General features: G+C 40.3%; 1 protein-coding gene across 5 annotated transcripts; it reads left to right on the forward strand.

The window, feature by feature from the left end:
- Positions 1 to 15,345: 15,345 nt before the first annotated feature.
- Positions 15,346 to 91,673, forward strand: LOC308531971 (myosin-8; the record flags this gene model as incomplete). 5 transcript variants are annotated; one of them, XM_081109115.1, is made up of 38 exons in its annotated part: positions 15,346 to 15,549; positions 63,127 to 63,270; positions 63,368 to 63,524; positions 67,032 to 67,059; positions 67,160 to 67,274; positions 67,365 to 67,457; positions 67,586 to 67,649; positions 68,314 to 68,412; positions 68,504 to 68,607; positions 68,834 to 68,972; positions 70,384 to 70,502; positions 70,619 to 70,768; positions 71,822 to 71,992; positions 74,343 to 74,652; positions 74,762 to 74,829; positions 76,578 to 76,665; positions 76,751 to 76,868; positions 77,231 to 77,354; positions 77,457 to 77,593; positions 79,064 to 79,319; positions 81,449 to 81,691; positions 82,002 to 82,178; positions 82,256 to 82,401; positions 82,485 to 82,575; positions 82,674 to 83,063; positions 83,473 to 83,599; positions 83,915 to 84,033; positions 84,160 to 84,356; positions 85,511 to 85,694; positions 85,782 to 85,947; positions 86,043 to 86,167; positions 86,418 to 86,726; positions 87,301 to 87,504; positions 89,071 to 89,196; positions 89,284 to 89,454; positions 89,641 to 89,745; positions 90,419 to 90,514; positions 91,406 to 91,673. In XM_081109115.1, 38 exons carry the CDS (start codon positions 15,346 to 15,348, stop codon positions 91,556 to 91,558), a joined length of 5,817 nt encoding a protein of 1,938 aa, XP_080965241.1. In that variant the 3' UTR covers positions 91,559 to 91,673. The 5 variants fall into 5 exon arrangements, with proteins under 5 accessions (XP_080965241.1, XP_080965237.1, XP_080965238.1 ...); XM_081109111.1 differs by lacking the exons at positions 63,127 to 63,270; positions 63,368 to 63,524; positions 67,032 to 67,059; ... (32 more) ...; positions 90,419 to 90,514; positions 91,406 to 91,673 and adding exons at positions 15,636 to 15,779; positions 16,154 to 16,310; positions 17,046 to 17,073; ... (32 more) ...; positions 37,536 to 37,631; positions 38,424 to 38,690; XM_081109112.1 differs by lacking the exons at positions 63,127 to 63,270; positions 63,368 to 63,524; positions 67,032 to 67,059; ... (32 more) ...; positions 90,419 to 90,514; positions 91,406 to 91,673 and adding exons at positions 15,636 to 15,779; positions 16,154 to 16,310; positions 17,046 to 17,073; ... (32 more) ...; positions 37,536 to 37,631; positions 38,424 to 38,690 and having other exon boundaries at positions 15,364 to 15,549.
- Between the last annotated feature and the right edge of the window lie 21,974 nt (positions 91,674 to 113,647).

Genomic DNA, 113,647 nt, shown 5'->3' on the forward strand with positions numbered 1-113,647 from the left:
TATATACTTTCTGATTGGTGTTTCTGTTTTCTTGGAATATATTCCTAGAAGTGGGATTATTGGGTCAAATGAAAGTTCCATTTTTAATTTTTTGAGGAAATGCCATACTGTTTTCCACAGTGGATGCACCAGTCTGCATTCCCACCAGCAGTGAAAGAGGGTTCCTTTTTCTCCGCATCCTCTCCAGCACTTGTTTGTTGATGATAGCCATTCTGATAGATGTGAGATGGTAACTCATGGTCATTTTGATTTGCATCTCTCAGATGATTAGTGACTTTGAGCATGTTTTCATATGTCTCATGGCGTTCTGTATGTCCTCTTTCAAAGAGTGTCTATTTAGGTCCTTTGCCCATTTTTTTTGATTGGATTATCTTCTTTTTATTAAGTTGTATGAGTTTTCTATAAATTTTGGAGATTAAACCCTTATCAGAGATAATATTGGCAAATATATGTTCTCCCATGCAGTGGCTCTCTCATTGTTTTGTTAATGGCTTCTTTTGCTGTGCAGAAGATTTTTATTTTGATGTAGTCCCATTTGTTTATTTTCTCCTTAGTTTCTATTGCCCTAGGAGCTCTGTCAGTAAAGATATTGCTACGACAAATGTCTGCTATTTTGCGGCCTATGGCTTCTTCTAGAACTTTTATCGTTTCCTATCTTACGTTTAAGTCCTTTATCTATTTTGAGTTAATTTTTGTGTATGGTGTAAGTTGGTGGTCTAGTTTAATTTTTCGCATGTATCTGTCCAATTTTCCCAGCACCATTTATTGAAGAGACTATCTTGACTTCATAGTATGCTCTTGCCTCCTTTGTCAAATATTAAGTGAGCATAATGTCTTGGGTTGATAACTGGGTTCTCTGTTCTGTTCCATTGGTCTATATGTCTGTTCTTGTGCCAATACTAGGCAGTTTTGAGAGCAGTAGCTTTGTAATATAGCTTAATATCTGGTATTGTAATCCCTCCAACTTTGTTTTTCTTTCTCAAGATTGCTGCAGCTATTCGGGGTCTTTTTTTATTCCAGATGAATTTTTGGAGAGTTTGTCCTAGGTCTTTGAAGTATGCCATTGGTATTTTAATGGGGATTGCATTGAATCTATAGATTGCTTTGGGTAGTATGGACATTTTAATGATGATGATTCTTCCAATCCATGAACACAGTATATTCTTCCATTTGTTTATGTCTTCCTCTATCTCTTTTTTCAGCGTCCTGTAATTTTTTGAGTACAGATCATTTACCTCCTTGGTTAAATTTATTCCTGTATATCTTAATTTTCTTGTTACAATGGTAAATGGATTTTTTTTTTAGTTTCTCTTTCTGTGAGTTCATTATCTTAATAATAGAGAAACATGGTAATTAACCAGAACTTCGCTACCCTTCCCATTGGCCAATCAGCGAGATATGCAAATTAACTGCCAACCAAGATGGCAGCTGACAGCCAGGCAACTGAAGCGAACATGAGGCTAGCTTGCTCCACTGATGGAGGAAGCCAAGGTTCCCCGCCTGCCGCAGCTCAGCTCTGAGCTCTGGATGCAACAATGTTGCAATTATAGAAGCTAAACAAACCCAGAAACCTGCTTTCAGCCATCCGCGGACTCAGAGCTTAGAGCGCCAGATGGCAACAGAGTTTCAATTACAGAAACTAAACAAACCCAGATACCTGCTTTCAGCCAGCCACAGCCTCAGAGCTGGAGCCGGCTCTCAGCTCCAGTGACAGCTATAGAAGCTAAATAAATCCCAGAATAAAAAAACAAAAAGAAAAAAAAAAAGAGGCTGGGAGCTTCAGCCACCCGCCAGCCTGAAAACGGCCCTCAGCCCCTCACCCAGGCTGGCCAGGCACCCCAGTGGGGACCCCCACCCTGAAGGGGGTGTGACCAGCAGCAAACAGCCATCAGCCCATCATTCAGGCTGGCCAGGCACCCAAACGGGACCCCCACCCTGATCCAGATCACCCTTCAGGGCAAACCAGCCGGTCCCCACTCCTGCACCAGGCCTCTATCCTATATAGTAAAAGGGTAATATGCAAACTGACCCTAACAGCAGAAAGACTGGGAATGACTGGTCACTATGACACACACTGACCACCAGGGGGCAGACGCTCAATGCAGGAGCTGCCCTCTGGTGGTCAGTGCGCTCTCACGGGGGGAGCTCTGCTCAGCCACAAGCCAGGATGATGGCTGCCAGTACAGCGGTGGTGGTGGGAGCCTCTCATGCCTCATCAGCAGCGCTAAGGATGTCTGACTGCAGCTTAGGTCTGATCCCCGCTGGCAAGTGGACATCCCCCGAGGGCTGCCGGGCTGCCAGAGGGATGTCTGATTGCCATCTTAAGCCCAATCCCCTGGGGAGCAGGCCTAAGCCAGCAAGTGGTCACCCCCGAGGGGTCCCAGACTGCGAGAGGGCACAAGCCGGGCTGAGGCATCCCCCTCCCCCCCGAGTGCACAAAAATTTGTGCACTGGGCCTCTAGTCTATAATAAAAAAAGCGTAATATGCAAACTGACCAAACGACTGAACAGCAGAACGACTATCTGGATGACCTTCTGGACGATCATGCTATGACATGCACTGGCGCCAGGCCAGCCAAGGAGGGTGTGATGTGACTTTGGGGGGGTGCACCATTGTCTCACAATCACCCTGCAGAGGGAGGACCAGGACATCGGCCAGCACGGTGATCAATCGGGGGGCTCCACGAATGCCCTAAAGAGGGAGGCTCAGGCCATCCTCTGCGGGGTGATCGATGGAGGTGGGAGGCTTCGTGATCAATCACCCTGCAGAGGGAGGCCCAGGCCACCGGCCGGGGGGGCGGTCGGTGGGAGGAGGGGGAGCTCTGTGATCACCCCAAAGAGGGAGGCCCAGGCCACCCTCTGTGGGGCAAACAATTGGGGGGCTCCATGGAACCAGGGGTGTGTGATGGTGGACACAAGCAGCACCAGGCCAAGGAGGGTACAGGCAGGGGGTGGGGCCATGAGGCAGCTGGGGTTGCAAGGCAGCCAGGGCTATGAGGGCCCCAGCAGCTGGGGCTGCGAAGACCTACCCTTGCTCAAATTTTGTGCATTGGGCCTCTAGTTGGTGTGTAAAAGAACCATAGATTTCTGGGTGTTAATTTTGTATCCTGCTACATTGCCAAATTCAGTTATTAGTTATAGTATTTTTTTGATGGAGTCTTTAGGGTTTTTTATGTACAATATCATGTCATCTGCAAATAATGACAATTTTACTTCTTCTGTTCCATTTTGGATGCCTTTTATTTCTTCTTCTTGTCTGATTGCTTTGGCTAGCACTTCCAGTACTATGCCGAACAGGAGTGGTGAAAGTGGGCATCCCTGTCTTATTCCTGTTCTTAGGGGAAATGGTTTTAGTTTTTGCCCATTGAGTATGTTGGCTGTAGGTTTGTCAGATAGGCTTTTATTATGTTTATGTACGATCCCTCTATTCCGACTTTGCTGAGAGTTTTTATCAAGAAAGGGTGTTGGATTTTGTTAAATACCTTTCCTGCATCAATTGATATGATTATGGATTTTTGTCTCTCAATTTGTTTATGTGATGTATCACTTTTATTGATTTGCAGATATTATACCAGCCTTGTATCCCTGGAATAAATCCCACTTGGTCATGGTGTATAATCTTTCTAATGTAATGCTAGATCCAATTTGCTAGAATTTTGTTGAGGAGTTTACCATCTATGTTCATCAGGGATATTGGCCTGTAATTCTCTTTCTTTGTGGTGTCTTTATCTGGTTTGGGTATTAGGGTAATGCTGGATTCCTAGAAAGAGGTTGGAAGTGTGCCTTCCTCTTGAACTTTTTTGGAATAGTCTGAGAAGAATAGGTTTTAGTTCTTTTTTGAATGTTTGGTAAACTCTTCTGTGAATCCATCTGGCCCTGGGCTTTTATTTGCTGGAAGCTTTTTGATGACTGCTTCAATTTCCTCCTTAGTTATCAGCCTGTTGAGATTTTTTTATTCTTCTTGACTGAGTTTTGGAAAGTTGTATTTCTCATGGAATATGTCCATTTCCTCTATGTTGTCTAGTTTGTTGGAATAGAGTTGTTCATAGTATTATTTTACAATCCTTTGTATTTCTGTGGGATCATTTGTTATTTCACCTCTTTCATTTCTGATTTTGTTTATTTTGGTCCTCTCTCTTTGCTTTTTGGTGAGCCTGGCTAGAGGTTCATCAATATTGTTTATCCTTTCAAAAAACCAGCTCATGGTTTCATTGATCTTTTGTATTTTTTTTTGTCTGTGTCATTTATTTCTGCTCTGATCTTTATTATCTCCTTCCTTCTGCTCATGCTGGGCTTTTCTTGTTGCTCTCTTTCTAATTCTTTAAGTTGTAGAGTTAGATAATTACCAGTTTTTCTGTTTTTATTTTTTGAGGTAGGCCTGTGATGCTATGAACTTCCCTCTCAGAACTGCTTTCACTGTGTCCCATAGGTTTTAGATTGTTGTGTTTTCATTATCATTCATTTCCAGGATGTTTTTAATTTCTTCTTTAATCTCTTGGTAACCCAATCATTGTTTAATAGCATTCTATTTAGCCTCCAAGTGTTTGAACTTTTTTTATTGTTTTTATTGTAGTTGATTCCTAATATTATGCCACTGTGGTCTGTGAAGATGCTTGATATGATTTCAATCTCCTTGAATTTGGAGAGACTTTGCCTGTGACCCAATATGTGGTCTACCTTTGAAAATGTCCCATGTGCATTTGAGAAGAATGTATATTCTGTAGCTTTGGGGTAAAATGTTTTGAAGATGTCAATTAAGACGATCTGATCTAGTGAGTCGTTTAGAATTGCTGTTTATTTGCTGATTTTTTGTCTAGAGCAGTGGTTCTCAACCTTCTGGCCCTTTAAATACAGTTCCTCATGTTGTGACCCAACCACAAAATTATTTTCATTGCTACTTCATAACTGTAATGTTGCTACTGTTATGAATTGTAATGTAAATATCTGATATGCAGGATGGTCTTAGGCGACCCCTGTGAAAGGGTCGTTTGACCGCCAAAGGGGTCACGACCCACAGCTTGAGAACCACTGGTCTATAGGATTTATTCAGTGATGTCAGTGGGGTATTAAAGTCCCCTACTATAATCATATTGCAGATGAACTCTCCCTTGATATCTTTCAGAAGTTTTCTGTATGGATTTTGGTGCTCCTGCATTGGGTGTATATATGTTTACCAGAGTTATATCCTCATATTGTATCGATCCCTTTACTATTATGAAGTGGCCTTCCTTATCTTTTGTTATGGCCTTCACTCTGAGGTCTATTTTATCAGATATAAGTATTGCTACTCCAGCTTTTTTTCTTCATTTCCATTTGCCTAAAAAATATTTTTCTATCCCTTCACTTCCAGTCTGTGTAAATCTCTTGTTCTGAGGTGGGTCTCTTATAGACAGCACATATATGGGTCATGTTTTGTTATCCATTCAGCCACTCGATGTCTTTTGATTGGAGAATTTAGGACATTTACACTTAAAGTTATTATTGATAAGTACTTGTTTGTAGCCATTTTTATTTTTTGTGCCTGTGTTCCTTCTCCCCCCACCCCCCTTTTTTCTTTTTACAACAGTCCCTTTAACATTTCTTGCATTGCTGGCTTGGTAGTGATAAACTCCCTTAGCCTTTTTTATCTGTGAAGCTCCTGATTTCCCCTTCAATTTTGAATGATAGCCTTGCTGGATAGAGTATTCTTGGATTCAGTCCCTTGCTTTGCATCACTTTGTATATTTCATTCCATTCCCTTCTGGCCTGGTGTGTTACTATTGAGAAATCATTTGATAATCTAATGGGAGCTCCCTTGAAGGTAACTTTCTGTATCTCTCTTGCAGCCTTTAAGATACTCTCTTCATCGTTAACATTTTCCATTGTAATTATGATGTGTCTTGGTATTGGTCTTTTGGGGTTCATCTTGTTTGGGACTCTGTGCTTGTGTGACTTTTTCTTCCCCAAATTGGGGAAGTTTTCTGACATTATTTCTTCAAATAGGTTTTTAAACACTTGCTCCTCTTCTTGTTATTCTGGCACCCTTATTATACATATGTTGCTTCATTTCATGTTGTACCAAAGCTCCCTCAGGCTCTCTTCCTGTCTTCTGATTTTTTTCTCCAATTGCAGTTCAGGTTGTGTGTGTTTTGCTTCCGTCTTCTAATTTGTTAATTCAGTCCTCCGCTTCTTCTAGTCTACTGTTGGAAGCGTCCATATTGTTTTTTATTGTAGCTATATCACTATTTCCTTCTGATTCCTACAGGTTGTTGATTTTCTCATCTATCTGGTTTATGAACTGTATCACCCTTATTCTGAGTTCTTTTTCTAACATATTGCATGCTTCCATTTCACTTAGTTCCTTCCTGGCGATTTCACCTTTTCTTTCCTTTGGGGATTTTTCTTCTGTCTCCCCATTTTCGCTCTCACAAAAAGATCTATGTGCCGCAGATGAATGGATTAGAAAACTGTGGTACATCTACACGATGGAATACTATGCTGATGTAAAAAGGAAGGAACTCTTACCATTTGCAACGGCATGGATGGAACTGGAGAGCATTATGCTAAGTGAAATAAGCCAGTCAATGAAGGAAAAATACCACATGATCTCACTCATTCATGGATAATAGAGACCATTATAAACTTTTGAACAATAATAGATACAGAGGCAGAGCTGCCTCAAACAGATTGTCAAACTGCAGGGGGAAGGCTGGCGAGGGTTGGGGGGCAGGAGGGAGGGGGGTAAGAGATCAACCAAAGGACTTGTATGCATGCATATAAGCATAACCAATGGACATAAGACACTGGGGGATAGGGGAGGCTAGGGGACTGTCAAGGGCGGGGGGCGGGGAGAAGGACACATATGTAATACCCTTTGTAATACTTTAAGCAATAAAAAAAAAGATCTATGTGCCATGTTGCACATGGCCTGAGGCTGCAACAGTGGACATGGTGGCGGGTTGTGCAGCTGCTCCTCAAGTGGTTGCAGGCAGTGGCTGCTCATGGGGCAGCAGTTCCTCCTCCCGGATAAAATATTGATCAGCTAATATTTTATTCCCACTCCCCAGAGGAGCTAGGGGGCAGGGAGATATTGACTGCAAGGGAAACAAAGGGCTTCTTGGGTGCTGAAAGAGTTCAACTTCTTGATCTGAATGGATGTTTGGTTACTGCCTCGATCCCCAGCCCTGGTTAGGGTGCATGGGGGAGGCAAAAAATGGATGTGTCTCACATCGATGTTTCTCACCCTGGTTCTACCCCCTTCCCTCCCCCCCTACCCCCCACTTCCAAACTCTCTAAAAAAATTAATGAAAAAATATTCTTGGGTGAAGATTAACAAAACAAACAAACAAACAAACAAAAAAGGCACTGTTAGAGCGCCTGCCACAGTGCCCACCCGGCACCTCTCGCAGCGGCTTCTGGGCCTCTCTATTGCATCCTTTCTTATCTCTCCTCTCCAATTACTGCATCTGTCTTATCTCTTCTGTTCAGTTATTCCATCTTATATTATGTCTCCTACTCAGTTAATGCAAGTCACCTTATCTCTCCTCTTCAATTAATACATGTCTTACCTCTCCTGTTACTCAAAGCAAGTTCAAATTTTAGAGTGATAAGTCATATAGTCATCACTGACTTTATCATTATCAATAGCTGTACCTTCACAAAAATCCCAATTTCAAGCATCCCATTCAGCCTCTGCACAAATTACCAAAGCATATAAGGAGGAATAGATAATCTGAATAGGCATATATCTATTAAAGAAATTAATCAGTAATTAATAAGTGTTCCCAAGAAAATACCAGGCCCAAATGCTTTTATTAGTGAATTCTACCAATCATTTAAGAGAAATGATACCAATCTGCCACAATGTCTTTAAGAAAATAAAAACAGATTTTCTAACTCATTTGTGAGTCCAATAACAAAACAAGATAAAGACATTACAAGACAGAAAAACTACAAACCAATATATATCATGAACATAGGTGCGAAAATCCCCAACAAAATATTAGAAAACTGTATCCAACAGTATATAAAAAGCATTACACACCACAACCAAGAGGGATTTATTTCATTCGATCTATATCCAATATCTCCTCTTTTCAGCTCACCTACTCCAGATAGTCCATCCCTGCAATTCTTTGACATCATCACAACTGCCTATCCATTGACCCATACCACTTTTTCATTGTTCTATGTCCCCTTATATTCTCATTTTCTTCCTTTTCCAAGCTTAACTTTCATGGTCTAGTACTATAATCACTCACTTAACTCTTTTGCCCCTCTCATCCTATATTTCACTCTTCATCTTTTCTATGGTCACCTCCAAGCAACTAAAGTTGCTGGAGAAAAACATACAAATCTCCTGAACTGATCTCATTTAACTCCATCATAACAGTATTTCTGGGCAAGCCTTAAAAATAAACTTCACATCTGTATACCCACTATATCTCTTTCACTGCCCTTCTCTCAGCCAAAGATCTTACCTCATATTTCACCTATACCCATGGTCAGAAAACTGCGGCTCACTAGCCACATGTGGTTCCTTTGGCCCCTTGAGTGTGGCTCTTCCACAAAATACCACGTGCGGGCGCACACGTACAGTGCGATTGAAACTTCGTGGCCCATGTGCAGAAGTGGGTATTTCAGTCGGCCATCCCTCATGGCATTCCAGATTGGAGAGGATGCTGGCCAGGCTGAGGGACACCATCCCCCACCCCCTGCACAAATTTCATGCACCGGGCCTCTAGTTAAGAAAATAAAAGCAAGCAAATAGAAACTCCTTCATCTTTCCACCATCAAATCTACCAACTAACCTGCATCCTGCCCTCACTCTCTGTCTTCTTGCCTAATACATTAGGTGCCCCTGCTTCCACCAGAGTCCAACCTTTTTACCTGGCCTCTGGACTCCAGCCTCTTTTGCCTGTGTCCCACAATTGTCCCTTCCCTCTCTTGCATCATTTTGACTAACTCTATAGGATTCTTGTCCTCAGCACAAATATGCTTGGTCTCTCCCATCTTTTAACAAAGCTTCCCCTGGCCCCATGTCTACTTCAAAATACCACTTCATATTTAGCCACCTTTCTTAACAATCCTTTCTCTAACCTTTATTATGAGACATAATATTTGCCCCTACCTGTTGAATCTCCCCCAGACTTGGGATTCTCAGAGTCTCCACATATTTTAGAACAGAGACTGCAGCGTCTCTTCCACATTCCAACTTCCTTACCCATAGAACTCATGAGCATAATAAAAAGATTGTTTTAAGCCTTATGTGTGGGGTAATTTTTTATGTAGCTACTGGAACTGGAACATGTTCCAAACCACCATTATATTCCATCTACATTATGGCAATTGCTTACTCCCTCCTCCCCCTTGCTGTCTAAAATCTACATCCAGCACAGGAATCTGAGTGGTTCTTATAAACCTTCAGTCAGACTACATTGCTCCACTTCCTAAATTTCTTCCCTGGTTTATCTCAGTCAGATTATAAAAGCCAAAGTCTCCGAAAGATCTTACATTACCTGACTCTCCCTACCTCATTTCCGGCTCTCTCCCTTGCCCATTTTGCTCCCATTTTCCTTGCTGTTCCTTAAACAGGTGTACTCCCACCTCAGGGACTTGCACTTTCTGATCCCTTTGCCTGAAATACTCTTTTTCTAGATATCCATACTGCTTGTTTTTTCACTTCCCTCAAACTTCTACCTAAATGTCACCATATCGTAGAAGCTGGCTTGGTACAATACTCCCTTTCCCCTTTACTCTGCTTTATTTTTCTCTTTAGTACTTACTGCTAAATTGTTTATTGACTTATTTGTTTGTGTATGTCTGCCTCCATTCACTGAAATTGCCTTGAGGACACGGGCTTTGCCAATTTTTATAGCAACATCCTATGCTAGGGCAGGGCTGACATGTAGTGGACATTGAACAAATATATATTGAATAAGCAAATGAGTGAATGACTGCACCCACATGTTAGAATGAGAATTATAAAGTATAGCAAACACTTGACTTAAAAATAAAAATACAGCTGCTTTTCAGTAGTGATGACTCATTGGAGTCCCAGAGAAATTTAAAAGAAGACAAACAAGGTGTCCAGCACGACAATATCACCTCAGTAAAACTACTGAAGTCATATTGTCATGCTGGACACCACAGAAATTAGGACATAAGCATTTCTCCAACCTAGTTCCCAACTGTATTTTTTAAAACACAACTTATATAAGAAAAATATCACAACAACAAAAATAATCTTGTTCACTGACATTTCCCAAACACCATCTATCCTTAGCCCTTTACTACCACTTTGACTCCCTGGGCATATTTGGGAGAATTATCAGCATGCCATTGTGACCTTTACCTCTAATAAGAAATGTCTGCTTCAGCAGCCCATGGTGAACACTATGCTAAGACTTTTTAACATGTGCTTGTGTGTGTGTATAAATTAAATGAGATTACATATAAATTGGGTATAGTTTCCATTTACAATATAGTAAAAGAATCTATAATACATATATTACTTATATAAGTATTATATACTATAAATTACTTATGTAATCTAATTTAATTCATACAACTCTATAAGGTGAATATTAGGTTTTCACCAGATTTATGTATTTAATTGATAAAGATCACAGAAGACTATAATATTTCCACATCTTGAGGATAATGAGGGAGAAATGCTAGAGAGAAGCTTTTATCCAGACTGCTTAAATATGGCATCCAAACTCACTCTCCTTCCTACCCATACCTACTCATAAAGAACCACACACATACAAGAAGACTTAGTGTAGTTTCCTGTATTTCCAATGTAGGCAGTCATCAGAAAAGCAAGTGTGAGAGAAAGTCTTCTCCCTCATCCAAGCTCTGCAGGGTTCCCTGAGCGACTCCTGGTGGTCCATGCCAATCTCTACTATAGTATCACTGTCTTGTTTTAGAGAGTTCAAGATCTGAATGATCAGTCTATCTGTGAGTGGGCAGAGTCCCCATTAGCCAGAGCTGAATAATTCAGCCTAAGTGTCTTGATCTCATCCACAGTTTATTTTATCTTTCAGTTCCAAAAGTAGTTCATGTTTGATAACATTTATGTCTATAATTTAGATATTAACTTGCAAAAGAAGTAAAAGTAAGTGAGTCATCAAAATCTTAAGTTAAATAAAAACCAGAAGATGTTTATTCTTTCTGGATTAGACCCTAACATTTTGGGTAAGTCACTAGACTACTGTGAATAATTTCCGTGGAGATTAAAAAAAAGAGTCTGACCAACTATTCCACAGTACATGTCAAAAGAAATAAAAGGTAGAAAAGGTTCAAGCTGTTACGTGTTAAAGAAAAATTTTAGTTAATAGGATGTATAAAAACTGTGATCACATTAATCAGTAATTTAAGCTAGCCAAAGACAGCTGTATCACACCAGATCTTAGGGACACACAGAGTAGATAGATTTCCTGTCATATTCAGCAACAGCTGTATATGTGGCAAAACCACCAAAATCCAATTCACAAGTATCTTGCTCATATGTGATAAACCACCCACCTCATTGCACAGAGTATTGTGGATAACAGGTCTTTCCTCCCACCTTAAATAAAAATGTGTAGTACCCACCTCATTAAAGCTACCGCTAGCCATGAGGATTTTCCCGTGAACTAGGAACGCACATTTGTGTCTCCTTCCATTACGCAGTGGAAACATGCATGGAACGTCACACGGCACTCTATCCCCCCAGTGCAAACATATGAGTTGGAGATATCCATGGCAAGAACTCCAGAAAAGGAACAGAAGTGTTTATATCTATTCTAAATCCTTCACTGCTCCCCCACTGTTCCATTACCACCCTAATCTAAGAATTCACTTTCTCTTTCATGTTTAGACTTCAGACTTTAAAAAAAAATCTATCGCCTGTGTTTCCAAAATCCGGACCTAGGCGAGGAATTGTGCCTTAATATCTATCACTCATTGCTTCCAATTAAAGTGTTGGATCTAAAATTCATCGCAGCTTCTCAATGGCTCTAAGTGCTAACAAATCAATTAGTCCTAAACTCCTCACGTCAGGCACATTCTGCCCTGCCAGGCCAATTTTATACACAAGAGAGTAAGTGGGAACCTGGCTTCGAATTCTGCGATGAATGATGCAAAAGCAAAGCTGGAGAAACAGCCTCAGAAGCCCTGAATCCCCGTCCCCTATCAAATGCCTATTAAAAAAAATCCAGATCATCCTCTGTCAAATTATTTATGGGTGACAACAAATATTTCTAATTATATCCATTCACAGCCACAGTCAGTGAATATTGTGCAAAGAGATTGCCAAAAAAAACATTTTGCCAAGTAGGTTCCTAGCTAGGACAGCTGAGGCGGTTGCTGTGTTTGCAGAATGGCTCTATAAAAGTGGAACCAAGGTGCCTCTGTCCTGTCCCTCCTCAAAATTCCTTAAGGTATGTATACGTGGAAGAGAACTTGCCAGTTTTACATTCCTGGTAATTATTCACTTAAGGGAGATTGTTGTTTCCAAAATTTTCCAAATTTTAACTTTTCTTTGCAACATTCCTTAAGATGACTTTGTGCAAATAATTACTAGTGTTTTGTGATTAAATGAAAACAAAAATAAAAGAATTCCCATTCTCTTGTGTTTCTTTCAACAGCACTTGTCTGCTTTGAGCCTGCCACCTTCTTCACCTGGTAACAGGAGAGGTAAGCGTAATCTATGACTACACTCTGAAGAACAAAGGGATATCTGTATTGCTGGTCTTAAAGAGCTAACATTTTATATCTTAGTTTAGTAATGGGAAAAGGATACAAGGAGCAGCTTCTCTTTAAAAATGGCATCTCATAAAATTTTAACTGTTCAGACCATTTAACCACATAAAATGTAATGACTCTTGTCTTTTACATGTGTTAGAACTTCAGAAAGAATACAACGATCACATGTAACATTTCATGTGTGCTACTACTGCAACTTAAACAGTAAGACCATATCAGAGAGATGGAATGGTCATATCAACCAACAATGGGTTGATCTGAAAGTCAAAATTTCTAGGTGCCAGTCCAGGTTTTTCACTGACTCCAGTTGCCCGGTCAAGCCAGTTGGCATTTATGTATCGTGAAATAGGGTGTTGCAGTGGAATTAGCACTAAGAAGTCCTAATATGAACTTAGGAGAACAGGACTCATGTCTGGGCACTACCACTTATACCTCTGTGTCACTGAATGACCCTTCCCCTTTCTGAGCCTTAGTTTCCTTACCAGTAAAATGAGGAGGCTGGGGGACTGTTAAGGTCCTTCTGGCTCTTGCCATCAATGATCTGTCAGTGGTTTTCCGGGGTCTCCTCCCATAGAACCAAACACATTCATTTAATGGACCTCCCCCAACTCTATGCATTGGGACCTGTACTTTTTGTATTATGTTAGGAATATGCATAATGATGCAAACCTACCACGCATTTAATAATTATTTTTTTAAGTTTATATTTAAATACACAGCTATGTTCATTTATAAAAGAATAGAAAACACTGCTTTGTGTAGGAGTGTTGTTTGTTGAACTTGAGGCAATTACTACTGTGCAGGTGAATTCAAGGACTTGTTGCAACAAGCCTGAGGATCTTGGGGGCTTGTAAGCCACAAACTTGGAAATGACTGATTTTGACACGAGATGGGAATGGGAATGTCCTTTCTGTGTTTTGTGGATACGCTGTATATGGTCATCTCTACATGGTAGTTAATTCAAAACTGCCTGATGCAAAAACAAATCTATAAACAAAAAAATAATGTAACAGAATAACATTTCTCCTCTGAAGGAAAAAAACAACAACCCTAACACTGTTCCAATATCTGTCCCCTGAAAATGTCTAAATTTCACTGTGTCTTCAAGAGACTTTTATAAGTACGAATTACACTGATTTCAGAGATACAGTATGGAGCAAAGTTGACATTTAACAGTGCAAGTTGAGAAGAAGTTTTGATCAAGACTCCTTCTGGAAAGCTTATAAAAGGTTGACATTGTTGTCATTGACAATCAAGGCACTGCTTTCCACAAACCACCCTCTTCTACTCCATAAAGGCCACCTTCTTTAGCTCATCCTGTCCTTGCCATCAGGGCAAAAGGACTTATTTTCTCACAATTAGTCTGTCAGTGGGAAAAAATTAAGTTTATTTTGGCTTGAAACTTTATATGAATATTTCAGAAGAGATGTTTGGGGGATTGGTATTTTTAAAATAAGAGGAGGGGGAAGAGAAAGATTGAAAGCGACCTAAAACAATAAGAATCAGATAAAAAGGAACTGTATGCTAAAGTTCAGCTAAAAACAAAGAGAAGTATAGACTAAAAGTATACGATCACTACAAAAATTTTATTAAAACTTCAGATGCTTTTCTCTAATAACTTTTTAAAGTCATCTTTTGTTTAGACACTATTTCTGACTTCTGCACAATTTAAGAACTAATAAAAGATAATTTTGACTTAGGGTAAAATCATTGGTTGGATTTTCAGTTTTATTTTACTTACTTTCCCCTTTAATTATCTAATACTTGTCAGTTAACTAGGACCTTTGTTGATTAGATGCTTTCAACCTAGAAAATGTCCTCAAAGAACAGATGTACATTTAACTTTAATATCTTTTTACACGCAGTTTATACATCCAACTTTAATCATTAGAGGCAGGAAGAAAATTTGTTTAAATAATTGAGTGTTTTTAAGTAAGTTCATTTAGATTGTAAAGCCATTGTTCACAGTTATTTTCCATTACTTTGTATCATCACAATGTCAAAAATGGGGGTGTGTGGAAAAAAGGGAAGAAAAGAAAAGCATAAAGAGAAAAAGTTCTGAATACACTTGGGGCATTACAAATGTTGCTGATTGAAACATCCATTCCCCTCCACATTTCTCAATTGGTACAAAAGATAAAATGGAGGCTAAAAAGCTACCAGTATGAGACTTTCAAATCAATGACCTAATCTTTCAGAACCTTTACAGAGGACACAAGAGTGATCCTTTAAAGCAGGGTGAGGCCCTAGCTGTTCTGACTCAGTGGGTAGAGTATCAGCATGTGGACTGAAGGGTCCCTGGTTTGACTCCTGTCAAGGACACATGCCCGGGTTGTGGGCTCAATCCCCAGTAGGAGGCATGCAGGAGACAGCTGATCAATGATTCTCATCATTGATGTTTCTATCTCTCTCTCCCTTTCCCTTCCTCTCTGAAATTTAAAAAAACAACAACAACAAAAACAGGGGTGAGGAAACAGGCATGGCCATGAAGCCCATTAACCACAGGTGAGAGCAACAGGGCAATGCCCACCCACACCCTGGGTCCTTGTACAACTGGGTTTCTTCCCTCCAGGTACACCTGGTCCTGTGCTGTGTTGCCCTCAATAACCCGCAGCCATGAGTTCCGACTCTGAGATGGCAGTTTTCGGGGCGGCTGCTCCTTACCTCCGAAAACCTGAAAAGGAGCGAATTGAAGCCCAGAACAAGCCCTTTGATGCCAAGAATTCTGTCTTTGTGGTGGACCCTAAGGAGTCCTATGTGAAAGCAACAGTGCAGAGCAGGGAAGCAGGGAAGGTGACGGTCAAGACTGAAGGAGGAACTGTGAGTTAAAAAAAAGGAGGGAGCGGCATAAATGATCTTTTTCTCCTACTTAGTTGATACACATTGGCTCCTTCTTTTCTTAACAGACTGTCACAGTGAAGGACGATCAAGTCTTCTCTATGAACCCTCCCAAATACGACAAAATCGAGGACATGGCCATGATGACTCACCTGCACGAGCCCGCTGTGCTGTACAACCTCAAAGAGCGCTATGCAGCCTGGATGATCTACGTGAGCGCCCCTTGACATTACTTTTCAATAACTCTATGAACTGTGTTAGCTAAGACAAATTAAAGACTTTAGTTTCAGACTTAGCTACAGCAATTTTATCTTAAGACTAATCATTTGGTTAGTGTTGTAAATTCTGATGTATTTGAAAGTGAACGTGTGGAAAGCCTTCTACTTAAAACTGAATTAGTTGGAAAACTGAAGCATTTTGTGAAGCAGTGGACCTTAGAGGGAGGCAGCAAATGGATGAAACCATTAAGCATTATGAGAACTTAAGGCTCAGGTCCCTTAAATGCACTACTTAGGTCCCTCTCTCCATGTTTCCAAGGCAGTTAATGAGGTGACTACTGACTGAGCTACCTTATCATTTCCCACAGACCTACTCGGGCCTCTTCTGTGTCACTGTCAACCCCTACAAGTGGCTGCCGGTGTATAACCCCGAGGTGGTGTCCGCCTACCGAGGCAAAAAGCGCCAGGAGGCCCCGCCCCACATCTTCTCCATCTCTGACAACGCCTATCAGAACATGCTGACTGGTGAGCCAGCCCATAATTACAATTTCCATAACCACTTATAAATTATTTGTATACTGATAACAGAGAAGACGAAGGACCAGTACTTTGAAAATAACATGTTCAGCACACACATGATAATAGCACTAATAAAATAAGGGTAATATATTTAGATAAAATGTACCATTTCCAAAAATATAAGGAATTTTGCTTAGATTTCTATGCTAAAATCCAAATTAATCAATGCAAATTCCAGCTCAAAATTAACTAAATTTAGGCATCAACTATGCATTTTAATTATTTCATCTCTTCTAAAGAGTAAACCTTGAAATTTCATACTGAGAAGTTATCACAGTTACTAATTAATATCATGACAGGATTCTGAACTATGAACCAGGTGACTGATGGGATTGAAAATGTCTAAATCTAAGGCTGTAGAAGTAACTACTACAAGGATCAGAAGCTATTATTCACTCACCTGATACTGATTATTCACATAGCTATTATGGTGAAGTAATGCATTACCTATTTTATCACATTAAATGAAATGGAAGTTTAACACACTAATTAGCACATCTTTGGATACTTATTTTTAAAAAGTATTTGTGAAAACCGCAAAGCACCAATTGATATAGTTATTACTTTTGTGGAAATGGGGAGTTTTAGAAGACAAGTTTGAGTTTACAAGTACTGTATTAATCTATGTGCCAAGTTTTGTGGTTTTTAAAAAGATCTTGGGTTTCGGTTTCTCTTTTGCAGATCGTGAGAACCAGTCCATCCTGATCACGTATGCATATTTCATGCCTTTATTTTCTGTTGAGTTCTGATCCTTGTAGTAGTTACTTCGACAGCCTTAGATTCTGACTTTTTCCTCTGTCTGGAATTGACAGCGGAGAATCTGGTGCGGGGAAGACTGTGAACACCAAGCGTGTCATCCAGTACTTCGCAACAATTGCAGTTACTGGGGAGAAGAAAAAAGAAGAGCCTGCTTCTGGTGGCAAACTGCAGGTGGGTATGACGTTCAACTGAGGATGGAAGAACCAAAAGACTTTTACAATGTGACCACGGTACTTCAGAATCATGGCAGCCAATTGCATGCAATGCCAGATTGGGAAAATAACTCTTGGAAGGACTTGTGAGAATGAAATATGTTGGCAGGTTCAATATGCAAAAGTTCTCACAACCATTTAATTAGGGGGAAAGGTGGGCCTGAGGATATGGAAATCAATACCATGACACTGGAGTGTCGCCCTCCCCACAATTTGTCCTCCTTCTCACTTATTTTAGAAAATCTTACCCCAAAGTTACAGGCTACTATAAAAGGGGAAAGGTGAATGGGGAAGATCAATGAGAAGTTACTTTAGCAGACTAAAACTCATCTTTTGTAGAGTTTCTCTATCTATCTTATTCAATTATCTTAAGGGGACCCTTGAAGATCAAATCATCAGTGCCAACCCCCTACTGGAAGCCTTTGGCAACGCCAAGACTGTGAGGAATGACAACTCCTCTCGTTTTGTAAGTTTCCTGGTCTTCCTTTTCATGTGAGAATTAGTACTGCCTCTCTTATACATCTGATAGCAATATCTTTTGCATCTATTTGTCCGCAGCTATAAAGAACTAGTGTCTGCCTTTTAATACGTACAATAAGTTCTCCTTTGCCTCTTTAAGGGTAAATTCATCAGGATCCATTTTGGTGCCACAGGCAAACTGGCTTCTGCAGATATTGAAACATGTAAGTTAATAAATATTAGTGATGGAGTATCTTTTTCTTTAGAGTACATATTAAAAATCTTTCATCTTTTTTCCACTGTGACCTTTTCTGTTAAATGTGCCTAATCTCACTTTCTAGATTTGCTTGAGAAGTCCCGAGTTACTTTCCAACTAAAGGCTGAAAGAAGCTACCACATATTTTATCAAATTATGTCCAACAAGAAACCAGAGCTTATTGGTAAGAAATATCTTTGATTTCTACCAAGAAATAGTGACAGCCCTTCTAAGAAGTCCCTCTGAAATATTTTTATAACCAAAGTAACTCTGTCTATATTTCTTTCCCATGTGTTCAGAAATGCTTTTGATCACCACCAATCCATACGACTTTGCCTTTGTCAGTCAAGGTGAAATCACAGTGCCTAGCATTGATGATCAGGAAGAGCTGATGGCCACAGATGTAAGTAACAGATACAAAGCAAGAAAAGCCAAACTCATTTTCCAGCGCACAACACTCTCCTCTGTTAGCGTAGACAGCATTAGCAGGAAGAATATAAATAGGCAATACTGCCTGGCAGGCTTTCCTTTCCCTGGAATAAAATTACAAGGTATTTCAATGCCCCTGCCCACCAACATGTATTAGAAACTTCAAATGTCTATAATAAATCTTAGGTCTTTGTCATTCCTTGGCTAATTGACTCATTTTTTTTTTCTTATCAGTTATTTTTGGTTAATTTTTGTGCTCCAATAGTGATGTTTCTCTTCTATTTTATGGCAGACCCTGGACCCAAGAATCTGAGAAAGATGTCAGAAAGAAATGGGAAAATATTTTAAATTTTTTGTAATTAAATATGAAATCCCCACATTTCCTTTATAATCAGATGAAAACACAAAATCTTTTCTAAGTATACCTCTAAGGGCTAATAATATATGCCTCACCTCCCTATGCAGTATAAGAAGAAATGGATTATCTACCTCAATAATATTCTTTTTGAGAATCCATGAAGCCTTTATATTTATTTTTGGAACTACAGATTTTCTCTTCCTCCTCTTTTTTAAAGGATTATTACTCTGGCTTATTTTCTTTATACATATTTTATGTTTTCCTTTGAATTTCTGAATTATCAATCTTCTTTGATTATTAACTTTAATACCAATGGGAATATCCCAATATTCCAAAGATAGTACATTAAAGTTCCTTGAAATTATAATTTTATTTTAAAATATTATTTTCAAGGAGTCTGTGAACTATGTGTGTGCCTTTATCAGCTCTTTCTCTATAACATATTGTATACGTATGTCCAAACGTGATAAAGTTGAGAAAGATCTGCTAGTGTAGGAAGTTAAAAAAATGTGGCAGTCTCGCTCCAGGACTTCTGTAGTGATGTCTAAATTCTGTAGATAGGTAGTCAGTAAGCTGGGGCCAGAAGGCAATAGTCTGAGGAAAGAGGAAACAGAGTGGTAAATAACCATACTTTCCTCCCTGTGCCTGCCCCACTGAATAAGACTTTTCAAAGCTTGGCAGGGGCAATTAAGAAGGGAATCAAAATCTGATAAAGAAAAAAAGACACAGATATATTTCAATAAAAGAAGTAGTTTCTTTCCACAAATGTCTGTTCCCTACACGAACAACGATCAGCTAAAGTTCACTGCCAGGTATCTCATGGTCAGCTGTGGCCTGATATCAGACAGGCATGTGGAGAAAAACTCAGGCCATTGCTGCTGTCCTCATATCCTCCTCCCAACTGCATCCTTCCTGCGCCTTAGGGTGGAAAGGCAGACTCTGAATATGTATCAGGTTAGGACAATGTAGAAGAAGGAGCAAACACAGACTTGTGAGGCTGGAGAAAAGAGCAAGAAAAGCCCCGAGACAGTAAGAAGGATGCACAGCAAGGCCAGGCTAATAATGTGGAGAAATGGGAAATGCACTGCCTCTGAGTCCTGACTGAGTGGGTGTGGACAAGTCATATAACACCTTTACTGTCCACATGACTCAATCGGAAGGCATACATACCTCTGGGTGTTGCTATATAGAACAAAATGGTGATGAATATGAGTGCCTTTTGAAAATGAAAAAGTGTTAGTCAAATATAAGACAGTGTGATGAGAAAAAAGTGGAAGGAGTATCCTAAGTCTGCCATAGTGATAATTGTGAGGTGAATTAAATTCAACTCTTTTCTCAGAGTGCTGTGGACATCCTGGGTTTCAGCGCTGATGAAAAGGTGGCCATTTACAAGCTAACAGGAGCTGTGATGCATTATGGGAACATGAAATTCAAGCAAAAGCAAAGGGAAGAGCAAGCTGAGCCAGATGGCACTGAAGGTAGCACTCCCTATTGATACCTTTCGATTGACAGAACTGACATCATCAGGTCCTCAGAGACGTAGACCATATTTTCATTTTCTTTGACTTACCTGGTGATGGGAAAAAGTATTAGGGGGGAGAAATGACATACTACCTGGTGTTTTACATGCTAAGCAGGTTTGTGGAGATGTGATTTCTGCCCATTCCATTCTTCATTGACTTATTGCCAGCTAGTATTTGCTATTTGATTAAAATATTTATTTCAGTGAAAAAATAACAGATCTAAAGTTTGCTGTCACTACACCCCTAAGTTAGAGTTTCTCAAACTGCTTTTATCATGGCCCACTTTAGGTATGTTTTAAATATCACAGAGAGCATCAATTATCCAAGTTCCAAATTATCATCCCCCCAAAAATGACTAAAATTAGCATGAAAGGTGGCAATTTTGAAGCTATATCAGCAAATGAATATTTTGCTACATTACTCTTCAAGCAAAAATATTTTTCCTGTGTCACTGTCATTCACAACTTCAGTTGTATAAAGCCTTGATTGGTTTCACCATCCTCACCTTGTTCATGCAGTTGCTGACAAGGCAGCCTATCTCCAGAGTCTGAACTCTGCTGACCTGCTCAAAGCCCTCTGCTACCCCAGGGTCAAGGTCGGCAACGAGTATGTCACCAAAGGCCAGACTGTACAGCAGGTAAACATGACTTAAACCTCCAGATTCATTTGAGCCACAGGAGACTTAAGGGTCCATCATTATTTTCAACTGAAGAACTAAATTATCTTTGTTCTTAAAGGTGTACAACTCAGTGGGTGCTCTGGCCAAATCCGTCTATGAGAAGATGTTCCTGTGGATGGTCACCCGTATTAACCAGCAGCTGGACACCAAGCAGCCCAGGCAGTACTTCATTGGGGTACTGGACATCGCTGGCTTTGAGATCTTTGATGTGAGTAATGAATTTATAGAAAATTAACAAATGCAAATCCCCGGTCATTTTTAGCATAGAGCATTAACAAACAAGTTGGGGAGACTGGTGGACTGGGTGAAGAAGGTGAAGGGATTAAGAAAAAAGAACACTCATAGACACAGACAACAGCATGGTGATTAAATGAGGGGAATGACTTGAGGGGAGAGACAGAAGAGGGTATAGGGGCTATATGATACTGGAAGGAGACTTGTCTAGGGGTGATGAGCATACAATATAACATATAAATGATTTATTATAGAACTGTACACCTGAAACCTATATAATTTTAGTAACCAGTGTCACCCCAATAAATTCAATAATTATTTTAAAAAGGGATGCGTGATGAGGGTTTTCAGGAGTTAAGACGTAAAAATTATGGGTTGGGTGGCTAGATTATGAAATACTTTCTTATATTAAAGATTTAAAAATTCATATGATAAAAAAGAAAAAAAATGTGTGCTCTGCTACACATTGTTGAGTAAACATCAGTCAGGTGGTCAAGCGAAGTTGATTCTGTCATTCAAGTCTATTATATCTTGCCTTTCTACCTACTTTTTCTATAAATTATTGAAAGGGATATTAAAATCTTCACCTATCAAAAAAAAGTACAAAGTGGAATTTGTACTAAAGAAGGGTCTTTGGAGAGATGTGATAACTAGTAAATAGGTATAAATAGAAAAGAAAGTTTCAGTCGTTTAAGTCTAGAAGTCTCAAAATTGGCCCATGAATGGTGAAAGTACTCAACATCAATCCCAGATCCATGTAGATGAGCATGAAAACACTTTCTTAAAGGAAATGAGGATATTTAAAAGATGTCTGCATTTAGCGACATTTTGCCTGATATGCATGATTTCAAGCAGCTACTTGAGAAGCAAAGTACTGAGGAGTCAATTCTCTTTTGTTTAGAATTATGTTACATGTTAAGAAAACAATCCAAACCTTTGTAATTTAATAAATCATAGGCCTTAAATTCAGAAGGAAATATTAGTAGCTGCTTTATAGATTACAAATACTTAAGTTATGAGTAATTTCCTATATCTATTGTTTCCTATAGTACAACAGCCTGGAGCAGCTGTGCATCAACTTCACCAACGAGAAACTGCAACAGTTTTTCAACCACCACATGTTCGTGCTGGAGCAGGAGGAGTACAAGAAGGAAGGCATCGAGTGGGAGTTCATTGACTTTGGAATGGACCTGGCTGCCTGCATTGAGCTCATTGAGAAGGTTTGTATGACTTTTCAAGCCTTTAGAACATGATGAAAAAATAGTCCACATTCCTATGTTTGAAATCACAATCCCAGTTTTCAAAGAACAAGCAGTAACATTTTATGGTATATTTGTGCACTCTCATAAGTTGTGAGGTGTGTCACAAGTGATGTTATTAATGAACAAAGTAATTTGTAGAAAATGATTACAACATACATGTACACAGTCACATTTATCCCACTTAATCACTCCATTTTCCCTGTCATTCCTATATGATCTTTTTTTAAAATTTCTTCATTGATTAAGTTATTACACATGTGTCCTTATCCCCACATTACCCCCCATCCCCCCCCCCCTCATGCTCTCACCCCCCTGGTGTCTGTGTCCATTGGTTAGGCCTATATGCTTGCATGTAAGTCCTTTGATCTCTCCCCTTTACCCCCACCCTCCCCTACCTTCCCTCTGAGATTTGACGGTCTGATCGATGCTTCTCTGTCTCTGGATCTGTTTTTGTTTATCAGTTTATGTTGTTCATTATATTCCATAAAAGAATAAGATCATGTGATATTTATCTTTCTCTGACTGGCTTATTTCACTTAGCATAATGCTCTCCAGTTCCATCAATGCTGGTGAAAATGGTAAGAACTCCTTTTTTACTGCAGCATAGTATTCCATTGTGTAGATATACCACAGTTTTTAATCCACTAATCTACAAATGATCTTATGCATATGGAAGAAAAGAATGAACTTACAGCTAGTCTTCTGAGTATTGTAATTCCCTCTAGTGAACCCAGGATGGTGTATTGTGCATGTGTAATTCTTCATGTGCAGGATAGGTCAAGATGTCTTAAAGGTTGGAAAGTTAACTCTTCAATTGTTGCAGTCATTAAGACTATGATGACTACTGAGTAAGTTGATGATGACTAATAAATAAGCCTTTCTATAGCCTTACCTGGAAATGAGCCCTAAATTCCCCATTATCAAGGGGTAGAGCAATAGTTATATCAGTTATGAAGATGTTAAAACTCATCAAGCAATCACAAAACACTTTCAAAACTGGAGTGGGAACTCATCATGTACCTACTGATAACAATAAGGCATATTGTTATGTATGAACCCTATTCTAATCAGTGGGAAGAGTAAATGCTATTGCCATGTAGGAAAACTTCAAATACTAATGTCAAAATTCATAAATATATGAGAGATGAGAGCATAAAAGCAGACTAAGTCTGCCCAATTTGGGGAAAAGTATTTTACTTTGGTGACACAATATCTCTACTATTCATCAAAACTATATAGTTCTCAGAAAAGGCATTTGTTTTTCTGTAGTATTTCAGTTTCTGGAATACCCAAAATAGTTTCTGGGAGACAATTTGTGACTAAAGCAAAATCATCAATATTGAATGTTAAATCAGGCTTTCATATCAAATCTGCCACTGAAAAGAGTCAATCTGCTTACACAGCAAAACCATATTAGTATCACTTAACTCCACAGTTGTGGGGAACATAGCTTACAGTACAAATAGTTTTAATGATACACAGGAGATGCACTTTTCTCCTGGGAATGGATCATTTCTAGTCATTATCCGTAATTTCTCTTCTCTTCATACTTTCATCATATCTATATATGAGGTGAAGGAAGTTCACTGTCAGTAGAGAAGAAAGTATTTAGATATGTACATTTATGGAAGAAAGAAATCAGTTTTGAAATGGCAGTTTCAGAATTTAATTTTATACTCTGAACATGAAACTTATAAAGCGGCATCTGTGGGCTTTAAAAAAAATGGAATCTTTCTAGCAAACATATTTCCCATTATTTCCTTGCTACATGATTATTTCAGATTTCAGTAGTAGAGAAGGCAATAAATTAGTATCATGCCTATTTAATTTCTTATCATTCCAAGTCTACTTTTGGAACATTATATTTTCAGGTTTTCATCAAGCACATAAATTATTGGAGCATATTTTTTTCTGAGGGACTCATCACTATTATACCTTTTTTCTACTCTTAGCCTATGGGTATCTTCTCCATCTTGGAAGAGGAGTGCATGTTCCCCAAGGCCACAGATGCCTCCTTCAAGAACAAGCTGTATGAACAGCATCTTGGAAAGTCCAACAACTTCCAGAAGCCCAAGGTCGTCAAAGGCAAGGTTGAGGCCCACTTCTCGCTGGTGCACTACGCGGGCACCGTGGACTACAACATTGCCGGCTGGCTTGACAAGAACAAGGACCCCTTGAACGAGACTGTGCTTGGCCTGTACCAGAAGTCTGGATTGAAGACTCTGTCTCTCCTCTTCTCTGGGGCTCCAACTGCTGAAGCAGGTCATTTTTTTTAATTGAATTTATTAAGGTGACATTGGTTAATAAAATTATATAGGTTTCAGGTGCACAATTCTCTAATACATCACCTGTATATTGTATTGTGTCTCTTTCCATCACCATTTATCCTCCCTTTACTCTCTCTACTATCTCTTCCAACCCCCTTCCCTCTGGTAGTCACCAAACTGTTGTCTGTCTATGAGTTTGGGGGTTTTCTGCTTGATCCCTTCACCTTTTTTATCCAGCCCCCCTCCCTCCCCCCCGACATTTGTCAGTCTCTTCTCCGAATCTATGTTTCTTTCTATTTTGTTAGTTTATTGTTTTCATTAGATTCCACATATAAGTGGGATCATATGGTGCTTGTCTTTCTCTGATTGGATTATTTCACTTAGCATAATACTCTCCAAGTCCACCCATACTATCACAGAAGGTGAGATTTCCTTTTTTTTTTTTAAATACAGCTTAGTATTCCATTGTGTAAACACACCACAACTTTTTTATCCACTTATCTACTGATGGGCATTTTAATATTATAAATATGCTTCTAGAGGCACAAATAAGAAATACACTATTTATCAGAGATATAATTATAGCAAAAGCTAACATGAAAATACTGGCCAATATGACCTAATGAAATTAAGGATATTTAATAATTTTGGTAGGGTCTTACAGTCATAGACCAGAACTAAAATTAACACTACGGATCATTTAGTCCATGGCTTTCTTTCAACAAGAAAATAGAGACTCAGAGAAGTTAAGTGACAGCTCAGAATCATACATCTCATTTCTATCATTTTAATAGTACTGATTCCTTCAAGGATCCATTTAAGCTGAAGAGGAAATTCTTGTCAGGGCACTAGTGCTTAAGAAATTAAAGTTCTGCTCTTTTCAGTCACTTAAGACCAGAAATACAAGTACGCATAGGAAAGCACAGGCTAACAGAAAATAGGACTTCCCTGCACGTTAGCAGAGGCTCACCTACTTAGGACCAAGCATGCAACCTGCCTGTTTTCTGGGGGATGTGTGCCCTAAGGAGGCCTTACCACTCTGTCTCCCTGGCCACTCCTCCAGGAGATAGACTTTGCTTCTTTGCGTTAAAGAAATCCCATCCCTTCCCCAAATCTACCCTTTCTAGATAGTTCTTTTCATGCTGTCATTTTCCTGAATACTCATAATGCAAGCCAATGCTTATATTTTCCAAATCTAGAGTTGAAGGAGGAGAGATAGGAAAAGAATAGGAATAATACAAATGCATGAGTGCAAATTTAAATTACAAAGGGAATTTTGACTGTTCTAATGTCTATGGAGAGTACTCACAAGGCTGTTGCAAATCACTGTAATTTCTCTATTTTATTTTTCAGACAGTGGTGGTGGAAAGAAAGGTGCAAAGAAGAAGGGTTCTTCTTTCCAGACAGTGTCAGCTCTTTTTAGGGTACAGTATATTTCTGAATTCCAAATGACGACTTTTGTAAAGAAATTAAATGGTTATCACTTAAAATTTTTTAAAGAAATCTATGGTGAAACAAAAAAGTAGTGATGTCCTAAAAATAATAAAAATGTCTCAGTTAAAATTTAACAAGAGGACCCAGACTGTGTCTGTTCACATCAAACCTTATAATAAATTACTACATGCTCTTTAAGTCCCAAATCTAAAGGATCTGGCATTAAGCAAATTTCACATGAAATCGAACCCTTTCTTAAAAACAACCACTGTATTCAGTTACATCTATTTCATATGAACAAAGTCTTAATATAAATTTTCTCTGATTGGCAGTGCTTGAGAAAAATAAAATGAAATCGACTGGTTTTGTGTAATCCATAATTTTCTATCTATACACCATGTATATTATTACTCTTTGTTATCATAATTTGTTCTTCATTGAGACAGCTCATTAAAACGTGAAATAAGAACTCATTAATTACATATCATTGATAGGGACTCTTATGTAAATGCCACTAGAAATTACCCTAAAACTTTTCACATGGTTTTATAGGAGAATTTAAATAAGCTGATGACCAACTTGAAGAGCACTCATCCCCACTTTGTACGCTGTCTCATTCCCAATGAAACTAAAACTCCTGGTAAGATATTTATGATATCCAAATAAGACTCTGGTGTGACTTTTCATTAGACTTTTAGACACAAAACATATCTTTCTTTTAGGGGCCATGGAGCATGAACTTGTCCTGCACCAGCTGAGGTGTAATGGTGTGCTGGAAGGCATCCGCATCTGTAGGAAGGGATTCCCAAGCAGAATCATTTATGCAGACTTCAAACAAAGGTTTGTGTCATTATTTATCACTTTCAATGTGCTAGTCTGTATCAAAATTGCCACGTATTTCAAACATTTTTTCACTTTTCCTTGAATACTAAAATGCGATTATTTGAAAGGTGACCATAAAGAACGAAGTCTTGGTTTATATGATCATAAGTTTTTCATCATTTTGCAAGTTTCAAATAAAGCACTGTTTATCTGAATGCAATCTTTTCCTCCAAATATCAATAATTTTGTCAATGACAGCTACCAAGAGTTCTACCTTTTTTATTTCAGTGAAGATAAGCCATATTTTAATATTCTTTTTATTCTGACAGATACAAGATTCTAAATGCAAGTGCTATCCCAGAGGGTCAGTTCATTGACAGCAAGAAGGCTTCTGAGAAACTTCTAGGTTCTATTGACATTGACCACACCCAGTACAAATTCGGTCATACCAAGGTACCACCAACGCAAATGTCTATCTATCATAACGTCATTTCCTTTGGATTTTCTCATGAATGAAAATAACATATTCCATTTGCTCTTGGGCAAGGTTTTCTTTAAAGCTGGCCTGTTGGGAACTCTAGAGGAGATGCGAGATGATAAGCTAGCTCAACTCATCACACGCACTCAAGCCATGTGCAGAGGGTTCCTGATGAGAGTGGAGTTCAAGAAGATGATGGAGAGGAGGTGAGGGATCAAGCGCAAGTACCCCTTCTCCACATTTTAATAGTTGAATCTAATGAAGTCGTTACTTTTGTTGAGGAATGGACACATTCCACATTCTTTTTGATTTGCATTTTTTTTTCTTTCCTACAGAGAGGCCATCTTCTGCATCCAGTACAATGTCCGCGCCTTCATGAATGTGAAGCACTGGCCCTGGATGAAGCTGTACTTCAAGATCAAGCCCCTCCTCAAGAGTGCCGAGACAGAGAAGGAGATGGCCACCATGAAGGAAGAATTTGAGAAAACCAAAGATGATCTGGTTAAATCAGAGGCAAAAAGGAAAGAACTTGAAGAGAAAATGGTTGCTCTGATGCAAGAGAAAAACGAACTACAACTCCAGGTTCAATCTGTGAGTATTGTACATTGCACAGTTCAGCCACATCTTATCCAATCACTAGCTGACTTGATAGGAGAACTTTTTTTAATTTAAAGTTTATAAATAAATGGTTTCCACTGAAACATTTAGTGTAATTGTTTGCCTTTTGAAAATACCAAGACTAAGACCTAAAGAAGCAATAGATGCAAAGTCACAAATTATGCTGCATATGTTCATATGTGATCATCAGTGAGAAAACTCATAAAAATATCCTAGGCAATTTCCTTTCTTTATAGAACCTTCTCTTAGATTAGAATGTTTTTTCATTACTGACCTTTCATGGATAACTATTTGGAGGAAATCTGTTATCATATTTAATCATAATAATTTGAAATTACTAACATTCTGTCCTCCTGATTTTTTAGAATTGTCAAGTTAGTTGGCATATATGTGTTGACCGAAATGGTTGAGTCACTGAAGTTTCCACCTTTTAATAAATTAGTATGTGTTTGCAGATATAGCTTAGACAAATAAAAATAATTCATTTCCCCCTTCAGGAAGCTGAAGGCTTGGCTGATGCAGAGGAAAGATGTGACCAGCTGATCAAAACCAAAATCCAGCTTGAAGCCAAAATCAAAGAGGTGACTGAGAGAGCTGAGGATGAGGAAGAAATGAATGCTGAGCTGACGGCCAAGAAGAGGAAACTGGAGGACGAATGTTCTGAACTGAAGAAAGACATCGATGACCTTGAGCTGACACTGGCCAAGGTTGAAAAGGAGAAACATGCCACAGAGAACAAGGTACAAATCATGATCCATTTTAGAGTATTTGCAGGGGTTAGCTTGTTACCAAAATATTTTAATTGAAATTTTATCTTTAAATTATTGAATTTTATAAGGAAATACAGTCATAATTATGCCAACTACTTAGTCTTTATCTTTATCTCCCATTATTTTTCAGCTACATAGGCCTGGGTTAGTTTGTAGTTTCCCTCTTCCATCAGGCTGACATGTCCTAAGAGAGTACCATGTTTTTCATCAAGACTGCAGGATGTCATTAACATTCCTGTAAATTTTTCAAATTTAAAGGTGAAAAACCTCACAGAAGAGATGGCAGGCCTGGACGAAACCATAGCTAAGCTGACCAAGGAGAAGAAGGCCCTCCAAGAGGCCCACCAGCAGACCCTGGATGACCTGCAGGCAGAAGAGGACAAAGTCAACACCCTGACCAAAGCTAAAACCAAGCTAGAGCAGCAAGTGGATGATGTAAGTATGGAAAACCCAGTGTTTTCCCTTAAGATGAAATAAAGAATGTAACACATAACTATAAATGATGCTCATAAACTTTTAAGTACTAATTTGGGAATAATAACTGAAGTTCAGGCTATTTGGTGTATCTTTCAAAATTCTCCTGTGTATCTTTGAAGGCTAGTAGCATAGGGTTCAGTACTTAAAAACTAAAATAAATAAAACCCACTAAAAATTTAGCTTGAAGGGTCTCTGGAACAAGAAAAGAAACTTCGCATGGACTTAGAAAGAGCCAAGAGAAAACTAGAGGGTGACCTAAAATTGGCCCAAGAATCCACAATGGATGTAGAAAATGACAAACAACAACTTGATGAGAAAATAAAAAAGTGAGTATGAAATAATCCAATTGTAACCTTCTAATTGTCAGTTCAGATGAAATACATGCTTTAACGATCTCTAAAATAGTACTTCATGGCATATGGAAAAAAAGACATATTTCATTTTTTATTTAATGAAAATAGTAGATGCTTGACATGTAAAACATGTACTACTCACTTCCTCAACACCAACATTATACAGACATTCAATTATACACACACAAGAAGACTGGTAGGAGAATTGACTGTGAGCTAATGTGATACTCTTATAACAGGAAAGAGTTTGAAATGAGCAATCTGCAAAGCAAGATTGAAGATGAACAGGCCCTTGGGATGCAGCTGCAGAAGAAGATCAAGGAGTTACAGGTAAGTCATAAATTCCACCTTTTCTAGGCATTACAGGAATCAAAGCTGCCATGAATTCACATTAATATTGTTATTCTCAGGCCCGCACTGAGGAGCTGGAGGAGGAAATCGAGGCAGAGCGGGCCTCTCGGGCCAAAGCAGAGAAGCAGCGCTCTGACCTCTCCCGGGAACTGGAGGAGATCAGCGAGCGGCTGGAGGAAGCTGGTGGGGCAACTACAGCCCAGGTTGAGATGAACAAGAAGCGGGAGGCTGAGTTCCAGAAAATGCGCAGGGACCTGGAGGAGGCCACCCTGCAGCATGAAGCCACGGCGGCTGCTCTGAGGAAGAAGCACGCGGACAGTGTGGCTGAACTTGGGGAGCAGATAGACAACCTGCAGAGGGTCAAGCAGAAGCTGGAGAAGGAGAAGAGCGAGATGAAGATGGAGATCGATGACCTTGCTAGTAACATGGAGACTATCTCCAAAGCTAAGGTTTTTATTAATTTGTTTAACTCATCTTTATTTGCAACAATTCAAAATGATCAAGTTTATATATGACAATCTAATCTAACTATACACACTTCATTACCTCAAGTATTAAAATTATTCTTATTAGGTATCACTACATTGAACTGAATCATTTCATTTATACGTACAAATCACTTTAAACTTAATGAAAGAATGCAATTTAAAAAAACTTATCTGAAAACCATATTCTATGTTATACAGAATCTAAGTGATGCTGTGTTTTCTAATCATTTCCAATATCATTTTCATAATCATTTACTTATTCATTCAGGCAAAATTATGTGCCTCTCCATGCAAGGCCCCATGCAGGGCACCATGCAGAAAGTAAATAAAACTCAGCCCCCTTCCACAAGTACTTACAGATCTCCAAATACCAGGCTTACAAATAGAAATATATCATCTTACTGCTTTGTACTTCCAACCACAGATAAACTTTGAGAAAATGTGCCGCACACTAGAGGACCAGCTTAGTGAAGTGAAAACAAAGGAAGAGGAGCAACAACGCTTAATAAATGAATTGTCAGCCCAGAGGGCACGTCTACATACAGAATCGGGTCAGTAAATAAATATGACCATCCTGTGGAGTGGTGAAGAATGAAAGGCCAGCTTCAACCACTGTATACCTATCAAGTACAAATCATGTCCACCCACTTACCATTGACTTGTTATTCTTTCATCTTTTTATTGTGAGGTGGTAAACCATTGTTTATTAGTTATAACTACAAGAAAATTAAGCTCTTTGGGCTGGGAAAACTTTTGTTGCCTCTGAATTACTCAAAAACCCCTAAATCCTAAGATATAAAAGAAAGCTCACACATTTTTGAAAGAGCAAGAAATAAGCTTCTCAACAGCAACAAACCTTGAGTTATTCTTTCCATCAGCTCTATCTCTATATATAAAAGGCTAATATGCAAAGTGTCCCCTCAGGAGTTCAACCATGAGACTGGGAGTTCGATCGCTCACTATGACATGTGCTGGCCATCAGGGGGCAGCATAGAACATGGCTGGTGACCAGTGGCAGCGGCTGCTGCGGGGCACTGAGGGAGCGAGGGAAGGAGGAGGCAGGGAGGCCAGGAGGCGGGGAACCTGATTGGCCCTGATCGCCAACCAGGTCTAGGGACCCTATTCATGCACAAATTTCATGCACCGGGCCTCCAGTACGAAATAAGAGAGTTCTAATGTTATTTCATTCTTTAAATTATTTTTCACTTAGACAAAAGAACTAAATCACTCATGTTTTGTGATTTCACAGGTGAGTTTGCACGACAGCTAGATGAGAAAGATGCTCTGGTTTCTCAGCTATCCCGAGGCAAACAAGCATTTACACAACAGATTGAGGAATTAAAGAGACAGCTAGAAGAGGAGTCTAAGGTGAGAATTCTCCAAATGATTCTTTCAATCCCTTGAACTTTGCACTATGGAACTTTACATAGAGAATATCAATGATCAGAACATAAACTTATAAACTTTTTGGTGGTTCAGGCCAAGAATGCTCTGGCCCACGCCCTGCAGTCCTCCCGTCATGACTGTGACCTGCTGAGGGAACAATATGAGGAGGAGCAGGAAGCCAAGGCTGAGCTGCAGAGGGCAATGTCCAAGGCCAACAGTGAGGTTGCCCAGTGGAGGAACAAATACGAGACGGACGCCATCCAGCGCACAGAGGAGCTGGAGGAGGCCAAGTATGGGCTCGTAGGGTGGAGGGGTGGGGGGGAGGCAGTGGAAAAAAAACAAAATTTAAAAAACAGCAAAGGAAAATATAAAAGAAAGAGAATATTCAGGGCATAGAGATAGGTAAAAGATTTCAATCTATTTTATTGCAGAATGAGGGGTTCTACCATATTCTCCTCCTTACAGCCCCATGTATATCCATTGGAAAATGGGCCAAGACCAGAGCCCTCTCCCCATTCTGGCCTATTACAAAAGCCTCTTAATTTCTTTCCACCAAAATGAATAATTATCAGTATACCTTTCTCAATTAAGTAGATTTAATTTTTTGTTAATATAAGAAAAAACAGAGACATTGAGACTACCTGTTGCAGTTACTTTGTTATGAATATTATAATTAACACTAATCAATTTATCTCTCCCTGGAGCATTAAAATTTCAGAATAAGACTATCATACTCTTTCATCACTTAACTAACAACCAGTATCGATGAGTTTATTTAGTAATAACACACATTAGTTGTGGAATAAAACTCATGGGAGTTACACATGGGAAGAAAATAACCATTATATTTCTAGTGAAGGCAGCTTCCCTAAATATGATTTATATCAGTATTTGTTAGAACTAGATAGAATGAGAGGGCTTGGCAAGCATTTGCAGGGGAGTATTCTAGATTAAGAGTGTGGGTTGGGAGAGCAGTAAGATTGGAGGATATTTGTGGAGTGTAATAATGGAATAATATTCATTTTCTGGGCTACAAAAAGCCAGAAAGTTACTAATTGTGTGACATTAAACAAGTCACTTTGAGCTAGGTTCTTCATTTGTGAAGAGGAGCACAGATGAAAATGTAAAAGGATCTTATTCAATACTAACATTCTTTGATGATATGACTTCTGTTCATGGTTGTCACTTGTTTCCAACCTCTGCCTCACATCCTCCCATTGCTCAACCAGCTAAAGTGCTTAATCTCAATCTCTCTCTCTCTCCACCTCCTCCACCACACACACACACACACACACACACACACACACACACACACAAATGGCCTCATAAATATGTCTGAAACTCCGAGATGAAGATAAGAATTCACTGGGGAAAACAGAATTCAAGAAGAGATAAAATGGGTACTGAGGAGATATTTTAGAAAACCTTAATGATTTGTAGACATAGGAACAAAAATCATGGGAAAAATGTTTCTTAGTGAGCAGCTTTATCAAGTTGACTGCGGTAGCTTTGACGCTGCTGTGTCACTCACACTGACCTATTTCTCAGGAAAAAGCTGGCCCAGCGTCTGCAGGACGCCGAGGAACACGTAGAAGCCGTAAATGCCAAGTGTGCCTCCCTTGAGAAGACGAAGCAGCGGCTCCAGAATGAGGTGGAGGACCTCATGCTTGATGTGGAGAGATCTAATGCTGCCTGCGCAGCCCTGGACAAGAAGCAGAGGAACTTCGACAAGGTGGCCCAGCCTGCTTAACCTTTATCAATGCTTACTTGGTCTTCCTTTCTCCTGACATTGGCTGATGATTTATTTACTGCTTTTCAGATCTTATCAGAATGGAAACAGAAGCAGGAGGAAACTCAGGCTGAACTTGAGGCCTCCCAGAAGGAGTCCCGTTCTCTCAGCACTGAGCTGTTCAAGATCAAGAATGCCTACGAGGAATCCATGGACCATCTTGAAACACTAAAGAGAGAGAATAAGAATTTACAACGTGAGTCTTTATAATCATTCTATTTCAAAAATGGTAGGGAGTTATTTCTTCCCAATTTTTCATTTTTCTCAACTGAATTTGGTATTTTATTATTAAACTGTAGAGGAGATTTCTGACCTGACTGAGCAAATTGCAGAGGGAGGAAAGCATATCCATGAATTGGAGAAAATTAAAAAACAAATAGATCAAGAGAAGAGTGAACTACAGGCTGCTCTAGAGGAAGCAGAGGTACATGTTTCATTTGCTCACCGATACATTATAAATAAGTTGGAAAATTAACAGCAACGGAGATCAATCATGTTTCAAACTTTTAGGGGATAACTCATATAATTCAGTAAGAAATACTGTACTGTACCTTGGGAATGCAGAACTAGTAGGCTAAATTAAGATGTATGAAAACTTGAGTTTTTAAAATGCCTTCTTGAAGAAATAATGAACACAAAAAAGCTCTTTGAACTTTACAGTTAGGTAATCTAAATGTTGCTTTTTCAAAAGGCATCTCTTGAACATGAAGAAGGCAAAATCCTTCGCATCCAACTTGAGTTAAATCAGGTGAAATCTGAGATTGACCGGAAAATTGCTGAAAAAGATGAAGAAATTGATCAACTAAAGAGGAACCATCTCAGAGTTGTGGAGTCCATGCAGAGCACCCTAGATGCTGAGATTAGGAGCAGAAATGATGCCCTGAGGATCAAGAAGAAAATGGAGGGAGACCTTAATGAAATGGAAATCCAGCTGAACCACGCCAACCGCCAGGCTGCTGAGGCCCTGAGGAACTACAGGAACACACAAGGAATACTGAAGGTACATCAGGATAAACACACACGGTGTCATTCAGTCTGGGTGTCATTGTGTAACTCAAATTTTGATATTGTATGAGGAGTATATACCATAAACCATCCAAATAATATGATGATCAGTTGAAATTTTTATGCACACAGCTAAAAAATAGCTTAATTCTGGAAAGCCCAGGACAGAGTTCATTTTATCATCTGAAGAGAAGACAAAATGGTGACAGGTGAAGAGACAGAGGAAGTGATGAGAGAGTATTAGTTACACACTACACATAAATCACTTCATTTATCTGGACCTCATTTGTTCAATATACATAAAATGATATCATTAGATTATCTGGTATCTAAGAATACTTTGCTAATCCAAAATTTTGTAGCTTATACCACAGTACTTTTCTATGAATTGGGATAAAAAAAAATCATATTCTTTTGAATAGAACTGCTATTGTAGGCTACAAAAAAATTGTCATTAAAGGCACTTGCAGAATTTTCCTATCTAATCATACTCTAAGTTACTAAAATCAACGTGTGTACATGACCCTAAATTGGTATTTGCTTTAATTGAAGCATGAGCAAGAGTCATTTTCTCTTTCTGTGTAGGACACTCAGCTACATTTGGATGATGCCATCAGAAGCCAAGATGACCTTAAAGAACAACTAGCCATGGTTGAGCGCAGAGCTAACCTGATGCAGGCTGAGATTGAAGAGCTCAGGGCATCCCTGGAACAGACTGAGAGGAGCAGAAGGGTGGCAGAGCAAGAGCTTGTGGATGCTAATGAGCGTGTGCAACTCTTGCACACCCAGGTGAGATTTAAGACTATGGATGAATAAATGCACTCCCTGAAGCTGAAGACAATTTGAGAGAATAAGCTTGTTCACAAAGTCAGGAGTAATCTTGGCAAGGTTTTGGAATTCTGAGAATGTAGATCAGTAAAAACATTCTGGGGCCTATCTGGTTCCCAAGTATACTTATGGGCTGGCATAATCATATCAATGGGAAATATTTTGAGTTCTACAAACATTAGAAAAAGAACACAGAAGACTCTTATAAATAACCATATATACAACATTGGTGGCCATATTGTCTCTTGCAACTCTAAATGGCAAAAAGATAAGCAAATAAAAAAGAGAAAAAATAAGCCCACATAATATTTATGTATCATGTACGCACACAAAGCTAACTTTATGTGATATTTAAAAAAGCTCTTAAGTTCAAACTCATGCAAGTAATCATTACTGCTATTCAGCATTTATATGGATTTGTTACACAATAGTGGTTTCTCCTCACAATAGCAAATAAGCAGCCATTGTAGTATGCATATATTGCCATTAAAAGTGTTCACAATATAGTAAGTAAAACAAGCAACTTAAAAGTAATATATAAACATGTATTAAAAACATCCACAAGGATAAACAAAAGTGTGACAAATGGAGAGTATAATTATTCTTTGTCTCTTTTTTGCTAATTTGTATGTTCTATTATTTTTACATACATTATTATGCTGTGGCTCAGTGGTTGAGCACTGACCTATGAACCAAGAGGTCACAGTTCAATTTCTAGTCAGGGCACAAGCCCAGGATGCAGGCTCAGTACCCAGAGGGGGGCCTGCAGGAGGTAGCTGATCAATGATTCTCTCTCATCATTGATGTTTCTATCTCTCTCTCCCTCTCTCTTCCTCTCTGAAATAAAAATATATTTTTTAAAATTAAATTTTAATAGCCCTGGGTGGGCAGCTCAGTTGGTTAGAGTGTTGTCCTGATACGCCAAGGTTGGGGGTTTGATCCCTAGTCAGGGCACATATAACAATCAACCAATGAATGCATGAATAAGTGGAACAACAAATTGATGTCTCTCCTTTCTCTCTCTCTAAAGTCAATAAATTTTTTAAAAATTAAACTTTACCTGGAAGAATTCAAGAGAATTTTTAATAACAGAATAATGAGTAGAAAGAACAGAAGGCATAAACTTACAATCAACTTTTGATTTGGTTTTTATTCTGAACACTTCGTTGGCCAATAATGTATGCCTATGTGCACTAATAAAACTGGTCATATAAATATTTACAATTAAATATGCTTTTCTCCGTTCTTCTTAATTTAAAACAGAACACCAGCCTGATCAGCACCAAGAAGAAGTTGGAGACAGACATTTCCCAAATCCAGGGAGAGATGGAGGACATTGTCCAGGAAGCTCGCAACGCAGAAGAGAAGGCCAAGAAGGCCATCACTGATGTGAGCGAGATGAACTTTTGTTTTGCTGATACACACGTGCTACTTGCCATTACCACATTTCCTTATTTTCTTGATTTTACTAACCAGGCGGCCATGATGGCCGAGGAGCTGAAGAAGGAGCAGGACACCAGCACCCACCTGGAGCGGATGAAGAAGAACCTGGAGCAGACGGTGAAGGACCTGCAGCACCGTCTGGACGAGGCTGAGCAGATGGCCCTGAAGGGCGGGAAGAAGCAGATCCAGAAGCTGGAGGCCAGAGTGGGTTTCCACCACTTCATTTCCAGCCTGTTCACGCAGCTCATTACAGCCAGTTGTTGAACACCTTTGTTCTTTTCCAGGTGAGGGAGCTTGAAAACGAGGTTGATAATGAACAGAAGCGCAATGTGGAGACAGTCAAAGGTCTTCGCAAACATGAGCGAAGGGTGAAGGAGCTCACTTACCAGGTGACCAACCTCTCCATCTTTTCCAAATTTCATTTTCAAGAAAATAAAAATGAGTTATTTTCAAATAATGACACTATCTATTCGCTGTCTTTTTCATTTCAGACTGAGGAGGACCGCAAGAATGTTCTCAGGCTGCAGGACTTGGTGGACAAATTACAAGCCAAAGTCAAAGCTTATAAGAGACAAGCTGAAGAGGCTGTGAGTATCTTCAGTGAGAGAGAAAGGTTCAGGAGCAAGTCCAGGTTTTGTGGAGCCTGACGTTTACAGAATTTAAGCGGTGTTCTTTAAGGCAAAGAACATAAAATTGGGAATACAAAATTAGGTTTGAAAATGAGAATTTATTTAGAATGAGAAATTTTTATCACAAATTACTGGAGCCTTCGAGATTCGGGTTCGTTTCTTCTAAGACCTTTTTAACAATTTTCCAGACATGTTCACACAGAACTGCTTCTTGGTTACAACCCAATTCCTTCCCTGTCTATAACACTCCACAACTCCCATCTGGAAGTCCTATATTCCCAGCACTCACAGGGACCATCCAAATGAGAGCTCTGAAGTTTAAGTGTTATTTAACTTCATGATAAATCCTTCTCAGGACATTTCTTTTTCATTTGGATGCAGTTATCTTTCTTACCCTGTTAATTCAGAAACCTTCCTTAAGGCTTTCTGCACCCAATACTACCACTGTAGCTATTGTAAAAGTTTGTTTCACAGAAACAAGATTGATTCAGATTTCCTCTATGTTGATCTCCCTGTGGTCACCACAGCATCTTAAGTTTGCCAGGAAGAGTTAAGTACGAAAGATGGAACAGGGAGGTTGTAAGCAAGCCCATGTGTTCATTGAAGCGAGTATGTGGGATCCTGTGGCCCTAATAGCAGAACCTTTTGCTTTCTCATTCATGAAGCAAATTCTGTAGCTGCTTCTAGCAATAAATAAGAATCAGAAATGTCAAATGTTCTTATACTCTCTAATGCATTTTTCCCCCTCAGGAGGAACAATCCAACGCTAATCTTGCTAAATTCCGCAAACTCCAGCATGAGCTGGAGGAGGCTGAAGAGCGGGCAGACATCGCTGAGTCCCAGGTCAACAAGCTGCGGGTGAAGAGCCGCGAGGTTCACACAAAAGTTATAAGTGAAGAATAATTCATTTTAATGCTGAAAGGTGACCAAAGAAATGCACAAAATGTGAAGTTCTTTGTCACTGTCACTCACTGCTGTAATATCAGAGAAATAAAAGCTGCAGAGAATTTGCAATCTAAAAATACCTTTGTTTCTTAATTACAATTTTAGAGTGCTACTAGAACTAATTCATTTATTCAACATTTGTTAAGCTCCTACTGGGTGCAATCAGAGATGGTGACAAAAATGAAGTGGCCAATGAATTAACTTTAATAGAAGGCAAATGAATACTCTGAGAGGATGTAAGGTGTTTAATGCACCCTCAATTCCATTCAACCAATTTTAATGTGTACCAAGTATGTGTGTGTACAGAAATGAGCCGCCAGGATATGACATCATCCCTTCCTTTGAGGAGCTCAAGCCAGGGGGAGAGACAGCAATTCAAACAGATTGCAATACAATGTATTTACTCTGATTGAAGTATAAAAACAGTGTGGCAATAAAATAGAGAGAACTGCTAACCTGGGAAATCCAGAAAAACTGTGAGCTAGCTCCTAAAAGGTGAGCAGATAAGTTATTAGGTGAAAGAGAAATGGATGTAGTCATTCGAAACAGAAAATGAGCGTGAGATTTCAGAGTAGTTTAAATAGGCTCCATGAGCAAAGGGCATCAGATGAGGCCAGAGATGGAAGCTAAAACCTGGCTGTGAAGTTCATACCTGATTGCCTCATAGGAAGTGCTGGGGAGTTAGGATGGAGGAGGACAGGAAAGACCGGAGCCTGAAACGACTTCAGGAGGGCTGTAAAATGGACAAATTAGAGATGAAAGTGATAGAAATGAACAAGAATGCAGAGTGAAAGCAGGGTTCTAGTTCTAATCCTATATAATACAGAGGTAATATGCAAATTAACCCTCATGCCCTCACAGGATGGCTGCCTACGACCAGGCAGGCTGGGGGGTTAGTGAGGGACAACCAAATGACTGAACAAGCAGGCTATGTGGGACAACCAGGCTGGCAAGGGCATAGTAAGGGGTGACCAGGCCGGGGGGGGGGGGAGGGGGCAGTTAGGTGTGACCAGGCCAGCAGGGGGCAACAGTTGGGGGCGACCAGGCCGGGGGGGGGGCAGTTAGGGGCGATTAGGCTGGCAGGGGGCAGTGAGGGGCAAATAAGCCAGCAGGGGGGATGCAATTGGGAGCAACCAAGCTGGCAGGGGGGGGGGGGCAGTTGGGTGTGATTAGGATGGCAGGAGGGCAGCGAGGGACAAATAGGCCAGTAGGGGTGGGAAGTTGGGGATGACCAGGCCAGCAGAGGGGGGCAGCTAGGGGTGACCAGGCCAGAACGGGGGGCAGTTAGGAGCGACCAGGCAGACAGGCGGGTGAGCGATTAGGAGCCAGCGGTACAGGATTGTGAGAGGGATGTCCAACTGCCAGTTTAGGCCCGATCCCTAAACCGCAGTTGTACATCCCCCAAGGGGTCTCAGATTGGAGAGAGTGCAGGTTGGGCTGAGGCCACCCCCCTTCCCGTGCACGAATTTCGTGCATTGGGCCTCTAGTACTAGTATAAAGAAAGGAAGGGAAAGCACAGAAGAAGCTACACAGTGTCACAGCATTCAAACCTCCCAGTTACTTTGTGGTTATAGATTTTACTTCCTTTGGGGGAAAATAGTTTTCCTCTGAACCTCCTCCCCCTCCAAAAAAATTAAAGAACTTTTTAGATAATTATTCCTATTACCTTCTAATTTCTACATATAATTTTGCTTACCAAGGAACCTGATTTTTCTCAATAACACTCATATTTTAAGGTAGAACCAGAAACAGAAATTATTTCTTAATAGCAAAAAGAATGTGACTGTATTTTATCATAGCCATTGTCAAAGTGGTGTTTTTCTTTGATACCTTTTTAAAGTTTATAATTTGGCTTCATTGTGTGGATATGTAAAAAATAAGTTAGTAGAATACCAATTTATTCATTTACAGTGATGGCCATACTTTTCTAATGAGGGGGCTGCTTGAGGGAATCTCCTTCCCCAGTGTAGGAATCCTAATTAGTAATAAAAAGCCTGCTTCATGAGAAGAGTATTTAAAGGGGATAAAAAATAATTATAAGGAATATTCCACCTAGGCCATAATGAAGACTAATGAAATATCTTGCCTAGAATAGGCGTGTATTACCAGATTTTAATTAAACTCTGTAGAGCTAACCTATTGACCTCAAAAGCACTGGGCAATTGCTTTCTTATTCTGTCTCCTAACTATTTAAATAATTGCTTATGCAGACAGATAAGATTTAATTATATACAGGTCAATTATTCTGGAATCCTGATTAAAGCAGAAAGGACTCAGAGTCACAGCTATTTTGATTAATATTCTTCCTCACAGATTAAGTGATTTATAGACTTAATTCCTTATCTCTTATAATAAAACCATTCATGATAATATAGAAATACTTATAATACTCTTTGCCTTTGTTTTCCCTTTTGGATTAATCCTCACCCAAGGATATTTTTTCCATTGATTTTTTAGAGAGAGCTGAAGGGAGGGATGGGGAGGGAAAAGAAAAACATGGATGTGAGAGACACATTGATTGGTTGCTTCCTGCACACATCCTGACTGGGAATGGGAACCAATTTGCAACCCAGATACGTGCCCTGGACTGGGACTCTAACTCGGGAGCCTTAGGTGCACTGGCCAACACTCTAACCATTGAGCACACTGGCCAGGCCTTTTGCTTTTTCTTTAATTGATATGAGGGATCACTGAGATTTGGGAACTGTTTCTGACCTATTAATTTTAGGTATGAGAACCCAAACAGGATACATGCAAGGAAAAGGCAGGAGGCTGTTTCCAAGAACAACACTGATTAGGAATAAGGGAGATAGTTTAAGTCTTACTCCTCCCTGATAAGTAGCACTGGAAGAAGATTGTGAAATGTTACAAAGGCAAGAAACTTTTTCTCTAACTTACAGATAAATCTATTTAAAATGTATACACAGAAAAAATTGATACTTAGGAATAAATTTAACCAAAGAGGTAAAAGACTTGTACTAGGAAAATTACAACACATTGAAAAAAGTGATAGAGGAAGATATAAACAAGTGGAAGAATATACCATGTTCATGGCTTGGTAGCATTAATTTCATTAAAATGTCTATACTATCCAAAGCAACCTATAGACTCAATGCGACCCCTATTAAATTACCAATGGCATATTTCACAGATCTAGAAAAAAGACTCCAAAAATTTATATGAAACCAAAAAAGACTCCAAATAGCCACAGCAATTTTGAGAAAGAAGAACAAAGTTGGAGGGATCACAATACCAGATATCAACTTATACTACAAAGCCACTGTAATCAAAGCCTGGTACTGGCACAAAAACAGGCATATAGATCAATGGAACAGAACAGAGGACCCAGAAATTGACCTAAGACATTACACTTAATATTTGACAAAGGAGGCAAGAACATACAATGGAGTCAAGACAGTCGCTTCAATAAATGGTGCTGGGAAAAGCGGACAGATACATAAAAAAAAAAAAAATGAAACTAGACCACCAACTTACATTGTACATAAAAATAAACTCAAAATGGATAGAAGACTTAAATGTAAGTTGGGAAACCATAAAAATCCTAGAAGAAATCATAGGCAACAAAATCTCAGACATCTCTCAAAGCAATATGTTTATGGATACATCTCCTAGGGCAAAAGAAACTAAGGAGAAAATAAACAAGTAGGACTACATCAAAAGAAAAAGCTTCTGCACAGCAAACTATCAACAAAACAAAAAGGGAGCCCAGTATATGGGAGAACATATTTGGCAACGATACATCACATAAAGGATTAATATCCAAAATACACAAGAAACTCATACAACTTAACAAAAGGAAGATAAACAATCCAATTAAAAAATGGGCAAAGGACCTAAATAGACCCCTCTCTCAAGCTGACATACAGATGGCCAAGAGACATATGAAAAAATGCTCAAATTAACTGATCATCAGAGAGATGCAAATTAAAATGATAATGAGGTATCACCTCACACCTGTCAACAAATCAACAAATGACAAGTGCTGGTGAGGATGTGGAGAAAAGGGAACCCTAGTACACTGCTGGTGGGAATGCAGACTGGTGCAGCCACAATGGAAAACGGTATGGGGTTTCCTCAAAAAATTAAATATGGAACTGCCATTTGACCCAGTGATCCCACTTCTAGGAATATATCATAAGAAACCAGAATCACCATTCAGAAAGAATACATGTATCCCCATGCTCATAGCAGCACAATTTACAATAGCTAAGATCTGGAAGCAGCCCAAGTGCCCATCAGTAGATGAGTGGATAAAAAAGCTATAGTACATTTATACCATGGAATACTATCTTACCTAAAAATAGACAAACGTGTAAATTGACCGTACCTTTGCTATGCTAACCAGCCAATCAGGAGAGTATGCATATTACCCTAACAAAGATGGCGGTTAATTTGCATACATAAGCTCCAAGCGGTGGAGCGAAGCCTGACAACCTGGGGGCGGAGCAGCGCTGCCAACCCTGGGGCCATGAGGCTTCACTGCGCCGCCGGCTCCAGGGCCAGCTCCGGCTGGAGCCCGGCCAGAGTGAAGGCCTGGGTTCCAGGTGCCAGAGGAAAACCGGTGCCAGCAGCCAGGGGAAAGGAAGGCCTATTGCATGAATCTCTTCGTGCAACAGGCCTCCAGTGTAGCAATAAAAAAAAAAGATCTCCTACCCTTTGAGACAGTATAGAGGGATCTGTACAGCTTTACGCTAAGCAAAATAAGCCAATCAGAGAAAGATAAGTATCACAAGACCTCACTCATATGTGGACTCTAATGAACAAAATAAACTGTTGAACAAAATAGATCCAGAGACATAGAAGCATAAAGCAGATTGTGAAATGTCAGAAGAAATGTGGGGGTGGGTAGGTGGGTGGGTGGAAGAGATCAACCAAAGAACTTGTATGCATATTTGCATAACCCATGGACACAGATTAAAGGATGGTGGAGGCCTGGGGCGAACGGTGGGGGTGGGGTATAAAAGGTCAATGAGGGAAAAAGGGAACATATATAATACTTTCAACAATAAATATTAAAACAAAATATCATGCTTAATAATGAAATTGTGAAGACTTTCTTTTTAAGGTTGGGACTAAGGAGAGGATATCCATTTTCAACACTTCTATCTAACTACACTGGAGGTTCCAGCTTATGCAATAAGGCAAGAAAAAATAAAAGGCACAAAATCTGAGAAAAAAAAGAAGTAAAAGTGTCTTTATTTGCAGATGACAAAGTTATATAAATATAGTATTTAAATAAGTCTACAAAAACTATTTAATCCAAGAAGTAAATTGAGCATGTATCAAATTATAAGGTCAATATGTAAAAATAAACTGTATTTTTGCCTGGCCTGGTGGTTCATTTGTTTGGGCATCATCCCATATACCAAGAAAGGTTGCCAGTTTGATTCCCAGTCGGGGCACATACCTAGGTTGGGGTTCAATCTGTGGTCAGAGCACAAATGGGAGGCAACCAATCAATGTTTCTGTCTCTCACATCAATGTTTCTCTGATTCTCTCTCTCCCTCTCCCTCTCTCTCTCTTTCAAAACAAAACCCATATCCTAGGGTAAAGATTAAAAAATAATAATAAACAAATAACTTGTATTTTTATATTAACAGAAAACAATTAGAAAAATAAAAATTTAAAAATCAATACCATTTACAATAGTATCAAAAATACCACCATATATTCTAGGACTAAACATAAGAAATGTAAAACTACCTCTACAGTGAAAACTACAAATCATTACTGAGAGAGAGTAAAGAAGATCTAAGTCAATTATATACACACATACATTTATATGTAAATACTAGAGGCCCAGTGCACTAAATTCATGCATGGGGGCGGGCAGGGGGGAGGTCACTCAGCCCGACCTGTACCCTCTCATATCTGGGAGCCCTCAGGGGATGTCCTACTGATGGCTTAGGCCCACTTCCTGTGGTTCTCTGCTGTCTGTGGGCCCGCTTGGCCGCTCCCAGGTCGCCACCAGCGACGGCCAAGCAGGCCCTGCTCTCAGCAGCCGCCCCCCCCCAGGACTGGAGGACTCCAGCAGGGCTGAGAGGACTGGGCACCACCATCTTGTGGCTATGGGTGCTGCCATCTTTGTGTTGGAGTGATGGTTATTTTGCATATTACTCTTTTATTAGATAGGATTCAAACAGACATATATATCCATACATATAACATAAGGGGGAAGAGAGATACCATTTTGTTGGATTGAAAGACTCAATATTGTAAATCTTTCAATTCTCCACAAATTGATCTAAATATTTAATGTAACCCAAATCAAAATACCATTAGGCATTTTTTTGAGAAACTTTCAAGCTGATATTAAAATACATACGATATATAAAGAACCTAAAATAGTCAAAGCACTCTTGAAAAAGAAGTACAGGTAAAGGACTTAGTCAACAGATTTATTTATTTTTTTAATCCGTATCCAAGGCTATTTTTTCCACTGATTTTTAGAAAGAGTGGAAGGGAGAGGGAGAGACAGAGAGAAACACCAATGTGAGATAGACACTTCAATTGGTTGCTTCCAGCATGCCCCCAACCAGGGCCGGAAGCCTGTAATCAAGGTACAAGCCCTTGACCGGAATCAAACCCAGGACCCTTCAGACTGCAGGCCGATGCTCTATCCACTGAGTCAAACAAGATAGGGCCTTACTCAACAGATTTTTAAACTTATTATAAAGCTACAGTAATTAAGAAAGTGTGGTATTAGCATAAGGGTAGAAAAAATATAGACTGAAGGAACGCAATCTATATATTCTATCTAATAAAAGAGAAACATGGTAATTGGCATACGACCGCTACCCTTCCCACTGGCTAATCAGGGAGATATGCAAATTAACTGCCAGCCAAGATGGCGGCTGGCAGCCAGGCAGCTTGAAACTAACATGAGGCTTGCTTGCTTCAGTGACGGAGGACTCCAACGTTCCCCGCCTGCCTTGCCGGCCTCTGAGCTTGCAGTTTAAGAAACACTGTAACAAACACAGAAGCTAAACAAAACCCCAGAAACCAGATTTCAGCCGGCTGGGATCTCAGAGCTGGAGTTGATACAGAGTTTCAATTATAGAACCTAAACAAACCAGATACCTGTTTTCAGCAGCAGAGGCCTCAGAGCTGGAGCCAGAGCTAAACCTGGCCCAGAATGAAAAAAGAAAAAGAAAAAAAGGAGCAGTTGGGAGCTTCAGTAGGCCTGAAAACAGCCCTCAGCCCCTCACCCAGACTGGCCAGGCACCCCAGTGGGGACCCCCACCCTGAAGGGTGTGTGACCAGCTGCAAACAGCCATCATCCCCTCATCAGGCTGGCCAGGCACCCCTGTGGGGACCCCCACCCTGATCCAGGACACCCTTCAGGGCAAACCAGCCAGCCCCACCCATGCACCAGGCCTCTATCCTATATAGTAAAAGAGTAATATGCCTCCCAGCACCGGGATCAGCAGAGCTGTGAGGCCTCCAAGCACCGGGATCAGCATGACAGGGGGCAGTGGCCAAACCCCCTGATAGCCCTGCGGCTCTGTGTGACAGGGGGCAGGGCCACAACCTCCCTATCCTCCCTGCTCTGTATGGGACAGGTGAAGGCGCCCCAACCCCCTGATCAGCCCTGCTCTGTGCCTGATGGGGGGAGCTCCCAACCCCCTGATCGCCCTGCGGCTCTGTGTGTGACAGGGTACGGCGCCCCGACTCCCTGATCGGCCCTGCTCTATGTGTGACAGGGTGCGGAGCCCCAACCCCACCCCCGCCACCCCCCCACGGGCCCTGCTCTGTGTGTGACGGGGTAGAGCCATAACCTCCCCATTGGCCCTGCCCTGAGTGTGACAGTGGCGGCGCCCCAACCCCCTGATCGGTCCTGCTCTGTGGGTGATAGAGGGGAGCGCCCCAACCCCTCCCCCAAGGGCCCTGCTCTGTGTGTGATGGGGTAGAGCCATAACCTCCCCATCGGCCCTGCCCTGAGTGTGAGAGTGGCGGTGCCCCAACCCCCTGATTGGCCCTGCTCTGTGGGTGATAGAGGGTAGAGCCCCAACCCCCTGATCCGCCCTGCCCTGAGTGTGACAGGGGGCGGTGCCCCAACTCCCCTATCGGCCTTACTCTGTGAGTGACAGGGGGGAGCTCCTCAACCCCCTGATCGGCCCTGCTATGTGCCTGATAGGGGGGAGCTCCCCAACCCCTTAATTGACCCTGCTCTGTGCGTGACAGGGTACGGAGCCCCAACCCCCCTGATGGGCCCTGCTCTGCGCGTGACAGGGGGCAGTGCCCCAACCCCCTGATGGGCCCTGCTCTGTGCATGACAGGGTACGGAGCCCCAACCCCCCTGATGGGCCCTGCTCTGTGCGTGACAGGGGGTGGCACCGCAATGGTCTCATCGACCCTGCCTTGAGTGTGACAGGGGGCGGTGCCCCAACCCCCCAATCGGCCCTACCCTGAGCGTGACTGCGGGTGGCATCACAACCTCCCAACCTCCCCTGCTCTGTGCATGACAGGGGAAGGTGCCCCAACTCCCCAATCGGCCCTGCTCTGAGCCTGACCAGGGGCTGCACCTAGGGATTGGGCCTGCCCTCTGCCACCCGGGAGCAGGCCTAAGCCAGCAGGTCATTATCTCCCAAGGGGTCCCAGACTGCGAGAGGGCACAGGCCGGGCTGAGGGACCCCCCCTCCCCGCCGAGTGCACAAATTTTTGTGCACCGGGCCTCTAGTCTATATATATAAAAGTCTAAGCGACTGGCCAACCGGCCAACTGGTTGACTGTCTGGTAGCTATGATGTACAATAACCACCCGGGGGCAGATGCTCAATGCACAGGCATGGAAACATGGAACAGACTGATGAATCTCAGAGGGAAGGTGGGAGGGGGGAGGGCAGGAAGAGATTAATCAAAGATCTTATATGCATACTAGAGACCCATTCACTGATTCATGCACCGGTGGGGTCCCTAGGCCTGGCCTGTGCCCTCTCGCAATCCAGGACCCCTCAGGGGATGTCAGAGAGCCGGTTTCGGCCTGATCCCCGCAGGCCAGGCCGAGGGACCCCACCGGTGCATGAATCCATGCACTGAGCCTGTAGTAATAGAGAATTTGGAAATAAATTCACTATATATACAGACAAATAACTTTTTACTAAGTTGCCAATGCAATTCCAACGTGGAAAGAAAAGTCTTTGCAATAAATGATGCTTGACTGATTAGACATTCGTATGGGAAAAATAACTCATATCATATACAATAATTAACTCAATAGTGATAACAAACGTAAATGTAAATCCTAAAATTATAAATCTTCTGAAAGAAAACAGAAGCATATCTTTGTGATCCTGGGCAAAAATTCTTAAGCAGAACACAATAAGCACAAATACAAAAGAAAATAATGAACTTGTACTCTTCAAAACTAAAACTACTACTAACCAAACCACTGTTAAGAACATAAAAAGGGCCCAAGCTGGTTTGGCTCAGTAGGTAGTGTCAGCCTGCAGCCTGAAGGGTCCTGGGTTCAATTTAGGTCAAGGGCATGTACCTTGATTGGTTGCAGGCTCAATCCACGGCCCTGATGAGAGGCCAATCCCCCTCCCTTCAACACCCTCTAAAAATCCATGAAAAAATATCCTCAGGTGAGGATTAAAAAAATAAAAAGAACATAAAAAGGCAAACCACAGGCTGGGAGAAAATATATGCAATGCATATATGCAACAAATGTCTTTACTGTATATGAAAAACATGTATAAAACATTAAGAAAAAGAAAATAATCCAGTATAAAGGAACAAAAGACTTTGACAGACACTTTCACAAAGAAGATATGTGAAGGTCCAATAATCATATTAAAAGATGCTCAATATCACTGGTATAGAGGATACAGATTAAACCAGGAAATTCCAGTACAATCTATAAAAATGGCCAAAATCATAAAGGCTGACAATTACAAATGTTGGCAAGGATGCTGGGCAATGACATCTCTCATATATTGCAACTCTTATTTTTAAATTGTTTGACCATTCCTTATAAATTAAATACACAACTATGTACCTTGTGATATAGCAATTCTATTCCTTTGGTATTTAACCGAAAGAAATGAAAGGTATGTCCACAAAATGAAGAATATCCATCAGCAAAAGAATAGATGAACACAATATGGTATATCCTCACAATGGAATACTACTCACCAATAAGAAGAAGAAATGAACTATGTGCAATAACCTAGATGAATCTAAATAACATTCCTCTTTGGCATCTTATGAAAGGCAAGTTGTTCCCTTTGTCTGAGGATGAGATAATTAGAGTTTCATATTAGAAAAAGTAGGGATGCCCTAAGTGGCTGTTATTCCTCTGCTTTTCCTCACGGGAGAGATAAAATAGAGAAACTGTAGGGCAGAGGGAATCTTAAGAATTGTAAGCTAATTTTTGGCGAGGGTTCACAGAGCAAAAGGATCATTAGAAACAGTAACCTTATGCCGTCCCTGGCTTAATTGTAAGCAGACACCAGTAAGAAGAGCATGGACAAGGGGTATAAGCCAGACCTTGGAGAAGCTTTACTCTGAGATAAAAGAAATGAGTTGTCACTCAAGAATTGTGTAAAAGATATCTGCACACTGGAAAAGGGTTGGAATATACCAATATGCGTTAGCAAAATATACCTCAACGTTTAGTTTTCTTATATATATTGTCCACTAAAACTCTGTACTTCATTGTTTATTGTTATTTTAAGTAAGTTTTTTCATTTACAAGGTTCTACCTTAAAGAAAACAAGTGGAAAATGCATTATGTTGATCCAAGCCTCAGATTAAAGTAAGTGTCAGGTTTCAACCACTGACCCTATAATCAGATCACCACCACTTAACAGGTGGCCACTTAATACAGATAAAGTAACTGAATGGGCATTTAAGTTGTTTCCAAAGTTTTGCTATTAGGAGACGTGCTAAATGCACAGCCTTGGCATACCTTCTTGTTCTTCTGTGCTTCTGTAGGAAAGACAGCAAGAAGGGAAATTACTGAAATTTTAAATTTCAAAAGATGCAATACATTGACCTGGAATTTACACCCTTATCTATAGCATATGAGAGCATCCACTCTCCCACACCACCGTTTGCTACTATCAATTTTTTTTTTCGTCAACCTGATGTGTTAAATATACTAGTTGTTATTTGATCTTGACCTCCTGAAATTATGTTTTCAAATTTATTGCCCATTTATATTGTCACTTCTACCAATTGCCTTTTGGCTATTTCTTCTATTTACATGTATCTCCCTTCCTTCTTGATTTAAGAATTTGCTTTGTCTTAATGCTTAAGACTTTAATTCATCTAGAACTTATTTTTGCAAATGGTGTCAGGCAAGAACCTAATTTAATATTTTTGAAATTATAAGTCTCAACCTTCCTTTGCCCCCTAGTAATTTGAAACCTTTATAATACACTAAACTGCCATCCCTGCAAGAACCCATTTTGATTTACTTGTCTTCGTCAACTCTAATTTTACACTGTTTTAATTACCATATTTCTAAAATATGCTTAATGTCAAATAGGGTTGCTTGTTATTTCAACGTCTGATAAAAGCTTATTATTCCCTTAAACTTGTGTTCTTCTACTACAAATTCTAATGTCGCAATTCCCAATCAAGTTGTGTTTCTAAGCTGTCTTTTGTGTTTCTAAGCTGACTTTTAAGTCTGTTCCCTTCCCATGAAAAATTACCCCCAACCTCAAAAGATTCAGTTTATTTTTTGCTTTCTTGGGGTAAATAAATTTAAATGATTCTTGAACTTCTAAAATTATTTCTATTTCACCAGCAGCAAGCACAGTCAAGCCTACAACATAAATACCTCTTGATTTCATGCCTCTCTTTTCTTTTCCAAGAGCTGTTGGCATAGTTCAGGTCCTCAACTCTTTCCTAAAATAGTACAACAACTGCTTAAGTAGGTTCTTTATCTCTGTCTCACTCCTCCAATTCATCTTCCACGCTGCTACCACAGTTGTGTCTAAAACGCAGATCTTATGATATCAGTTCCTTGTTTAAAAGACTCCAGTGATATCCTATGACTCACAGTGACAAAGGTCTACTTCTTACATGATTTTAAATAGACTGGTAATAGCCAATATTTAAAAATACATTCTACATTGCCAGATAACTGTGCTAAATGCTTTACATACATTTCTCATTAAATACATTTATTCTGTGAGGTGGCAAAAAATTATTATTTTCCTTTAACAAAAGAACTGAGGCTTACAGAAGTTAGGTGACTTGCCTAAAATCATACAAAATAACATCTGGCTAGTCACATTGATATTTAAAACATGGTGCACACCATAAAAACAATTCCAGCTAGTTTGCTGCTTCTCAAGCATACCTACCAAAAGAGGATCTCATAATGGAGATATATATATATATATACATATGTGTATATATATATATACATATGTGTATATATATATATATATATATATATATATATGTATATATATGTGTGTGTGTGTGTGTCACACACACACACACATATACACACTAGAGGCCCGGTGTACAAAAATTTGTGCACTCGGCGGGGGGGAGGGGGTGTCCCTCAGCCCGGCCTGTGCCCTCTCACAGTCTGGGACCCCTGAGGAGATAAAGACCTGCTGGCTTAGGCCTGCTCCCGGGTGGCAGAGGGCAGGCCCAATCCCTAGGTGCAGCCCCTGGTCGGGCTCAGAGCAAGGCTGATTGGGGAGTTGGGGCGCCTTCCCCTGTCATGCACAGAGCAGGACAGATCAGGAGGTTGCGATGCCACCCTCAGTCACGCTCAGGGTAGGGCCGATTGGGGGGTTGGGGCACCGCCCCCTGTCACTCACAGAGCAGGGCCCATCAGGGGGGCTGGGGCTCCGTACCCTGTCACGCACAGAGCAGGCTTGATCAGGGGGTTGGGGAGCTCCCCCATCACGCACAGAGCAGGGCCCATCAGGGGGTTGGGGAGCTCCCCCCTGTCACGCACAGAGCAGGCCCGATCAGGGGGTTGAGGAGCTCCCTCCTGTCACTCAGAGAGTAGGGCTGATAGGGGAGTTGGGGCACCACCCCCTGTCACACACAGAGCAGGGTGGATCAGGGGGTTGGGGCACCCCACCCTGTCACACTCAGGGCAGGGCCGATGGGGAGGTTATGGCTCTACCCTGTCACACACAGAGCAGGGCCCATGGGGAGGGGGTGGGGGTTGGGGTGCCGCACCATCACACACAGAGCCGCAGGGCGATCAGGAGGTTGGTGCACCGCAGCCTGTCACACAGAGCCGCAGGGCGATCAGGGGGTTGGGGTGCTGCACCGTCACACGCAGAGCCGCAGGGTGATCAGGGGGTTGGGGAGCTGCCCCCTATCAGGCACAGAGCAGGGCTGATCAGGGGTTGGGGCGCCTTCCCCTGTCACGAACAGAGCAGGGCCGATAGGGAGGTTGTGGCCCCACCCCCTGTCACACACAGAGCCGCAGGGCGATCAGGGGGTTTGGGCGCTGCCCCCTGTCACACTGATCCCAGTGCTGGGAGGCATATTACCCTTTTACTATATAGGATAGAGGCCTGGTGCATGGGTGGCGGCCGGCTGGTTTGCCCTGAAGGGTGTCCCGGATCAGGGTGGGGGTCCCCACTGGGGTGCCTGGCCAGCCTGGGTGAGGGGCTGATGGCTGTTTGCAGCTGGTCATACACCCTTCAGGGTGGGGGTCCCCACTGGGTTGCCTGGCCAGTCTGGGTGAGGGGCTGAGGGCTGTTTTCAGGCTGGCGGGTGACTGAAGCTCCCAACCGCTCCTTTTTTTTTTTTTTTTTTTAATTCTGGGCCAGCTTTAGCTCTGAGGCTTGACTCCAGCTCTTAGGCCTCTGCTGCTGAAAGCAGGTTTCTGGCCTTTGTTTACCTTCTGTATTTGAAACAATGTTGCGATCCTGCTGGCTGAAGCCCGGCGACTAAAGCAGGTTTCTGAGGTTTTGTTTAGCTTCTATATTTGTAACATAGTTGCTTAGAGTTGCAGCTCAGAGGCCGGCAGCGGCAGGCGGGGAACGTTGGAGTCCTCCGTCACTGAAGCAAGCAAGCCTCATGTTCACTTCAAGCTGCCTGGCTGCCGGCCGCCATATTGGCTGGCAGTTAATTTGCACACCGCCCTGATTAGCCAATGGGAAGGGTAGCGGACATATGGATAATTACCATGTTTCTCTTTTATTAGATAGGAGATATATATATATGTATATATATATATTACACACATATACATATACATATATATATATTTGATTTATCTATATGGATATATATTTGATTTATATATATGGATATATATATATATATATTTGATTTATGATTTCATAGAGAGATGAAGAGGGGGAGAGAGGAACATCTATGATGAGAGAGAATTTTTGATCAGCTGCCACCTGCACACCCCACACTGGGGATTGAGCCCACAACCCCGGGCATGTGCCCTGACCGGGAATCAAACCATGACCTCCTGGTTCATAGGATGACGCTCAACCACTGAGAAACACTGGCTGGGCTCATGATGGATTTTTAAAGTAGCTACTTGCATTTTAAAAGTTTGATGTAAGATAAAATTACTTAAAAAGGGTGAAAATAAAGGTATGGGAAAAGATAAACCACATATATGCTACCAAAAAATAAAAGCAAATATAGCAAAAATAATATTTTTGGGTCAAATAATACAAAAAGTGGCAGAGATAATTCATATTTTATTTTTTTAAAGATATAATCTACCAGAGAGATATAATGATCACAAATTTCCATGGAGTTAGCAACCATCTTTGAATTCTATAAACAAAATCTGAAAGATCTAAGAACCATCATGATAGAGGATTTTAACCAATATCTACTAGAAAAATAAGAGATCAGGTAGGAAAAGCTAAAAACATAGATGGAGAACATAAATAACAAGCTCGATCATAAATATGAAATTTTATAATCAACAATGTGAAATATAAATAATTTTCAAACATCTAACATATGCATTTTCAGTGAAAGTGATATCACTCTTTGGTAAGTGAAAATTAGGTCTGAGGGGTGCAAAAAAAATCTTAGATATTGTCATAGTTTTTTATTCCCTTCCAAACTCAACTCCACCTTTAAAAATACCTTGTTCTTGTTAGGGAGAAATTAAATTAAATTAAAATTTATTTAATTAAAACCTTATTTCTTAGTATTTCATTTCTTAGGGAGAAATTAAACTTAACTAATGAATTTAAGTAATTTTTTTCTCCTCGGTGGGCAGTAATGAAAAAAATAAAACATAGTAAAAAAACAATGATCTAAAACAATCACAAAAATTTGAGCCATGTTGGGAAATGAACATTTAGAATACCTCTTAAAGGTAACTGTTATTGACTATAGAAAAACTAAATAGTTGGGGGAAAGAAATGTGAGAAAGGTTTCACTGTATGCTCTGCGCTTCTAGAAATTTGAAGCATGTAAATGTATATACTACATAAAAAGAAGATTCTATATTGTTTTCATTTTTATTGAATTTATTGGGGTGACACTGTTTAATAAAACTATATAGGTTTCAAGTACAACTCAATAAAACATCATCTGCATATGAAAAAACTAAATAAATGAGAGAAAGGAATGAATAAAATTAAAAGCAGAATACAATAAAATTAAAAAATATAAATAATAAAGAGGAAGAGATAACTACACAGGAGTTTTTAATTATAAAAGGTACGCATAAAAATTTCAAAAATCTAAAATCTTACATGAAATAGGTAGTTTTCTAGGAAAATACAAAATTTACAAATGGGACACACACACACACACACACACACACACACAGAACAGACTAATCAATGGTCATGAAAAAAGTAAATAATAGTAAAATGTTTATCCTCCAAAGATGCCAGAGCCCAACAAGTTCATGGAGGAACTCTAGCAGACTGTCATGGAACAGATTATTCACATCCTAAAAGCACTGCTGCAGAAAATAGAAACAAATGGGAAGTGACTTGTTTTACAAGATGAGTATGATCCTAGTATCAAAACCAGAAAAGGATAGCAGAAGGAAAGAAAACTATGGCCTAGTCACATTTGAATTCAGACGCAGAAGTTCCACATAAAAATTGTAAACTTAAAGCAATAGGGAATTAAACAATATTATATCAATAGGTTTTATTTCATGAACTCCAGAACAGTAAAATTGAGAAAACCTACCACAAAATTCACATTATATAATTCATATACCATAGAATTCATTATTTAAATGTACAATTCAGTGGTTTTAGTAGATTAGAAGTTGTGGAATCATGTCCACTATCTGATTCCAGAACATTACATCACCTCAAAAAGAAACTCATTAGCAGTCACTATCCATTCTCCCCTTGTCCATCCTCTGACTACCACTAGTCTAATTTGTCTCGATAAATTTTCCCATTCTTAACATTTTATATAAATGAAATAATCAAATATGGCCACATTAATCTGGCTTCTTTCACTTAGCATAGTGTTTTATTTTTTATTTTATTTTTAAAATGTTTTTACATTGATAAGGAAGGGAGAGGGATAAAGAGAGAGAAACATTGATGAAGGAGAAACATCAATCAGCTGCCTCTTGCACACCCCCTACTGGGGACTGAGCCCACAACCCAGGCATGTGCCCTGACTGGGAATCAAACCAGTTACCTCTTGGTTCATGGGTCAACACTCAACTACTGAGCCATACCAGCTGAGCTAGCACAGTGTTTTAAAGGCTAATCCATGCTGCAGCATGCATTAGTACTTCATTCCTTTTTATGCCTGAATAATATTTCATTGTATGAATATATCAGATTTTCTTTATCCATTTGTCAGTTGATAGACATTTGGGTTGTTTCTACTTTTTGGTTATTATGCAAAATGCTTCTATAAACATCTGTGTACAAATTTTTGTATAAGCATGTTTTCAATTTTATTGGGCATATTCTAGGAATGGAACAGTTTAATTTCTTTTTATGATCAAAATTATTAGCAAACTAGTCCAGCCAAGGCAGCTCAGTAGGTTGGAGCATCATACTATACACCAAAAACATTGTGTTGTGGGTTTTATTTCCAGTCAGGGCATATACCTAGGTTGGGGTTCTATCCTCGGTCAGGGTGCATATGGGAGGCAACCCATCGAATGTTGCTTTCTCACATCAATAAACATATCCTCAGGTAAGGATTTTTAAAATTTTGGGAAACTAGGTATAAAGTATATAGCAAATATCATACTTGATAAAATATTAGATGCAGTCCAATTAATGTCAGGAACAAGATAAGAATCACTTATCTTGTATAGAATACATATAGAAGTATCCCGGTGTCAATAATATATTAATACTATTCAACATTGTCCTAAATGTCTTAGACAATGCAATAAGAGAATGAAAAGTAATGTCTAAATTATAGAAAAAGAAGATATAGATTTGTGATTATCTGTGCATAATACATCAAAACCCCAAGAGAATCAAATAAATTATTAGAAGTGATAAGAAAATTCATCAAGGGGGCCAGATGAAAGATAATAGAAAAATCAATAAACTTCAGAAACACCACTAATCTGTTAGGGACTGTGTTTGTATGTAACCAAAAATCTGAGTAAACAGTGCCTTATAAATATTAGTGGTTTATTTCTCTTCACCAAACAAAATTCTTCTCATGAATATCAAAGCTAAGGTCTGATATTCTCTTGATCTTTATTTCAAGGCTATAGCTCCAACCATGACATCTATTTTCTACACAGGAAAAAAGGATGAAAGAAAAGGGAAAGGCAGTACCAGAGGAGTCTGCTCTCTTTTATAAAAGAGCTTCTCTGCAAGCCCTACCTGCTTGCATTTCATTAGCCAAAAAAGTGTCTCATGGGTATTCGATGCAAAGAAGTCTGGGAAATGAAGTTTAGTTGGCATACTGCTGCCACAAATAAAAGGGAGGTTCTGAGTACATGAACTCATCTGCCACATGCCAGTAACAACAAGTAGGAAGTATATAGGAAAATAATCCCGTTAACCATAGCCACACAAAAAAACCCCCCTACAAATTCTTAGTAATAAACCTAATTAGAAATATAGAAGACATTCATGAAAAAAACCACACTAGGATCTTAAGAAATGCTAAGTGAAATAAGTCAGACCAAAAAGGACAAGAGCAATATGATTTCACTTATATGTGGGATCAAAACAGCAAACAAACCAAAAACCTCATAGATGCAGACACCAGAATAGTGGTTAGCAGAAAAGGAAGGTGCAGGGAGGATGAAGAGGGTGAACTATGTGAAACACCATACGAGGTGACGGAAGGAGACTTGACTTCAAGTGGTGCGCACACAATAGAATATACAGATGTCTTGTTATCAGTTGTACTCCTGAATTTACAAAATGTTACTAACCAATGTTACACCCATAAATTTAATAAATTTTAAAAACTAAAAAACTGTTGTAAGAATATCTTTTAAAAAGACTTGGAATAAATAGAAAAAATATATCATACTTGTGGATTGAAAGACTCACTATTGTAAAAGTATCAACTCCATTTAATTAATTCAATTTAATCAAAATCAAAATCCCAACAGGATTTTCCACATAATCTGATGCCAAATTTCATACAGTAGAGTGTAAGAATTGTCAAGACAACTTTGAAATAAATGAATAATTGGGGGAAATCTGCCCTGCATGATCAGATCTCAAAATATGTGCTATTGTCCCCCAAAAATGATACAAAATATGGAATCCAAAAACAGATTACATTCTCTCTCTCTCTAACATACACACACTGATCTAGATTACAAATATCAGTATTTTCTTTAAAAACATTAGTTTGAAATTATAGAACAGATTGTCTGGTGCAGCTCAGTGGTTGAGCATCAACCCATGAACCAGGAATCGCTGGGCCATAAGGTGGTTTCAATTTTTTATTTTTTTTAGGAAATGCCATACTGTTTTCCACAGTGGCTGCACCAATCTGCATCCCCACCAACAGTGCACAAGGGTTTCCTTTTCTCCACATCCTCGCCAACACTTATCATTTGTAGATTCATTATTATTATTGTTGTTATTATTTTAAAGTATTTTTATTGATTTCAAAGAGAAAGGGAGAGAGAGATAAAGACATCAATGATGAAAGAGAATCATTGATTGGCTGCCTCCTGCACACCCCACACTGGAGATCAAGTCCACAACCCAGGCATGTGCCCTTGAACGGAACTGAATCCAGTGCCCTTCAGTCCACAGTCTGACTCTCTATCCACTGAGCCAAACCAGCTAGGGCTATTATTATTATTTTTTAATCCTCACTCAAGGATATGTTTTTTATTGATTTTAGAGAGAGAGGACGGGGGGAGGGGGGGAATAGGAGGGGAGGGGAGAGAGAAATCAATGTGAGAGAGAAACATCTATTGGTTGCCTCCAGCATGTGCCCCAATCAGGAATCGAACCTGCAACCTGGGTATATGCCTTGACGGGGAATCAAACCCGCAACCTTTAGGTGTATGGAATGATGCTCCAATCAACTGACCCGAACCAGCCAGGGCACATGCCCCGGTTGTGGGCTCAATACCCAGTAGGGGGCATGCAGGGAGGCAGCTGATCTGATCTATGTTTCTATCTCTCTATCCTTCTTCCTTCCTCTCTCTTTAAATATCAATAAAGACATATGTGTTTGTTTGTTTTTGATTTCAAAGAGAAAGGGAGGCTATTGCTATATTTATTATAGCAATTATTTTTTCTGATGTATCTCCTTGGGCAAGGAAAACAAAAGAAAAAGTGAACAAATGGGACTATATCAGATTAACAACTTTTTGCACAGCAAAGGAAACCATCAACAAAATGAAAAGACAAACCACTGAATGGGAGAACATATTTACTAAAGATGCATCTGATCAGGGGTTAATATCCAAACTTTATAAAAGCTCAAACAACTCAAAACAAACAAACAAAAAAAACCCCAAAAAATCCAATTAAAAAATGGGCAAAGAACTCGAATATACACTTCTCCAAAGAGGACATACAGATGGCCAATAGACATACGAAAAGATGCTCAATGTTACTAATTATCAGAGAAGTGCAGATTAAAACCACAATGAGAGATCACCTCACACCTGTTAGAAAGGTTATCATCAAGAAATCCACAAATGGCCCTGGCTGGTGTGAGTCAGTGGTTTGGAGCATCATCCCATACTCCTAAAGGTTGCAGTTTTGATTCCTGCTCAGTGCACACAACCAGGTTGCGGGTTTGATCCCTGACAATGTTTTACTCTCACATCGATTTCTCTCTCTCTCCCTACCACCTTTCCTCTCTCTCTAAAATCAATAAAAAACATATTCTTGGATGAGGATTAAAAATAATAATAATGAATCCACAAATGATAAGTGTTGGCGAGGATGTAGAGGAAAGAAACCCCTTGTGTACTGTTGGTTGGGATGCAGGTTGGTGCAGCCACTGTGGAAAACAGTATGGCATTTCCTAAAAAAATTAAAAATTGAACCACGTTATGCCTCAGCGATTCCACTTCTGGGACTATATCCAAAGAAACCCCAAACACTAACTTGAAAGAATATATGTACCCCTATGTGCATTGCAGTGTTATTTACAAGAGCCAAAATTTGGAAGCAGCCCAAGTGTCCATCAGTAGATGAGCTGTGGTACATTTACACATTGGAATACTACCCAGCTGTAAAAAACAAAACAAAAAACAAAAACAAAAACAAAGCAACCAGCAAAAACGAAGGAAATCTTACCTTTCGCCACAGCCTGGATGTATCTAAAGGGTATTATGCCAAGTGAAATAAGCCAGTCAGAGAAAAAAATAGTACCATATGATTTCACTTATATGTGGAATCTAATGAACACAATATACAAACTAAATAGAAACAGACTCATAAGATACAGAGAATAGTCTGACAGTTGTGGGGCTGCATGGCTGGATGAAATAGGTGAAGGGAGTAAGCAAAAACACACACACACACAAAACACAACAACCCATGGACAAAAACAACAGTATGGAGATTACCAGAGGGAAGGGGGTTGCGGGCAGGTCAAAGAGCGTAAATGATGGATAAATGGTGACAGAAGGAGACTAGATTTTGGATTGTGAGTACACAATGCAATATGCAAATTATGTATTGCAGAATCGAACACTGGAAACCTATATAATTTTATTGACCAATGTAACACCAATAAAGTCAATAAAAAAGATTTTAATTTTAAAAAATTATGTTATAATTTGTTTAAAGAATAGGGTATAAATTACATTAGTGTTATATTAATTTTAAAAGCAGATAAGACCTATATATTCTATATATATGTGTACTGTATGACCCTATTTATATGTCTATGTATTATTTTATTATTGCATACTGGCATTATAGACATTTTTCTCCTTGCTTATTTTTTCCACACTGAATAAATATTATTTTCTAATGAAATAATAATTTTTTTCCATGTTGAGCAGGTAGGCACTGACCCAATGGTGAAAACTCAGTGTAGAATTTCCTCTCACACGGGCTCTGCTGCCCAAGTTGAGACTCCAAGGATGAGCCTGGGCAGTGACCCAAGGGAATGAGTCGGGGGGGTTCCTGTGGTAGCAAATAAGGAAAAGTGGTTGGGGCCCGGACAGCAATTGTCGCTGAGTCTCTGATCATTGAGTTACTGCAGGCATGCATGGAAGAATTTGCCAAAACGAATATAGCTCTTAGGAACTTACTTTGAGGCCCCACCAGGCACTGTCGAAGATTACCTTCCCAGCATACTAGAAAGTCTTCTTTGCCGGCAGAGAGGCCCCTGTAAAATTATTTATAGGAGATTGGTTCGCATACTCAAAACGATATGAATACTTCTAATTATATCCAAACATGCCAAATGTCAGTACAAATTATGCTGAGGGTTCATGCTGCCAAATGTCTTGCCCTAACAAAGAGAAGATAGCTGCAGCATCAGCACATTAGTTCCTATATAAGCACAACAGATCCCGCTGCTTTATCTCCAAGACCCAGAGGTAAGTGATGGGGGTCTTGGGGCTTGAAGGATCCCGGGGGGTACAAGGAGCCTGCCACATGATCCATCTCTGAGCATGAAACTCTTCCTCCCAACTTTGACTTTTATTTTCATAGAGCTAAGCTTTAGACCAGGGAAATTTTAATTCTGGAACTACTTTACTAGCATTTCAGAGCTTAGAAAATTTTTTTAAAAAATTGTTGTTTTACAGTGTTAGACACTTCTGAACCTGCATTTTCATCTGGAACTCCAGAGGTAAGACTCAGCTTTATTCATTTATCGATGACATAGGGAAGTTATTCTAATGAAGATGAGAATGGCTCTTAATTAAACACCATTTCTACGTTTTTGCAATTATGTTAGATGGTGCTTCCAAGTGAGTGGCTGCATATAAATGCTAGCAAGTCATATTTTCAGAACATCTTATTCTCAGAGACTACCTTCATTTGAGTTCCAGGATTAAAGGACATTTAGGCCAGAATGAATTGTGACAGTGAATTCTCAGCTGCACTTATATCTGTCTAGGGGCAATGGTCTGTTCCATGCCAATCTCCTTGTACTGCAAAGTATTGAACAATTAAACATTTTACCAAGATTTTTTAGGCACCCAGAAAAATTTTACCTAACAATTTAACAAACATCTTGTAAAAACCATAATATTTCAGCTACTTTCTAATAATTCACTGCTATTGGTTTTTAGAAAGATTTATTAATGGTCATTAAAAAGTCACAACTATTACACCAACAGAGTGCTAAATACAGTACCTAAATTGGAAGAGCTCCAGGCCCTTCCTCAGGTAATGTACACCTGAAAGTAAAGGAAGATTCGATCAATCTAACATACCAATGTTGCCAGGCCTGTCTCTCAATCACAGGACAATGGGTTACATGCACGGGGTGAACTCTTAATTTTTGTCTCTTTTCTTTTTCTGGATGGAAAAAAAAAGAAGCTGTGGAATTTATATGGAAAGAAGGGGCCTTCTTCATGCTGAAGCTCTCATTTCTAACAATTGAAATCTCTCATGCCAAAAGAATGTCAAAGAGACTTTGGAGTTAAGGCAATGCTAAGTCTCTTGGTAACAAACCAAATGACAACAAACCCAGAATACTGAGAATTTATTATGAGGTTCTTTTAACAACCCACTGAGAGATATAACCCCAAATATTAACCTAAAGTAGGTGTTAAAAATAATTATTTGCCTTATGAGTTTTTTAAAAACGGCCAACTATAAAGGGAAGGATGTTTTTGACAGTTTTGAGCACATTAATCTTCATTTCACAAGACAAACTTTCCTTCCGAATTCTATGATTTCCCTAGCATATGGCAGATGAAAGCATGCAGGGAAAAAAGAAAGGATTAAAAAGTGACAGTTGTTTTAAAACAATCCACCAACAGTTTTAGCTATAGATATTGTTCCAGTTTAGAGATTAAAATGATGCAAGGTTTCCGTTCTCACTCAATTGTAGGTACCCAATCCCCAAGGATCAAGTTACATACACTCTGGGAAGGCAATTTTCAAAGTCTTAAAAATGAAGACTCATTCCACACCAGTCCTGTGTTAGAGTTTCTGTGTTAGAAAACTGATAACCACAGTTTGAAAGAATAGTTACAGCCTAGGCAATAGAGGCTCAGCATTTCTTTCATTTCAAATCCTAACTCACATTTTATGCCTTCTGGTTCCTACTTTCCTGCTGTCCCATTTCTTCCCAGGGCAGAATCCCCTGCTAAATAAATCGCAGCCATGAGTTCGGACGCTGAGATGGCTGTTTTTGGTGAAGCCGCTCCCTACCTTCGAAAATCAGAAAAGGAGCGGATTGCGGCCCAAAACAAGCCCTTTGATGCTAAAACATCAGTCTTTGTCGTGGAGCCCAAGGAAGCCTACGTGAAGAGCGTCATACAAAGCAAGGATGGAGGAAAAGTAACTGTAAAGACAGAAAGTGGAGCAGTAAGTAAAAACCTGGAGAAAAACTTCTGTTTTATTTCTCTCTCTTCCATTCGAGTTGAAGCCTTACTGGGTAGGAATCTCTACGCCTATGGCCAATACAAGCATCCTTGTAGTTCATTTGAGAACATCATATTTGAAAGCAAAATAAATTCTCAGCAGTAACCTCATTTCCTGCCTTCCCAACTCCCCACACAACTTGAACCCACTAGTATGGACCTCTAGCATTTCCCTTCAATTCCCCAACCCCCACATTTGGAAGAATAAAAACTAACTTCTCCTATCAAACGAAGTATTGTTTACTAAGTTAAATAATGTATTAATATTTCCATTACTGCCCCCCCCCCCCATAGAAATTACTTGTAATGAATGGCAAGGAAAAAAAAAATGCAGCCTATTAGAATAAGAGTGAAAGGACATAACCTGGTAACCTGGGAGGGGGAATGTGGAAGGAAAAAATCTTTTTTAAAAGTTCATCATAGGGAACAAATTTTCTTAGCATCAAACTCTGAAACGAGTATCTTTTCATTTCAGACTTGCAGTGTCTGCAAGTGTAGGTTATAACCAAAACAGATAAACGCAAACCCTGCCTCCAATCATTAACACAAACTGGTCTCTTACTTTACTTGCCAGACTCTGACTGTCAGGGAAGACCAAGTCTTCCCCATGAACCCTCCGAAATATGACAAGATCGAGGACATGGCCATGATGACCCACCTGCATGAGCCTGGAGTGCTGTACAACCTCAAAGAGCGCTACGCAGCCTGGATGATCTATGTGAGCGCCCTTCCTCATCTGTTTATTGTTTATCTCTGCGAGAAAAAACATGGCCCACATGCTGCATAGAATTTTTTAAAAATTCTGCTTTTCTCAGACCTACTCAGGCCTCTTCTGTGTCACTGTCAACCCCTACAAGTGGCTGCCGGTGTATAACCCCGAGGTGGTGGCCGCCTACCGAGGCAAAAAGCGCCAGGAGGCCCCGCCCCACATCTTCTCCATCTCTGACAACGCCTATCAGTTCATGCTGACTGGTGAGTGGGTGATTAATCTGTTTACAGAAATGTGGCAACAGAATTTTAAACAAACAAACGAACGGGTTTTTCTGGGCCTTGATTATAATAGTACACTGCAGCCACAAGGGGCATCACTGATTTCAAAGAACGTTCAGAGCCATAATGACATAATGTTCAGCAGCCAGCCATCTCCACTTTACAGGTGAATGAAGGGAAGGAAGCTCACTGGGTTCACTGATCTGCCCAAGCTCAGCCAGCCAGACACTGGAAGCCTAGTTGAAACAATTCACAGAACTCTGTAAACATGTTTGCTTTCCCGTATTTTTTTATTTTCTGATTTGGATAGAAAAAATGTTCCAATAGATTCTTTTTAAATATCCACATCCAGAGCGATCAAGGAAAATAGCAGCCATAGCTGGAACGCTTTGTGAATTCTTATCTTTATCTTTAAACTGCACAGCTAATATTGCCAGCCTTGCGGGTAAAAAAAGGTGAAAAATAGAGCTATCACTATCTTCCCAAAAATCTTGATGCATTTTCCTATTAGAATAAAACAATTAAAACCGCTCTTTCTTTGAAAATATTTTTAAAAATGATTTCAAAATTGGTTATTCCTGTCTTATCGAAGTATAAACAAAAACCTTTGATATGCATTACAGGCCCAAATACAGCATTAAAATCTTTTATCTTCACACAGCAAATTTATTGCCTTTGGAAATGTTCTAAATTCCTGCATTTCCTGTTGGTCCATGGGATTTGAGTAACTGCGAGGGTTTTGTTCTATTCTGTTGTGTTTGTTTGGTTGCACTTGTTTTTAAATTGTCCTTTTAAGGAGAAGAGAGAAGAGAAAGGAATTAAATGGGAATCTTCCCTTACTAACTGGCCAGCAGTTCTATAAGGATTTCATGCCAGTAAACTGTTCTGTGGTTGTTCACAGAAGCGAACTGCCTTTCAGAATTCATGCACATGCTGGCTTATTTCAGACTTCTAATACTCAGCAGCTTCACTACCACTGCCACCCCTGCTACCAAGGTCCCCTCAAGCTTTGGAACTGCTCCAAATTCAAGATTACTTGTGGTTTCCAAACACGATTTACGTATAAAATCATGCAAAACTGTGGCGTTGGACCTGGTGATGTTATTTTAGCATTGCCAAGAGACTAGAACATTGTTTTCTGATCTAGGCTCCCACTGGGTGTAATAATGATCTTTCATTATTTTTCTTCTACTGAAAAGAAAAATCAATCTGAAAATGTTCCAAGATCTGTATATACTTCCCTGGACTGAACTTTAAAGTTCTCTAAAATCTGTATCTACAGCTAAACAATATCCATATTTGTATCCATTTCTCTGAATAGATTTTTAGATTTGAGAATTCTCTAAAATCTATGATCTATTGGTATAAAATTAGAGTTTTAACATATCATAAGATTGGTATAAATCAACTTATCAATCATATAACTAGTGACAATTTTTGTTTTTAATATTTAAAAATGAATATGAAATAAAAAGAATAAAAGTAAATGATAATGGTTTTTATAAAGCATTTTGGAATCCTTCAGCAGAGGAATTCTCTTAAATCCTGAGGATTTTTATAGTAGCAGCATCTGCCATAAACTTGATATGCCCATATGTCCCAGATACTATCATTAGTCTATATCAGGGGTGGGCAACCTTTTTGTGAGTGCATGCCAAAACCAGCAAAATCTCTGACTCAAAATTCGTCTGTGTGCCAACCCTAATTTTTTGAGAACATGTTACGCCTACTTGATAACTCTTAAGGTGTACATATGTGAAGAACCTTGAAGAAATAATAAAATTCATTCAAGCGACAAAAACACAGTATATGATGATGAAAAATACATTTATTTTTTAATGTATACATGTACCCTGATAGTCCAACAGAAAACTTTATGACTCCATTTGATATTATCAGTGGGACTTTTGCTGCTGCATCACTGATGACTGAGATTTTACATAAGGTTTATATTTCGTGACCTTCAGAGATATGCACGAGCTACTGTTTTCATCCGTCAGGCTACTCCTATTATGAGACTTAACAAAATTCATCACTGAGAACAAAGATTCACAAGCATATGTGGATGAAATCAAAACACTGGTCGGATCTAGGAAGGCAGGGAGAGTTAAGGCAGAGGCACAGAAATTACTCTTCCCCTCTTTCGTCAATCCATGTCTATGGTCTTTAAGATAACTTGTTATGTAAAATTATTTATTTATCTAAGATGCACCTACACTGAATTTAACTGAAAAATAAAAAAGTCGATATTAAGAAAAAAATTGTAAATGGAAGATTATAATAGAGGGTTTCACGTGCCAGCAAAAGTTACTGGCATGCCATGTTTGGCACGCGTGCCAGGGGTTGCCTACCCCTGGTCTATATCCTTCTCTCCAGGAAACTGAATGAATCCATTGGATAAGTGGTGGATAACTAGCCAACAAAATTTGTGAATTCATAAACTCATATGAAAGCATACACAGGATATCTTTTCCTAGATTGGGGGGAGAGGGGGATTTTCCCCCCTTTTATGTGAGATAACTAGTTATTAGTGACCTGAGAATAATTTTGGAGTAATTTATACTAATATCAGCTCTTAAACTAGCTGTACTGATCTGAGATTGTGCTTATTTGTAATAAAAGTGAAGTGAATCTCTAAAACAATGCCTTCCAAAAAAGGTAAATGAACACAAACACAATTCCAGATCCCTTCCTTATTTAATACCAGCAGTCAAAGTAATGATATCAAGAACTGAGAGGGGGACAGGTAGCAAAAAAATATATAAACTAGAAGTTAGGCCTGAATATCTTTATCCTTAACAAGCTATATATTTATTTAAAAAGTGACTTATTCCATTCTGGGTCTCAGCTTCTTTATCTGTTAAACTTCAAAATTCTATGATTCTTACTGAAGTATTTACATATGAAATTATATGATCCCTGGGGTTTTCTCTAAAACAATCTAGTGAGATATGGCTGGGGGGGAGGGGAAGGTGTATGGATTATATAAAATTGATCAAATGTCTGGCCAGTGTGGCTAAGTGGTTGAGCATCAACCCATGAACCAGAAGGTCAGTTCTATCCCCAGTAGGGGTCATGCAGGAGGCAGCTCATCAATGATTCTTTCTCATCATTGATATTTCTATCGCTTCCTCTCCCCTTCCTGTCTTTGAAATCAATAAAAACATTTTAAATAAAATGACCAAATGATAATAATTGTTGAAGCTATATAATGGGTATATGGGGGTGCTTTATTGTCTCTACTTTTGTATATGTTTGAAACTTCCCATAATATGTTATAAAAATTCATAAAATACAAAAAGAAATAGATGATCATTTGCCTCTCTTTTTCAATTTTTTCTCCAAGTGGAAAGTACTATATTGGAGGCTAAAAAACACACACAAAAATTATAGGCAACATCTTCAAAATGTGAAAAATGATAAGCTGTATTTGATCTGAACTGATTAAAAAAATATTCATATTGACTGGGCTTGATTTCTCTTTCACAGACCGCGAGAACCAGTCCATCCTGATCACGTATGTGGTATTTTTAATCCTCTCTGGTTTGTGGTGATTATCTTAGATGTTAACAATGTGAGCTGTAGTTCTGATCTCTTCTCTGGTTTCTATTTGACAGCGGAGAGTCTGGTGCAGGGAAGACTGTGAACACCAAGCGTGTCATCCAGTACTTCGCAACAATTGCAGTTACTGGGGAGAAGAAGAAGGAGGAAGCTACTTCTGGCAAAATGAAGGTGAGTCCAATACCACAGTCAGAATCAAGACTGTCGGGGCGCTCAGGAAGTGGGGAGCCTCAGATGTGAGCACTGCAATTGCCTTTGCAGGGGACACTGGAAGATCAAATCATCAGTGCCAACCCCCTGCTGGAGGCCTTTGGCAATGCCAAGACCGTGAGGAATGACAACTCTTCTCGCTTTGTAAGTGTCTTGGTCACAGAGGGGTCTTCTCTGCCTTTAAGTGCCAAAGTAGCCATCTGAATTATCATTTCAACTGCATCACTGTGTGCTTCAGCTTTTTAATACTAAATCATCTTTCTCTTTTCAAGGGTAAATTCATTAGAATCCACTTCGGTACTACAGGAAAGCTGGCTTCTGCTGATATTGAAACATGTGAGTAACAGGACCATTGAAAATCAAAAGAGAGAGACGAGTGATTTCATTAACAGGGATATTTTGCAACAGTTGGTACGCACTGAGACTGCTGCCAGTGTTGCCCTTGAGCCAATGCCAGGCTTATCCATGGTCCACTGTGTGCTCCATTTACCTCAATCTCAGACTGATGGTTCTATAGCACATTCTGGAATTGCTGCCTCAGAAGCAACTATGAAATTTTTTTTCCAGGACAAACATTAGAGCTATTTATAGGTTCTTAAAAGTGACCTATAGATTTAGAATATATCTCTGTGATTTGCTCTTGATTTGAGCTTTGGTAAGTGTTTCCACGGAAGCCCCTAACCACAGAGTCTGAGGCGATCTAAGAAAGGGATGCTAAGGATCAATTATAATACAGAGGCTAAAGATCCCCAGAGGGAAAGTTTATTTTTGCTAGAGCAGCTATGCTTCAGTCTCTGCTCTTAAATGGTAAGAACCTTGGGTAGCTCCCGTATCTATTTGAAATTCATATATGTATCACCAAAAGGATCGATCACCAAACAGAAATCTCAAGAGAGCCTGTATAATGTCCCCAATTGTACAAAGACACTGAGATTAATTTACTTTCTCAGCAGCATTTATATTTTCTTCTAATTCAATGTCTAATGTCATTTCTTTCCAGATCTTCTAGAAAAGTCCAGAGTTACTTTCCAGCTAAAGGCAGAAAGAAGTTACCATATTTTTTATCAGATTACTTCCAATAAGAAGCCAGATCTGATTGGTAAGAAAGATAATAAATTCATAGATGAAATTTAATATTTTTATTAACAACTTCTAATGTACAATGTATCTCCTGAATTCTATGTGCCCAGAAATGCTCCTGATCACCACGAACCCATATGACTATGCCTTTGTCAGTCAAGGGGAGATCACAGTCCCCAGCATTGATGACCAAGAAGAGCTGATGGCCACGGATGTAAGTCAGTCTCTCTCTCTCTCTCTCTCTCTCTCTCTCTCTCTCTCTCTCTCTCTCTCTCTCACACACACACACACACACACACACACTTTTAAAAAAACCTATTATGAATGGGGATGACAATAGCAAACTCACTGTAGCTATGGTTACTTTAGGTTACAGTATAAACTCTCCTAAATGTTAATCTCTTCTGCCCTCATCTTTATCCTCTCATTTCTCCTGGTAGAGTGCCATTGACATCCTGGGCTTTACTCCTGAAGAGAAAGTGTCCATCTATAAGCTCACAGGGGCAGTAATGCACTATGGGAACATGAAATTCAAGCAAAAGCAGCGTGAGGAGCAAGCTGAGCCAGACGGCACTGAAGGTACAAAATGAAGCTCCATCTGGGTTCAAATTAGAGAAAATGGCAAGAAAAAAAAGCTTATTCTAAATTCAAATCTTTTTAGTCAGACTTCTGAAGGGCACACACACATTTATACATTGCATGCTTTCCTCACCCCCGTTCCTTCCTCACATCTCCGTATCGCCATCATTTCTATCCAGCCCAAATAAGTTAAAATGAACCTAATAAACCACTTATATGTAAGAAAATAACAACCAGGGGCGGGGGGTGGGGAGCGGGGAGAGAAGGAACGATCATTAGAAAGAGAATGAGATGGAATAGTGCTCCTGGCTTGCCTTGGCAATGGCGGGCAGGTATAGAAGATAACTTGACCTAGTGGTCTCTTTCAGCACTAGCTAGATAAGCCTGGTAGCTGGTAATACAGGATCTAACCAGCCACAGCTGAGGGTGAAGGATGTTCCTAGACATCTGCATGCGTGTATGTTGACTATATATTAACCTGTAGACAGTCTAGGCAGAAAACAAGATAAAAAGAAACTGAGAAAGGAAAACAGTGTACTCCATGCACAGAAAGAACATGGAACATATAGGACCTACCACCGAGGCTGGTTATCTGCCCCTTGAAGCCCTTCCTGACCTCCTGGCTTGGCATTCTCTCTCCACCTCCTAAGCTTTTCAGCAATTACTTCTGTACCTGACATGTGGCATTTACAGTATAGTCATTGACAGAATTTTAGAGACTCTGTAGTGTTATTTATTTCCCACATTTTCAGATAAAGAAACTGATCCAATGAGATGAAATTGGGAAGAGCAAAACTAAGATAAGGATCCAAATATTCTTTTGCCCATCCCTAACAGGGGATATTAAGATGTATTTATCTTATCCCTCCAACTACACCTAATGTCTCTTAAGAGAAGAGACTGTGGCTTGTACCTTACATAAAATACTTCCATTAACACTGAACATATGTTTATTGTGGGTGAGTTTCTCAAAAGCTGCTTGCAATAAATTACAAAAGACCAGTGTAACTGATTGATCACTTATTAGCAAACACATTCTCTAATGTACAGAGAGCCTCATCTGACCTTCTATAGCAGCGGTTCTCAACCTGTGGGATGCGACCCCTTTGGCGGTCGAACGACCCTTTCACAGGGGTCGCCTAAGACCATCCTGCATATCAGATATTTACATTACGATTCATAACAGTAGCAACATTACAGTTATGAAGTAGCAACAAAAATAATTTTATGGTTGGGTCGCAACATGAGGAACTATATTTAAATGGCCAGAAGGTTGAGAACCACTGTTCTATTGAATTATTTAAAGGTTTTACTTAAATAATAAAAAAAAATGGATTGGAGAAAAATAGAAAGATTGGATTAAAGAGAGTATCTGCCATTACACAACATTTCTCTAATTGTATCTCTGAAGTTGCTGACAAGGCAGCCTATCTCCAGAATCTGAACTCTGCTGACCTGCTCAAAGCCCTCTGCTACCCCAGGGTCAAGGTCGGCAACGAGTATGTCACCAAAGGCCAGACTGTACAGCAGGTAAGTGCACGGCCCTAAAGAATCATACACATTCCAGGTCTTTGAATAATGCCAGCAAACATTACTCCTTTAATAATGCCTTTAACATCATCAAAAACATTACTCTGTCCATGAAGGTGTACAACTCAGTGGGTGCTCTGGCCAAAGCCGTCTACGAGAAGATGTTCCTGTGGATGGTCACCCGCATCAACCAGCAGCTGGACACCAAGCAGCCCAGGCAGTACTTCATCGGGGTCTTGGACATCGCTGGCTTTGAGATCTTCGATGTGAGTTATCTTCATTTTAATAAAAGTGGGAAGAAGGTAACTTAGACTTTGATATATGTACTACGTATTATCATTACTCATTTGCATTTGTAGCTTCTCTACTGCTTTCTCTAACATTGCTCCTAGAGTTACCTCCAAAATATCTAAGAGGTAACAGAATGTAGTAATAATGATAACTAACATTCATTGAGAAAGTGTATTTCTGGCACTTATACTAAGACTACCTCACTTAACCTTCAAAACAACTCACCAAGGAGTAATTAATATTACTGCAAATAACATGTGGAGAAATGGAGATCAGGAAAATCAAAACACATGCTAAAGATCCTCCAGCCACATAAGGCAAAACCAGGACAGGAACCCAGCTCTGAAGCATTTGGTCCATCAAGGCATCGCCCATCAATGAGAAAGGGCCTACAGGTAGTGGCAAGTTCATGTGACACATACCATTTCCCCCCTGGGGCATCAGCTTCACTGTCTATAAAATGAAGATGTAAATTGTAACAAAGATTCAGATCTCCAATTACTACTATACCATATCAGGTCCCTACTTTACAGACCTGACAAGGAGGATTTGCTAAATTTTTTATATGAATAGAACAGAAATTAGATAAGCTTTCCTTAATAATGTGACACTCAAAAGTGAAAATGTGAGCTTTATCTTGAATTGGAGAATGAGGGTGGTAAAAGAAGTGAAGTTTTTCTAATACATTACTTTCATCCTTAAATCTGAACCATAACTCATAGAATCATGGTTGTACTTTTAATGAATAATATTGCCCATGAAATCTTAGAGGTAGAAGGCGGTAGATTCTATCAGAATTCTTGCTGTATGACTGATATGTATGTTTTTAACTAATGTTCAGAATTCGTGGGAAGGGTTCATGTCAAAAATAATCATTTTTCCCTGGGATTTTTGAAGAACCAACAATTCGTTTAATTTTTATTTCATTAGTATCTTCTACATGTTTTTCAATAAAATATAATATTTTTTCAATAATGAACTTTACTGCAATAAAATCCATTTAATGCTGAAAATTTTGTTTTGTGCAGTATAACAGCCTGGAACAGCTGTGCATCAACTTCACCAACGAGAAACTGCAACAGTTTTTCAACCACCACATGTTCGTGCTGGAGCAGGAGGAGTACAAGAAGGAAGGCATCGAGTGGACGTTCATTGACTTTGGGATGGACCTGGCTGCCTGCATTGAGCTCATCGAGAAGGTTTGTTTGACTTCTAAAGACTGAACTGTAAGGATAGCTTTTCCAAGTATCTTAAGCAACTCTAAAAGGTATTACATTAATCTTAAATTGTAATACAAATTAGAAAATTACTATTTAGAAATAACTTTTTCTTTTCAACTTTTACGTACGAGGGACCACAGTGACAGTGCTTAGTTTCATTTTGTTCCAACCAGTTTTTCTTCTAACACTGATTCAAATCTAATTTTAAGGCAGCACTGAAGACTTTATTGATATGGTCTGCTTCACTAGAGGAACTGCCTCATTAGTTCTAAATCCATCTCCATCATGATCCAATAAAAATAAGTCTTTTTCCTAAATTAAAATTAATGCACAAGCAACACAGTTAGAGCTTATATGAAAGTTAATCTGTTTGGAAGTCAAGAAATGAAAATGCTTATGCTTTTTCATAATCTATCTTTAAGGAGATTAAATACACAAAATGTCTTACATAAGTTTGGTTTATTTATAGTATTTAATTATTGCATATAAAGTAACCATCATTCTAAGTACTTTTCATAGCAAAACGAAACTTTGTCAATAGGTTGATTCATTCAATAGGAAACAAGTATAATCAGTATAGAACCTTTTAACAGTTCACCCCCCATGCTGTGCTGACATTTGGAGTTTGGATCCAGCTCTTCTTTTAGTAAAAATCATGCTGTGCAAAAAGGAAAAGAATTCAAAAAATGAGGGTAGTATAAGGAATCTCTGGGACAACCTCAAGTGTATCAACATTTGCATCATGAGGATGCCACAAGGAGGAGAGAGAGAGAGAGTAAAAAATTGAAAACCTTTGTGAAGAACTAATGATGGTAAACTTTCCTAACCTGTTGAATGAAATACACAGACAAGTCCAGAAAGCATAGAGAGTCCCAAACAAGTTGAATCTAAAGAGGCCCATACCAAGATACACCACAATTAAAATGCAAAAGGTTAAAGACAAGGAAAGAATCTTAAAAGCAGAAAGAGAAAAGTAGTTAGTTACCTACAAGAGAACTCTTATAAGACTGTCAGCAGAAACTTTGCAGGCCAGAAGAGAATAGCAAGAAATATTCAAACTGGCCCTGGCCAGGGTTTCTCAGTTAGTTGAAGCATCATATAGTACACTAAAAGGTTGTTGGTTCCATTCCCAGTCAGGGCACATACCTAGGTTTTGGGTTTGTGGGGTATTTTTGTTTTGTTTTGTTTTGTTTTCCATATATTTTTATTGATTTCAGAGAAAGGAAGGGGGAGTGAGAGAGGGATAGAAGCATCAATAATGAGAATCCTTCATCAGCTGCCTCCTGCATGCCCCCTAATGGGGACCGAGCCCACAATCTGGGCATGTGCCCTGACAGGGAATCAAACCATGATTTTGGGGTTCATAGGTCAACACTCAACCACTGAGCCACACCAGTTGGGCTAGGTTTTAGGTTTGATTTCCAGTCAGGGCTTGTTCGGGAGGCAACTGGTCAATGATTCTCACATCAATGCTTCTCTCTCTCATGTTCTGTCTCCCTTCCTGTCTCTAAGATCAATAAAAACATATCCTTGGGTGAGGATTTTTTAAATTATGTATTAATCAAAAAATACATAAATAAATAGTCAAACTGAGAAAAGCAAGGACCTACAACCAAGATCACTCTATCCAACAAAGCTATCATTTAGAATTGAAGAACATATAAAGAGCTTCCCAGACAAGAAAAAGCTAAGGAGTTCATCTCCACCAAACCAGTATAACATGAAATGTTAAAGGCTCTTCTTTAAGAAGAAGAAAAGAGATAAAAATATGAATAATAAATGGCAGAAAATACATATCTATCATTAATTAAATCTAAAAAAACAAAATAAATGAACAGGCAGCACAGAAACAGGCTCAAGAGACAGAGAACATTTTGATAGTTGCCAGATGGAAAGTGGGATTGGGGGATGGGTGAAAAGATTAAGGGATTAAGAAGTACAAATTGATTGTTACAGAATAGTCATGAGATATAAAGTACAGCATAGAGAATATAGTCAATAATATTGTAACAACTATGTATGGTGTCAGATGCGTACTAGATTTATTGGGATGATCACTTAGTAAACTACATAATGTCTAATCACTGGGTTGTACACCTGAAACTAATATAACATTTTATGTCAACTGTAAAAAAATTTAAAGTGAAAAAAATGATACTGTGGACTGAATGTAAAAAAAAAGGGTGGAAAGGTCATTCTAGCAATAACAAAAGGACTTCAGCTATGACTCTGTTTTACTTTATAAATATAATTAATTGAGAAATGATCATAAGACACTATCTTTTGAAAGAAGACAGGTTGACACCAATGTCTACTCTTCTGAATTCAGCCACTAGGCATCTTCTCCATCCTGGAAGAGGAGTGCATGTTCCCCAAGGCCACAGACGCCTCCTTCAAGAACAAGCTGTATGACCAGCACCTGGGAAAGTCTGCCAACTTCCAGAAGCCCAAGGTTGTCAAAGGCAAGGCTGAGGCCCACTTTTCTCTGATTCACTATGCGGGCACCGTGGACTACAACATTGCCGGCTGGCTTGACAAGAACAAGGACCCCCTGAATGAGACCGTGGTCGGGCTGTACCAGAAGTCTTCAATGAAGACGCTGGCCAGTCTCTTTTCCACATACGCTGGAACAGAAGCAGGTACTTTCTGTGCTCTTAATCTAACTTCAATCCATTCCCACAGCATGTTCACGTAGCATTCCAGCCTCTGGGATTCTACTTTAATTGATGGGTTTTCTTTTTATCTCAGACACTGGTGCAAAGAAAGGTGCTAAGAAGAAAGGCTCTTCTTTCCAGACTGTCTCAGCTCTTTTTAGGGTAAAGTACAAATTTAATTCAGAAAACCTATTAAGTTTCTATGAATTAACATAATTATAGGCTTCAGAATAAATTAGGAGGGAACGGAATGTTAATAAAAATCACCTCAAACATTCACTCTTGTCGGGGCATTGCCAAAGCAATACTTTTGAAGGGTCGGAGCTTTACCCATTGTATTCAGGAATGCCAAAAAGGCCTTAGAAACATCCTTCCACCAAAACACCTGTTTGTAGACTTAGTTTTTTGTAATAGATGAAAATAACCTAAAGCCGAGCCTAGTGATTTAGATGGATGATTAAGTCAGAAACTGTCTCTTGATATTAAAACAACAATAATAATTTTACTATAGATAATGTGACTTTCTTAAGTGGCTTGAAAACAGATTCTTCTAAAGAGAATTGAATTAAACGTCTGGTCTTAATGGCTACTTTGCTAGAATTCTTTTATAACTAAAATACAGATCTAACTATGACCTAAACAGGAATACTGCCCTATTCTTTTTCTTTCTCAATACCAATCTGCATTATCTCACACAATAAACTATTGTTTCATCAACTTATCCTTGTACATGTTTTCAAGATTAGAAACGCATTACTTTTATTTCCTAACTAGAGGCCTGGTGCACAAATTCGTGCATGGGTGGGGTCCGGCCAGCCCGCCCTGAGCCCTGATCGGGGCCAGGCTAGCCAGGGGAAGGAGCCTAGGAGGTTGGCTGACTGGCCCCACTCCCCATCAGGCCAGATGGCCGGCCGCAGTGTGCATCATAGCAACCGGTCTTTGGTCGTTCTGGTAGTTCCAGTCACTTGGATTTTATATATAAATATAAATATAAGTAAATATAAATATAAAATATAAATATAAAATATAAATATAAATATATACATATATATTTAGTTTAATGAGATGGGGAGGGGGTAACTCTGCCTTCTCTCAAAGAATATACATAAGAAATACTGAGAAATGTTTACATGTGAGTTTTCTATAGTTGAGTAAAACACTATCATCTATCATAACCAATTGCTCTATTTTTGGAATAACTTCTCTGCTACACTCTAGACTGTGGATCATTTTCAGTATGTACCTAAGATCCACCCACACAAGGTTATATAGTCTCATGATTTTAGACTCCTCAAAGAAAATACAAAAAAAAAAAAAATGTTACATGTTCCAGGGAATAACAAACTCAAGGAAAAAATGGCAAAAGTTGGAACAATTGCTAACCTAGGTTACCACTGTAAACCACTATTATGAAAATTATTAGCCCTGAGAGAGAAGAAAGAGATCTTAGAGGTACTCTCAATTATTTCCAGATGAAGTCCGAAGAGACAAAAAAGACTTTGTAGAATCAAGCAACTCATTAGTGTCAGAGTAAAGCCATATTCTTTTGTCTTGATTCCCAGTTGAGAACTTCCTGTGCATCAAGGCTACTGAATTTTCAGTTTGTTTATAGGATTAGATCCTAAGTGTTAGAAATTAATATCTTGGAGAGCTACATTTCTTCCCAGTATTTTGGCGTTTTGGTTATTTAGCAGACTAGAATCTTGATGTCTTTAAAATACAGAGCAAAGGGGATATATGTGATACTATCAACAATAAAGATTTTAAAAATAAACAAAATACAGAGCAATGGAAGCCTCACAGACTTATACCTAATAGGTAAGAGCGTACATAGATTAGTTCCATATAATTACAAAACAGAAATCTGAAATAGAACTTTCTCATCAAGTCTCTTCTATCTGGCTTTCTAGGAAAATTTAAATAAATTGATGACCAATCTGAGGAGCACACACCCTCACTTCGTACGGTGTATCATTCCCAATGAAACCAAAACTCCTGGTAAGATATAAGAGCATGAAATAATCAAACAGGCACAACTTCAAAAATTCAGTGCCCAGTATTAAGTGCTCTGATATCCTTTTAGGGGCCATGGAGCATGATCTTGTCCTGCACCAGCTGAGGTGCAATGGTGTGCTGGAAGGCATCAGAATCTGCAGGAAGGGATTCCCAAGCAGAATCTTATATGGGGACTTTAAACAAAGGCTAGTCTCTTTTTGTTGTATTTCACTGAATGCCATGAATACGTACTCATTTAATTATTGTCCTCTGTTCACTGTATTTCATGTATCCTGCTTAGTAAATATTATAAAATTAAGAAGCCAAATAAGATAGTTTTGGGGTGGGAGGACAGAATAACAAGTTAGAAGAGGTGACGTTTCTTAAAAATAGGAATGGGACATGCATTAGACAGTGGAAAAATTATATTGTTTCACTATCTAAATTTAAAGGACAGCTGTATTTTCTAATATTTTTTTACTCTTCCTCTGAAATTTTTATTGATGTTTCTTTTTGGTGTAATTTGATTTTCACATATGATCACACCTTTCTTTGTTTGACCGAACAGATACAAAGTTTTAAATGCAAGTGCTATTCCAGATGGACAGTTCATTGACAGCAAGAAGGCTTCTGAGAAACTTCTAGGGTCCATTGACATTGATCACACCCAATATAAATTTGGACATACAAAGGTATAGCTGTTATTTATTTACACCTGATGCAAGTACCTTCTGCCATCTCTGTGTCTCCTGTCCTATGGGGGATGCTGTGTGACTCTCCCTTTTTCTTCAAAGGTTTTCTTCAAAGCTGGCCTTCTGGGTCTTCTGGAAGAAATGAGAGACGACAAATTGGCCCAGATTATAACAAGAACTCAAGCCGTCTGTAGGGGATTCCTAATGAGGGTAGAATATCAGAAGATGTTACAAAGGAGGTAACTATGCTGACTATCAGAACTGTAAGGTCCCTTTGGGACTATCAATCAGCCTTCATCACTCATTAACCCTTTCATTTTGTGGCTATATGCTTTTCACCCAGTTCACCCCTACAACTCCTCAGCTTTTGCTGCTCCTCTCAAACTTGGATTCCCTCCAAAACTTCTCTTCTCCCTCCAATTTGTCCCTTCCCATCCACCTCACATACAACTGCAGGACTAATGTGCAGTAAGCACTATTTTCATCATGTCACATTTCAGTCTGGGTTGCCCCATGGTGTGCGACATCAAATCCAAGTTATCTTGCATGGCTGTCAAGCCCTCTCTATTCCCCACCTCATCTATCATTTCCAACCACACAGCCTTTCCAGCCAGTCTAAACAATCTGCTTATCTCCTATTTCCAGGTTTGCATAAGCCCTCTCTCCTCATCCTAATTTATCTACTTATGAATTCAAAACTTCCATTACTCCTTTCACTAATTAACCTCACCCAGTTCTATCTACACAGCAATACTGCATTCCCTGTCCTCACACACACATTCTGCATTCATTTTGTTCCTTAAGTACTTATTTAGGTTTGCATTATGTGTTCCCAAGTTATTTACATGTGTCTGTCTACATTATGATTTGTGTCATAGTATCTGCCTTCTCAAAGTTATGGTTCTTATAAATCAGACCTAGAAAAATAGAATTTCCACTTCAAGAAGCTTGAGAAAACATACGCATTGTTAGAGGGTAGTCAAATCTGCAAGTCTATTGCTACAGTTTGCAGAAAGGGCATCTTTTACTACTATTTTACAATGTTATTTAAATAAAAGAAATTTTGGAGCTCAATCTGTGCTAAATGCCCTAAAGATATTAAAAATATAATGAGCAAGTAACAATGAGGCATTTCAAAGAATTTGAGAAATGTTATCTGAAGAAGCTAACAAAAGAAATTTATAGAGTGAATAATTCAGTGGTGAGTTAAATAAGAGGAGAGGCTTCAAGGAAGACATGATAAATCATAAGCTCAACTTAGGTGGGGCAATTCAGAAAGCAACCTATGCCATTTCATAGTTCACATCCATATGCCAATAGACAAGCAACTCAATCAATTTACAATTGCCACATCCGCTCCCAAATCACTATTATTGTAGTATCTCCGATGATCTTAAAGTGGTACATATTCATGTAAAGTATTTCCTCTCTAAAGTCAGCTTCTTTGCTTGTTTGGTAGGAACTTGAAAATGCAGAATTGTTAAATATAATCAGCACATACTAGCAAAGCAGTTATGCTGAGGATTATTGTGTGAGTGTGAAGATGTGCCCACACATGCACACACATGTGTAAAGCCTGCATATAACGTATACAGAAGTTGACATATCATTTATATGTGGAGGGTCCTTAAAAGGGGAGTTTGCATATAAAAAATAATAGCATTGTCTCTAATAGATCAGTCTACACTGATATTTCCGTGTCATTTCAGAGAAGCCCTTTTCTGCATCCAGTACAACGTCCGCGCCTTCATGAACGTCAAGCACTGGCCCTGGATGAAGCTCTTCTTCAAGATCAAGCCCCTCCTCAAGAGTGCGGAGACCGAGAAGGAGATGGCCACCATGAAGGAGGAGTTCCAGAAGATCAAGGATGAACTGGCCAAGTCGGAGGCAAAGAGGAAGGAGCTGGAGGAAAAGATGGTCACTCTCTTAAAAGAGAAGAATGACCTGCAACTCCAGGTTCAATCTGTGAGTACTCCGTATTCTGAACGTACCATGTCACTGAAGCTTTTCTGGAATTCACACATACTTTGGATTTACAAACGACCTTTTCTTGAAAAAGAAAATCTCAACTTGCCCTTTAGTATTTCATTTAACTTACAATATTCCTATGAGAAAGGCGCAATTTTCCAAATTACAAATAAAAAAGAAAAGATCGAAGAATGCATTTACATGTCACAAATTTCACATGAAGAAAGTAGTTTAAAGGCAAGCCCCCAAATTTCATTTTATCCGTTTGCCTTGCCTGCTTTATCCCAGCCTTAAAATATAGCTCTATTTTCTAAATGCAAGTGTAGAGACTGTATTTAAATTCAAGAAACACAGTATTCTTATTCCTCTTTGTATCTCTTTTCCTCAGCTTCCTTCCCTTCCCAAGATTTAGCTCAATGAATTTATCTGGGTACTTGACCTACACTACCAGGGTATAAGGCAGAGGGAAGTGCCCTCTACAATTCTTCCTTTGATACAGATGCCGAGTTCTTAAAGCTTCTGTTTATTAATTCAGGAAGTAGCTACAACCAGAGTGGGGGTAGGTTTGGCACCTACACTCTGGCTGAACACAATTTTACTTGATCCAACAAGCCCAAGGATGTCATGAAGAAACTTGTGAAAATAATAGTTTTCCTAAAATTTTTAAGCTATTTTCAACTTTTCCTTCTCATAACTTTACTTATATGAAAGTTATAGTTTCCCAAAAGCATAGGATCAGTCTCTTTATATTAACCTCTTTGATAGGTATCATCATCAGTCAGTGATTATTTACTGAGTGTATCACTATTAAAAATAGATGCAAAGGAACCCTGGGAAATCCCCATTATCATCCATTTAAACCAGAGGTGGAGAACATCCTATAATGCCTGCAAAATCATTTGGTCAGGTCTTGCCAAGTCATTTAAGGATGAGTTAATTAAAAGTTTAACCAATTATAGCAGGCTAATTTTTAAGTTGATAATTTTTTATTATGGCCCATGAATGATGTTAGAAATATCCAAATGGCCCTTGGCAGATTCCCCACCCCTGATTTAAGCATTTAAAACTTAAGATAAATAAAACAAACACTGAAAAAAAAAGAAATTCCCCAGGCCAGTGTAATCTAATAAATTAGTGGCTTAACTGATTTTCATTTGAGTCCTTTAGTAACTTATAAAAATGTCATTGAGCTATATGAGTTTTTAAAATTATATCTTCTTATATATTCTAAAATTTATTTTGAGGCTAAGGTAACTCTTAAAATGGAAATGAAATTTTGGGGTAATTATAGCAATGTTATGGACTATCAAGGTTTGAGTGCATAAGAATGCTTCATGGAAATGTATTCGTAGGCCTAACATAGGTCTTTTTCTTTTCTTTTTAAAATTCAGTCTACTAACTAGTTGCTTGAAGTGAGTAGGCAATTCTCAAAAACAAAACTAAACAATTTGACTAAGTCAGAAATCTTTGACTATTACAGCTGAAATGCTCTTAGCATTCATTTCTCCTAATTCCCCTTATTACATCTATATATATATATATATGCCTAAGCAACCGAACAACCAATGACTGGTCGACTGGTCGCTATGACACACACTGACCACCAGGGGGCAGATGCTCAACCCACAGGATGGGGCTCCCTCCTGTCTGGATTGGGGCTGCAGGGATTGGGCCCAAAACGGCTATCTGACATCCCCCAAGGGGTCCTGGATTGTGAGAGGGTGCAGGCCAGGCCAAGGAACCCCACTGGTGGAGGAATCCATGCACCAGGCCCCTAGTATAATATAATTGAACATAAGAGGAATAAAGCAATAAAGATCATACATATGCAGACAAATTTGGGACAAGAACCCAAGCTTCCTTTGGTTCTTCCACTCTTCTACACACTGCTTTCTAAAATAGTCAATTTCTTCAGTCCACTCATTTGCAGACTAATTTGCTTCTAAATCTATAGTCTTACTTCTAATTAGCTGCATTTCTCCAGGACATGTAATAATATTCAATTAAGTTTAATTTATATTCATACTGAAAAATTCATCAAAATGCAGTGAACACTACTATTTTGTGCAAAGAACAAGTTCCAAATAAGTAACAAGTTCTCTAAGTATCTCACTGAATCCCCACAGGAAGCAGACAGCTTAGCTGATGCAGAGGAAAGGTGTGAGCAACTGATTAAAAACAAAATCCAGCTTGAAGCCAAAATCAAAGAGGTGACCGAGAGAGCCGAGGATGAGGAAGAGATCAATGCTGAGCTGACGGCCAAGAAGAGGAAACTGGAGGACGAATGTTCAGAACTGAAGAAAGACATCGATGACCTTGAGCTGACACTGGCCAAGGTTGAAAAGGAGAAGCATGCCACAGAGAACAAGGTAAGAGACATATTCTGCTATACCCTATAGAGCAGCGCTTCTCAACCTGTGGGTCGCGACCCCTTTGGCGGTTGAACAACCCTTTCACAGGGGTCGCCTAAGACCATCCTGCATATCAGATATTTACATTACGATTCATAACAGTAGCAACATTACAGTTATGAAGTAGCAACAAAAATAATTTTATGGTTGGGTCACAACATGAGGAACTGTATTTAAAAGGCCAGAAGGTTGAGAACCACTGCTATAGAGATTCTACCATCCAATTAGCTGCTTTATAGTAGAGACAATCTCTCCCTTGACCTTCTAGGTGAAAAACCTCACAGAAGAGATGGCAGGCCTGGATGAAACCATAGCTAAGCTGACCAAGGAGAAGAAGGCCCTCCAAGAGGCCCACCAGCAGACCCTGGATGACCTGCAGGCAGAAGAGGACAAAGTCAACACCCTGACCAAAGCTAAAACCAAGCTAGAGCAGCAAGTGGATGATGTCAGTGTATTTTTAATAAACATTTGAAAGATTTTTAATATACTTTCAATTTTTAACAAATTTTACTTTCTCATTAGCTTGAAGGGTCTCTGGAGCAAGAAAAGAAACTTCGAATGGATCTAGAAAGAGCAAAGAGGAAACTGGAGGGTGATCTAAAATTGGCCCAAGAATCCACAATGGATACAGAAAATGACAAACAGCAACTTGATGAAAAGCTTAAAAAGTAGGAACTCCAGAAAAAACCTCTATGTGATATCATCATTAAATTCATATGGTTCCTAATATGTCTTCTTCTTCTTTCTTAAGGAAAGAATTTGAAATCAGCAATCTGCTAAGCAAAATTGAAGATGAGCAAGCAGTAGAAATTCAACTCCAGAAAAAGATCAAAGAGTTGCAGGTGAGTCATCTCACCTCCTTTTTTCTGTAACCCCCCCCAAAAAAAAACAACCCTGAAATTGAGATTAATGTATGTTAATGTGCTTGTGTCACTCCCAGGCCCGCACTGAGGAGCTGGAGGAGGAAATCGAGGCAGAGCGGGCCTCTCGGGCCAAAGCAGAGAAGCAGCGCTCCGACCTCTCCCGGGAGCTGGAGGAGATCAGCGAGCGGCTGGAGGAAGCTGGTGGGGCAACCTCAGCCCAGGTTGAGATGAACAAGAAGCGGGAGGCTGAGTTCCAGAAAATGCGCAGGGACCTGGAGGAGGCCACCCTGCAGCACGAAGCCACGGCAGCCACCCTGAGGAAGAAGCACGCGGACAGTATGGCTGAACTTGGGGAGCAGATAGACAACCTGCAGAGGGTCAAGCAGAAGCTGGAGAAGGAGAAGAGTGAGCTGAAGATGGAGATTGATGACCTTAGCAGTAACTCAGAGGCCATTTCCAAAGCCAAGGTATCCAATACTGTCTGTAAATGATGTTAATTAATAACCTACTAGAACACCCACTGTTCCTTGTCATTAAACATTGTTTGCAAGAAGTTTATAGCACTAATCTAATATTTTTTATTCTAATATATTCCATTCTATTTCATTTTTTAAATGCTGGACTTGACCTGTTAAGATTATTTCAAAATCCACTTTAATATCAGTCTTGGGATAGATGAATGGGCTCCAACAATGACCTCTTTAGGGACACTATGCACTCATCATGCTTGAACCCCAGCATGTTCCACATTGTTGGTGCCATAACCTTCTACTCACACAACATGAATTTATTCACTGGAAAAATATTATAAGAATCAAGTTTTAACTTACTTTACTGCATACAATGTCTCATCCGTCACTGCCACATGTACCATAGGGAAACCTTGAAAAGATGTGCCGCACACTGGAAGATCAACTGAGTGAACTGAAGTCTAAGGAGGAAGAGCAGCAGCGGCTGATCAACGACCTGACGGCTCAGAGGGCGCGCCTGCAGACGGAATCAGGTAAAGACCTTTCTCTGAATCCTGAAACTTTGCACTAGATAAAAGCGATTCCAGGGGTTCTTAATAAATAGCAATACTTCCATTTTAGAGTGGACCAAGCAAACTATCAGAATTTGCTGAGCAGGTCAGAAAGAAAAAAATAAGCAAGAATCAGCAAGCAAGTTTACTTGTTACACTCCTGTGGCAACTCTGCCCTTTAAACTCCAGTTCTACAATACCTAGAAGTATATATTTGATATGCACAAATATAAATATAAAAGCATTAGGCCAATTTTTAACACCATTAACAAATCCCTTTACTTACATTACTCTTAGGTGAATATTCTCGACAATTAGATGAGAAAGATGCTTTAGTCTCTCAACTTTCAAGGAGCAAACAAGCATCTAGTCAGCAGATTGAAGACATGAAACGCCAGCTAGAAGAAGAAACTAAAGTGAGTTTTACCTAAGATCTTCTTGGCTAAGCATATCTACACATGTCCAGTTAGGTTCTACTCCGAATGTGTAAATTAAATATCACTGAATAAATGAATTTAAGTCACTGACTCATATTTCTGCAGGCCAAGAACGCCCTGGCCCACGCCCTGCAGTCCTCCCGCCATGACTGTGACCTGCTGCGGGAACAGTATGAGGAGGAGCAGGAAGGCAAAGCTGAGCTGCAGAGGGCGCTGTCCAAGGCCAACAGCGAGGTTGCCCAGTGGAGGACCAAGTACGAGACGGATGCCATCCAGCGCACAGAGGAGCTGGAGGAGGCCAAGTATGTACAGTGAATTCTCGGGGAGGAGTTGCCCAACTCAGCAACTCCCAGAAGCAGTTGTGAGGACACTGATGACAATGGAAACACAACATAGCAGAAGCTAACATTTACTGAGTGCATACTATGGTCAAATACTATAAATACATTAGCTCATTTAGTTTTCATAGCAACATTATTATTCTTATCCCATTAGAGATGAGGAAATTGAAGCTGTGAGAGGTTAACTAACTAATCCAAGGGCATATGATTAATAAATGGTGCAGCTGGGATTAGAACCAGATATTCTGATTCCAGAGCCCACCGTAAGCATTGCAGTAGAAAGAGATGGCTCTTAAAACTCATGTTAGAGGCCATCCCACAATACGTAATGTCCAGGATAGGTCTGAATTGAGTGAAGCGTTAGTCTGTGTGCAGACAAAAGGGGACCTTCAAGTAGATCTTGGGCATCAAGGCTAACGACTTGTCTGAAACTTAAAGATGAGTAGGTGGCACACAATTAGGAAATTAAAATGTAGGTGATTCAGACGGGGGGGGGGGGGCGGGGGGGGGAGCCTGCCTTTTTTAAACTGCATGAATTGTCCTGATTTATCCATCAATTTCTTTCTCTGGTGAGATTGTTCAACTTTGATTAGAAGAAACTGGCTATGTTTTCTTGAGAGAAAAAGTACATAAAATAAAATGGAAACTTTGAGATAAAAAAATTAATATGCTCAGTATATTCTTGTCCAATAAAATATTTAGTCAGCTCAAATACTTTTTGGAATAAGATTAAGATATATAAATCAATTGATAAAATTGTCCTGGCCACACATTCTCCACAATCACACTCAATCAGAAGTCCTGACACTAAGAGCAGTCTCTAAGAATTCAACAGCTTACCAAGGATTTGAATCACCATTTATCAATCTAGAACAGTGGTTCTCAACCTTGGCTGCACATTAGAATCACCTGGGAATCTTTTTAAAATCCTGATTTCTGGGCCTCATCCTCTGGAAATTCTGTTTCTTTGTTACTAATGTTGTTGCCCCACCCCATAACAAAGGTTGAGAACCACTGATCTAGAAAGTAGTTCTGGCTACCAGTTTTTAAAACCATGTTATTTGCCATGGAAACAGGACTGTGCACAGTCCTTAAATGCCTGGCTAACTTTTCAGGAAGAAGCTGGCCCAGCGTCTGCAGGAAGCTGAGGAGCATGTGGAAGCCGTGAACGCCAAGTGTGCCTCCCTTGAGAAGACGAAGCAGCGGCTCCAGAATGAGGTGGAGGACCTCATGCTTGATGTGGAGAGATCTAATGCTGCCTGCGCAGCCCTGGACAAGAAGCAGAGGAACTTCGACAAGGTGGCCCAGCCTGCTTAACCTTTATCAATGCTTACTTGGTCTTCCTTTCTCCTGACATTGGCTGATGATTTATTTACTGCTTTTCAGATCTTATCAGAATGGAAACAGAAGCAGGAGGAAACTCAGGCTGAACTTGAGGCCTCCCAGAAGGAGTCCCGTTCTCTCAGCACTGAGCTGTTCAAGATCAAGAATGCCTACGAGGAATCCCTGGATCAACTTGAAACACTAAAGAGAGAGAATAAGAACTTGCAGCGTGAGTTCTCTTGAATTTCCCTACCCAACATAGCCTGACTGGACCTTTCCATGTTGCCATCAGCTCACCACTTCTCCCTTGCCTGTTCACCACAGAGGAGATTTCTGACCTCACTGAGCAGATTGCTGAGGGTGGGAAGCAAATCCATGAATTGGAGAAAATAAAGAAGCAAGTGGAACAAGAGAAATGTGACATTCAGGCTGCCTTAGAGGAAGCAGAGGTACATATTTACATATTACTAGGTTGTATAGTACTTTATACTTTACTAAAAGCACCTTTATTACAGAGCTGCCCTGTATAATCCAGGACTGAATAAACAAAAGAATTATTTACCTAACAGGATCCTGGAACTATTGTATTGTACTTTGTAAAATTACATAAACTGATATTAATTAGAGTTTGTCTCACAAGAAATATATTCCAAGTATTCAAGTTATTTTCCATTACTAATCGATCACTGTTTTGTTAAGGCATCTCTTGAACATGAAGAGGGAAAGATCCTACGCATCCAGCTGGAGTTGAACCAAGTCAAGTCTGAAATTGACAGGAAAATTGCTGAAAAGGATGAGGAAATTGACCAGCTCAAGAGAAACCACGTTAGAGTAGTAGAGTCGATGCAAAGCATGCTAGATGCTGAGATCAGGAGCAGGAATGATGCTCTGAGAGTCAAAAAGAAGATGGAGGGAGATCTCAATGAGATGGAAATCCAGCTAAACCATGCCAACCGTTTGGCTGCAGAGAGCTTGAGGAACTACAGGAACACCCAAGGGATCCTGAAGGTAAATGAGTCCACATTTAACAGTTCAGATAAGTCAGGCAAGTTACTGGTCTTCCATTCCTCAAGAAACCTTCTTGTTAAACCATCCTTTTTTTTCTTTTAACAAATTATATAGCTCATAGTATGGAGGCCACTAAATTAAATGCACATAGAATATTTTTGAAGAAATGTCATGATATGAAAGCAAGTGTAAGACTGGCACCAAATGGCCTGAGACTGAGTTCTAGTTTTACTAGGTGCCTGATTTAGGCAAGTTATTTAACCCTTCAGAACCTGTTATTGTGAGAATCAAAGGAGACAACAGATATCAAGTTCTGTGTAGAGCATATGGAAAATGTTCCATAAATGACAGACAGCAGGGCTTGCACATGAAAAAAATAATTAATGTCATAAATGGAACAGGAATCTGTCTCCTGATAAGTCTTTGTTCTGTGAGTTAGCGACATCACCATATTCATGCTTTCAAATGACAGGCCTGTCATTTCCCGTTGCTGGTACCAATACCTTCTCCCAGTTCATCTCCAAGGATATCCATATCCTCTTCAGAGTGTTTAAGGCCTTTTTTTACTTAACAGGACACCCAGCTACACCTGGATGACGCCCTCCGGGGCCAGGAGGACCTGAAGGAGCAGCTGGCCATGGTTGAGCGCAGAGCCAACCTGCTGCAGGCGGAGGTGGAGGAGCTGCGGGCATCTCTGGAGCAGACGGAGAGGGGCAGGAAAATCGCAGAACAGGAGCTGCTGGATGCCAGTGAGCGTGTCCAGCTCCTGCACACCCAGGTGAAACCCTCACATCAAACAAATACTGGTGTATTGTTAAGTGGTGAATCAGAATTATAGCGTGAAATTACTCCATTTTTATAAAATATGGTGTCCCAAAAAATGTATACACACTTTGAATGATTATAAAGAGTTTACTAACATACAGTTCATTTTCACAGTTTAAAAGAATCTATAGAAATGAATAATTTTTTTGTCAATGCCTGCTTTCAAACTGATGACAGTTCTGGTATAGTCACTGCTGATAATGTGAATCAATGGAATCATAAACATTAAGAACATTTCATTCGGTATTTGTGTGCCCTCAATTCGTCAACTGTTGCTGGTTTTGTACTGTAAACTATCTTTTATGTATCCCCATAAAAAAGTCTAGTGGACAAATTTTCTTTGTTTGAAGTTTAGTCCTGCTTCGCACATTATTTCAAATCAGTTAAACCTGAAGAGGAGTGAAAATTAAGCAAGTTATCAACTGTTAAAGTGTGTATACATTTTTTGGGGGGACAGCCTGTGTCCCCCCAAAAAATGTATATACACTTTGCATAATTATAAAGGCAGTATTTGAATTTCAACTGCATCTTCAAACTTCTAGTAACATTTTAGGATGAATTTCCTTTGTTCAAAGCTTAGGCTGGCTCAAAAGAAAAGAAAAAAAATCAATTGAGCTATCAGCTGTTAAAGTGTGTATACATGTTTTTGGAATATATATATATGTATATATTATGGATGGGCAATATAACTAAAATATTAATTGCAGTTATCTTGGTGTGCAGTGTTACAAATATTTTATATGTGTGTTCCTATTTGTAATTTTTAGATTTTCTACCCTCCAAAAAGAGGGCATTACATTTATTTAAAAATAAGGTTTGGTTCTTTATTTTGAAAACCATAATGTGGACTAATCATGAACAAAGATATCTGTTGACTCCAATATGTGAAAATGTTCCTTGCATCATTTCCCATCAGGGGCACGTCAGCATTTAGCTTGTTGTTTACTGTCTCTGTGCCTTGCAGGATGTTTAGTATCCCTGACTTGCCCAGGCAGTAAATGCAGTAGCACCCCTTAGTCATTTAGACAACCAAATATTTCCAAGTACCCATTAAGGTAGTAAGTAGTGCTTCCCTTTGAGAACCAGGGATTGACATTTTAAGAAAATGTTTTTGTAAGAGTAATCCAGCATTCCCCAAGGGACCAAAGCATGAAAGTTCACAGAGAATAGATTCCTTCCAACTCCCAGTACCACATTCACAAAAATAATTTATTCTTTTCTAATATTTCCAACCTTTTATGGTACAGTATGAGTGATGTCCAGTGGAAATATAACTGAGAGAGCACTTAACTTACATTCTTAAATCTCAGAACTCCTTATGCATAAATCAGGTGGACCTTGGGCAATGGTGGAAGCAGGGGGGAGCTCCAATCTTGTAAATAATTATTTTGCACTGAACAAATATTTAAAGTTTATTGAAATGTTGCTATTAGTCCCTTGCATGAGCCAACAAGTAAGACATGTATAAAATCCCAAGAGGGCAAACTGTAAAGCTTGCTAATTCTCACTATTTTTACAGAACACCAGCCTGATCAACACCAAGAAGAAATTAGAAAATGATGTTTCACAACTCCAGAGTGAAGTGGAAGAAGTCATTCAAGAATCACGCAACGCAGAAGAGAAGGCCAAGAAGGCCATCACTGATGTAAGATGAGCATTTGTTTTACTGACACACATTTGCTACCTGCCATTACCAGGTTTCCTTATTTTTCTTTACTTATATGCTAATTAGGCGGCCATGATGGCCGAGGAGCTGAAGAAGGAGCAGGACACCAGCGCCCACCTGGAGCGGATGAAGAAGAACCTGGAGCAGACGGTGAAGGACCTGCAGCACCGTCTGGATGAGGCTGAGCAGCTGGCCCTGAAGGGCGGGAAGAAGCAGATCCAGAAACTGGAGGCCAGAGTGGGTATCTCAATCTCTCCAAATCTGGGAAGGGAAAAAGGGCACTTCCCCTACGCATCTCTCTTCCTTCATAGTGACTCCTATCCTTGTCCTGGGGCTGGGGACATCCACCTAGTACCTTCAGTAGGGTCCTGAGCTCCTTAATATCCTCCAAGACTGACCTGTAGGTATCTTTCTCGGTTGCAGGTACGTGAGCTTGAAGGAGAAGTTGAAAATGAACAGAAACGCAATGCTGAGGCTGTTAAAGGTTTGCGGAAACATGAGAGAAGAGTAAAGGAACTTTCCTACCAGGTAAGGGAATAGCTTTCTAGAATATCCAGACTTCCTGCCCAGTGGGAAATTGGAAATCTGTTGACAATCTATGTGTCACTCACAAATAGACACATTAACTTGGTGCATATAAGAGGCAAATGACCCAGGTGCTTATCACAGCCATATACTAAGCTTGGAAAATCAGGAAAGCTTTTAGATAATAACATAAGAGTATAGGTTTTAAAGCCAGATAAGTGAGTATTAGCTCTAATTTGGCCTCTCTTATATTTTAAACTTGGGTAGATTACTTAACACTCTAAACCTTAGTTTCATGACCTATAATGTAGAATAATAACATCTACTCTCCAAGGTAGGAAGAATTAGAAAAGATGTTTACAGGCTGGGGCAAAAGTAGATTTACAGTTGTGAGTACACAAAATACAGTTTATCCTTGTATTATTTCTTAATTGTTGTATTATTTTCTATATGAACAACTATAAACCTACTTTTGTCCCACCCTGTATAATTACCTAATACAGTGCCTGCAAATCTGGACATTTAGTAAGAGTGGTGACTGCTATTATGAAGAACGCCTCAGAGCTTAACACTTTTACCCCAGGCCCACTGCCATCATACCAGAGTGATTTATTTTACCACCTATTGTAGAGTTATTTTGCGGGGTTGAATGCAAATCATTTTTTCAAACTTGCAGACTGAGGAGGACCGCAAGAATGTTCTCAGGCTGCAGGACTTGGTAGACAAATTACAGGCGAAGGTGAAATCCTATAAGAGACAAGCTGAGGAGGCTGTAAGTATCTTTAAGCCTTTGGAGAAGAAAAAAAAACGGGGGGGAGAGAATAGAGGAGATATTTTTATTATGAAACAATTTGTAAGGTTTGTGGGGGGAGGGGTGGGGGAAAGTTCTAACTAACCCACCTTACTTGATAACTGTAAAGAATATATAGTAGAAGCTTTAACACCATAGTAAGTATTCCTCCCCCTCTAGAAATACACACACTCAAGTGTTTTCAAATGCCAAACTTAGATCTTTTACCCCAGCTGGCTTATCCACTCACTACCAGTATCATCATCAGGGGCTCCTCTCTCCACATGGCTATAGTAGTAAGGACATGTCAGAAGATCCTCCAGTTTCCCTTTGCCTAGTTGCTTCCCATTCTTCCAAATGCAGTGTGGTAGGCAAGAAGTAGGTAGGAAGTCAGGAAAGGAAGGAAGGAAGGGAGGGAGAGGCAAAAATAGTAGTAAGTCCAACTAACAGAGGCATACTTTCTTCCCAGCTCCACTTTTCCCCTTTCTCTCTATTCCAGAGTAAAATAGATGGCAAAAAAGTTTTAAGTGGGGTTTTCCCAAAGTTATCATCTGGCCTGACATTTACTTACTAAATTCTGTAATGGAGCGTAACTGGGTCTCTCTCTTCCTCTTTTCCACCCAACCCATACATCATAAATGAATTTCATGTTTATATGGGTTTGACATAAGTTGTCCCTTCCATTTCAAAACAGTTTCTTCTTTTATTCTTTAAAGTAAAAAATGTAATTGAAGTTACAAATTCTGTCCATATCTGAAGTCAGACATGGCAAACTGAACATAAGAAGGCAATAGCTGAGTTGAGGAAATAACCCTGTTTGGTGAAAAGTGCAATAAGAACCACAAAGTCTCACATTTTTCTCTCTATTCTCAGGAGGAACAATCCAACGCTAATCTTGCTAAGTTCCGCAAGCTCCAGCACGAGCTGGAAGAGGCCGAGGAGCGGGCAGACATCGCTGAGTCCCAGGTCAACAAGCTGCGGGTGAAGAGCCGCGAGGTTCACACAAGAGTCATAAGTGAAGAGTGATCCCTGATGCTATGGAATGACTGAAAAGAGGCACAAAATGTGCTATTTTTGGTCACTTATTTTATGATGTTTATTTTCCCCTTAATGTTGAGTAAATAAAAATCACAGTAAACTTATAAATTAAACATTGTCATTTTTATTTCCAAAATTATTTGCTCTTACGTACAGTTCTCACCTAGCTATTATTTTTAATGCTTTGCAGAGCATTCAATGTTCTGTACCTCCATCACCACCACTGTACCAGCATCACCTTTCCCACCACTCCCACCATATAATTATCTTTTGCTGATCTTGATCTCATTAAATCTCTTGATTATTAAAAATTACTAAGGAAAAGACTCCCTGAGACTGCCCCTTCAGACAGAACCCATTCATTTATCCACTCCACAAATAGTTATTGAGTATCTACTATGTGCCAGGCACTGTTCTAAGTTCTGTGGGTGTTGCTGTGAACATAGTTCCTGTCCTCTGGGTGCTTATATTCTATAAGGAAAGAAAGGCAATGAACAGCTAAGAAACTATGTAATAAGTCAGATGGTAAGTGCTAATCCTATATAATAAAAGTATAATATGCAAATCGACTGAATGGCGGAACGACCATTTGCTATGACGCACACTGACCACTAGGGGGCAGACGCTCAATGCAGGAGCTGCCCCCTGGTGGTCAGTGAGCACCACTCAGCCAAAAGCCGGGAGCAGGCCTAAGGCATCAGTTGGATATTCCCCAAGGACTCCTGGACTGCCAGAGAGCACAGGCTGGGCTGAGGGAACCCTCCGAGTGCATGAATTTTGTGCACCAGGCCTCTAGTGGGAAATAAAAACATATGGCAGTTAGTATTTTGCATAGTGGTCAAGGAAGCCTCTCTAATAAGAAGACATTTGAGCAGAGACCTGAGGGAAGCAAGAGAATAAGCTATGGGAGTATATGAAGGTAGAGGGAGAAACAGAAAATGCAAAGGCCCTAAAGCAGGGTCAGGTTGACACATCACAAGAGACTGAGAGGAGGCCAACAGGGCTGGAGAATGACCAAGACAGAAAATATATATATAAAGAGCGTAATATAAAAATCAACTGGACGGTGGAATGACCAGTGGGCTATGATGCACACTGACCACCAGGGGGCAGTCACTCAATGCAGGGGCTGCCCCCCAGCCCACAGGCCCTGACCACCCAATTGGGGCCTGCCAGCCAACCTCTCAGTCTCTCCCCTTGGCCAGCAGGCTCCAATTGCCCAATGGGAAATGGGGAACCAGGAGTGGGTGGCGGCAGACATGGGGGCACCAGGGCCCCAATCGCCCCATCAGTCACCTCACACACAGAGGGTGACTGGCAGTGGCAGAGGGCAGGGCCGGCTGCCACAGCCAGGGAAGATCGGCCCTGATTGCAGGCCAGGCCTAGGGATCGTACCTGTACATGAATTTCATGCACTGGGCCTCTAGTTATAACATAAGAGAGGAACTGGGGCGCCAAGGACCACCTAAGAACTTCTGTCTTTACTCAGAGTGAGAAAAGAAAGCTGGAGGGTTTTGAGTAAAGGAGGAAAATGAACAAACATTTTAAAAGAATCACTCTGGTTGCAGTATTAAGAATAGACATAATGGAGAAACAGAGAAATTGGGGGACCAGTTAGGAACCTACATTTAAATAAAAGATTAAAAAATGACAATGGTTTAGACCAGAGAAATAGCATTGGGAGATGATAAGAAGTGGATGGATTCTAGATGCATTGGGAAGGTAATGCACATAGGATTTTCTGATAGACTGGACAAAAGAGCGGGTCACTGAGAAAGAGACAGAAAGAGGACTTATTAAAAGAGCAAGGATAAAACAAGAAAGATTTGGTGAGTTTGGTCTCCAGAAAGAGAGGAGGCAATAGAACAAAAATGCAATCTAGACCAAATGTGTATATTATGCACCCCTGTCCCTCCTCCACCTTCTAGCATCTACTCTCCCACCTCCCGACCCCTATCAGTCTCAATCTTTTACACTATAAATTGTATAGGCCACAATCTCAAATATGTCTAAAATGAATAACAAAGTTTAAAACAAAACAAAACAAAAATTTCAGAATACTCTCCTAAACAAAATTTTGGACTAAAAGGGAAATTAAAGCTATAATCACAAAAACTTCTGCAAGTAAATTATTGTGACCTTGGCTTATGGGAAGATTTCTTAGATATAATACCAAAAGCACACTCCATGAAAGAAAAAAACGATAAATTGGACTGCATCAAAATTTTAAGTTTCTGCCTCTGAAAAACACTGTTGAAGAGAATGAAATGACAAGCCACAGACTGAAAAAAGATATTTGCAAATTATACTTCGGAAAAAGGATGTGTATCCAGAATATTTCAGAAATCTAAAATATTTAAAGAAAGAAAAGAATCACCCAATTTTTAAAGAGGCAAAAGATTTAAATATGTCACCAAAGAAAATGTACAGATGACAAACAGGTACATGAAAAATGCTCAACATCACGAGTCATTAGGAAAACAACAATTAAAACATAAAACCACACACCACTACAATGGCTAACAGTCCAAGTATTGGCCAACAGGTGGTGAAAGCGGACCTCTCGTATCTGCTAGTGATAATGTGAAATGGCAAAGCTACTTCGGCAAACAGTTTGACAGCATCTTAAAAAATTAAGGCATTGTCCATTTGTTCCAGTCACTCTATTCCTAGGTATTTACCCAAAAGAAAGTAAAATATATGTCCATACAAAGACTTGTACACAAATATGCACTGCATGTTTATCTGTAATAGCCCAAACTGAAAACAATCCAAATGTCCATCAACAAGTGAATGAATAAATAGCATGTGGTGCCACCATACAATGGAGCACTACTCAGCAATAAAAAGAAACAAACTATTAACACACAAAAAAAATATGGATGAATTTCAAAATAATTATGCTGAGTGAAAGCAGCCAGACAAAAAAAAGTGTTAACTTTTTTATCCCATTTATATAAAACTAGAGGCCTGGTGCACGAAAATCGTGTACTCAGAAGAGGGGGGGGTGGGTCCCTCAGCCCCGCCTGTGCCCTCTCGCAGGCCAGGAGCCCTTGGGGGAATGTCAAATTGACAGCTTAGGCCTGCTCATCAGACATCCTTAGTGCTCCTGAGGAGCCAGGAGAGGCTCCTGCCACCACTGCTGCGCTCGCCAGCCATGAGCTCGGTTTCTGGCTGAGTGGTGCCCCCTGGTGGTCAGTGCATGTCATAGTGACCGGTCTTTCCGCTGTTCGGCCAATTAGCATATTAGCCTTTTATTATATAGGATAAGATTCTAGAAAATAAAAACTAATCTATAGTAACCAAGAGTTGATTAGTGCTTGCCTAGAGATGAGGAGGTAGGATTTATAGAAAGCACAAAACAGCAGGGGGCATTACAAAGGTGCAGAGGAAACTTTTGGGGTATGATGGATATATTAATTTGATTCAGATGATGGTGTCATAGTGTATACACATGTCAAAACACTTCAAATGTGTGCAGTTTGTTATATGTCATGGGGAAATGCTACAATTACAGTGCTTGGGAAAATATTAATTAGAATACTGTATGTTAAACTTTAATGCCAGAGTTATAATCTCTTATAGAATTATATTGAATCTACCAACTTGGGGAGAATTAAGATATTTACTATGTTGATTTTTCCAATCATGAATACAGTATGCTTCTCCATTTATTTCCATTTCAATTGGTTACTTTCATTGTGTTTTACAGTTTTCAGCATATAAGTCCTATTAAATTTTGTTAGATTCACACCTAAAATTTTCTTTTTTTCTTTTTGTTTTAAGTGATTGTAAATGATATTTTATTACCAATTTTGGTGTCCACATATCCATTGCTAGCATATAGCATAGAGAATACAACTGTTTTTTTTTTTAATATGTTTGTCTTATATACAAAAACCCTATTGAACTCAGTAAGTTTGAGTTTGTTTATAAATTCTTTGGGGTTTTCTACACAGACAATCATGTCATCTGGGAAAACAATCATTTAAAGTGAATCTAAATTAAAATAAGGTCCAAAAATGCATAGTAAATAATGGGGGAGAGGGATCTCATTGGGATTTTATCTTAAAAATGAAGCCAAAAGTTACTGAAATAAGTTTACTTTCTGTTACATTTCACAAGACTTAGGTTATAATTGCCACTCTCTGCTAATTCTCAGAACAAAGAATGAATCAATATTAGAGCTGGAGGAAAGGGACATAGTTCCCACAATCTCATATAATATGACATCCCTTATGTTAAATTTTTGCAATGCAATCATAAAGAATGTCCTTTGTGGCAAAAATGCATAATGGCTTCACGGATATTTTTAAGTGTCTTCCTAATCCTTTGATCCTGAATTCATTCGCTTGAGACACTTACTGCATCATCATCTTTGTCTGCTTTTAGCTCTTTAATTATTAACTACTAGTTCAATACTGCTGCATCCACATAAGTCAGTGGCTTTGAAAAATTCAAGCAGATTTCTTTTTATTTTTCTTTAAATATATTTTTATTGATTTCAGAGAGGAAAGGAGAGGGAGAGATAGAAACATCAATGATGAGAGAGAATCATTGATCAATTGCCCTCTACTGGGGATCAAGCCCACAACCCAGGCATGTGCCCTGATCAAGAATGGAACTGTGACCTCCTCAACACGCAACCACTGAGCCATACTGGCCAGGCTCAAGCAGATTTCTAATACCACTTCATCAACTTCATTAAATTATGCAACTTATGCTAAATTTCTCATTTTATCTTGCAGTCATTTTGCATTGATTATTGCATATTTACAACATCTGACTATCATTAATGAAGTATTTTTTGTTTTCCTATGCAATATCATTACTGTGAGGTCTCCAATAATAGTGACACCACTATTGGAAACCTTAAAACATCCATAGCCTTTGCCCAAAGTCTATTCTATACATTTCATAATTTAATATATACATAAACACTTACATGCAAATGTTTCTCAGCATATTTAAAAGGACAAAATATTAGAGCACCTTAAATGCCCAATAATAGAAAACTGGTTAAATAAATTATGGTACATTCATAGGATGAAACACTATGTAACTATTAAAAACCATGACGTAGAAGAAGAGTTAATACCATTTTCATAATCTGTTAAGTTTTAAAGGCACAACACAAAATCATGCTTACAGGCTGATATCTCAATTGTGTGTTTAAATATATGTGTTTGTAAAAATTGTGTGTGTTTATGGAAACATGGAAGAGAAGGTATAAAAGGACTTAAACCAAATTTAGGCAGCGATGACCTCTATGCTAAATTTTTAGGCGCACACTGACCACCAGGGGGCAGTTCATTCAGTATGCCTGGTTACACTTTGTGTCTTTCTACCATGTGTATATTACTTTTGGAATTTTTTTTTTAAAAGGCTCATATTTTTTCAATAAATAAATAAAAGTACGCTGCTCCTTAAAACTCATATCCACTTCTCATCAAAGGCAAGGCTACATAACTGCCAACAGGAAGGTGAAGAGGAGAGAGAGGGTCATTTGATGGATGAGACCATTAGCACAGCTGCTAAAAGCTGCTGCCTTTCATCCAAGCTTTCGGTAAGGATTAACATTCCAGGGCTAACACAGCAGCTGTCAGGGAGCAATCTTAAATGCTGCCTCCTGGCTGTGGCAACGATGTGGGCACATGTTGCACATACCAGTGTCCCCAGGCACCTCCACTTGAAGACTTCATAGATCATATTTTCCTACGTGGGAAGCAGAAGCAGCAGCAGAAGCAGCCGTGGGCAGATGGAAAGAACCCGACTTAAGGATGGGTTTTACCAGCTTCATTCCTCCCTCCTGACTCCAAGGGTCACCAAGATGACCACGAGGAAAAACAAAGCCTCTCCGGTGATGAAGGAAAAAAACATCCCCCTGGTAAGGCACCCAAACGGGCTCTGCTTCGACTGCAGTAGCCTGACCTTCACAGGAGGGGCAACCAAGTTCTCCTCTCCTCACAGCGGCCACGGCTCAGGGCGCTCTCCTGGGGAAACCGAGGCAGGGCGCAGGGCAAAGGCTCAACCCATGAGATATTTTGTTCAGAGCGTGGATGCAAACGGTAGTGCCTTTCGAGTAAAAGAGTCATGATTTTTTCCGATATTCTGAAAAATAATTCAACTGATACCCACAGATTGGAGTGCCCAAGATGAAGTTAGCAGGATACATTGTATAGGTATAGCTATATGCCACACAATAACATGCCTATATGTGCATCGGAAAAGCTTCAAGTGGAATTCAGCAACTTAGGAATTTCAACGATTTCCTTCTGGCCGGGTCACGTCAAGAGCGCTGCACCCAAACCCCCGCTCCACACCCAGTTCCATCCCGGCAGGGCCTCACGCAGGGACTCTCTGCACCCAAACCCCCGCTCCACACCCAGTTCCATCCCGGCAGGGCCTCACGCAGGGACTCTCTGCACCCAAACCCCCGCTCCACACCCAGTTCCATCCTCCCCCCAGGGCCTCACGCAGGGACTCTCTGCACCCAAACCCCCGCTCCACACCCAGTTCCATCCTCCCCCCAGGGCCTCACGCAGGGACTCTCTGCACCCAAACCCCCGCTCCACACCCAGTTCCATCCCGGCAGGGCCTCACGCAGGGACTCTCTGCACCCAAACCCCCGCTCCACACCCAGTTCCATCCCGGCAGGGCCTCACGCAGGGACTCTCTGCACCCAAACCCCCGCTCCACACCCAGTTCCATCCTCCCCCCAGGGCCTCACGCAGGGACTCTCTGCACCCAAACCCCCGCTCCACACCCAGTTCCATCCTCCCAGGGCCTCATGCAGGGACTCTCTGCACCCAAACCCCCGCTCCACACCCAGTTCCATCCTCCCAGGGCCTCATGCAGGGACTCTCTGCACCCAAACCCCTGCTCCACACCCAGTTCCATCCCGGCAGGGCCTCACGCAGGGACTCTCTGCACCCAAACCCCTGCTCCACACCCAGTTCCATCCCGGCAGGGCCTCACGCAGGGACTCTCTGCACCCAAACCTCCGCTCCACGTCCAGTTCCATCCTCCCCCCAGGGCCTCACGCAGGGACTCTCTGCACCCAAACCCCCGCTCCACACCCAGTTCCATCCTCCCAGGGCCTCACGCAGGGACTCTCTGCACCCAAACCCCTGCTCCACACCCAGTTCCATCCCGGCAGGGCCTCACGCAGGGACTCTCTGCACCCAAACCTCCGCTCCACGTCCAGTTCCATCCTCCCCCCAGGGCCTCACGCAGGGACTCTCTGCACCCAAACCCCCGCTCCACACCCAGTTCCATCCTCCCCCCAGGGCCTCACGCAGGGACTCTCTGCACCCAAACCCCCGCTCCACACCCAGTTCCATCCCGGCAGGGCCTCACGCAGGGACTCTCTGCCCCCAAACCCCCGCTCCACACCCAGTTCCATCCCCCCAGGGCCTCACGCAGGGACTCTCTGCACCCAAACCCCCGCTCCACACCCAGTTCCATCCCGGCAGGGCCTCACGCAGGGACTCTCTCGAATCTCGAACTAAAAAAGACGTGAGGACAAGGCCTTCCTTTCTCACAAACAAGCAAACGCACACTTACCGGCACCTCTACCATCGCGTCAGGCCGTCCCAGCATGGCGGCACTTCCCGCCTTGCTTCCGGGTCTCGCTCCTCCCAGAATGCCCCGGGGCGCACAGGAAGTGACCCCTCCCCGCTCTGGGAAAAGGAAACCTTGTTTCTTTCCAGTAACCAAAGCCCACGCTGCCGTCTTTCCCTGTCTTTCCCTGCGCGGTCCACCCGTCCACCTCCAGCTGAATCGGAAACTGTTTCAGAGAACCGGCTTTTTATCCCCAATGTCTCCAACAGTGACTTTGTAAGCCGTCTGTTCCATGGGGATCAGACACCCACTAAATTATTTTATTTGACAGAATGAAGCAAAGATGAATAGAAAAGGAGCAGATAATAGGGCCAACACTCAGCACACAATAAAGAACAAAGCTGCTTTTATAATAACAGTTGGCGTGTAAACCGCCAAATCCTTTTTTTAGGTTGCCAGGCTCTACCCGGCTGGCCCTGGTCACCTCTGCCCCTTCATTCCTGCGGTCTGCCTTTTTGTTGTTGTTATTGCTGTTCCTATGCAGGCGCACTCACCTCCCAAAGCCTTTGCGTTTGTTTCCTCTGCCCAGAACACTGTCCCCTGCTGATATTTTCATGGTTTGCTCCTTCACTTCACTGCTTAAATATCACCTCTTAAAAAAAAAAAAAATTAAGTAAGGCTAACATAATACTTTAAAAAATAAATAAAATATCACCTCTTGAGAGAAACTTGCCCTGATCAATCTATTTAGACACCAATGTTTTCTTTCCTTTCCTCCAGAGCATTTATCACTAATTGGCATTAGCTATCTGTTTGTTGCCTGCACCGCCTCCCCCCCCCCCCCACACACACACACGAATGGAATTTCCATGAGAGCAGAGACTGCCTGTTTTGTTCCCCAGCATTTAAAATCCTCCCAGCACATAGTAGGTGCTCAATGAACGTTTGATGAATACACAGTTGAATGAGTGCATGTTCATTATGCTGCCGGCTTTGTGCATCGCAGCTGTATGATCAACATTAGGTGTGAATTCTTGTCATCCTGAGTTGGTGGGAGGTCCCAAGCTGTTTCCTTCTAGCCTCATCTTGGTCAGGTGTGAGGATTTTGCCATCATACCCCCAACAACCTTTCAGGTTGGGTGATGACCTTCTCTAGGTTAGGCCAGGACACTTCTGATTTTAAAACTGAAAGCCAAGCGAGCGCTCTACCATCTGAGCTAATTCCTGGAACAAAAATAGAGGCAAAGAGGCATTGAACAGACTGTCAAACTACATCGGGAAGGTAGGGGAGGGTTGGGGGGCATAAGAGATCAACCGAAGGACTTGTATGCACGCATACAAGCACAACCAACAGACACAAGAAACTGGGGGCGAGGGGACGAGGGCAAGTGCTGGGGGGTAGGGGATGCCGGAGGGAGGTGAGTGAAGGGGGAAAAAAAGAGACATATGTACTACTATTTGTAATACTTTAACAATAAAATAAAATAAAATAAAATAAATAAAACTGAAAGCCACAAAAACTTCTTCAATCGTAGTCAAAGTAGGGTGAGTGGTCGCCCTACTTCAGCTATCCATGCTCCACCTTCCTTGTAATTGTTGTGTGTGTGGGTGTGTGTGTCATGTCCGGGGTTGAGGAGTTGACTGACGAGAGTTCTGAGCCATCTGAACAGGAAACTGGCTACATGCAGTGGGTGGGATGGGAGGACTGGGTGGACCATTGCCAAGCTGTGGTCAGCTGACAGGCCTCCCCAAACAGCAACATAAAACACGTGACAGGGCCACATGGGAGATGCTGCCCCGGCCTCCAGAGCCCTCTGGCACTGGCAGTAGTGGGTGCCTTCTCTAGAGAAGAATCCTGGTTTCCAAACCTCAGGCTCTTCTGTCACATGGCCCCACCCACTCTCCCTTCTCCCAAACTATCTTGTCACTTCCAAATAGAAACCTGCCAGGAATTCACAAACTCAACTGTCACAGGAACGCACGAGCTGGATATTGTTATGACCCCATTTTACTGATGAAGAAACTGAGGCTCGAAAAGTGACGTAACTTGCCCACATTCACATTGTTTAAATGGTGAAGTCAGGACTTCAACCCAGCATTCCAACTCTCAAGGTTCATTTATAGTTGCTACGTTATCAATGCGTATTTAAGCTGTCCAGTAAAGAATATATATAAAGGGTGGGGGGAAAGTAGGTTTACAGTTGTTCATATGGAAAATAATACAATGATTAATAAGTACTAATAGAAGAACAAACTCTGTGTTTCGAGTACTCATAACTGTAAACCTTCTTTCACCCCACCCTGCAATATATTTAGAATACATTCTTTAAGACCCCAATAATAGTGATTAAAAGTAATTGCCATGCTTTTCTTAGTTCTAATGAAGCTGTAAGCAACCAAAGTAACCAAAACACAACCAACAGACAGAAAAAAGCAATGACAGCGGCCCTAAGCCTCACAGGAACCAGCCAAAGGTACGAGGCCAGGCAGGGAAGTATCCAGTTTACTCAGCCCCCTCGCTGCTCGGGTTTCTCCTGTGAACAGGGTTCCCAAGCCACCCAGCCTCTCCGCGTTGTTTTGGAGAAGGATGCTGGCTGTGTGTAATTCTGAGGAGCGTGTATAATTCTGAGAGCATTAGTGTCTTACAGGATCTTGCAAAGCCAGAAGCAGCTGTCTGTGAGTGCAAAAACAAACCTGACTTGGAGGCAAAGATGTTTGTTTTAGTTCCCACTCAGCCACTCGAGGGCTGTATGACTAGTCACTGGACCTTGCCAAGCCTCAGTTCTCCCACACGTAAAACAGATAAATCTATCTCCTCATTGAGACTGAAGGAGAACCGATTTAAATAATTCTCTTGATAATCCTCTATCTACTTTTGCTGGGCAATTTCAGTGTATAAATGCCAGCGGCGAAGAAGGTTATGTATTGCAATTGAAAGACTTCTGAACTAGCTCTCTCGGTTTTTGAGAATAGAATTGGAAGGGATCTGTTTCTACCTTTAAGACCAATTAGGTGATCATTCCAGAATCTCAATTTCTTTTTTTTTTTTTATTGCTTAAAGTATTACAAAGGGTATTACATATGTGTCCTTTCCCCCCCCCCCCCGCCCTAGACAGTCCCCTAGCCTCCCCTATCCCCCAGTGTCTTATGTCCACTGGTTATGCTTATATGCATGCATACAAGTCCTTTGGTTGATCTCTTACCCTCCTCCCTCCTGTCCCCCAACCCTCCCCGGCCTTCCCACTGCAGTTTAACAATCTGTTTGAGGCAGCTCTGCCTCTGTATCTATTATTGCGGAACCTCAATTTCTGATTCTATATGGCTAGGGTTAGATTAAACAATAATCAGGACCCTCTGTAGTTCCAAAATCTAATATTCTCACTTAGATATTTAATTTAATTTAAATATGAATTAGTGTCATTCACTACTGTACCTATCCTGTGACTTTCACCCAGAAATTTCTGTTGCTGGCTGGGGACCTTCGTGCTGTTTTTTGAAATTCCATCTGTTCCATAAGCTCTTAGATAGTTCTGAGGGGCGAGGGCCATCACTGATGCGAGTGGTCTTCTTTAATTGAGTACTTTTCTTTCGCTGCATAACCAGATGAGCAGGAATGCAGGTCTACGGCAGAGCTAAATGACTCCCCTTAACAGAGGATCAACTGAGTAGCAGCAGGAGTGAGAAAAACAACTCGGGGAAAGGAAGGAAGGGAAGAACCAGCATCAGTGTGAAGGAACATGGACTTCGCAGAACTGACATTTCTGATGGAAACTGCATAGTTTATTCCGGGGCATGTAATACAATCCTCTTCTATGTCTTCCCCACAAAATCTTCGGTAAAGTCCACATAGCTCACTTATATTTTTAGGGTCAAAGGGTTATTTTCCAAGGTCTTTGTCAAGGTTGATACACATGGAAGAATACTGTTTGGCATGGGCTGGAAACAGACTGCACGCAGAGACAGCCACATCTAAATGGTGAAGATAGTATCTCCTTGATCCCCACATCATCCTCATGATGGGTAGAAACAATTATTTTTCTGATTTTTTTCAACTGAAGGGAAAACATCACAGTTGCTGAGAGAGGTGACATGACTTGCCACAGTCAGCATACGGCAAAAGTAAAATATGGATCTATTTAGCTCTCCTAGCTCCAACAAGATCTCACCCAGGTATTTGCCTGCAAAATCACCTCCCACCCCCCCTCCCAACACACACACACAAACACACTGTTTATATCTTCATTTCCTCCTCCCACTTCCTAACCATACAAGCCTCCTCTGAGAACTCAATCTTCTTAATGAGTTCAAGTGTTATCTCCATGTGGTGACCCCCACCAGCACCAACACACACACACACACACACACACACACACACACACACACACACACATATCCAGCCTTGACTTCGGCTTTAAATGTTGAATCCTTTTCTCTCTCTGCTAGCTGGACATCACCATCCTCTCAACCTCAGTGTGTCTAAACCAGCCGTGGGCAAACTATGGCCCGCGGGCCGGATTCGGCCTGTTTGAAATGAATAAAAGTAAAAAAAAAAATGTAATGATGTTTACTTTGAATTTATATTAGTTCACACAAACACTCCATCCATGCTTTTGTTCCAGCCCTCTGGTCCAGTTTAAGAACCCATTGTGGCCCTCGAGTCAAAAAGTTTGCCCACCCCTGGTCTAAACTCTAAACTCATCCTCCCCCTACCTACTTCCTCTTGCTTGGTTTCATGCTCCTCGAATCCCAGGCTGAAATAAGAGTCTGGGATTCCTGCTCCCCCTCAAGCCCAGCAGCCACCTAATTCTGTGGATCCTACTTTCAGGGCATACCTTTTCTCTTTCCTTTCAAATCTTATTCTATCCTATTAATCAAGGCTCTCTATGTCTTACACCATACTTATTTTTTAATATTCAATGTGAATAGATTTTAATATATTTTACTTTGAGTGGATTTTAATATATTGATACTTGAGGCCTGGTGCACGAATTTGTGCACAGGTGGTGTCCCTCGGCCTGCCAGGTGATCAGGGCCGATCAGGGCCAGCCGGCTGGGGGGAGCGACCGCAGGAGGTTGGCCACCATGGGAGGTTGGCTGTGGTAGCACACTGACCACCAGGGGCAGCTCCTGCATTGAGTGCCTGCCCCCTGGTGGTCAGTTTGCATCATAGCTACCAGCCGGTCATGCAGTCATCCAGTGGTAATGTTTGTTTAGGCTTTTTTTAATATAGATAATGTAGGGTAGGATCTCAAAAAATAAGGCTACAGCTAACAGAGGTCTTCTCACCTCCTTGGATTTAAAAATTCTCTTTTCTTGCTGTGCCTAAAGGACAGAGAGGCAGAAAACTTGGAGCCCACACAACACTCATTTCTTTGCATCTGCAGGGTAGACTCAGAGACACCTGGCATAGGCAACGTGAAACAGCTCTCTGGTGCCAGGGAGACTTTTAACACAGACCTGAATTCCTAAGAGCATCCAGGGGTAAATTCTAACTGTCTAACTGCCCGTCTGCCCCATGAGCCTGTGTTGTCATCCTGGAAAGTTTTATGCCAAGATTTTTAATACAGTAGATAAGTGTTCTAAGTCCCCAGGTGCTCCCCTTGTCATTGTATCCTATCATCAATTCTAGACGTTACATATATTTACTTTCCTGCTCAAAAACAAAAGGTTCCTCAATGGTCTTAGACTAATGTCCTGACTCAACTGGGCATTGCAAGCCCCTCGCAAACACGCTTGGCCCACTTCTCCAGCCTTCGCCTCCATGCTGCCTCCCACCCTCCCAGCCCTCCACTCCGGGCTTGCCCAGCCCACCTTGCTGGCACACACCCTGGAAAGTCTTATTTCCAAAGCACAGCCCCTCAGAATCTCCTCCCTGTTCTCTCACCCATATAAAGTCTGCCTCCTTTAAGAGAGAGTGGAGGATAAAGGAAAAGCAAGGTTTTGGAATCAGAAACCCTGGATTTCAACGCCGAGTCTATTGTTTACTAGCTGTGAGGCCTTTGAGCAATCACTTACCCCCCTTGGGTCTCAGTTTCCCCTCTGAGCAATAAGAACAATAATAATATAAATAATATAAACCCCTTAGGCTTGTATAAACATAATAAAATATACAAGAATGCTATGTCAACTGGAAAGATCACTTCTCTTGTCCAAAGCAATACAATTATTAATAACAATTCTGATGTTATTTTACATACACAGCATACTATGGGCTTCAAGTGCCGTGTACATACATATAACCGACTGTGCATTCCACCCATCTTGGCTCTTAGCTTAACCTTGGAAAAGTGATTTATTCTTTTCTTGTCTATGCACTCTCTTCCCATGCCCATTACCAGCTCCCCTGGGGCAGTGACCTTCGTTCATATTCCCATTCCCCACTTTCCTCACAGAGCCCTATACCAAGTAGACACCCAAAAGCGATGTGCTTACAAAAGTGAAAGGCTATAGGCATAGGATCTAGGGTTTGTCACTTCTGCCACCTACTATTTGTGTGGCCTCAGGCAGGTTATGTAAACTCTCAGTGGCCCAATTTCCTGGACTGTAAAATGGGAATGATATGAGCACCTACCTCACAGAACTGTTATGAACTTCGTTAAACCAATTGGATAAAGCCTGGCATGTGGTGCTTTCTCAATAAATGTGAACGATTACTATGAAGTGAGACTGAGTCTGAGTCCATTTTTTTGGCTTATCATTTCAGCCCTCTTTCAAGACAGATTTCCCGTGAATCATCTTGATTCATTTATTCACCGAACAAACAGTTACTGAGTATCTGCTCTATACAAAAGTCTGTAGAATGAAAGCAGCCATGATTATGCCTGCTATCTCTCCATTGCTTTCTTCTGGGCCAAATGATGCTAAGAAACAGAAACACCATGCAAAATGGATTACAGCCTTCTGCCTTCCCACTTGTTTCCTGGAGCAGGGAATAAGATGTTTCAACATCGAATCACCAGGTACAAAAAAGTTCTTCATATTTCTTTACTGAAAGAAAGGGATCTTGCAGATCCCTTAATATGCTCATATTCATGGTGAATCTCTAACAGCAGGGAATAAAGTTTGCCACTTTCCTACACTCATTCAGCCATGGAACCATTTATTTCAGTTTCTCTAAGAATCAGCATTCTGTCAAATGTACTTTGGAAAAGGTTACATGGAGCCTATCTAGTCCTCTGCCCACATCTCATTTTGACTAATGCCAACTGTCCTTTGGAAATGCCCCCACCTACAGGAGACTGCCCCCCTGGAGGAAATCTTGATCCAGCAAATATTGATCATACACGATGTAAACATGCAGGACTTGATTGCTGTAAATGGCTCTAACGTCTACATATACGGTTGTTCCTATATATGCAAACATCACTTAGGTTTTAGCAAAAAAAAAAAAAAAAAAAAAAAAAAAAATCCCCCAAGCAACCATAAGAATTCTCACAAAGACCATGTATTTTCATTAGAACCCCCTAGAACTTCACTTGGGACTTATTGACTCTTACTTTAGCCTGATCTTAATTTGTTTCACAGTCAACAGCAGATTAGAAAAAGCAAAATCAGGCTACTAGAAGCAAATACATTAACGAAAAAAGAATCACACCTGAGAGACAGGCCATGAAGGTGAAGATATAAAAACTAAATAGTAGGCACAAAAGTTCATAGGAATCTAGGAGCAATTAGTGCAGGGCAAAATGCTCTATTAAACAAATAACCCTAATGACTTCATCATAACACCTCCCAGACTCCTGAGTGATCAAGAAAAAGCTAAATTCGACTCAAAATACTAAATTAAATAAAACAAGACAATAAGTAATACATTTTAGAAAATTTTCCTTCATCAATAGATTTTTTTAAAAAAAAAATCGACCAATCAATAACACTGGATGTGTTAAACGGTCAATCTTTAATCTTCTGAAAATTTCTGAGAAGAGGCACACACCATCCCATATCCCATATCGACGCTGGGTAGATGAGATGTAGTTTCTGTCCAGGCTATTGATCTCCCATTGCTTGACAATTCGTCCTGTGGTTCTGCCCTTTACTGACCTTCTTAGCACACTCTGCCCCAGTTCCACTCAGCCCCTAGGACTCTCTAAGTCTCAAAGATCTGTGTCCAAACGTCAAAATCCCTACACAGCTGACTTGGCATTATGCAGCCTCCGCTGGTCATTTATCCAAGTAACTTAACAAGAGGGAGAGGTCAGGGCAACGACGCATTTACATCTAATGAGTAAAAGGTGATCCCCCAAATATAGCCAAGTTAGAGTGCTGACCTGGCAGATTTGGGAGTATATAGAGAACTGGGGTGTCACGCTCCTGAAACTGCTCCGACCGTAGCATCTCAAGGTAAGTGCTCACAAGTGCCCACTTTTTGTTCCATGTCGTTGTTATTAAACCTGACCACGTTACCAGTCAAGAAGGGAAGGCAGCACAGTGGCCTTTATTGAAGGCCTTCTAAGTGTAAGGTCCAGTGTGAAGGGCAATATGAGGTGGGGGCGGGGGGCATATGGCAAGAAAGATAATTGTCTTTCAAGAAGTTATTTATGAGCAGTAAGAAGACAGAATATAAGCAATTATGAAACGAAAAAGTGTAACCTATAGAATAAAACCGATATGATGCACAATTCCCCCTCTAATTGTGTGGGTCAGTGTTAAACCATGCCGTTAGCCGATCAACATGTTAACTTGTGATGTCTCTTCTGTAATTGTCTTAAACTATTATGCGAAAGCTTTATGGTCATTTGAATGTTTACCCATGCCAGATTTTCCGGGAGATGACGGCAGGAACACATTATCCCAAGCATTACAGCCATCCTATTCATCCTGGTCTGGTTATTATTGACTGCTTTCCTACTGTTCTTGCGTGGCATGCCTTGTGGACTTTGGTCTGGGACGTGTCTGATACTGCAGTAGCATCCCTCAGAGGGACGCCAGCTTTGGGAGACTTGGGACAATTTGATTTCAGGTCATCGTCTCCACCAGGGAACTTCTCGTCATAGATGGACAGGGCTAAGAGGAATTTCAGAGAGTTTTCTGGTCCATTTGTCTCATTTCACAGAAGGGAACCAAAACCCAAATAATTTAGCACAGCTGCCTAACAGAATTGGTAGAACTGAGGTTCCACCCCCAAGTCTTATTTCTTTTGGACTAAGGATTCAGAATATAATATATAATCATTTCATTCTTTTCCTGAGAAATTTGTGAGACTTTTAGGGTATAGCTAGAGACTTATTAGAGACTCATAAAAGAAGGAGAGGGAAGGAGGCAGGGAAAACAGTAAACCCAGGTTTAAATGTGTCCTTCTGCCTAAACGGTATGTCATGACATGTTTCCCTGGTTCCATAAAAGTACTGCATAGTAAACGGGTAGTTTGTTTAAATTAAATTGGATATTAATAAATTATCAGACCCTTGTGGTCCCTTGAGATCATCACATAGGTTATCACTCTTAGACCTAAGATTCCTCAGTCTTAGATGAGTCTTCAGCGGCCCTACCTACCTTCATCTCCTCCAGCAGAATGTAGGCTATCCAAGAGAATGCTTTTCCTAGATCTCTTAGAGAAGTTCTGCCTACAATCTACAACTTTTCTCCTATTGCTCAAAGAAGTCGACTATTGACTGTGAGCATCCAAGTTACAATCTGATCATGCCCCTCCTTGCTCTCTTCTTTTCCTGACCCCTCGCAGCCCCCTACCTCGGCCAGAAGCAGTCTCTCTAAGTCCCCAGAGCACTTCATTTAGACTCTTACAGAATTGGCTTATTCTTTCTTGTTCAAAGATTTACTTGAGCATTTTTCTTAATTAACCTTTATTAATTCTTTTTTCATTTCTGTAGGGCAGATATTGTCTTTTTTTTCTACTTTGTACCCCCTTAAGAAGCTGACATGCTACATTGCACACACAGAAGATATTTAAATAAGCATTAATCAAATGTTGTAATTGATCAATTTATTTAAAGAATGATGATTTAACCGAAGGGGAAATTGGCAAATTTTTTTCCAGCCCATACCATCTACTGTGTACCTACTTAAATGTAGCTAAACTTGGAACAAGCAGTTTCTGTACTTATTTAAACTCTTTATAGTTGATTTGTTCTTTGTTTTTGTTTGTTTTATCTGAAATAACCCCCAGAAGACGCTTCATTCCTGAAGGACACTGATCATCACTTTGGGAAGGAAGAAGGTAAGAGTTACATTCAACTTGCTTGGAAATACAAGAATTGAAATTAGCAAGCATTGTTTTACACAGTCCCACTCTTGCTGCACTCATAAGATGCTGAAATTGATGAAATGGAAACCAATTACTTAAGTATTGCTAAGGGCAGATTATAAAATATGCAGGTTTTACCCAAAGAAGAATGATTCCTTAGCTTTGCTCATTACACTAATGAGTATTAAATACAGTGCAGGACTTTGACATGCAAGCTCCAAGTCAATATAGTGAGTTGGGCCAGAACATGATGCTCACAAAGGCAGGATTCGGTCTTCACACACAGGCTAACTTTGCTGTTCGTCGAGCAGAGTCTGCACCCCTGAATACACCCAGCTGTGTTCCTAAGAGAATAAAGATAAATCAGTTCAGCCCAGCGGGCCCTGGCTCAGTGATTGAGTATCGACCTATGAACCAGGAAGTCATTGTTCGATTCCCAGTCAGGGCATGCAGAAGGCAGCCAATCAATGTTCTCTATCTTCATTGATGTTTCTCTCTTTCCCTCTTCCTTCCTCTCTGAAATCAATACAAACTTTTTTTAAAAAGAGAAATTGATTCAAGCCCAGTCCCACTACCTCTTCTCCCATAAATCTGTGTTTATTAGAGGCAGTTCTAGATGAATTAGGACCAAGAAAAAAAATTATGATTGAGTCATAACAACACCACTGTTACAAGATACAGTAGCTGAGAAATTCCCAGGAGAGGGTTGAAAGTCAAGAGCAGTGTCATAATGCGCTGACAACAGACAGAGTCAGGGAGAGCACGCAGAAGGTAGTGATGGAGATTAGGTGACTGGTATGGCCCTCAAGTAGAAGACCCCTAAAGACAGTGGTAGAGTTGGTGGTTGAAAGGACATGGCTATGTAGGGTTGGAAGCAGGTCAAGGTCTCAGAACAGAGAAGAGGCTAATTAGGGGACTTTCTGGGAGTGGCAGACAAGGTCACCATAAGCCAGACCTAATAAGTGCTTTCACCCTTGGGTCCCAGAACACAGTTGCATAAATATGGGGAGAAGATCTGACTTAGCAACCGCACACCCACAGAGGATTGAGGGGCTTTGCTCACCAGTGAATGGTGAGTCAGCAGTGTGGAGAGGCTGCCAAAAGGCAGTCACCACCTCAGGCACGACACCTAGGTCAAGAGAGGTGAGGGCAAATGCTGATGGAAGACCACATGTGGTTTGGATGTCACACCTTAACAGATTAACAGGAGTGGGTTCGCCGTGATGGTAAAGATCCAGAAGCACATCACAGAAGAAGCAGTTGAAGATGGCGCTGGGGCTATTGAACATGGAGGAGATAAAACGAAGGAGAACACAGAGCGGCCATCAAAGGGGTGAAGGGGTGTCTCATGGGAAGAAGGTTTGAACTCTTCCTGCTGTTACCAAGAGCTGGAATAAGGATTAGTCATCCTGAAGTTACTATGGAAAGCCATATTTTCGTTTAAAGCAAGATGAATATTTTGCCTATGAAACCTGCTCAGAAGAAATTGTGAAGGTGCTGAGTAGGCTGAACAGCACTTTTGCAAGACTATTGCTGAGACAATTCTTGCAACATCTAAGTCGTAAAATTAAAAGATACAGTATTCTCCCCCGGCTGCTGTGGCTCGGTTGGTTGGAGCATCATCCCATACACCAAAAGCTCATGGGTTTGCTTCCTGGTCGGGGCACATGGCCAGGTTTCAGGTTTGATCCCATTGGAAACCTATCGATGTTTCTCTCTCTCTCATCCTCTCCCTGCCTTTCTCTCTAAAACCAATAAAAACATATTCTCAGGTGAAAATTGGAAAAAGAAAAGGTAAAGAATTCTGAGTCACTGTTGGAGTCATGAGTGAAAGGAGAAAATATTTCCACCTCAAAACTGATAGTGACTTGAAACCTAGATGGAAAGTTTTTCTATGATGCCTAAATATACAGTTTGACTGTGAGCTACTGTAGTCTTTCCCAAACTTCAGGCTTTCTTCTAATACTGTCACCTCAGAATTTGCAGTATCCATCTTAACAGCAGTGTTATTAATTCACTTAGTATTTTTAATTACATTGATTCCTTTTTTTTCCTTAGATGTGTTGCTTGCTATGAAAGTGGAGCATCAGCGTCTGCTAGATATTTGTTAGATATTCACAAGTTCAAACACTACCCCATACCTGCTGAGTCAGAATATTATTTCAACAAGACTCTGAGTTGGATGTACATGCACAGTAAAGTTAGAAAAAAACTGTCTTATACCAACAGTATAACACTATAGCACACTCTCAGGATGGGAAGCCTTTATTGCCTATTTTATCTATTTTCATTTTCTTCACATTAAAAAAATCTATCTCTGAACTTGAGATGCAACTAATCAATGGAGGAACTATTGTAATTAGCTATGTTTTCTTTTTATCCTTTACTTCTGGAACACAACATTATCTGTCTTACACTTGATGTCATCTTAGATTTTGATAAATAAGGTAATAGACTTTGAAATAAACATATAATTATTAAAATTAAAGAACATTTGCCTAAAATCATGTTGTGTATGACCAATAGGACCATGGTTTTGAACAGAAAGGCTTTAGGAAAGCAAAATAATGCTTCAAACCAGGGGTTCCCAAACATCACTGTGTTTGAGGCCCTTGGGAAAACGTCAGATTCCTAGGTCCCAACCACAGATAGTTTTGATATGTTTCATCTCCCAACACTTTGGGTACCATGCTTAACATTAAGTCAAGGTAAATAATATAAAGTTGTAAACCTGTAACCTAACAAGATTCCCTCATGCTAAACTGCAACTGTTCTCAAAGTGTGGCCTATTGATCCTAGGAGAGCACTAAGAACTGTTCAGGAGATACATGAGGTCAAAACACTTTTCATAACATTACCCAGACGCTAGTCACCTTTTTCACCATGTTGACCCAATAATGCAAAATCCAGATGTGTAGACATCTGGTTATTACAATTGAAGGTATGGCACCCAACTGTACTACTAGTCATTGTATACTTCATGCCATACACTGGCCCTGAAAAAAATTGTTTAACTTAAAAAGCCAGCATCATTTAAAAATGACTTAAATTTTGTAGCAAGCAGTAAAATGTATTGATTTTATTACAGTTGATCTTTGAACAACACAGTATGAACTATGCAGGTCCACTTATATGCGGATTTTTTAAAATAAATGCATTTTCTCTTCCTGGTGATTTTCTTAATATTTTCTTTTTTCTAGCTTACTTTATTGTAAGAATACAATATATCACATATACTTATTAATAGCCTTCTGGTCCACAGTAGGCTATGAGTAATTAAGTTTGGGGGGAGTCAAAGTTACCTGCGGAGATTTTACTTCATGGGGGTCGGTACCCACAACCCCCTTGTTGCTCAAGGGTCAGCTCTATATGTCAATTCTTGCACATCCATCTTTATAACTTTCTATATAATGAGATAAGGTACCCCTGCCACCTCTGGTGTGCAGGCGGTTGTCTCGAGATAAAGCACATGCACAGATGTTTGAGTTGCACCATGCACTCACCAATCCTATATAATAAAAGGCTAATATGCAAATCAACCAAATGACGGAGCGACCCGTCGCTATGACATGCACTGACCACCAGGAGGCAGACACTCAATGCAGGAGCTGCCTCCTGGTGGTCAGTACACTCCCACAGGTGGAGTACCGCTCAGCCAGAAGCCGGGCTCATGGCTGGCGAGTGCAGCTGCAGTGGTGGGAGCCTCTCCCACTTCTGCAGCAGCCTAAGCCATCAGTTAGACATCCCCCAAGGGCTCCAGGACTGCGAGAGGGTGCAGGCCAGGCTGAGGGGACTCCTTACCCCTGAGTGCACAAATTTCATGCACCGGGCCTCTAATTTATTTATGAAGCACAATTCTTACTTGAAAACGTGATGAGTGGACAAACTATAGTTATTAAGACTTGGCTACTTAGCAGACATTTTCTCAAAATGGAATTAAGTATACTTGCCACTTTGAAAGAAAAAGACTTACAGTGTGTGTTATTAATGATTTATTTGAGTTTTCAAACAGAAACTTGAATTTTTGAAAACACACCACTAGCTTAACAACTTCCTAATATTTGAAGAATTTCTAATGAGGTCAGTTCTGATAATAATGATTGTGATTGTTTTATATTCTATAATAAAATGTGTCAACATTGGAAAGTTCTACAGTGAAACAATATTTTTCAAATGACTAATGTATGATGTTTCTACATGGGGAAAAGATCCATTCAAAGCTCAAATACAGATCAATGGATTTTAATGTAATAGAGTACACAATTGTGGATATAACTTCAGATTCCACATTCAACTAGTCTTAAGAATCTACC

This window comes from Myotis nattereri, assembly GCF_964212035.1.
Source record: "Myotis nattereri genome assembly, chromosome: 16".
Lineage (NCBI taxonomy): Eukaryota > Metazoa > Chordata > Mammalia > Chiroptera > Vespertilionidae > Myotis > Myotis nattereri.